Source organism: Maylandia zebra, linkage group LG5 (assembly GCF_041146795.1).
Source record: "Maylandia zebra isolate NMK-2024a linkage group LG5, Mzebra_GT3a, whole genome shotgun sequence".
NCBI classification, from domain to species: Eukaryota; Metazoa; Chordata; class Actinopteri; order Cichliformes; family Cichlidae; genus Maylandia; species Maylandia zebra.
In genome coordinates this window covers 23,283,299-23,408,572 of record NC_135171.1, presented here as the reverse complement: position 1 = coordinate 23,408,572, position 125,274 = coordinate 23,283,299, and the positions used below count along the sequence as shown (strand labels likewise).

The window sequence follows — 125,274 nt, the reverse complement described above, 5'->3', positions numbered from 1 at the left end:
ATTCAAACACACGTTAAAGTCCGTTTGGCTCGACACCACCGAACAGAGGCAGCAATATAACATAGCTAACATTAACAGTGCAGTGGATCCTGCTTATGCTGTGATATTCAGGACTGCAAACCGAGCAGCATCATATGGAGCGCCAGGACTGCCATAATGAATTAATTAAATACACCATTAAATAATTATTTAAATGTGGCAATAATTAATTAAAATTGGAATTAATTAATTAAATAAATAGTTATGACACATGTAATTAATTAATTATTGACACATTTAATTAATTATTGATACATTTAATTAATTAATTATTGACACAATTAATAATAAATAATTAATAAACTCAGGGGGCGGGGTTAACGCTGCCCATGCAGCTTCTCTAACATTTGATTGGTTGCCGTGCAAAGTAAGTCAAAACAGGTCGATCCTAGATAATCGATTGCTTGTGTAGACTTGGGGCAGCCAGGTATCCCAGAATGCAGATCAAATCACAGGCAGCAATGGTGGTGGTGTAGTTTTAAAATACCCCGTTTTTCTGTCACCAACTACACTTTTAACAGTGTTTTAGCCGCGAATGTCGCGCCGTATGTCTGGTCAGGTTGTCAACATAGAACATGTTTGCAAAAGTGCTCAGATGTTTTCAGAGATTTCACTAGCTCTGCTAACAATTAGCATGCAGAGTGCACCCAGGGGGTTACGTTAACCGGTTTGTTTACATATTCCACTCTCCGTGTTCCACATGTTGCATTCGCAGATTCTCATTTTCACCGAACGATCGTCTCTTTCCGCCTGGTCTTGTGTCTCTGTGCTTCTGTAACATAAAGAACGAGCTGACATTTTTCTCACGAAACCAGCGATCAGCTCAACAGACCCTCATCTGCATCCTCCTCCTCATCTGTCAGCTGTTTAACACCTGCTGCTAATTCAAGAAACACGCCTACGTTACCTGGTGATAGTCACAGTTTAACTGGGCAGCCGGTGCTCGATATAAAGCAATGTCAGCGCATTTTTCTGCACAAGATCAATAAATATAGTGTTTTCCCCGAGCGCAGAGCTGCTGGAGCTTGTTTCCTTACAGAGCACTTTATAGGCGAACCAGCTTCATCAGCGGCTGATGTCCAATCACCGGCACACAGCTTTGAAACCTCACCTTAGTTTTAGCTCTCAGTGGTTAATCGCTGGACTTCATTCACTCAGGTTCTGTCTGTCGGGTCACATTTACTTCGCTGTTTTATTTACAACTGAGCAAATCGGTTTGGCTGAGGTTAAAGTTACGTTTCATAACTGCATAGTTTCACAGACGTTTAATGGTTCACTGGCACATGTGTTAGACTGAACTATTCGCTTTTCTTTATCTGGTGTGTTTTGGATTTAACAGTTACGGTTGCCCCTAGAGACAATGCACGTACAAACTCCAAAACACTTGCAAACTCCAAAACACTTGCAAACTCCAAAACACATGCAAACCCCAAAACACTTGCAAACCCCAAAACACATGCAAACTCCAAAACACAACGGAAGTGCTCCAGGACGCTAGGGGCAGTGTTGAGCTTTTGTTACCTAATAACTACACAAGCCAGGAAGTACCAATGACCGGATTTGGGCTGTATCCCAATTCAGGGTCTGCAGCCTTAAAGCCCGCATTTTAAGGCCGATTACGTCACAGCGACACGACGGAGGCTCTCCCAATTCAAAGGCTGCTCGAAATGCGGTCCTCAAATGCGTCCTTAATTTCCCTGAATTTTAAGGATGGGTCGGTGTAGCCTTCATGGCCCAACATATCCGAGATTTGTGGTGTGGTGTGGATAATTTTGCCGAAAAAACGGCGGAAGCGGAGCCGCCGAAGAGTAAACTTTCAGAAGTAAGTACTGAATATTATGTCACATATTTATGCGCAAATGTTTTTATATTGAAGAACATTAAAACATTACTGTTGGTCACATGTCAGGAAAGTTATGTGACATTAGCGATGTTTGTACTAACTTGGTTTTAAAGCCTTTACTTAAAAATATACGCCGTTCAATAGTTGACTTTAATCTTACAGAGAATGTGATGAATTTATGGATAATTAAAGTCAGTCATATATCCACAAACACAACAAGCTGAAAGTCAGTGATGCTATGGAGCGCCAGGACTGCCATAATGAATTAATTAAATACACCATTAAATAATTAATTAAATGTGGCAATAATTAATTAAAATTGGAATTAATTAAATAAATGTAATTAATTAATTATTGACACATTTAATTAATTATTGATATATTTAATTAATTATTTAATGATATATTTATTTATTTCATTTTGGCATCTCTCATCATGAAATAATTTTATCTGTCAGCCTCACCCATCAAACTCAGGGGGCGGGGTTAACGCTGATCGAGTCAAAACCATTGCTTTGGCCTGGTGGCCATTGTTTCTAGCACACAACAACCGGCATGTGGAAGCTAACAGAACTGAACTTTGAAAAACCCTGTTTGTGTGTCACCAAATACCGTTTTAATATTTTTTAGCCGAGAATGTAGTGGTTTAATCTTCATGTGTCTGGTCGGTTTGTCAAGATACAGCCTCTTTACAAAAGTGCTTCGATGATTTCGGAGATGTCTGCCCAGTCTCACGGCAAAGCGTGGGATAGACCCGCTCGCCTCGCAAGCAATCCCACCGACAAAGCGCAGGCCCCGGTACACAGCTGTAGTAACCCCCGCTGACTTCTTGTACTGAGGTTATATTTATCGGTGTTTTATTTCCTCATGTTCTTATGTGTCCTACATGTTTCAGTCGCCAATTCTGAATTATAACTAACATTAAAAACATGTTTAAGGAGGAGAGACAGCAAATAAATCTGTTTAACATCTGATCTTTGGGTTTTTGTTCAGTAATCAGCGTGACCTGTGTATAAACGCATAAAAGAGATAACGTTGGTGTTTCTGTCATGTAGTAACTGCTGGCTTTAACTGTACAAAGGTTGTTCGACACTATGAAACACATACAGACTTCATGATGTTCGGCTAATATTTTTATAGTGAATATTAATCATGAGGGTAAACGGCCCTGTACACCACGGAGCGAGGTCAGCATATCCACGATATCCTCAGCTCCATGAGTTAACACAGAGTTTCCCAGCTGACTATCTAACTGCCAACTATTCCAGAGACGTGAAAATATACAGCATAAAGAAAAGTGTAAGAGACCCAGCAGCAGATTAGAATAACAGTTATACATTTAATAAATCACCAAATGAATCCAAGAACCGAGCAAACCTGTTCCGACAATTTGAGTTTGTATTCCCTCTGCACAGCTGCAGACTCGCTGCTGTTTAAATGTTTGAAAAGGAAGATTAGATATAAACAAACGTCAAACATAGACTCAGTCTGCCTTCACATTTGATATGAGGCCAGCACGTATAGTGGCTGTGTCCTGTTTTAAGATCATATACAGTGGGGCAAAAAAGTATTTAGTCAGCCACCGATTGTGCAAGTTCCCCACTTAAAATGATGACAGAGGTCAGTAATTTGCACCAGAGGTACACGTCAACTGTGAGAGACAGAATGTGAAAAAAAAATCCATGAATCCACATGGTAGGATTTGTAAAGAATTTATTCGTAAATCAGGGTGGAAAATAAGTATTTGGTCAATAACAAAAATACAACTCAATACTTTGTAACATAACCTTTGTTGGCAATAACAGAGGTCAAACGTTTACTATAGGTCTTTACCAGGTTTGCACACACAGTAGCTGGTATTTTGGCCCATTCCTCCATGCAGATCTTCTCGAGAGCAGTGATGTTTTGGGGCTGTCGCCGAGCAGCACGGACTTTCAACTCCCGCCACAGATTTTCTATGGGGTTGAGGTCTGGAGACTGGCTAGGCCACTCCAGGACTTTCAAATGCTTCTTACGGAGCCACTCCTTTGTTGCCCGGGCGGTGTGTTTTGGATCATTGTCATGTTGGAAGACCCAGCCTCGTTTCATCTTCAAAGTTCTCACTGATGGAAGGAGGTTTTGGCTCAAAATCTCACGATACATGGCCCCATTCATTCTGTCCTTAACACGGATCAGTCGTCCTGTCCCCTTGGCAGAAAAACAGCCCCATAGCATGATGTTTCCACCCCCATGCTTCACAGTAGGTATGGTGTTCTTGGGATGCAACTCAGTATTCTTCTTCCTCCAAACACGACGAGTTGAGTTTATACCAAAAAGTTCTACTTTGGTTTCATCTGACCACATGACATTCTCCCAATCCTCTGCTGTATCATCCATGTGCTCTCTGGCAAACTTCAGACGGGCCTGGACATGCACTGGCTTCAGCAGCGGAACACGTCTGGCACTGCGGGATTTGATTCCCTGCCGTTGTAGTGTGTTACTGATGGTGACCTTTGTTACTTTGGTCCCAGCTCTCTGCAGGTCATTCACCAGGTCCCCCCGTGTGGTTCTGGGATCTTTGCTCACCGTTCTCATGATCATTTTGACCCCACGGGATGAGATCTTGCGTGGAGCCCCAGATCGTGGGAGATTATCTGTGGTCTTGTATGTCTTCCATTTTCTGATGATTGCTCCCACAGTTGATTTCTTCACACCAAGCTGCTTGCCTATTGTAGATTCACTCTTCCCAGTCTGGTGCAGGTCTACAATACTTTTCCTGGTGTCCTTCGAAAGCTCTTTGGTCTTGGCCATGGCGGAGTTTGGAGTCTGACTGTTTGAGGCTGTGGACAGGTGTCTTTTATACAGATGATGAGTTCAAACAGGTGCCATTCATACAGGTAACGAGTGGGGGACAGAAAAGCTTCTTACAGAAGACATTACAGGTCTGTGAGAGCCAGAGATTTTCCTTGTTTGAGGTGACCAAATACTTATTTTCCACCCTGATTTACGAATGAATTCTTTACAAATCCTACCATATGAATTCATGGATTTTTTTTTCACATTCTGTCTCTCACAGTTGAAGTGTACCTCTGGTGCAAATTACTGACCTCTGTCATCATTTTAAGTGGGGGAACTTGCACAATCGGTGGCTGACTAAATACTTTTTTGCCCCACTGTATGTAAAATTGTTGTCTGACCTCCGTCGATCCAGCCGCTCAGAGTCCGTGGTTACCATGGTTACTGCATAAGCAGCTATAATGTTAACAGCTGGCACTGAGGAAACCTACCGGCAGCATGGGTGTTTATGTTTGTCATTGCAAAAGAACTGTCTGAATGGTTAACTGAAGTTAGCTTGGATAAATTATAGTTAAGGAGTATCACAGATAATGCCTACGTGAGCTGTGCGACTGTTCACCACACTGAAATCAGCAGGCTATTACTGAAATACACGTGCTATATCATAAACTATGATATAAATAGGGAGGTCCTATTAACATGTTTAGTTTTAAAGGACACCTTCCTGCCTTTAGTCTCCTTCATGAGCAGTATTAGTTTTCTTCTAACATCCAGAAGTCTGAACGATGTGTTTCATAGTTTGTAACAAGCCTTGACAGGTAAACATAACATGACCGAAAAAGCAAAAAAAAAAAGAGAGAGAGAGAGAGTGTTGACATAAGAAGAGAAAATGCTCTCAATTATGGAGACAGGCAAATGGTTCATTTATGTTTGATGTGTGTTTATTCCTCCCTAAATATCGTCGGTGAAGTTTGCCATGCACGTCAGATTTTCCTGCGCATTTTTTATGCCTCTGCCAACAGAGAGAGAAAAAAAATCACATTCTAACAGACAGCTGGTGCTTAGAATACAGTTGAATAACTATTAAAAAACAGTTGATATAATATTTCTGTCCAGGTTGCAGACTTTATGATGAACATGCTGTTGCAAACCCTGCTCCTCTCGGTGGAAATGCGCCTTCTCTTTCCTCTTTGTATAAAAACATTTTAAAAGTCAGTTTAATCTCAAAATTCACTGTTTACGGTGGCCCCTAGAGACAAGGCACATACAAACTTCAAATCACGTACGAACTCTGAAGCATACAAACTCCAAAACACGTACAAACTCCGAAGCACGTAAAAACTCAGAAGCACATAAAAACTCAAAACACGTACAAAAGACAACAGAAGTGCTCCAGGATGCTAGGTGCAGTGTTGAGGTTTTGTTATCTTGTGGCTACACAAGCCAGCAAGTACCAACGACCGGATTTGGTGTGTGGTAGTAACAGGTAAATGAACTTTTTTTTTTTAATTATTTGAATATATATGAGTGCCTGTGTATAATTACACAAACAATACACACATGCTTTCAATTGTGTAATTTAAGTGATCTAGTAGCTCTGCTTTGGAAGTTCAGTTCATGCTAGAAATGTGTTTTGGAGTTTGTACGTGTTTTGTCTCTAGGGGCCACCGCATATATTTATATATAAACATATATAAATAAAATCACTTTTTTTAACGTTAGTAATTCCTTTTGTGCATAATTTTATATTATTGTTAATAATAAATTAATTAAAGCAACAAAACAACCTGAAGAGCTCTTTTTAGTGAGCTGAACCGAAAGAGCTAGTGATGTTCGATTCGTGAACGAATCGTTCAATACTCGAGAATCACTTTACTGACTCGTGAATCATGATTCACAAGCCCAACTGACTCACTGACTCATCCCTGTTGCTGTTAGCAAACTAATTCCATTAGTAGAAATATATCTAGCTTATAATTAAAATTGTGGGGGGGAAACAACAGCCAGTTTCGTAACAAAAGCATTTCTGCTCTGAACTGGAAGAAAAAACCCTGAGTAGAAGCTCACATCAAGAAAATAGCTCCTCGGTTCAGAGTAGCATCGCGCTGCTAACATGCTAACAACACATTTGAGCTACTCACCCCCTCGCTTCCTGTGCTGAATCATAAGCGAATAACTCAAGACTCGCTCACCCCTCCCTCCTGTGCTGAATCAAAGAGCGAGCGAACGAATCACTCACTCACCCCCTCCCTCCTGGCTCACAGCTTCTTCTTCTTCTTGGTTGGCCACCAATGTTAAGGCGCATTACCGCCCCCTGCCTCACAGCGCAGTGGACATTTAGATGAGAAAATATATATTTGACACACTTAAGGAAAATACTAATACAATACAAATAAACAAAATAAATGTTTATTAAGCAATTTGATAGGAAGTTGCTTAATTTTAGAAATGTTTTTGCTCTTTTTTCTCTATAAAATCATTCATCTTAGCAGTGGGATTTACATGAAAAGGGAAACAAATTAAGTTTGAGTGAAAATGTAAAATTTTTGCACTCTCTGGTCAACTGACTCAGTGAATCAAATGACTAAAAAATCCGATTCACTTTGGTGAGGGACTCATTAACACTCGATTCAGTAAAAAGAATCAAATTTACCATCACTAGAAAGAGCCGAATCTCTAAAAAGATCCGGAAATCCCATCACTACTACACAGTAGGGAAACCACAGAAGCAATCGCAGCAGCAGCAGCAATTATAATAATATTTTTTTTACCAGTTTATGAAAGAATTTCCAAAACCAGATTTGTGGAAAGTGGCAAAATTTCCAGTTAACTCTGTCAAACGCTGTTTCTACATCTAGAGACAATATTGTGGTTTCAGTGCTTTTACTACATTAATAGTCTATTAAATTACGTAATCTACGTATTTTTGTTTATGAGTACCTCCCTTTCATGAAACCAGTTAGCTTAGGATGTATTATTTTTGTCTTCTCTTTGAGAGAACTTTGCGGATTATTTTGAAATCTACATTAATAATGAAATATAGGGTCTTTGCCTGGTCTTAGCAGGAGACTAATGTCAGCAAAATTCATATTTGGTGGTAGTTTGTCATTTTCTGCAACATTCTGTAGAATACTGGTGCCAGAATTGTCCTGAATTCTTTACAGAATTCTGCTGGAAATCCATCTGAACCTGGAGCCTTATAATTGGGCATACTTTTCAGCGCTTCCTGAAATCACTAGATGTTAGCGGTGAATCCAGTGCAATTGCTTGACTGTCTGGTAACTTTGGAAGGGTTACATTGTCAAGAAGTGGATCAGTTTCATTTTTAGATGTGTTTATGAATATAAAGGTGAATAGAACGTTTTATACAAATCCCTAAAAATATTTTCTATTCTTTCAGGCTAATATACTGTGTGCCCAGATAAGTATTTAACATCACATAGAGTTCTTTCTTTATTTTTAACTGGTTAGGTAGAAGTCATTACCATGTTCAAAAATTTTTTACTGAGAATTGTGGGGTTTTTTTTAATGAATAATTTCATTTAATTCTAGTTTTGTTTTATGTATTTTGCTACGTATTTCCTGTTCCTAGCCGGACACGTAGGCTTCTTCTAAGGATTTTGTGTTTTTTTCAAATTCCAGACTATTTTTGTGTTCTCCTTTCTTCTTATGGAATGAGAGATAAATTTTTTTATCTATCATCACAGCTTTCCCTGCTTACCAGAGAACAGATGCCGATGTTCGAAGCAGGTCATTATAGTCTAAATGTAAAGTCTACCCCTTTAAAAAAAAAAAAAAATTAATAAATTCTTCGTCTTTGAGCAATGATGCATTAAATCTCCAGTTTTTACTTGGCGGAATGTTCTTCTTATGTATTAGTATTAAAGATACAGGAGCATGATAGCTGACAGCTGTAGGATGCATCTCAGTGTCTGAAATGTTATTCAACAGTGAGCTGCTGACTAGGAAATAAGTCCAAAGTTGAGGTCGCCCCCATGAACAAGTGAGCAATCTAGGTGTTCAGAGAGTGCAGTAAAAAAAAGTGTGGAAGAATGAGGGGTCATCAACATTATGGCCATATATACTTAAAATACATTTTTTTTTTGTTAAGTATTGATAATTTAATGATTAGAAATTTACCCTCTGGATCTATAACTGTATTGAGTACTATTTACTATGTCTAGAGTTCTAGCAGGCTGAGAACACATTAGGAAATGTAGGTGTTTTAAGTTAATTTGTAGCTGTGACAGGTCTATGAGTCTCTTGTAATAAAATGGCATCTGCCTGTAGTTTTTTAAGCTGGTTAAATATTTTTAACCTCTTTTCTCTAGAGGCAGCTCTATGCCAGCTGATGTGCACCATATCAACCGGGATGACATCTCGGGAGCCTCCTTGGATGTGTAAACAAACACTGTTAGACATTTTATTGTATTTTTACAGCAACTTACTGGCAACACTATTGCCAGTAAGTTACTGTAATTACTAATCTACAGTATCTTTACTGTTGTGATGTTTTACAGTTCAACCACTTTACTGTAAACATATATTACAGTATAACAGCTTTACTGTAAACGTGGTTTACAGTTAGAAAGACTTACCGTGATTAAGTTTTATAGTATCACTGTACTGCAAATGTGGTTTATGGTATAACACTGTAATTGTGTACAGTATAATTTGTTTAGACTGTAATTGTGTTTTACAGCATATAAAATAATATTAACATTCATATTCAATATAAGAACATTTACAAAAAACAATATAATTCAATAAAGTAGTCTCAGAATAGTGAATTAAACCAACATTTATTGTTGATATTTTTTTAACAAGAAAAACATTTTTCAACTGAATAAAAACAATGTCAATAACCAAAATAAATAGAAGCGTACATGAAAACTACACAGTCCTTCACCTTTCCGTGTCTGATTTTTTTAAGGAAAACAGTTTTTCATTCCACTAAAAACAGGACAAACCCACCAGCATGAACATTAAATAAACTATTACAATTGTAAAACAAAAATCATTTACAAAATGTAATAATTATCAGTGGGTCCCAGGAAATAGAATGTGACATGGGATTTAGATTTCCGTTACCAGGATGGTCGGGTTCAGCGTAGTCTTCATCACCACCTGTCAAAGACACATCATCAATATTCATGTTTGCTCAGGTTATTCACTTGTTCACATCTGTCTGAGATCATTCATACTGTTGTATGGATGTGTGTACAGTATGTATATAATTATCAGCTATGTAAAAGATATTATCATCTCTGTATTCTTACCTAGTTGGAAGTCCTCCATTCAAACTCAGAGAGCCGCTGGAGGAAGGTGGTGATCCGAGGGCTGATGCTTGTAACCTTCCTCTTTACGACACGACCCGTCTTGCAGCTTGTACCAAGTTTTGCAGGGCATTTTGTTCCCATGTCTGGATTGATCCTCACAAAGAACCTTTTAACGGAAAAAAGGCTGCTTTAATTTCAAAATTAAAACATACATTACAGCAATCACCTATATGTTTCTGCAACTGTAGTCAAGCTATCACATATATTTCATTCTTAAATGGTGTAAGCTTTAATGGTGTAAAGTATTTACCTCTGTATCATCTCCTGTGTGATGGACGCTGACTCCTGATACTCAAGGTTGAAAACGTAGTATGACGCAAAGAAGACAGCAAGGGTGCTGGCAAAGTCATGCATCTGCTCAGGCTCATAAAATACCTTGCCCTCCAAACTGATCATCCAGCGGCTTGCAGACATGAAATTATTCCCTAAAAACAGACAAGAGTCCAATAAGACAATGTGCTCACCCTTACAAATAAGGTTTCCACAAGAATGCTGGATAGCAGGCCTCACACTGTAAAAAAATAGAATCCACACAGTTTGCTGCTATTTCTCTTATTATTTATTATGTAATGAAAATTATGATCAATTACAGGAAAAAACTGCCTAATGTTTTGGCATTTTGGCCTGTGCTGAAATGTTAGGCTGTTTTTTCCTGTTGGTCATTGTGTATAATAAATAATAAGAGAAACAGCAGCAAACTGTGTGTATTCTATTTTTATACAATATAAAACAGACAAACCCCTGTTAAGTAAGTTGTTGTGGGTACAAATACCACAATAATTACATAGATTTTTTACAAAAATATTACAAGAGGATTGAAACTATTTACTTACCAAGCGCTATTACCCTTGGTGTGATGGGTAAGGTCATCTCTCTCTCAACAGACATCTTGGTGGAAAAAGCCTTTAAAACACAAACACTGAGGCTACATCACACTGTCAGCGCAGCCAGCAAGGGCAGGAGGACAGCAATGCACCACACTGGGCGGGAAAAGACAGAGAGACAATTGTTAATTTAATGTTGCATTTATTTAACCCTTGAAAAATATATTTACATAAGTAAATAAAAGAAAAAAAAAACACACAACCCATCTTTTCAAGAATAATTCAACTAATTGCTCTTTTGACCAACCTAACACAGACGTTACACGGTTTTCCTATGAAAAAGACCCTGGAAGACGTTGTATTAAAGGAAAAAAAACATGCTCCCCTTCCCACTTAAAAAAATAATAAATATTAAACTTAGGTTGGAGTTCCTCATGCCACCAACCTAATGTTATATTAACTTTTTAGTGTTGTGTACTGCAGCTCACACAAAATTAAATAAAGCAGGCTAACCTACATGAGCAAGCTCAAAACTGGATAAGATTGTTTTAGCAGTCTCTAAATTTCCAAAAAAAAGTTGTCTTTCTTTATTCTCATTAAATGTGTATTTTTACCTGCTGCTTTAGCTGAAGCTAAATGTCCCACTGTTAGCGTGGCTAGCTTCTCAATAGTCATAGAACAGAAGCGCAGGAGGACAATGCACCACACTCGGCGGGAAAAAGACAAAGACTGTCGTTGTGCCTGTGTTCTTCGCCCCTCCCCGTGGAAAATATATATCTAAATATATATTTAAATAAGAAAAGAAAAAAACACACACAACCTATTTTTTCCAGAATAATTCAGCTAATGTGCTATTTCGACCAAGCTAACACCGATTTTAAGCCCCCCCCCCCCCCTCCCCCCCACACACAAAAAATATATATGCTCTTAAGAATTAATAAACGAGTATGTTAGGTAGGAGAGTCCTTTGCATTACCTTATGACGTCCTGTTTGCAGTTTCCACACAGAGGTCCAACAATAACAGGTGCAAAATCTTTTGTCCTCTCGAGCATATGTAATGAAGAGTTAACAAAGTTGGACTGTCTTTCCTCTCCTGTCAATCACTGGATCACAGGTCATGTCAGTCAGGATATGGAGTGGTGGTTGGTAGAGGTAGGTGGGTGGGCGGGGCCAGCATGCATTTAGTGTGTGTTTCACTAAGTTGGGTTGACTAATTCCCAGAAGAGTTCTGTACATGTTGCACGTTCAGTAAATGAGCAATTCAGTTACTGCTCGACTGAGAAGCCTCCGCCAAATTATTACAATATTCTCCACTGACTGAAGTTCGCCTTTGGCAACGCAGTGGCAAGCACACATTTGCAGCAGCTGTGCATGTGCATACAACTGCATGCAGCAGATTAGATGATCAGAATTCTTGAACCTTACACACAGGCAAGTCCCCTAAAAAGTCAAAACCATAATACTTTCACTGGTATCATACTGACAAATGGCATAGGTTGGAGGAAAATCTGGAAATGGTTGGCAGTGAAAGAGTTAAAATGTAATGCACTATTGCAACCAACCACTGAAAGAGTAAAAATACACAAACAGTATGATGAACCATTCAAATCACATAATACAGTAGCACTACTGCTAATGTGTTAACGGTAGGTATAACTACTACCGCAATTTTAAAAAATACAGTAAGTAAATGTAAATAACCTTAATATACCCATAATGCAAAGCAAATTACAGTAATTAACTGTAGAAATGTTTTCAGGTAAGTTACTGGGCATTTTGTGGTATTTTACTGTGAAAAATACAGCAAAGGTTAACAGTGAACTTATATCTTTAAAAGAACAATATGCTGTCCTCACTAAAGTTTGTTGCAGGCAACGTAATTTCAGCTAGCTTAACATTCTTTATTCCCAGCACTTCATCCTACAAGAACAAGAAACAGGCTGCTTGTTGTGTTTGGCAGGATTTAATGATGAAAATAAATTCTCTCTCTCTCTCTCTTTTTTGTAAAACTGTACAAAGAAAAGGAATATAAAATACACAATGAAGACATGTTCCATTACACTGGGAGACTATCATTGCTCTAGTGAAAGATACATGACCACAGATGAAGCATCTGCTGAAAAAATACAAGCATCTACCAGCCTTCATATGCTTTAACTCAAAATAGTGTCAAAACTTACTAATACACATTAAATGTATAGGAACTTATGGATGAAGTCGATATTGTGCCCATATGGAAAAGATATATATAAATCTTGTAAAGTTTGTATCTGTCTTGTGTGAAACTTGAAAAGCATATAAGAGTGAAAACAGATATAAGATCCCTTGAAAAATTATATAATGAAACTTGTATGTTTTGGATACTTACTAAAACAATGTATGAAAGTAATGAGAAAGTGGCCACTTTCATGAGTAAATCATGTAAGCCTTATATGATTTAGTAATCACATGTAAGTTTTTACTATTTCTTTTCCATATGGGTGGACTTTAACACCAGGATTGCAGAGATTGCCATCAGATTACAAATTTATGAAGGGGACAACTTGTGATGACAGTGGTGGCATAGCAACTGGTCACTGCGGATTTTATGTGAAAGCTGTAGATGTCCCAGTCATCCTGAGAAAAAACGACAGGCTTAACCAATCTCATTGACTGGTTTCAGTGGAATTTCATTGGTCTCACTGCAAAAACCTTCAAATTATTTTTCATCTAGTCTTCATGGCACACACGCAAAAGAGCATGACACTCACTTACATTTATTTGCTGAAGACCAACTTTTTATGCATCATAAGGGGAGTTATTAGAAACATCCAACACATGTTTCCATAGTTCAAACAACCAAACAAGCCAAATTTACTTTAACCAATCAACACCATCATCAAATAACAAGCCTGAACAATTAAAATGAGATCTGTGATTGTGGATGCACAGAAAGGATAATGAAGACATACAAACACATACAGTTAGAAATTTTTCACTTCATGGGACATTACATTATTTCATATTGCTTAGCAGAATACTTCATCTTACCCCAATCCTTCTTTTTATCTCCAAACTAATGCACAACTGCCAGTGTTAATGTGTCAGCTGACTTGTACACAAACACCACACATGAACAACATGATATAATCCTGAGAATAGTCATGAGAACCTTCAACCCCCACAGAGTTTGGTGTTGAACTGACAGAAAGATGCTGAGACGCAAAATATTCAATCACACACCTCAGATATCTCATTATTTGTGAAATATGAATTGCAGAGGTACATAAAAAGTTTGTTTTGTTTTCTTTTGTTTTTGGCTTTTAAACTATTTATTTAACTCTTTATATTTAATTTTTAATTATGGATCCTTAAAGTGGTGCTATGGCCATTTATGTATTTTGACCCTGTTTGGCAGTGTGGAAGCCAAAGCCAGCTGCAGCCCAATGAGAGTGAACTGCACCACAGTTCTCCCCATGATGCCTCCTAGCAGAGCACAAACACAGATGAAACTGTATTTTGAAGTCAAACAAGGACAAGATTATTGTGTACATAATTTTTTTTAACGGGCAAACTTTCTCTCCCTCTTCTTTCACCTCCCACCCACGCAAGATACTCCCCCAAAGCAGTTATTTACCAGAAATCCAGCAGTTTCGGTAAACTTTATTGTTGACACTGAGGGTCAAACCAGTGCACATCACAAGGACTTTGTGGCAACAAAGTCCTTGTGATGTGCACAGTTTTTTGTTGTTGTTGTTTTTTTCATAAAGAAAACATTTTCTTAAATAAAATAATTACAGTCCAATCTCAAACCAAATCAAATAATATCAAATAAGTAAATATATATATATATTTATATTGTGTTGTGACTATATATATCTTTGTTACGGTAAACTAGGGGACTCAAGCGCGGGACTCCGTTGCTTAAAGAAAGAAAGAGGAATTCATTTACAAATGCCAGATGATATGTACAACAATGAATAAGGTGCTATGTACAATAGTGCAAGAGTTGGGTCTCCAGGGGATCCAAGGGACAGGAATGGGGAAAACACTCTCACTTCTGTTCTGTCACACACAACGTTTTGCGAGCCACTCTGCTCTCATTCACACTCAAGTATCCACAAGGAATAGGAACAGGTCCAGGGTGTCTAAACACAACGAGAAGGCAAATTAGAACAAATGCACAATCCAAGAGAGTGATGCAAGCAGTCTCAAAGCCGGGGTTTCACTGACACAAGTCAAACAATGATTCAGCAATGAGTAGCCTCGCTTCTTCCCTTTAAGTAGTGGCAGGTTAATGACACGCCGGTGTTTATCATCCTACAGGTGTGTAGGCCAAAGGCAGAAACCCATAATGAGTTCTGCCCAGGCGACAGTGGGAGAGAGAGAACGAAGGAGAGAGAACAAGAGAGAAAGCAAAACAACAACAAAGCCCATTTGCTGCTGAATATTCCTCAGGCTGGTCTGCCGGGCCGTGACAAGTATTCTGTCGAACATGATAAAGCCCAAATAGCAAAGAGAAATTAAAATGCATGCCACGAAAGAGTTCGGGTCTTAGGACATTAATTAACACAATATCTGAATTAATATGATCTGGTACACCCAGTGTCCTCCTTTAGACTCACCCCTGTTCCCTTCAGCAGTCTGGTATCAGACTAAGTTAACAGTTCATCTGAATATTTTAATACAACTTCTGGAGGCTTACTGAAGCTTTTTTGCTGTGTAAAAAAAACCAAAAAACAGCATTGGATGGAGTTCGCTTTCCATCATGTTGGAGTTTGTGGATCGGGTCCTTTGATGAAGAACTCCCAGCTTTAATGTGAATTTACATCAAAAAGTAAAAACCCATATTACAGGTGATATAGTCAAAACTTTCAAAGAGATAGTTGTAATTATAAGCCCAGTTAATAGTTTTACAACATTATATTGACTTTGACTGATGTATCATTTTATTCGAGTAAAAATGCATTACATGTACTTTTAGCACAAAATTAATAAAACCTAACAAACAACAATATTTTTCTGCAATTTTAAACCTCATTGTTTTAACTATTTACCGATACACTGTAAATAAAACACTGATTTACAGCAGTGTTTGACAATATTGATAGGTCATTTTACTGTTTTTATTCAGGTAAAGTCTGTCAAATCTGTTGTGTAATGTATCCTGTGGCTATAGAAATGGCTTTTAACGTTTGAAAAAAGTAACACTGATAATCTCAAAGATGATCATGCGTTGCATTATATGAAATGTAGGCATCTGTATTTCTTTCACATTTTAGAAATATATCATAAACTGAAGTTTGAAATACATGTCTTTATGTGTTTGACCCTGAAATCCTTTGAAAAATCCCTAAAGTGTATAAAGGACAAGTTTTAAAGAGTTTTGGTGAACTGACAAAAAAATCTTGTTAAACGTAAAGGTGGTATATTGGGAAATGAGGACACACAAACAGTATATAAATGCAACTGTTTGCTTAAGTTCACAAACTGCACTGATCAGTTTATTTAAGGGTGTTTTCTCAAGAAATATAAGTACTGTTTTGACTAAAACAGTCATACTTGTTGGACATCCTTGAATCAAGTATGCTTTAATATTTTGTATTTGCAGTATGAGGCAAACGATATGAGGCCAGCAGCTAATAAGTGTTGTAAGACGATTTCTCTGTTAATGATATTTAACCAAGATTTAAAATGATTTGAATTTGTGATTGATATGCAAACGTTCTACAGCAGAGGTGGGCAAACTACGGCCTGCAGGACACATCTGGCCTTTTGGTCTTTTTAGTCTGGCCTGCCAAAGATTGCTACAGAATTGCCCAAATCAAATAATATAATAATTATGACTACATTCATTTGACTGACATTCCACCAGGTGATGCATTAGGCAGAGTTGCAATTGGAACTGATTGATCTCCAATGTGACATTGCCTTAGGAGAAGTTCAACTTTCTTAAACTGGATGAGTTTTATACTTTATTAAGACCAACAAAATCTACAAAAATCCAGAAGCTGGCACGGAGGATGCTGATGTTTTTGGCGCTACGTGTGTGTGTTTGTGAACAGTCTTTTAGTGTGATGAACACCAACAAAAGAACCCCACAGGTCCCATTTGAGTGATGAACACCTCCAATCTGTTCTGAGAATTGCCACAACAAAACTAACACCAGACTTTGATGCACTGGCAAAAAAGGTTGATCAACCACACTGTTACCACTAAAAGTAAATGTAAGTATTAACACTGAAATTCCTTTGTAAACAATGAATGGCGAACCCGACCACATTGTCATACTTTCCAGCACAGTGTAGCCCCTGAGTTTGCACAACCCTTTTCTACAGTATAACTCTCTTTCAGACAAATCACCCAGCAAAGCATATTTCATTTAACTAAAATAATCTAATTAGTTTTAACTTTCTGTTTAACAACAAAGTGTAGAATAAATGCCTATTAATCTCTTAATAGTAATCTCTTAATCTCTAACCTCTTACTCTATCTATTGTCATTTATTAGATTTGGGTCAGATTAGAAACTTCACTGAAGTAACACAGTGGATTTTTTCTGTGTAATCGTTTCATTAGAATTCACATGGTTAGATGTATTATTTTGGCACCACAATCTCCAAATCCATATTTCTTTATTTTCTTTCTTTCTTTAATAAAATTATGTAGACATGAGCCATTTTGCAATCTGGGATACTTTATTTGTTCATTTGAACAGGTGGAAGGACATTTTCCACAGTAAGAAAATGTTTTCTCTACTTTTAAACCAAATATTTTCTAGTAATTCAGCATAGTTCACACTTAAAGTTGTGCCACGAAAAAACCTGCCAGTGGCCTCTGCAGGGCAGAATCAGCAGACATAAGCCAGCAGTTCTTTGTGACAGGAGGGTCGACGCTGTAGTCAGTAGCGTTGTCACTACAAAAGCAAAACAAGCTCATGTCTTGGTGGAATCTTAAACAGTTTTATGTTTTGAATGAATAAACTGTAAACATTACAAAAAATTTACCTTGTAACATCTATCTCTTGGTTTTTAATCTTTAGTTTTGTGACAGGAACTTGCTGCACCACCTCATACACTGCTGGCTTTACAGCTGGAAAAAGGGAGTAAAACAATGAAACAAGAACTGACACTGAAAACCAGATACTAAAACAGACACAGCAACAAGGTACTTTTACAGAAACCACTTATGCTCAGTGCAAACTTTGTTAATATTCTTAACATGACACTGACAAATTCATTTATTTCTTAAGCAATGAACAAAGTATGTGCATGCATGTCGTTTCACTCACCTAAAAGTCCTTCGATGTCGTTGGTTGAGGGTTGCTGTCTTAAAACAGGCCAAAGGAGTCTTTGGCCATTTTTCTCATGTTGTGAGATGACCAGGAGAATGTCATCAGATGCAATGTGAATTTCAGTGTCGCGCACAATCACTGTCACACTGGAAAAATATGGACTTTATATGAATATTTTAAAGCTCTTTGAAGATTTTAAAAACCTTCACAGATCATTTCACTAGTCTTGGCTGACTACTGTCCGACTGAGGGCTGTAATAGACATTTCACAATGTCACAACTCCATGTAATCCAACAAACTTGCTTCTACCTGGAAGGTACAACAAGGCAATGATACGGTAATAGAAACTTTTCTAAGCTTGACAAAAGCTAGTGTCATTGAAAATAAGTCAAGTCACTTTTTGTGGTTCACCATGAGTGTGCAGGGCCTTTGATTCAAGCATTGGTTGTAAAAAAAAAAATTCATGAAATTAATGAAAACTTTATAAATATTACAATCCCAAAATATCAGCACACACCTTTGGATTTCCTGCTACTCGATCGAAGATTGATAATCGTCACTTATGTATCTTCACTTGGGTGTTTCTGTATAGATCTGCATACATGCATGCATCCCTGACAGTGTTTTGATGATTGTCCTACAGGCCTGTCCTCCAAGCCTCTGGGAAATCTGGATGTGCATGTGCTCTAGTGCAGCTGCCAGGCATCTCGATACCTGGTGGTGTGTCAAGTTGTATCTTCTATGTGTCAGACTGGTATTACAAGCAATCAGTAGCTGTGTCCCAATACAGGGGCTGCATCCTTCGGAGGCCGCATTTGAAGGCCGATTATGTCCCAGCCAGGTGACGAAGGCTGTCCCAATTCGAGGGCTGCTCCAAATGCGGCCCACAAATGTTTCCTCCTATTCCCCCGATTTGAAGGATGGGTCAAGTGGTCAGGCCCAGCATATCCCAGGATTCATAGCACAGCGGTGGATAGTTTTTGTTTGTTTTTTTTGAAAAAAATGGCCAACGGCTGAAGGGGGGCAGCCGAAGAGTACATATTTAAAATTAAGTATTGAATTTTATATCACTTATTTATGTGGCGATGCAAATGTTTTAATTAGAGATGGCACGATACCACTTTTTTATGTCCGATACCGATATCATAAATTTGGATATCTGCCGATACCAATATGAATCCGATATAGTGTTTTTTAATCAACAAAACTGTTTTTTAAAATATCTTGCTGCATTTTGTATAAGTTCATACTCAAGTTTAAAACAACAACTACACTAAAGCTATTCTGTTATACCTGTATGCAAAAAATTTTTTTTCATAGTTCAGCAATACTGATCAATCTAATAAACTTAAACCTACACCATCCTCCCTATTCTGGCATTTTAAAGAGTACTTAGCGTAAATATTAAGCAACCTAACTAATAGGGTTCCAACTCCCAGCAACATTCCTCCATGCAGATCTTCTCGAGAGCAGTGATGTTTTGGGGCTGTCGCCGAGCAACACGGACTTTCAACTCCCGCCACAGATTTTCTATGGGGTTGAGGTCTGGAGACTGGCTAGGCCACTCCAGGACTTTCAAATGCTTCTTATGGAGCCACTCCTTTGTTGCCCGGGCGGTGTGTTTTGGATCATTGTCATGTTGGAAGACCCAGCCTCGTTTCATCTTCAAAGTTCTCACTGATGGAAGGAGGTTTTGGCTCAAAATCTCACGATACATGGCCCCATTCATTCTGTCCTTAACACGGATCAGTCGTCCTGTCCCCTTGGCAGAAAAACAGCCCCATAGCATGATGTTTCCACCCCCATGCTTCACAGTAGGTATGGTGTTCTTGGGATGCAACTCAGTATTCTTCGTCCTCCAAACACGACGAGTTGAGTTTATACCAAAAAGTTCTACTTTGGTTTCATCTGACCACATGACATTCTCCCAATCCTCTGCTGTATCATCCATGTGCTCTCTGGCAAACTTCAGACGGGCCTGGACATGCACTGGCTTCAGCAGCGGAACACGTCTGGCACTGCGGGATTTGATTCCCTGCCGTTGTAGTGTGTTACTGATGGTGACCTTTGTTACTTTGGTCCCAGCTCTCTGCAGGTCATTCACCAGGTCCCCCCGTGTGGTTCTGGGATCTTTGCTCACCGTTCTCATGATCATTTTGACCCCACGGGATGAGATCTTGCGTGGAGCCCCAGATCGAGGGAGATTATCAGTGGTCTTGTATGTCTTCCATTTTCTGATGATTGCTCCCACAGTTGATTTTTTCACACCAAGCTGCTTGCCTATTGTAGATTCACTCTTCTCAGTCTGGTGCGGGTCTACAATACTTTTCCTGGTGTCCTTCGAGAGCTCTTTGGTCTTGGCCATGGCGGAGTTTGGAGTCTGACTGTTTGAGGCTGTGGACAGGTGTCTTTTATACAGATGATGAGTCCAAACAGGTGCCATTCATACAGGTAACGAGTGGGGGACAGAAAAGCTTCTTACAGAAGACGTTACAGGTCTGTGAGAGCCAGAGATTTTCCTTGTTTGAGGTGACCAAATACTTATTTTCCACCCTGATTTACGGATAAATTCTTTACAAATCCTACCATGTGAATTCATGGATTTTTTTTTCACATTCTGTCTCTCACAGTTGAAGTGTACCTCTGGTGCAAATTACTGACCTCTGTCATCATTTTAAGTGGGGGAACTTGCACAATCGGTGGCTGACTAAATACTTTTTTGCCCCACTGTATATTGCAAAATCACCTGCCAACTGTTGAGGGATCCTGTCCAGCAGCTTGATATGTCACCGTCTGTCCATCTCGTACAGTGACTCTCTGTGATTCAGCATCAACCTCAACATGCTGATGAGTTTTGAGGTGTATAAAAATTTTGCTGAAACCTCCGGTTGCAATTGAATCTAGCTCACCATTAACAGACAGGTCTAGAACAAAAGAGAAATGCTGCTGTTTAACCACTAGGGGAGAAATATGAAAATACTCACGAGAAAGACTACTACTGACCTCTGCTGGGGTGGTGAAATAGTTTAAGGATTATAGCTCCACTGAAGTCAAAGCAAAGTGGAACAGTCTGATTCCCAGTTGAGTTGAGCAAAAACCTGTGGAGAAGAGGAGCTGGAGGTATAGAGACAAAAAGTTAGACTGGAATCTGAAAATAAAGACCTGTGCAATCAACACCTACTCAACTCTTTTAATGCATTGGGCATTTTTGAATTTTTTTTTCAGAGTTTTGGAAAAGTAAACATAAAACACTTCTTTAATTTTACATACTTTGTCTATTTCACAATTCTGAAAATGAATCAATTTTTATATAAAAAAAAAAAAAGTTTCCCATGCAGTCATAGAATGTTAGAAAACTTGCCTTAAGTTAAGAAAGTGTCATGGTGATATAGATTTTTTTAAATTTTCACCTATAAATACAAGTTTTCCAATAAAAGTGTAAGAGACTTTATCATGCATAGCACTAAAGACCATTTTATCCAAAAATTGTTTTTCCCCTTTTCTTTTTTTTTTTTGAGGATTTTTTTTTCCAAAGTCCCCTCTTTAAAGTCTTTGATTTTCTTAGAAAAAAAAAGTATTCCATCTATGCAATACAGTACCGTCAGTTACTTCAATTGGGACATGGGTAGCCTTTAAATAACCTGCAAATAATTTAAACAGCACTAGTTACATAGCAGAAAATTTCAGATCTCTGGTTGACATTGCATGACAATAAAAAATCTTTGACTGTCTTAGAACAAAAAAAGTATTCCATGTATGCAATACAGTACCTGCATCTTCATAGAGCACGTCATCGTAGGAGCTAAACCCATAATGTAAATCAGCAGCTGTAAAAAACATTTACACACATTACATAAAGTTAATATTGCTAGAGGCAATGCAGGGGACATAATAATAAATAAGGATAACTAATTCATTTATAATTGAGTTTAATTAATGCTTTTACTAACATCCATGCCCTGACACTAAAGTTCTTAACTAAATCTTTAAATAGCTCACTCACACACACACACACACACACACACACACACACACACCTTTAGTGGTGTCTCCCATGGGGATTTCTAATCCTATGCGGCAGGTGTTCCTGTACACTAACCTAGCCACTTGTACCACCCAATTTAAGCTGCCTCAGCTTGCATCTTACATCCTGCTTCTGTCTGACTCACATCTATTTGACTCAGTCTATTTCATACTCCCTTTCTTTCATTCACAGAACATCTCTGTACTGTAAGCAATCGTCTCCTCAGCTGAACTGATGAATGTTGTTGTATTGGTTTGATTTGCTCACCAGAATGAACCCGCCAACTAGAACCCCCACTAGCAGGAGTAAGGTGTGCTAAATTGGGTTGACCTCCTGGCGACTGCCATCTCCGTGATGTTTCACCTTCCTTTGGTTTATGAAGCACATCTGTGTTTTCTCCTGGAGGCTTTGTGACCACCATAGATGTGAGAGGGGTCACAAAACTGTACTTCAGTGACAGCTCCATAGCTTCCTTCTTCACTTTCTCTTTCTCAGGTCCAGATAATTGAAGCCTGTGTGACAAAGTGTAAAATGGTTTTGTATGTAACTTCACACATTACAGGTTTTAAGCTGAATCCATGTCCTAAAATATGTATCTAAGAGATTTTCTTCACTGAAAGTCAATTCAGCAAAGTTCATAAAAAAACACACAATCTATTGTTTGTTACAGGCAAAATACAGTCTTGCCAAATCATAGAGATCCATTACCAGACCATAGACAGCTTTGCTGTCTATATTGTCCAAATCCTTAGCTTCTGAGAAACATACTTATATGATTAAGTGTAAAAACTCTGCCTTTAAAAAGATGTGAAAAACATTGTTTTTGAAATTTAAGGAGATGAGTGATGATGAACAAACATAATTGTACTAATATAATTTTATGTGGGAGATGTACATGACTATTTAATAGAAAGGTAAGAAATGGAGATGTTGATGTCAAACTATTCAACACTGAAGAGAACACAGTTTATTACTGCAGGCATATTATCTGATGTCCCTTTAACAGACTTCTACTTGGAATTTTGGGACTTAATTTCAACCTGCTGCCCTGATCTAACAAACTTAAAACATATTGTCTTACTGCAGTTCACCTGTCTTTCTGACACCTTGTATATTCAAATTTCATTCTATACATTCAAGTTTCAGTCTGTATGTTTACATTTAATTCTATATATTCAGACATCCATTCAATATATCCAGACTTTTCTTATAATGTATATATAATGTGATCCTAAACAGCATTCAATGATTATATATGCTTAAAATATCAGAAAAATAAACAAAGAAAAGTATAAAATAAATACAGTTTTATATATTTTTTTTATTTTATAGTGTTTTGAAGACACTGATGTAGAGGTAGAAATTTTAAAGACATAACAGCTGATAACACATTTCAGAGTCATACAAGGAAAGATGCTGTAAGTCAAACTCACTCTTTGTCCAGAAGCTGTTTAACTGTGAGGTACGCCCAAACCCTCTGGATACGGTCATCAGACACTGTTTGAGTGGATTCCACGGTTTCATTTGGATTAGAGAATATTATTCTTCTATTACTCTGTAATAATTTAAATGCAATGTAATGTCAGTCAACAGGGAAAACGGTTTAAGAAGAGTACTCCTGATGAGTCCTGTGGATTGATTCTTACCGAAATGGCCACAACTTGAGGGGTGAAGGTTTCAATATTATTATCTGTGATCTGTCCGGTCACCACAATCTCAGAACCATTATAATACTGACTGAAGTTAGTCTGGGTTAGATTGGTCCCACCAACATAGATCATTGTCACATCTGTCAGTAGAGGTGTGGCCACCTCTTCATAGAAACCCTGTTGACATACAGTGTGGAAGTGATACAAATCATGCTTTTTTCTTCTTTCAATTCTCAGGGGTTTCAAATCACATAAAAGAAGAGCATGCATAATTTAAATACCTTCAGCTGTAAATCAGCATCAGAGTCTTCATAAATCCGTCGTGCCACACCGTTATTTTGCAGCGACATTTTCTCAAGGAAATTGAAATTAACATCAAAACCGAAACCGAGACAGTACAGTGGGAATTTGCCTGCAATAGCCTGTCTTACATTTGACTGGATTTTCTCCAGATTTGTCACCCCTGAAAAGAGACCAGACATACCCAGTTCAGCTCAGAAACAATGTAGTCTCATAATTCATAATAAATCAGGACTTTTAACCACAATAAGCTCATAAAGATCTCGGTTTCATGAAATATTTGTGTACATTTGTTTACAGATGTGTTTTATTACAACCTGAGGTTGGGTCTCCATCTGTGAGAAGTATAAGGATAGATGCTGAACCTTCTCTGTTATGTGCATTCAGCATACGTGCTCCTTGCACCACTGCTTTATTTATGTCTGTGGCTGAAATGCAACAACAACAAATGCATTTTCAGTACTGCTATTCTCCTCCCAACTGTTGATATTCCAAAATGTGTATTTACTGCAACTTCTCACATCCTCTGTCTTGAATATTGCGTGCAAAGTTTTTGGCACTTTCCAGGTTTTTGCTGTTGGCCTGAACGAGTTCTCGCTTCCAGTAAGAAATTCTGTCATCAAAAGTGATCAGACCAAAGTGATCATCTTCTGCCAGATCATTCAGAATGTGGATTAATGCGGTCCTAGTCTGGTTAAGAAAACATAATTCATGGCTACATATTGTTTTTCTTTTCATTAAAAATGTAAAATCATATCAGAAACTGACCCTTCAAATACTTTACCTGCTCAATTTTTCTCCCCTCCATTGAGCCACTTTGATCAATAACAAAGACGACATTTTTTGGTATCCGTGGAAGATCAGATGGTGCAAAATGATGAACAAAGTACCCGTCAGATTTCTAAGGCGGCGTTATGAAAAAAAAACAAAAAACAAAACTTGATTGGTTATAGGATTATTCAAGAAGCTTTTTAGCCCAAGTCATACGGTTTGTGTTGCTAAAAGACCAGGGTTTACCTTGATGTGTCCCAGTCCATTATCCCTGTTAACGTCATAAACAATAACCAAATCTCCATTCATACCCTGATCTCCACAGCTGTCACACATTTTCTGTTGGTCGACTGTTGGATAGAAATACACCCACGCCTGGAAACAGAGTGAATCAGAGTTTAGGAACTTGGTAGAGAGAGATGTCAGTGATTTTATTTTCTGTTTTCCTTTTTGGGCTGATATTTGTATTGTTAAAAATCCTAAATGAAACATTGTCAGAATTACTAATTTGTCTCAAATTAACGCAACATGACTTTACATACAAAGAGTGTTGGAGAAGCCCAACCTTTAGAAGAAAATGGAATGAGAATGTATTCAAGGATTAAAACATTAAACCAGATGTCATTAACAGGTGGACCACGGTCCAGGTTTTGAAAAAGCATTGGATGTGAGTTTAGCCATCCCATTACTACTCAGCCAATCAACTCTGTGGATTCCAGGTGATAAACACTGGTCTCTACAGTGCCAATAGTTGAGATGTAGTAAGTTGAAAGGATAGTATAAGAAGAAAAGATACAACACATGCAGTTTTACCTGCGCTTTAGGCAATTATAAACTGCCTGAAAGAGCAGTTTGTAAGAACTGATCTTTCCACTCTCTGGATTCAAATGGTTCCTGGGACAACTTTTTCAGGTTTAAGGAAAGTAGCCTTATGTATCCTGACAATGTTTGGCTCCACACACAAAAGCAAGGCAGTTTTGTCCAAAGTGAACATAATCAAACTAATCATCAGTGTGCACCTCCACAGGTGTATGAGAATTTTAAGCAATGTTCAGTTCTATGCTGTGTGACCAATAATCATTTTGGAATTATTTTTCAAATTATTTGTCAAAAGGTTTTGCAATTGTACTGATTTCATTTGATTTGACAGTCTTAAATCGCAAACGAAATAATTTCACATTATGATAATCCGGATCTTTGCTTAAAGAAATGTTAGCTGAATACCCCTGCTTTCAACCCAATTCTTCTGTACAATGATGAGAAATGAGCTATAATTTTGGAAGAAATATCATCATTACCGTAATGGTTATTTGTGCATTTTGATCATTTTATAATCATACATTTTACACTCTGAGATTAAGCTGCGTCTTACTGCAAATTAATAATGATCTGTTAGTACCTCACACTGTCTATTAGAAAGCTGATAATTGTTTTACTGTTCTACAACAAAAAGATTTCAGTACCTGTTTATCTGCATGTGTTTTGGTGATGGCATTAGCGAGGGCGTTGGTGCTCAGGCCTCCTTTCACATCGATGAAACTGATGCCGGCTTCTTCGTGAATGTACACATCCACCTGGTAATAAATACAATAAAGTAAAATAAAAGATCTCATCATGTGTGCTGTTATCTCAGCATTTTCCACTAATAGATACCAAAAAGACAGTCACCTTGAAGTCTCTGACAGGCTGCATGGGTCGAGCATGAATTTGCAGCTCGTATTTGCCATGTGTGCGTTTCATCAGTTCCTCATATGTGAGTTCAAAAGTGACCTTTTTGTGAGCAGCCACAGTTACAGAGGTCTTAAATTCCTCCAGTGTCCTCCCTACAGAACTAAAGCAGAAACAATAATCATTTTACTAAATTGTAATTATGGCTGTAGTTTGAACTTGAAAAGGGAATAAGATTAACTCAAATTATGTTTTCCTATTCACAATTAACATTATTTTAGAAAAAAAAGAAAGAAGAGAAACCAGAACAGAACAAGCTAATTTTGAATGACAGTTCCTTGATCATTAATATTAAATTGTCATGACCATTGATTAACAACCACTGATCAAAGTCCATGGATCAAAGACCACTGATCAATGGCCATGAGTACCATTCACAGAGAGTTGGGGAATGGCTGCAATTACACCATTGTAAGATGGCAAAAGATGTAACCTTAGCCCCCCAGGGAACTTGATCCTTGGGGTGGACCAATTTTTGGTGCAGCGTGCTTTGGGGTTTAAAAGCCACAAAGATGGGATGTTTAGAAAAAATGTGTTTTAACTATTCTGATACTCCTGACACACACGGGATCACCAACGGTTTTCACTTAGGCAGCAGTTGTCCTTCTCTCCTGGATCAGCTGGAGCTTTCTTTAGGCGCCTTCCCAGCTTTAGCAAATGTCCAGCTGGGATAGCCACATTTACTCAGGGCCTTCTTGATGTGATGCTCTTCTGCTTCCCTGGCTGCTGTATCTGTGGGGATAGTGTTTGCTCTGTGTTGTAGCATCCCGATAACACCCAGTTTGTGCTCCAGTGGATGATGAGAGTCAAACCTAGTGATTATAGTGTACACTGCTAAGTGCCATGAGGATTGCCATGATTTATACATCGGGGAAACTAAACAACTTCTGGCGAAGCGAATGGCACAAAGCAGAAGGTGAGGATGTAAAAATTCTGGACAAGGAGAAAAGCTGGTTTGAGCGAGGAGTCAAGGAGGCCATTCACGTGAAAAGGGAAAGACCATCTCTGAATTGAGGCGAGGGCCTAAGGGTACATCTTTCGCCATCTTACAATGCTGTGATTGCAGCCATTTCCCAACTCTCTGTGAATGGTACTCATGGGCCTTGATCAGTGGTTGTGGATCAATGGTCATGACAATTTGCATATTAATGATCAAGGAACTGACCTCACAGCCCATTGTTCATTCAGTGGGCTAGTTTTATTGTGCAAATGTACTGTTTATAAGATTGCGGATAAGTGACGAAATATTTCTCCCACTGAAAATGCTACGTCCAAATGAACAGAATCAACCTTTTGGGGGTATTTTGTGTCATGGTCCGGGTGTGTGCCACTGTGTCTCCCTCCGAGCCGGCATCTCCACCCCTGGGAGGGGCCTCAGTGTTCTGCTGATTGCTCACACCTGTGGGTAATTTAGCCGGGGACTTCTCAGCTAACCCTACCACACCAAGCTGCCAAACACTAATCTCTGCCGAAGAGCTCCAACCCAGACGCTGGACCACCTGACAGTCCCATGGGCTGTTCACCCGAACCACCTGCCTGCCTCCCTGCCTCTACGCCAGGAATTTCGGACCACACACCCGGACCACTCACCCCTGCACGTCACCACCGACCACCCGCGGCAAGTACGCAGTACGAAGGAAGATTCAGAACAAACAGCTTATCCATATTTCTCCTGAACCATACCTGAACGTCTGTACTCTATTTACAGTGACTCTGACCCTTTCCCTGGACCCAGTGTGTGACTCTCCCTCCAGCCCAATCCCTGGAACGGCTGTTTCCACTGACCAAGACCAGATTGACCCCTTTGATTCAGTTGTGGCACTTCGCACTTGTTAACCTCACTTTCCAGTTTATGAACACTTACTGAGTAAATAAACGTCGTCTCTAAAACTACTTACGTGCTGTTCGGCGTCCAGCATTTGAGTCCTTTCACTTTTGAGGCGGCCTCGGCCGTGACAATTTTGCTTCTTTTTTATCCAAAAGAGCACTCAGTGTATTTGTACAATATGTATAAGTTAATCATTTAGTTAATACCTGACAAGTCCAGCACTTTCACCACGGGACACAGCTTCAGTGTACTGCTGCTGAGCTTGCTCCTTAGCTTTCACAACACCATCATAAACCTGGCCATCAATAAACCTGAAGAGGACCAAGAAAAGATCTTGTGTGAATACACACTACTGAGTATCCTGTACTTTGTTCTTTAGTGTAGAATTCTTTATTTGCAAATGTCTCTGGATGGTTACAGATCCTTTTAACTTCACACACATTCGAAATTTACTGATGAAGGCATTCTTGGGAATCCGAACATGGAATTCAATTTCCTTTGACTCGTTCATACGATTGGCCACACGGCTTGTGATGACAGTGGTGGCATAACGACTGGTCACTGTGGAGTTGAAGTGAAAGCTGTAGATGTCCCAGTCATCCTGAGCAAACACAGGGGGCACATTTCACAGAAAACCTAACTCTCTCCAGGTCTTTCCAATGTCCAAATAACATGACAGTATTACAAGTTATAAAAAAACCCCACATATATATGAATAAATCACTTAATCAAATAATCAGAAAGGCCAATTTATCCTTAACCTAGCACTGACCAACACCTTTATTAAATGCCAAGCTCTAAACATTAAAATAAATTAATAGACCACTTTTTACCCTGATCTCAGACAAAGGATAAAGTAAACATGTGCACACAGTCAGTATTTCTTCACTTCAAAGGATATTACATTATCTTCTATTCTGTTCCCTTGAAGTGCTCTTTTGGTCCTTTGGGTCTACTGAACTTACCTTGTTTGGCAGCGTGGAAGCCAAAGCAAAAAGGAGTCCTATGAGTGTGATTTTCACCACAGTTCTCCCCATGATGCCTCTAACCAAAATACCAGCAAAGCAGCTGATACGCTCTTTTAACCTTAAACAAGGACACTGTTATTATGCACAAAGTTTTTTTAAAGGGCAAACTCACTCGCTTACACAAACATCCCCTCACACAAACATTCCCCGTAAACAGTAATTTACTGCTTACCCAGCACTTTATTAGACCTTTAATGTTTACATTGAGGGTCAAACCTGTGCACTTGAGCCAAACGAGGCCAAACTTTGATCCCACAGCTGTCTTTTTCATTTGTGATAAGCAATAGCACTCTGACAAATCAAAGTGAAAGATATATAGTAACAATCTAGCTTTTCACTATTGGTGAATTTGAGTAATATTATTGTCTCAGAACAAAAAAAGTTTATTTGCAAGTATGAACAGTTTTTTTAAAACAGTATGAATGTGACAAGGACTGGAGTACGGAGCCACACAAGGGACAGAAAAAAAAATTAAGATGAACTTTTGCGAGTGCTCACAAAACTTCTGCAAGATCTCGCAAATGTTTTGGGCGCATCCTTCAGAGGCCACCGGCTCGTCGACCAGGAGGTCGAGGCACAATGTGCCGGGAGTGCGGTGTTCCCCCTGGTTGTAATGAGCCTAGCTTTTTTAAAATATGTGATGTCTTGATGAACCGAGCAGATTTTTTTTTTCTTTTGGGGGGGTATATATATATATATATATATATACACCCAGCACGCCCCTGCGGGCGGTTTTATCCTTCAAGCTCGGGTCCTCTACCAGAGGCCTGGGAGCTTGAGGGTCCTGCGCAGTATCTTAGCTGTTCCCAGGACTGCGCTCTTCTGGACAGAGATCTCCGATGTTATTCCCGGGATCTGCTGGAGCCACTCGCCTAGCTTGGGAGTCACCGCACCTAGTGCTCCGATTACCACGGGGACCACCGTTACCTTCACCCTCCACATCCTCTCGAGCTCTTCTCTGAGCCCTTGGTATTTCTCCAGCTTCTCGTGTTCCTTCTTCCTGATATTGCTGTCATTCGGAACCGCTACATCGATCACTACGGCCGTCTTCTTCTGTTTGTCTACCACCACTATGTCCGGTTGGTTAGCCACCACCATTTTGTCCGTCTGTATCTGGAAGTCCCACAGGATCTTAGCTCGGTCATTCTCCACCACCCTTGGGGGCATCTCCCATTTTGACCTCGGGACTTCCAGGTTATACTCGGCACAGATGTTCCTGTACACTATGCCGGCCACTTGGTTATGGCGTTCCATGTATGCCTTGCCTGCTAGCATCTTGCACCCTGCTGTTATGTGCTGGATTGTCTCTGGGGCATCTTTACACAGCTTGCACCTGGGGTCTTGCCTGGTGTGATAGACCCCATGTCACGGCGACGGATGGCCGGTACTGAATAGGACCCAGGTGCAGGAACCCAGAGCGGAGACGGTAGATGATTTAATAGTTTATTACGGTTAAGTGCAAGGGGAACAAAAAAAAAGGGAAACGTGGCAAAGACAGAAAATGACGAGACGTGGAGCCTTGGTGTGGCGTGCCCAGGGGAACGTGGCTAGGGCGAGGGAACGAGGCCTGAGAAGTGGAACGGAGCTGAGTGGGGAACAGTCACACTGAGGGGAGAGGATATAGAAGTTAGGCAGGTAGTGAAGGCAGCTCAGAAGTGGCCAGTATAAGAGCAGCAATTCTTACTTTGCAGTTAGGGACCTGGAGTGTTTGAGAGGGGGATGATGAAGATCCAGGGGAGGCTGAGTGGCGTGGAAAGGCTGACCTGAGATCCGGGGCCCCAGATGGAGTGTGATGGCAGGAGGGCAGGCAGGTGAGGCACAGAGGGATTTCCAAAATGATCACTAGGTATTCCGAGTCCGGAGGTGGAGTGAGCCAGGGTGGGTACAACGACTGTAGCACAAAAGAGTCTTAGTTAGTAAGATGAATCACAGCGAGAACTTGAAACACAAGACCTGTTACCAACATGGGTTGATGACGAACTGGCAGTGAGTGAACATCGATGTGTGGTTTAAATCCCTCTGGCTTGATAGCCTGCAATAGGCTCCAGGTGTGCAGGAGCTGGAGTTGGCCCTGCCCAGGGGCGGATCCCAGGTCAGTTCAGGAGCCTAATGGAAACTCCAGCCACCCACCGTAGACCATGACACCCCAGCCTCTATGGATCTTGTGCTCAGAGCTTGTTCTTGTGCTGCCATGATTAGTGCCTCTGTGCTGTCTTTCAGTCCAGCTTTGTCCAGCCACTGGTAGGTGTTAGATTTGTATTGTTGATTGTCATTTATGCTTAGAAATATTTACTCATATATGCTTAGAAGTGTATATAATCATTGGTGGATTGAAAGGATGTTTCATCCTAAAGTAACAGCTCTGTGTGTTAGGGAGTGCATCCGTTCTTCTAGAGTGTCCTTGGTATAAATCACATACTCCCTAGGAGAGTTTATCTTTTCTTGTTGATTTATGGTATAGCAAGCACATGTATATCTGTTTAAGTATAAGAGCCTTTTGTTAGATGGACTCAGACATCCTGGCACTAGCTTTAGGGAGGCTTCACAGGGTCACATCTTGACCTACATACACACACACACACCTACACACACACACACACACACACACACACACACACACACACACACACACACACAGTATTCTTTGTTCACATGTATACCTATGTAAGACGTCATATGTTAATGAACCTATGCATATTCATGTAACCACAATAAAAGGAGTGCTATGGGGAGCCTGGCTGAGAGTCTCTGACGGAGGTCAAGTGGTGGGACGACACTTGGCTCCAGCCAGACACCTCCCTCATGCATGAGTAAACCAGAACCTTGTGTCTTGCTTTGCAGTGTAATTATATTGTCTTCAACGTTCCAGCGAATAGGGTTTATGCTACAAACCTATCATTAATTGGTCCTTCGATGCCGGCTCCCTGGGATCGCATTCACCGGGGGGGGGGGGGGGAGAGGCACGCTGAAAGACTGACGTCAGCCAGGAAGTTCCTGTGGATTCGCTGTCTGTCCTTCTCCTCGATGAATGGCGATCGGCGGGATTCAGGCTGATATTACACGCTAAGCAACGCCAAGTAAGTTTAAAGAGGCCGACTCTATAACCGTGTTGTTGTGCAGTCTCTGCCATTTTGTGAGGCGTTGAGAAGTTCGCTGCTTTGTGGAGCGATAACTGGGTTAGTGTCCCGAAAAAGAAGTTTTGGTTAAATCGCCCAAGGGTCCCAAGCGTCCGGTGTGTGTCCGGTTTTGAAATCGCCCTGGGTGTGTGTCCCGAGCGTCCCTTCATTGGGTTTTGTCGCGCGAGTGGGTGAGCGTCCCACAGCTGGGTCAGGGTCCCGAGCGGTCCGGTGTGAGTCCGGAGTAGGCCTATTTTGTGTTATTGTCATTTTCGTCGTCGTCTCGTTGTTGTTGTTGTGTGTGAGTGTGTGCGGAGCAGAACGCGTGGTGTGTGACGTCAGCAGTTGTTGTTGTTATTATGGTTTCTAAGCAACCAAGAATGAGTTAGAGGGAGAAAGACGTTTGTGCTGGACTTTGCTCCTGGCAGCACAAAGTATTTATGTATAAAAGAGAGAGAGCGAAGGCTCCACAGCTGCGTGGGTGCACGCGAATGCGGTCGCGCGGGTTTCACGCGGACCTGAGCCGTGCGGTTAATCGCAGGCTTATAAATGGAAGAGATTCAAATGTTAGAAGTTTTCAGAAAACACACCAGCCTTGAAGAGTGTGTGGAAAAGGCCAGCCCACATCAGCAGCTGTGCTCTGGTGGGTGGCTTTCCCCCCACCCCTTCCTGACACAAAATGTTAACAGCCTGTGTGCCAGACCATGGACGTAATTGAGGTGGATAGTTGTTAAAAGTAATCTACATTAAGCTTGTGGTTGCTTAAATTCAGTACAATGACATGTGAGGTGAAGTGATATAGGTAAATATTTAAACTAATGAAGTGCATAGAGGCACTTGACCTGTGTGAAAGACTGTCGTCTTATTATGAGCCATTGTTGAGATATACAGCACGCCTGTGAAAACAACTAATATGCTGCAACTACTGTGTGATGTCGCGTTGCAGTTTTGTTTTTGTTTTTTGAGCTGATGAGCAAGCTACACATTATCAGATCAAGAGCTGTCTGAGAGCTGCTCAAAGAGAGGGAAACAGAGAGTGTGCAGCGTTTCCATGAGCAGTTTTTCTGCACCTTGACTCGTGTGTGTGTAGCATCAGTTTTTGTTTATTTGTTTTGTTGGATTAAAAATAATTAAATAAACTGGTGATCATGCCTATGGATCACCATGGCGCATATCTCCAGCCATATGGTTTATTTATGTAGATGAAAAAGTGAGTGTGAATGTGTCTGACATCACAGTGTTTTTGTGCACTGTGCAAAAGTAATTGCCTTTGATTGTGAGTGAGAGCAGTGATTTTGCAGATCACAAGCTATTGTGAAGGGGAAAAAAAAAGAGTGAAAAAGAGACAAATTACATTGTAGACGAAGAAAAATAATCATAGGAAAAAGGTTTTGTGTTGATCAGCCGAAAAACAACTACAATGTCATTTTCTGCTTTTAAGAAAGGATTGTTCACACAAACACAGATAGAGAGATGTGTGATGATTAAGCAGTGATGATAATAATGAAAGTCTCTCAGTCTGTCGTTTACAGGTGGGGAACGGACCTGGATCAATCCTACACGGGCAGCAGTCGTAAGAAAATTATAGGTTGAAATCATTAGAAAAATTAGAAACACTCAGCCAGAATTTTTGGCTGAATTGTTTTGCAGCTTCCCGTCCTCATCCTGAACAAGCAAGATCCAAGGAAACGAATCTCTCCCTGAAGACACCGAGTGCAGTTTCAGAAGCACGAGCATGAACATTTAACAGTGGACAGGAGTCCAAGAGACAATCTGAGCAGAGAGGTCCAGCAGCGCTGTGGGCAAACGGCATCAGAAAGAGAAGAACCATCATCTAGATTGGATGGATGGAGATGCGTTTCCAGCCAGCTGCAACCTCACTGTGTGTGAAGGACTTTTGAGAAGACTGTCTGAGTTTGACATTTGCCATGTTTGGAGTGAGATGGCAATGAAAGAGACAGTGGGACAAAGAGAGACACGGGACAAAGCTGGAAAAAAAGCTGACTGCCATTGGACTGAAAAGTGGGAGAGAAGGAGAGGAGCAGAGGAGGACTGAGGCTGCTGTTTTAGTGTGGCCAATCAAATTAGGTTAAGGAATTCGGGGAGACAAGCGACTGCCTGGAAGTGGAGGATTGACACAGTGTCCAGACCACCACAAAAGGGGGAAGGGGACAAGCACTGAGGTATGCAAGTGTGCTGTTAGAAAATGGAAAGGTGACACCACACATGCAGCTAATATCCACCAGAGATAACACAAGACCATACACAAAGTGTTACACATTAAAAGAGGGTATTTGTAGAAGGGGTTAACAACACACAGTGTGGTTGCCGATGGTAACCTGTTTCAGAAGATACATAAAAACAGAACATATATTAACCCTACTAACAATTCCAAACACAAAATAGCTTATGAAGATTAGACAACATTTTAAGTGTGTGAGTCTGTTTATTATCTTGTCCAAGTCACCTCGTGTGATGTAAAGACCAGTGAAACTCATAGCACATTGCATGCTCTGCTGGATATACAGCTCCACACACATGCAATGAAAATTAGCTTGTTATCTTTCATCAGTGTAAAATAGTGTCAATTTAGCAGACACTTGTTATCAAATACTGAATTTATCCTAAAAAAAATTGACTGTCCAAGTTGCAGGACAACAATTTAACTTTTGTGGAAAACAATCCTGGTTTGACTAACCAGCGATCAGACAATAAATTTAGTGTTAAAATGGTAAATTGGGAGAAGCTTCCTGCTTGATTGATGCAGCAAGTAATTTACTGTATGAGGGAAATTGTCTTTTGTGATAATATTTTGAACATGCATTTCTGTCGTCCTGTCAACTTAGTGGGTTAATAACTGATATGCAAATTAGTTGATCGGTTCTTAGATTAATGAAAGGTGACTGAATTTTAGCACGAGTGAATGAGATGTGTTGGAGTTTGTTGTGTTGAGTGGAGACCCTATAACACTGAGTTTCCTGTTTGATGTGCGAGTGAATTCTGTATCTAGATATACAACTCTGAACAAACGTTTTTTGTGAAGTGCATGACAACATGTTACATGTTTTATGATGAAGGAAAAAGGAAAATTGAATAGAATAGATCTGTGGCCTAAATGAGTGACGAGCACAGACTTGGTGATTAAACTCATAGCTAATATGACATTAGGGTTATGTTGTGTTTTGTGCAGCTGATGATTGATTTGGAGTGAATCTAGCTGATGATTTTTCTTCTGTTGTGAAGTCGAGCCTGCCGATTAGTATGATGGTATGATGCCATGAACCATGCTAATGGTATGATTTACCTGAGGTGAGGAGTTTGTGTCATGACTTAACAAGGCCTTTTTATTTTGATACTTTTACAGTGCACTGAAAGTTTGGTTTGATAATTTGTTATTTTTCATTTTTATCTTTTGAACAGGCACTGATTTTGTTTGTTTATTTCTTTTCTTTAAAGCAGATCTGCACGTCGGGAATTGAAAGTGCTATGCGACCGATCGAGAAAGCCACTCATTTGGGACAATTATTAAATGAAAGTCCCTGTCCAAAACCGGATTCAGCGATGTAATCCTATCAAAAGTTCTTTTTCTTTTTGAAATGACGTCATTTTGCTGAGAGTGGAAACTAAATGCGACAATCGATTCCACTATCAGCAAAGAAAGCATGAATGAATGGAAATAAAAAGGGAAGCTGACTGATTGGTAAAAGAAACTGTGAGAAATTGTATACATCTGCGCAGCGCTAACATTGCATTTTTTTTTTTTCTACAGCATTACAGTTTTTCATGTGGTTTGATCACATGATTTATACCAGGACAACTGGTTGATGTTTTTCTACTATAGGATTTCTGGGTTTACATGTGACTGACATTCTTTCCACAGCTAGGGTTGATTTTATGGTCTTTTTTTTATGGCACCTCTGGAACCTGTTGACCTGTGTCTGACCTCCGTCTGCCCACAGTCAATGTGTATTGCTAATGTTTGTTTCTTTGAGAATGCTGTGGAGGATTCAGCTGAAACGGACAAGTGACATGAGTAAAACAAATAAGAGATTGCGGTATTTATGGAATAGTTTATTATGGGCTCTTTGCTGGCCACTTTGAGCCCATAATAATAATATGTGAGTGGAGTGACTTTGCTTAAGAGAAGTCACCGATTACGTTAATGTTAACTGAGCACATGGGATGATCCATGTTTGGGGCGAATTATGGTAATGATAGTGATTTAATGATTTGAGAAAACATGCACATGACACTTGTCTTGCCCGTGCTGAATGCTTACTACTCTTTTGATATAATTGTTTATACGTGTGAAGGTTGATTTTATTTCCAGATCTTGTGTATGCAGGCTCCTGGTGGAGCCAGTTTTTAAGACAGGGATCCAGGTTTGGTGAGTTGACGCATGAGCGTGTCCATGCGTCAAGAGGTGGGGTCCAGAATTAATATTAAACAATGTTTACTATTATTGTTGCAGTGATTTGTGTGATTAGCTGTTTATTTACAAGTATTAAATCTATGCAAGTGGTGCATCCATGTTCAGATGAGGCTTCGATGGCCTATAAGTGAAGTTCACTGAACTAAAGAATGTGGTTTGATGATTGTTGACATGCTCTCCAAATAGAAGTTTTTTTGAAATATAGTGGTGCAGCAGTGAGGAGAAACATTCCAGGCATAGCGGACAGCCCAGGCAGTGGTTGAGGTCAAAGATCAAGCTGGTTGGGGCCCATCATGAAATCAGACCTTGGAGCCACAGCAAGGACCATGAAACTGCCTGCAAAATAGAGGAGAGGATCGTCCACAAGATGGGAGAGAGACTTCAGGAGGATCAGAGATCATCTTCAGCACAGCAGACAGGACACAGAGAGCTGTGCTACTAAGCTTCCAGGAGATCAAGAGGAGACTTCCCACAGCAAGATTTTAAATAAAATGAAAGATTCAATATTGACGCTGAGGAAGACAACTAAGGTGTACGACGTGCTCTGCCTTAAACCTTCAGCAGCGTTGGAACACGAAAACTCGAGGGATGAGGAGCGTGCCAAGCTCCACCGACAGCGCAGGAGTTCGAGGATGACATCATGATTCTGTGAAAGCACAGGAACCAGAAACTATGGTGGTGATGACAGCAGTTTACTATGAACATCACCTAATGTGCCACTGTACTGTGCATACGATGACACTCTGAAGGCTGCTGGGATCATAACAGCAGTAAGACAACCCTGCACCCTTTCCACAGAGGTGTTTCTCTGCAGAGCGTGGACAATTAAGGAGTCATAAATATCCCCCTCGCAGGACGAAGGCTTGAATGGGGTAATGAGAGGCCATAAAACTAGAGTGCTGAGAGGTCTGCAGCTTTGGAAATAGCTGAGACCCATGTTGACAAACAACAAAACCAACTGGTATGTTTGAATGTTTATTCTACATACGTTTGGACTCTGGTCCTATGGACAATGATGGAAACATCTGGAAGAGACATTCATGACGCCCTGCAGAGCTCAAACCACCCTGCAGAGAGACATGTGATTTGCACACCCGGAGGAAGCATCACCAAGCTGAGATGTTTTTGAAAATGTTACTTTCTTATTTTCACTATTAAATTAACAATTTCTTTGTTTGCTTGTAGGATGCAGTTTGCCATGAGATGAGATCAATGAGGAATGAGATAACTGCTAATACATTTGTTAAACTGTGTATTTTTTCAGTAATTTAGGGTGATTTGACATATGCTGAATATAACAATGTTTGCATTGAAACTGTCAGACATGAGGTATTCATAACTGGGAACTTTTCAAGCATAAAGGTCAAAAAGGGGGGAAATGTTAGATTTGTATTGTTGATTGTCATTTATGCTTAGAAATATTTACTCATATATGCTTAGAAGTGTATATAATCATTGGTGGATTGAAAGGATGTTTCATCCTAAAGTAACAGCTCTGTGTGTTAGGGAGTGCATCCGTTCTTCTAGAGTGTCCTTGGTATAAATCACATACTCCCTAGGAGAGTTTATCTTTTCTTGTTGATTTATGGTATAGCAAGCACATGTATATCTGTTTAAGTATAAGAGCCTTTTGTTAGATGGACTCAGACATCCTGGCACTAGCTTTAGGGAGGCTTCACAGGGTCACATCTTGACCTACATACACACACACACACACACACACACACACACACACACACACACACACACACACACACACACACACACACACAGTATTCTTTGTTCACATGTATACCTATGTAAGACGTCATATGTTAATGAACCTATGCATATTCATGTAACCACAATAAAAGGAGTGCTATGGGGAGCCTGGCTGAGAGTCTCTGACGGAGGTCAAGTGGTGGGACGACACTTGGCTCCAGCCAGACACCTCCCTCATGCATGAGTAAACCAGAACCTTGTGTCTTGCTTTGCAGTGTAATTATATTGTCTTCAACGTTCCAGCGAATAGGGTTTATGCTACAAACCTATCAGTAGGATTTCTGGATATCAGCCACCTCCTCTATCTGCCGGTGGTACATACCGTGCAGGGGCCTGTCCTTCCATGATGGTTCCTCGTCTCCCTCCTCTTTCTTGGGTTTCTGCTGCCTGAGGTATTCACTGAGCACTCGGTCAGTTGGGGCCATCTTCCCAATGTATTCTTGGATGTTCGTTGTCTCATCCTGGACTGTGGTGCTGACACTCACCAGTCCCCGGCCCCCTTCCTTCCGCTTAGCGTACAGCCTCAGGGTGCTGGACTTGGGGTGAAACCCTCCATGCATGGTAAGGAGCTTTCTTGTCTTTATGTCAGTGGCTTCTATCTCCTCCTTTGGCCAGCCTATTATCCCAGCAGGGTACCTGATCACGGGCAGGGCGTACGTGTTGATGGCCCGGATCTTGTTCTTACCATTCAGCTGACTCCTCAGGACTTGCCTGACCCTCTGCAGGTACTTGGTGGTTGCAGCTTTTCTAGCGGCCTCTTCATGGTTCCCATTCGCCTGCGGGATCCCCAGGTACTTGTAACTGTCCTCTATGTCTGCAATGTTGCCTTCTGGTAGTTCAATCCCCTCAGTTCTGACTACCTTCCCTCTCTTTGTTACCATCCGGCTACACTTCTCCAGTCCGAACGACATTCCAATGTCATTGCTGTATAGCCTGGTAGTGTGGATCAGTGAATCGATGTCTCGTTCACTCTTGGCATACAGCTTGATGTCATCCATGTACAGGAGGTGGCTGACAACTGCTCCGTTCCGTAGTCGGTATCCGTAGCCAGTCTTGTTAATGATCTCACTGAGGGGGTTCAGGCCTATGCAGAACAGCAGTGGGGACAGAGCATCTCCTTGGTAGATCCCGCACTTGATGGTGACTTGTGCTATGGGCTTGGAGTTGGCCTCTAGTGTTGTACGCCACATCCCCATTGAGTTCCTGATGAAGGCTCTTAGGGTCCCATTGATCTTGTACAATTCTAGGCATTCCAGTATCCAGCTGTGGGGCATTGAGTCATAGGCCTTCTTGTAATCAATCCAGGCAGTGCACAGGTTGGTTAGTCTGGTCTTGCAGTCTCGGCTGACTGTTCTGTCTACCAGTAGCTGGTGTTTTGCGCCTCTGGTATTCTTGCCAATCCCTTTCTGTGTCCCGCTCATGTATTGACCCATGTGCCTGTTCATCTTAGCCGATATGATGCCTGACAGGAGCTTCCATGTAGTACTGAGGCAGGTTATTGGTCGGTAGTTGGAGGGGACCGGTCCCTTCTTGGGGTCCTTGGGGATCAGGACCGTCCGACCTTCGGTTAGCCATTCCGGGTGTCTCTCGTTAACTAGCAGCTGGTTCATTTGTGCTGCCAGACGCTCGTGGAGTGCAGTCAGCTTCTTCAGCCAGTAGGCGTGAACCATGTCGGGCCCTGGTGCTGTCCAACTCTTCATACTGGAGACCCTTTCTTGGATATCTGCCACTGTGATGGTTACTGGACCCTGTTCAGGGAGGTCGCTGTGGTCTGCCCTCAGATCCACTAGCCACTGAGCATTGCCGTTATGGGTTGCGTCCTTCTCCCATATGCTCTTCCAGTATTGCTCCGTCTCCAGCCTTGGTGGTGCTGTTCTCTTATTGTTCCCTTGCCACTGAGAGTACACCTTTGCTGGTTCTGTGGAGAACAGCTGGTTTATTCTCCTGCCTTCTATCTCTCTGGTGTACCTCCTCAAGCGGCTGGCCAAGGCTATGAGTCTTTGCTTGGCAGTTTCCAAGGCCTCAGGTATGGACAGCTTGCTGTATTTCTTATATATATATACATATATATATATATATACAAACTATTATGTCTCAACCAAGTACTGTATGTTTTTTATATTTTCGGTAGTGTGTCACACAAACAGCAAATGTTGTCAAAAAAGTAAGAAATCTTTGGGGGTGCTTTGATTCATTTTGGGCTAAAGACGGCCCTGCCTGAAAATATAATAAAAGTTTATTTTGCGACCCAGAAAGAGTAATATTAAAACTAAGTAGCTGCCGCCATTGTTGGAAACTGGAACTGGCTGGGCCACGCTATGAATTCTGCGATATGGTTTTTCAATTTTGTTGTCCGGGTGGAAAATCGGGAGAAATTCGGGAGAATGGTGGCTCCGGGAGATTTTTGGGAGGAGCACTGAAATTCGGGATTCTCCCGGAAAAATCGGGAGGGCTGGCATGTATGTACTGGAGACGTCTGGGAAAGCATGAAAAAAAGAGAGATGTGATGTAAATTTTTGTCAAAAATGTCATTTATGACCGGCACCTACCAAGTGATTTGCTATGGGAGGTAATAAAATCTATTACAATTATAAATTTTATCACATTTAATTCAATTCAATTTTATTTATATAGCACCAAATCACAACAACAGTTGCCTCAAGGCGCTTTATATTATACAGTAGATCCTACAATAATAGATACTGAGAAAACCCCAAAAATCATATGATAGGGGATCATAGTGGGAAGGAAAAACTCCCTTTTAACAGGAAGTTTTGGGCACACGTTGTTTTCATAACTGCTTTTGTGTGTGTGTGTGTGTGTGTGTGTGTGTGTGTGTGTGTGTGCGTGCGTGCGTGCGTGCGTGCGTGCGTGCGTGCGTGCGTGCGTGTGTGCGTGCGTGCGTGCGTGCGTGTGTGTGTGTGTGTGTGTGTGTGTGTGTGTGTAAACAATATTTAACTTTTCACCATTGTGCCCATGAGGCCCTGCAACATTTTGCTGCTCAGCCAGACACCCAACACAAACAACAGGGCATTTACAATGGTACCAGTGCAGCTTTGGATATATGTTTGCAGAGTCCATAAAACAGCTGAAAAAACTCTGGAAGAACAATGGGCTTTAAATTCTGCCCCAGAACTGAAGCTCTACCGGTTAAAAGTCGTGAAGTTTCTAAACTGCTAACAACCAGAGTCACTTTGACAACCTCTGACTGGGCAGTATTGATTTTGACTGTCACCCCCAAGATTAATACGAGCCTGAGAGAGATGCATCAATAAGGAGCGGCCCAGACCAGAGATGAGCAGACAGATAAAAAAAAAAAGACATCATCAAAAACTGTCAGTACCAGGCTCTAATCCAGAGTCCAAACTTTTTCTATCAGTGTCTTTGGAAAAAGTAATGGCTATTTCCTTGGTTTCTTTGGTTACTTTTCCTCGTAAAATAAAAAGACAAAGCTGCTTTTCAGGCAATATCCCCACTCTGGGCAGGTTGGTGTGAGGTCTATCAATAAATAGCCATGCGGTTCTTTGGTGGTGTCTTCAAAACTCTCCAAGAAGAAATGTTGGAGTCCAGGAAATATTTAACAAGCTAACGTATTAATCTGTTATTAAATGTGGAGGTTTTGAATAACAGTACGTAAGTACTGTTCATCCTGATGGTTTTGCTGTGTTTACCTTGCAAAAATACAAAACGACTGAGCATCATGACACTAATGTTTTTATGGTGTCTGTAATGTGTAAAAATACAGACCACCTTTGGTTGATTTAAGTTTGACAAATGACATTGCCCAAAAAACCAAAATGATCCTGGTGCGAGGGAAACAAACTTTCATCTTCAAACAAATTAGGCAAGCCTTTAATGAATTTAATCCTGGCCATCTTGGCCATGAAACGTGAACATGAAGAAACCATAGATGACCTGGACAGTGTTGGAGTCATCATCAAAGGTGTAAGTGCTTTACAACCTTGTTAGCATTGCACATGCCCTTACCATTTTATTTGGCCACATGTATTCATTGGACTTACCCAATGAATACATGTGGCCACAAATGTTTGTGGTTGAAGAAATTCTGGAACATTCCTGGATGGGATCTGGCCTTAACAAAGGCTCAAAACTAAACGAAAACAATTTGAGGGAATGTGTAGACAAGATATGGTAAGTAGACTGTGGAGGATTAAAGACCTTCTGTAAACCTTGTCATACAAACTCCCAGTCAGAATATCATGCAGGGACCACCAGAGTCCAGAATAAACCGGATAAGAGGTCAGTATCACCAAACCTTTATACAATTTTATGACTAAAAAGGATTTGCAATAAAATGTGACTATCACAGTGAAAGGCCACTAATGATTTACAGAGTACTTTTAATGGTGCAACCTGCCAGCAATGTAGCATCACCTAATAACTCAATCTAGCCAGCAGAAAAATTATGGGTGCTTTTCTTTAACCAAATCCACCCTAAATAAATGCGATCCCATGGGGACACTTATTACATCCACTAAGTGCTTTGCTAAGGAAATAATTGGTGGCACATTGCTGTGAGGTGTTTGGACATTTCTTAATTAATATTGCAGCAGGTCCAGTTTACATAAAGACAAAACCAAGGAAAAAAGAATCAGTTTTAAAATACGACCCTCACTCTAAAACAAACTAGAGAGAAGAAAAACAGTGGCACAATCACATGTGCAGCCCATCCTCCAACTGACTATGCTTGCTGCACAACATGATTAATGTCCTTTCACTCATTACTTGAATCATACTGAAGGGCAGTATTATCGCAAAGTGCTTGAATGACAACGCGATCTACTCAGCATGGACTTCAAAACATTGTAACATCCCAAAACCACAATTTTCAACGACTACACATCTAAACAGAAGAAGACACTTTCTGCTACTTCCTCTTTTATTACCTTCCTTTGATGCCCTGGGTCCTAAAGCCTTTCCCATTACATAGACATACATTCTGAGACCAACACTGAATAAGTTTCAAAATGCTCTTTTTTTAAACTGATACTTTTTATTTCTTCATGTTTGTAATTCAGCACAGTTCACACTTAAAGTTGTGCCACGGAAAAATCTGCCAGTGGCCTCTGCAGGGCAGAGTCAGCAGACATAAGCCAGCAGTTCTTTGTGACAGGAGGGTCGATGCTGTAATCAGTAGCGTTGTCACTACAAAAGGAGAAAAAAAGATTATAGGTGGAATCTTAAACGGCTTTCTGTTTTGAATGAAGAAACTGAAAACATTACAAAAAACGTACCTTGTAACATCTATCTCTTGGTTTTTAATCTTTAGTTTTGTGACAGGAACTTGCTGCACCACCTCATACACTGCAGGCTTTACAGCTGGAAAAAGGGAGTAAAACAATAAAATAGGACCTGACATTTAGAATCAGATACTAAAACAGACACAGCATCAAGATATTTTTACAGAAAACACCACTGCTGGTTGTAAACGGGTTTTTCTTAACTACTGTATATACACAATTTTCCAGCTCATGCAGTGAATATTCACACATACACAAAAACCTTCCACTCACCTAAAAGTCCTTCAGAGTCGTTGGCCGAGCGATGCTTTTTTAAAACTGGCCAAAGGAATTTGTTGCCATTCTTCTCATGAACTAAGATCACCAGGCGCATCTTTCCAGCTGTAACATGTATTTTCTTGTTGTGCACAACCACTGTCACACTGCAAGGATATGGAGTTTATTTGAACTTTTTAAAGCTCTGTAAAGTTTCTGAGCATTTCACATATTTTGGCAGATTTTTGTTCTGCACATAATACAATAATAATGAAACTTCTGTAATATGAGAGGGTGCACAGGCTGACTATCATGCCTAAGAGCAAATTCATCTTGAAACTTGAAAGGTTTGCTAGTCTCACAAGATCCCTTTAGTTACACCAGTCAAGACATACTATAGGCCTATTTTTCCACAGGCAACACGTTCAAAGATGCACAGCATCCAACATCAGATGCTCTTTTGCGGGTAATGTGAAGTTGCTCTCCATTCATATTGGAATATCGTTGAATGAGGCAAGTTGTATAGTTTTGTGTGCTGCATTAGAGTAGAAAAGCGCTGTGTAAAAACTGGTCCATTTATCATTGGCTAATGAGTTATCAGTTAAAAGTCATTTGCCAGTAAGTGTGTGGTTTCCCAGTCAGGCCTACCCCTCCTTATCACATCTCGTCTTTCCAACTAAATTCCAGGCTTTAAAACAAAATTTCAGAAATTAACAGGTGACATAATTTGATGCTATATCGCCAAAGAAAAAAATAGTTACTCTCAATCGTTTCATATTTATCATAACGTCCTAAATCGTAATTTGCTTAGATAAGTAGCAATAGGAATAATATTGTTTTAAAAATTTACCACCTTTTTTAAATCTTTTTTTCTGCAATTAGCAGGCACCGCTGTGATGCCTGCCAAATGCTGCAGTGGGCTCCTGACAGCCTTGTGTTCAGATTACACTTCCAAAACTATTAAAGGCATTACAAAGGGCCACAATTTTATGGATTATAATGAAATGAAAGATGAAAATTGTTTCCCAAAACAAAGCTAAGGAGAAAGTGACCAAGATGTACAAACACGAACACCAACAAAGACGAATCTTGTAATTCTGAAGATGAGAAGAGTTTCTGTCACTGACAAAAAAAATTGTTCCACTTTTGTGGGTGTACAGAACCTTTAATGTAAGCATGAGTTTTAAAAAGCATTATAAGAATAATGTTGTGCAGCCAATTTGCTCTGCATTTGTAAACTACTAACCTTGTTGAAGGGTCTGCTTACCAAACTAGATCTCACTAAAAACATTTCATATGTTTAATCGGTACAAATAAAAATCTGTGATAACTCCATTTGTTGCGTGTTTATTCTCTTGTTCAGTCTGAAAAGTCTGAAAACTCTTGTTCAGTAAGAAAAGAAGACCAGACACCAGCGAGGGAGGATAAGAAGGACAGACGCAACAACATTGTCATCCCCTATGTAGCCGGTGTATCAGAGAAACTCAGGAGAGTTTTCTCCAAGCATGACATCCCAGTGTATTTCAGACCCAGCAACACGCTCAGACAGAAACTGGTTCACCCGAAAGACAAAACGCCAAAACACAAACTTAACAATGTGGTGTATGCTGTACAGTGCAGCGAGGAATGCCCAGACCTCTACATTGGAGAGACCAAACAGCCACTTCACAAGCGCATGGCACAACACAGAAGAGCCACCTCCACAGGACAAGACTCAGCAGTCCATCTGCATCTTAAGGATGAAGGTCACTCTTTCGAGGATGCCAATGTTCACATTTTGGACAGAGAGGACAGATGGTTTGAAAGAGGAGTGAAAGAAGCCATCTATGTCCACTGTGAGCGACCATCTTTGAACAGAGGCGGGGGTTTACGACACCAACTCTCTGCCATCTATAATCCAGTTTTGAGATCCCTTCCCAGACGCCTTAACGCCCACTCACATCCTGGGCCATGTGACCTCAGGAATTCACATGATAAGGTGGGGCCAGGTTTCACAATGAACACACCCGAAACTCTGGCTGATTGGGACCCACACCCAGTTTCCCACCTTGGCTCAGGCGATTAGAGGATCATCAGGGGGTCCTTTTGTCCCTCTGTGGGGGGTCACTCCCACTAGGCTTATATCTGGGACTCTCCACCATTTGACCTTAGAACTGAAGAAGCTTCTCGGATGAGAGGTGAAACGTCTTCAAGCAACTTAAAGAAGTCCAGACGCTTTTCTTTGCAAGCTCCTTTGACTACGATGACCTGGATGACTGAGAACCTTCACAGACATATTCAGTCTGAAACATGTAAGCTAATTTAGGATTCGTCATCTCCTATACTTCTTGGAAAAAGTGAAGTTACATATCTGTATACAATACTGAAAACATGAGTTTGTACCATTATATTGCAAGATTACCTCCCAGCTGTGATGGTATCCTGTCCAGTGTGATGTGCCACAGTCTGTCCTTCTCGTACAGTCACGCCCCTGGAGTCAATCTCAAAATGATGGTCAGTTTGGAAGTGTATAAAAATACTGTTGAAGCCTCCATTCACAACTGAATCAAGCTCACCATTCACAAACAGCTCTGGAACAAAAGAGAAATGCAGCTCTTAACACACTTCACAAATTGGGGATTATATTAAAATGCTAATGAGAAATTAGAATAGTAAGATTTTATTATGCATGAAAAGAAAAAATATATCAGGGTTCATTAAATTAGGAAAAGTTAACACTACTGACCCTCACTGGGATGGTGAAGTAGTTTAAGTTGTAGTGAGCCACTGACATCAAAGCACAATGGAACAGTCTGATTCTCAGTGTTTATTAAAAACCTGTGAAGAAGAGGAACTAGATACACATAGACACACTGAGTCAGTATATAGAAACTCTGTTCCTCAAAATAAAAAGCTTAACATTCAACACCAACTTTACTGTTTTCACATATTAGTCACTTTACTTCTTTTGGGTAGTAAACATTGAAAAAACAAATTCAGGTTTTTTTAAACATGGAAATTAATTTTTATAAATCTATAAAAGAACAACACCTCATGCCACAGATACACAGTTTTAGAAAATAGACTAAATACAAATAATTTTCTTTGTTTAAGTAATCATGTGAGGAAGTATCGTGATGATATGTTTTTGTTTACATTTTAACCTGTAGATGCCATTTACAAAATCCTCTCTGAGGATCTATCTTTATACTATCAATAAAATACAATACCATCAGTTGCCTGTGGGACATTGGCAGCTATAGAGAAGAACGGGACCACATGGACACGGGGAACAGGACCTACAAACAAATTTAGACAATAGTTACGCACAGTAATATTGCAAAGCTCTGATGGATATTGTATGACTTTGGACAAAACATGTATGTTCTTATATTAAACATCAAGCAATAAATACACACTTTGTTCTATGGCAAATATTTACATTAACAAAAACAATTTCCTTTGTTTAAGTCAGTGGTGTCCAAATCCAGGCCTCAAGGGCTGGTGTCTTGCAGGGTTTAGATGTGTCCTTGATCTGACACAGCTGATTTAAGTCCTCAACATGTCTTGAAGTTCAGGTGTGTAGACCCAGGGTGAGATCTAAAACCTGCAGGACACCGGCCCTCAAAGCCTGGAGTTGGCCAAGCCTGCTTTAAGTCATCAGTTGGGGAAGTATCATGAGTTTAACCTGGAGATGCCATGTATAAAATCCCCTGTAAAATCTTTAATTCTATCAAAAGAAAAAAGAAAGTATGCCATCCATGCAATACTATACCTTTAGGTGCCAGTGGAAAATCACTAGAAGTGTCTAGAAGTCCACTCCTGAGTGTAACTACAAAAAAATTCAGACAACATTAGTTACGCACAAGAATTTTGTAAAGCTCTGGTGAATTTTGTATAACTTCAGACATCACTGTTTTCATATTCAACCTCAAACAAAAAACACACTTAATGTGATTCTAATGATTTCTATTATTTGATAACATCTTGTAACTGCTCTATATAGCTGAAAATTAAGATGTGCACACACAAAAAAGAGAAATGAAAGAAGTAAGGAGTGGATTTTAATTGAAGGAGCCAGACATAGTTTGGACCTCTAAAACATAAAAAGGAAAAAAAGTCATACAAATCCTATTCATATGAAAGACACGTCTTGTATTTTCAGTATGTCATCCATGCAATACTATACCACGAGTGTTTTTCTTTAAAACACGAACAGGGGCCTGATGCCTGGGGGGGTTAACAGGAGCATGTTTGAACTTGGCCATACCAGTACCTACAAAAAAATTCAGACAACATTAGTTACATACAAGAATATCACAAAAGTCTGGTGAATACTGTATGGCTTCAGACAATACATCACTAAAAGCTCAAAAGGAAAAATAATAATAATAAAAACCAAATCGTGTAAAAAAGAACAAAAAAAAAAAACTTCTTGTATTTTCAATATACCATCCATGCAATACAATGTAAAAATACGCTTTATACCATGAACAGGAACATGTTGGATCCTGGTCCTGCGGTTAACAGGAACTACAAAAAATTCAGACAAGAATATTGCAAAGTTCTGGCAAATATTGTATGATTTCAGGCAAGGCATCACTATTCTCATATTTAATCACCAACAAAACACTAAATAGAAACTTTACTTGTAATAATTTCTATTATTACAAGTAATAATAAAAATTAATAATTTATATTATTACATAACTGTTTAGTTTTCAATTTTTCTACATTTTCTAGTAGTTAAATTATAAATACTCAATGGTTCTCTTTTATGTGACAGAGAAACAACAAATAATTAAGTGAATTGATCCAAATTAAATACTTGAATTTTAATAATCTTTTAATAACCTCCAGTGAAATGCCTTCTCTGTGGTGTTTCACCTTCCTTGGGTTTATGAAGCACATCTGTGTTCTCTCCGGGAGGCTTTGTAACCACCATGGATGTGAGAGGGGTCACAAAACTGTACCTCACTGACAGCTCCAAAGCCTCCTTCTTCACTTTCTCTTTCTCAGTTTCAGATAACTGAAGCCTGTGTCACAAAGGATTAAACGAATAAGGGGTTTGACACAGAAATCAAATGTAATTAAGTAATTAAAAAAAAATGTTTCCATGTCCAAAGATAATCCAGTGTTTTGAAAATATTGATATAGGGTTACAAACCTGAAAGGCTGTTTGAATTATGAACATGGATAAATTAATATACTACTTCCTTCAAGAAGGATTTGCAGCTGTATCGCAACAGCTGTGACACCCCAGAGTTAAAGAAATAAATTTACTTTGGAAACCAGCCTTTAGTCCAGAGTCAACCGGTTAAAAAGTACACAAATAAATTAAATAGAATATGGTGGTAAGATTGTTACCATCTCATATCACCATTAAAACTGGAAAGTGTGCAGTATTTTCCTAACAAATATATAAAGGTGTGTAAAACAGAATCTTTTGGGCCTTGGACTGAACAAACCATTTCTTCTTCAGGCTCAGGTAAATTATGATGAGCCTTACCCGAAATCTCAGCTTTGCTGTGCCAATCAACAACTACCCTTTAAAATAAGCTCATCACCTGAAAAGAAAAAAAGTGGAAAGATGTTGTAAGTCAAACTCACTCTTTGTCCAGAAGCTGTTTAACTGTGAGGTATGCCCAAACCCTCTGGATACGGTCATCAGACACTGTTCCAGTGGATTCCACGGTTTCATTTGGGTTAGAGAACATTATTCTTCTATTACTCTGTAATAAATTAATTGTAACGTCAGTCTATCACAAAAAAGGTTTTGAGAAGAGTTCTGCTGATGAGTCCTGTGGATTGATTCTTACTGAAATAGCCACAACTTGAGGGGTGAAGGTTTCAATGTTATTATCTGTGATCTCACCGGCCACCACAATCTCAGAACCATTATAATACTGACTGAAGTTAGTCTGGGTTAGATTGGTCGCACCCACATAGATCATTGTCACATCTGTCAGTAGAGGTGTGGCCACCTCTTCATAGAAACCCTGTTGACATACAGTGTGGAAGTGATACAAATCATGCTCTTTTTTCTTTCAATTCTCAGGGGTTTCAAATCACATAAAAGAAGAGCATGCATAATTTAAATACCTTCAGCTGTAAATCAGCATCAGAGTCTTCATAAATCCGCCGTGCCACACCGTTATTTTGCAGCGACATTTTCTCAAGGAAATTAAAATCAACATCAAAACCGAAACCGAGACAGTACAGTGGGAATTTGCCTGCAATAGCCTGTCTTACATTTGACTGGATTTTCTCCAGATTTGTCACCCCTGAAAAGAGACGAGACATACCCAGTTCAGCTCAGAAACAATGTAGTCTCATAAGTCATAATAAATCAGGACTTTTAACCACAATAAGCTCATAAAGATCTCAGTTTCATGAAATATTTGTGTACATTTGTTTACAGATGTGTTTTATTACAACCTGAGGTTGGGTCTCCATCTGTGAGAAGTATAAGGATAGATGCTGAACCTTCTCTGTTATGTGCATTCAGCATACGTGCTCCTTGCAGCACTGCTTCATTTATGTTTGTGGCTGAAATGCAACAACAACAAATGCATTTTCAGTACTGCTATTCTCCTCCCAACTGTTGATATTCCAAAATGTGTATTTACTGCAACTTCTCACATCCTCTGTCTTGAATATTGCGTGCAAAGTTTTTGGCACTTTCCAGGTTTTTGCTGTTGGCCTGAACGAGTTCTCGCTTCCAGTAAGAAATTCTGTCATCAAAAGTGATCAGACCAAAGTGATCATCTTCTGCCAGATCATTCAGAATGTGGATTAATGCGGTCCTAGTCTGGTTAAGAAAACATAATTCATGGCTACATATTGTTTTTCTTTTCATTAAAAATGTAAAATAATATCAGAAACTGACCCTTCAAATACTTTACCTGCTCAATTTTTCTGCCCCCCATTGAGCCACTTTGATCAATAACAAAGACGACATTTTTTGGTATCCGTGGAAGATCAGATGGTGCAAAATGATGAACAAAGTACCCGTCAGATTTCTAAGGCGGCGTTATGAAAAAAAACAAAAAACAAAACTTGATTGGTTATAGGATTATTCAAGAAGCTTTTTAGCCCAAGTCATACGGTTTGTGTTGCTAAAAGACCAGGGTTTACCTTGATGTGTCCCAGTCCATTATCCCTGTTAACGTCGTAAACAATAACCAAATCTCCATTCATACCCTGATCTCCACAGCTGTCACACATTTTCTGTTGGTCGACTGTTGGATAGAAATACACCCACGCCTGGAAACAGAGTGAATCACAGAGTTTAGGAACTTGAAAGAGAGAGATGTCAGTGATTTTATTTTCTGTATACATGGTCTGCTGAAAATGTAAATGCAAACAGAATTAAATGATTAGTAAACTACTGAAATTATGTTTTTGAATTGTGAATTTGTGAATTATAAGGACCCAAGATGCGGCAGCAGTGGTGCAAGTGACTTTATTTACCAACAGTGGATACAACAGAGATGGCGAGGGTGACACATGAAACTAAGAAAACCTAAACTGGAAAAACTAACTGAAACTAACCGGAAAGAGATATGCAGGGAGGCACAGGAAAATACACAGGAAGACGGACGGAGAGAAGCAGACGAACCAGCAACGAGGACGAGGGAACACACACTTACACACACCAGTAATCAGGGGATGGGAAACAGGAGGGAAACACACTTGGGAGACATAACTGCTGACGAGGCAGGGGAAACGTAAACAGAACACACTGACATCAGACAGAGACCTTCTAAGTAAAACAGGAAACACACCGACTGAACACGACACACACCAACTAAACACAGACTGGAGGACACCGACATAGGAACATGAAATGTGAAACAGAAGAGTACAAAAACCCAAGATAACCAAAACCACAGAATAATAATAAACTTAACATAAACACGGAGTCACAGACTCTGGACCATGACAATATGTATTTGAACCACTGTATCGTGAATACTTCAGAAAACCAAAAACACTTCACTGCTGCAAAGACAAATGTGGGTTAAAACTTAGCCATGTACAGAAAAAAACATATTAAGAAGATTTAGAAACCAGCCTCTTTTCTAGTCTCTTTGGGCTGTTTTTTCTCTGCTTTGTGTTCATCTGTAAACACTAAAAGCAAGACTGTCTTCATCCGCAATATGATAGGGATCTGTGTTTGTGTGTGGGACTGTAGCCTCAGGTTTCTGTTGTTTTCTGGTAATTATGTAACTGTTTCAGGTCATTTTATGGAGTGATGATAACGTAATTTAACAAGTAATGTAACAAGTAATGTAACAAATTACCTTCTCCTGCAAGTAAGAAAGTAATGTTCTACATTACTGTTTTTTTGTTAAGTATTGTGTGATAGTTGATTTTTCTTGAGTAATGACCCAAACACTGGTGCTGACAGCATTTTTCTAGTCCAATCATTTTCTTCCAAACCTTTTATGAGCCAATCAGACTTTGTTTGGTGTGTTTTAAAATCTCAGTTCTCTTCTGCCATTCATTCATCCAGCCTGTCTCATCACCATGTCCACCTCCGACTGATCATTCAGAGGCGCATCCATGTCTCCATCTTCACCTTCACCTTCACTGGCATCTAGAATCCATGGGGATCCTGCCCTTATGCCTATCATTGCTGGGACCTCATTATACTATGATGGTTCATCAGAATCTAATCGCCAAATAATTATTAATCCAATTCTGTATCTCATGTAAATTCTGTAAATCATGTTCAGTTCTTCCAAGTGATCTCTAGTTAATAAACTGCTGTAGGATTTTTACGATTTGGAAGCACGATGTGCTGCCATCTACATTACGCCAGACATCAGAACTTTGCTAGCATTTGTGTTGTGTACAAGGATGAGAAATGAGCCATAATGTTGGAAGAAATATCATTGTTACCATAATGGTTATTTGTGCATTTTACTCATTTTATAGTCATTCATTTTACACTGAGATCAAGCTCCCTCTTACTGCAAATGAATAACAACCTGTTAGTACCTCAAACTGTCTCTTGTTAGAAAGCTCGTGTTTTTTTACTGTTCTGCAACAAAAAAGATTTCAGTACCTGTTTATCTGCATGTGTTTTGGTGATGGCATTAGCGAGGGCATTGGTGCTCAGGCCTCCTTTCACATTGATGAAACTGATGCCAGCTTCCTCGTGAATGTGCACATCCACCTGGTAATAAATACAATATAATAAAAATAAAAGATCTCATCATGTGTGATGTTATCTCAGCATTTTCCACTAATAGATACCAATAAGACAGTCACCTTGAAGTCACTGACAGGCTGTGTGGGTCGAGTATGAATTTGCAGCTCGTACTTGCCATGTGTGCGTTTCATTAATTCCTCATATGTGAGTTCAAAAGTGACCTTTTTGTGAGCAGCCACAGTTACAGAGGTCTTAAATTCCTCCAGTGTCCTCCCTACAGAACTAAAGCAGAAAAAAATGATCTCACTAAATTGCGATTATGGCTGTAGTTTGGACCTGAGCAGAGAATAAGATTAACTAAATATATTTTCCTATTCGCATTAACATTATTTTAGAGAAATGAAGAAAGAAGAGAAAACACAAGAACAGACCAAACTAATTTTGAATGACAGAAATATTTTCTTTTTCTTCTTCTTTATCCAAAGGAACACTCAGTGTATTTGTACAATACCTATCATTTAATCATTTAGTTAATACCTGACAAGTCCAGCACTTTCACCACGGGACACAGCTTCAGTGTACTGCTGCTGAGCTTGCTCCTTAGCTTTCACAACACCATCATAAACCTGGCCATCGATAAACCTGAAAAGGACCAAGAAAAGCCCTTGTGTAAATGCACATACTACTGAGTATCCTGTCATTTATTCTTCACTGTAGAATTCATTATTTGCAAATATCTCTGGATGGTTACACATTATTTTAACTTCACACACATTCGAAATTTACTGATGAAGGCATTCTTGGGAATCTGAACATGAAATTCAATTTCCTTTGACTCGTTCATACGATTGGCCACACGGCTTGTGATGACAGTGGTGGCATAACGACTGGTCACTGTGGAGTTGATGTGAAAGCTGTAGATGTCCCAGTCATCCTGAGCAAACACAGGGGGCACATTTCACCGAAAACATAATGGTTAACTGAGCTTAGCAGCTGACCAAAGGTCAAATTTAGCAGAAAAATAATTTGTTTTTGGATGATATCATCGCCATGAGGGAAATAGATACACATCCACACCATAAATGTGACTGGTTATGTGCTGAAAAACATCAACACATGGAAATAAATGAATTAATAGAATCACCAGCTGACACACTGCAGCTGCTGGGTGCAATAAATTATCAAATATTTATTGCAACCTGATAAATGCCAACAGTTCACCAGGATGCAGTAAATACATGGAAACAGAGTTTTACACTGTGCTATGTGTTGATTTTTGTTTTGTTTTGTTTTGTTTTGTTTTTGTGGATGATGATAAATCGCTTAATCTAGCACTAACCATCACTGTTATTAAATGTATATCTTTAAACATTAAAATGAGCTAATAGACTACTTTATACTCTGACTCTAGACAAAGGATACAGTAAACATGCACACATTCAGGATTTCTTCACTTCAGGTGATTACATTATCTTCTATCTGTTACTTAAAGGCTTAAGCTTATTCCAGTCCTTATGTTAAATTATTATCATGTAATAGGACCAACATGAAGTAACCCTGGAGGAAGAAGTCAAAAGGACCTTCACCCTGCAAAGTTCAGTGTATTTCACCTGACTGAAAGACGCCAAGAGAGATAAAAATCAATGTACCTCATAAATCTCTTGTTATCTGTGAAGTATAAATAGCACTTTTTAAGGATTTTGTTACATTGAAATACTGTTGCTGCCCTTTATGTGTACTGAACTTACCTTGTTTGGCTGTGTGGAAGCCAAAACCAGCAGGAATATGATGAAGGTGATTTGCACCACGGTTCTCCCCATGACGCCTCCAACCAAAATGCCAGCAAAACAGCCAAAACACTCTTTTGAACTCAAACAAGGACAGCGTTATTGTGTACCTATTTTTTTAAAGTTCAAACTCTGTTTTCCCTATCTCCAGTTTCAACAACTGTCTGTGACAAAAACACCCACTCGCATAAGTAAATCAGTAATTTACCAGAAGTCCAGCAGTTTCTGTGGGAGTTCATGTTTACATTGAGGGTCAAACCTTTGCACTTTACCAGGACTTTGGTCCCACGGCTGTCTTTTCATTAGTGACAGGAAATTCTGTTTCCTGTCTTGGCAATAATTTGTCTTTCCATTACTAGTGACTGTAACTAATAATGTTTTGTTTAGGGCAAAAAAAATATTTATGACTTAAAGTATGTAGTTGAGACTGTGCCATTCTGAAACCATCTGAAAGGTGCTGGGAAAAACAGCCTTGAAGGTTTCATTGCAAGCATTAGATAAAGCATTCATCACTGGCATGAATATCATGGTTATTTGGGGCTTTTAATGATTTACTTGAAAAGTTCTTTTTCCAAGGTTGAATACAGCATTCATCTTTAACGACTTTAAAAAGCATGAATTGGATTATTTTTTAAATTTATTTTAAATTTTATCTAATCCACACAGTGTCAAATCTATACATACACCATCATTAATATTTGGTTTAAAGTCGTTTCGCAAATTGAACCCAAGCCAAATGCTTTTGGTAGCAATTAACAAGCTTCTGGCATAATTTGGCTGGATATTTAACCACTCTTCTTGGCATAATTGGCATAACTGAGTTCATTTAAATTAGTTTCTTTGCATAGAGCCAGCTTTTAAGTGTTGTCCACATAGGATTAAGGCTGAAGCTTTGGCCATTGCAGATGTTTGCTTTCTTTATCCAAAACTGTAATTGGCGTGTGCTTCAGATTAGCATTCTGTTGGAACACCCAGCTGTGTCCAAATCACCTCCAAGTCAACATATGTGGAGTCCTCCTGCTCCTGCTTCATTATTTCATCCACCTTGTGCAGTGTTGCAGTACCACTAGCAACAAAACAGCTCCAGACCACGACACTACCACCACCAGGCTTGACTGCGGGTACAGAGTTTTCAGGTTTCTTAGCCTCACCTTTACTCCTCCAAACATACCTCTTGTCATTGTGGCCAAGTAGCTTAATCTTTTCTCCATCTGTCCAAAACATTTTTTCTAGAAGCCAGTTTGCTTGCCCATGTGGGCAGCTGCAGGTTTCAATCAATATTAAATCTGTGGAATTTGGAGCAGGGGTTTCTTTCTTGGTCAACATGTCTTGGTCGATGATGAAACCAGTTTCCAGTTGGTAGCGTACTTGAACATTGGTAGATCCAGTGTTGTTCCTGAACATCACTAATTTCCTCACATCTGAGGGTGGCTGCTGGCCTTCTTTAAGACCTTGGCAATGTGGTGACACATCCAGATTGACTTGTGTATATACACAACTGTTTAAACTAGCAATCTTGGAATCTCCAGTTATTTAGAAATGCTTCCAAGACACCTTGACAATTTGTGTAATTCTGGAGTTCTACTTTTTAGATTTCCTTGGACAATAATAATAACAATGGATTGCATTTATATAGCGCTTTTTGGGGCCCTCAAAGCGCTTTACAATTCCATTATTCATTCACACACTGGTGGAGGCAAGCTACAGTTGTAGCCACAGCTGCCTTGGGGCAGACTGACAGAGGCGGTAGGTGAAGTGTCTTGCCCAAGGACACAACGACTGAGACTGTCCGAGCCGGGGCTCAAACCGGCAACCTTCCGGTTACAAGACGAACTGCCAACTCTTTGAGCCACAATCAAGATCAGGATGATCTTCAAACTGCAGTGTCAAGTGTATTATGCCTGACAGAAAGATACTAATACACAAAAACTTTAAGTAAACACCTCAGAAATCTCCTATTATCAGTGAAATACAAATACCAGTGGTGAAATGTGGATTTTAACATAGATTTTAGCCTCTGTTTGGTGAAATATAGAGTGATAACTTTCCCAGAACTGCATTTGCAAAACTGTCTTTTCATTTGTAATAAGCAATACTGTTTTGGCGAATCAGAGTGGAGAAGAGTAAAGACCCAGAGACAATTTGGCTTGTGACTACTAATGAAAGCAGTATGTGACTAATATTGTGTGGTGTCAAGCAAAAATGAATTTATTTATGTCTTCAAGTATGTACAGCTTTTTTTTGAGAAGGTATCAATCTGACAAGGTCAGGAAACTGCTGGGAAAACAGGTGATATAGCAGGCAAAAGCAATCATACATCTAGCTGTCATTGCAAGCATTAGATTTAAAGACAGACGTTACAGTGGAAAGCACAAAGAAAACTACTGCATAGGAGATTAAAAAAAATATCTAGGTCATTATTAAAGATCTACCTTATAGACAAATAATCCATTTTCAATTACTCTCTAATGTGCAAAAGTGAAACAATTTTAAAGGGTCATGCCAATGATTTTACATTTAAGGTTCAGTTTATGATGTGTTATACTCAGTCTGCGTAATGTGTTTTGTGAATTTGAAATTATTTTTTTAAATGTTGAAAGATAACAACCCTGATGATGTAAAGATGCTAGCGTGTTGCATTATGGGAAATCTAGCGTCCTCTAATTCTGCAAATATAGAACATTTCTGTTTTGGTTCCCCAAAAGTGTTTATTGTGCCTTTACAGAACTGCTTGGCTTACCATACTGACTGTGTAGTTTTACACGGGGAAACAAGGGACCACATTTATAAAAGCAAGTGTTTTCTTAAGATGACTGTGCCATTTGTACTCAAAAATACACAAAATGACTTATGCAACCCCAGAACTCTTGTAAGGGAGTAAATGATTTATGCAAGAGATGTATTAAAGTATTGTTTTTGACTAAAATAGTGAAAGCACTATATTTTTTGGAAATCCTTGAATCATTTTAGCCTTAATACGTATAAGCATGAGCTAAAAGGCCAGCATCTAATATACAATTTTGAAAACCTACCGGTATGCCTATTACGCAAACATCAAACAGTTGTGGCTTTTCGGTAATTCACATTCATCATATGCCCCCCTAATATTATTACATCAACAGCATTTATCAAACGAAAACCATCCACGCAGTAATCTCTTAAAAACCACAAGGCAACAATATGTAAAGCTACAGATTGCATTAGTAGAGGTATGGGATGATTATGATTTTGACTCGTGTGTTGAGTCCTTCAGCCCTCCTTATGTATGATTTCAATCGCTTTCTCTGAACAACATCCACTCTAAACACAGAACACCACTCAGTGGGGATTCAGAGAACATCCGTGTGGTCATGCAGGCTGCTGTGCAGGTGCTAAAGCAATCCCACAAGAACATGACTTCAGTGAACAAGGAAACTTACACAAGTATATGCTAACCTAATGCAGCTTTGGATATTCATTAATCTTTTTACAATCTCTGATATTTAATGTACCGCAACACCGGATTGTAGTGTTTAGCTGTGTTTTGTTGCTAAATTAAACATGTTTTAATCCACATTCATTATTCAAATCACATAATTTACCTGTGAAGGTGAAAGCTTATATAGAATATATCTAGAGTATGCTTTGAATCTAAATGCTTTTCTTCAAAAAACAGAAACTGCATTTCAAGGCACTCTCACAGGTGTTTTTTTTTTCCACCTGAAGATAAAGTTCAAGTTCATTCAAATCTCTTAAGGATGTTTCAAGCGCTTGTGCTGGAAGCATTTCATCGATGAAGAATGAAACCTATCCTTGGACTGAGAGAGAGTAAAGCGACTGGCCTTAGTGACCAGGATGTCAAGTCTTCACAGTGATGGCATGATGGTGGCAAATAAGGTGTTGCATTAAGACACGTAACTGCAGCACCAACCTACAGATTATCTAATGGTAACTGTACAAACACAGGAGCTATTTACAGACTGACGATAATTCATATATACACTCGGCAGCTTATATATATATGAGTGAGATGAGCAACACAAACATCAGCTGTTTAACTGAAAACACAATATGAATGAGAAATACAGTATGTACATTCAATGCACATACAGAAAAAGAAATCTGCACTTTAATGCACGATTCAGCTAATTACAAGTGGACTGCACTCAAGGATTATGCATTGTAATACGGACATGAGGTATGTTGATGCAAAATGACACAAATAACAAAAAGACTAAGGATGAGTATGTACATATGATTACATACGTGCTGGTTATATATATTTACACTATTATGTACAGATTGACTAGAACTACAATGAGATATATTTTTGGTAACGGAGTTGGAAGACACAATGCTACAGAGATTAGAGAGTCCTCGCCTTGGGGTCAGTTGGCTGATATGATGGTGCTGGAATGGAGCTGTGGGTATCCTGAGCTGAGGCCACAGCAGGAAAGGCAAAGACTCCTGGAGGAAGGGGAAAGAAAAACCCAGGCCACTGGCTAATAGAGAGAGGTGAGGGCAAGGCCCTGAATGGAGCAGGAGAGTGATGCTGATAAGAGGGATGTGCCCCCGCCGGCGGGGTAGCGATCATTGTTGACCCAGGGGCATCAGGCCAGGACAGTGGCAGACTACAGGCCTCTGGTCCTGAAGCTGTCCATGGCGATAACTAAAAGGGTTACATAGTTAAAAGCAAATAGTAAACATAGCAGTTTTGCATATTAAAACAATAATAGCTACACTAACATGTAGACATGCAGGATACAGTACTGCAATACTAGCATGGCAATAACCTCTAGTAATCTTAACGAATGCCCCAGCATGCATTAGGAAATGAAATACAATAATCAAGTCAGAGTGCAAGTCATGATAAAATGAAAGCGTATTACTGTATTCTGTAATGAACTCTTCTAATTAATGAGTCCCTACAACATTAAGGCATTTTGAAGTTATAGCCATTAGAGTAGTTTTATACACTTCAGGCCTCATGATCTAAACACTGTATATTTGCAATATCTCTTTTATAGAATAGATAATAACCATAGCACTCACATCTGAAGCCCTAGCAAGCTGTTCACTTGTTTGAAGTGGATCCTGATCCCAAAGCTGGGGTCGAGTTATACTCAAAGAGTTAGTGCGAGGCCGGTGGGTGACAATCAGAACCTCCTGGGCCCAGTCATCCATTAGTCGTTGTAAGTCTTCAGGCAGGTTGCTATCATGGGCACTCGCAGATGTGCTACTGTATGTGCCTGTTTTGTTGTTGCTGTTATTGGCTTGAGCTTGGGCCAATCCTATCACCGGCTGATGTGGAGGAGGTGTGACACCCCCAGGCAGCTGCTGTGACTGATTGGAAGCCCCTGCTGAAGCTCCAGACCCTAAAAAAGACACACACACATATAAACACCTGGTTTAATACCCTGATTACAACATGAAACAAACAACTTGACTTATAGAAAAACAAATTCTTAATGAGACTGTAATTTTACATACTGCTACCACGCTCTTTACCAAGACAAAGTCGCTTCAGTGTCGCCCCTACAGAACAAAAAAAGATTAATGCAAATCGCTGCTTTCATCAGCAGGTTATAATGGTCAATAACGGGGAACGGTGCAAAACAAAGCTACAGAGCACTGCAAAACAAGGGAATAAAGTCACACTAACAAATGGATAAACAAGGCAATCATTCCCCTTAAATGAGACAATCCGTATAGTTAGCAAATCATGCAGATGACCCATGTTTAAGGCATTACAAAGTGCAGGATATCAAAGTGACAGATAACAAACAGGTAATACAGGGTTAGAAAGAAGCATGACGAGAAAATCTATTGTAGTTTGGGATGCATGAGACATGCAAGAGTCTATTTCCTAGGAATACAAAGTTGATAAGTGCTTATTGCACACAGACAGAGAGCAGAAGAATTAGTGAGACACGTGAAACGTGAGGTAAAACTCAATACTTATAAAAATACGTTGAATAATAAATAAATAAAAACAGTTTTTAAACATGACTGATAGCTATTGGGTAAAATTCTCAGCTTCTCTTTCAGGGAATTTGTGTAAACTGCTGAATAAAATAAAATCATCTCTGAAATGAAATAATACAATAAAATACCAACTAATAACAATGAGGCAGGGAAAAAAATAGCACATAAAAAACCCTGTGAACTAAAAGGAGTTTTACTGAAAATATGGAAACCAGAAAATATGAAGCTATGCAGGAAGAGAAGAGATACAAACAGATAGATAAAGACACAGGCCCACTGAGAAATCTAGCTCGTGGCTTGCTACTCGATTTATAGGTCACTCTCTCAGATGGTTGAGGGTAATTAGACCAGCCTGTAGAGGAGCATAATCAAGGGGAAAAGACAACAGGGTAAGAAGAATAAACACTCCATTGCCAACATTATTAAACAAAGCAACAACACAAATAATGGTTTTATTAATACTCTTTTATTAATACTGTTGAATCAGGGTGTGTGGTACCTTGCCCCGGTGGCACTTGTGTGCCAGTTCCATCTCCGTGTAGTCCAGCATAAATATTATCAGAAGATAAAGAGCCTTTAAGGGAGCAGGGCTGCTGAGTCTGCACAGGCTCCGAGGTTGAGCTGGGAAGGTGGCTGGTGCATGACCGGGCCCTGCTGTGAGTGGGGAAAGACCCTTTAGCTGGAGACCCATTTAAACTAACTGTGTTGTCACCCGTACCTGCAGCAGCACCTAAAGACACACAAATGCAAGAGGATAACATCGATAAATAGTCTTTCAGTACATATTCTTAACTTTTAGTGCTTGGATTTCTGCAAAGCCACTCACTGGATCTGCTAGAGTCACCAGTTTTGGTTGTGACATTTCTAAACTGTTGAACCAGAGGGCTGAGAAGTTTGCCTGGCTTCAGCCTGTGCTTGCTGGACCTCTTTCTACGGCTGGCATGTGGTGCAGCAACTCCCAGGCCAGGAGGAGGAACTTTACCAAGTCTTCGATACAGGAGCTCCACTTCCCCTCGCTGATGGGCCTGCAGCTCAGAGATTTCCTTCAGATGTCTGAGGAAACCCAGGAGAGAAAAATAATAATGACTTACAAGCTAAATGACAAAATATCTTCATATACAAACATGCTGCATGACAGAAAGCAAACCAAAAGCGATGCTTACTTCTCCCTGAGTCTTTGTAGTTCTCTCTTTATGTCTGAATCCTCCATCTCGGAGTCATTATCGCTGCTGCCATAGGCAGAGCCGTGCACCCCACCATGCCTGCTCGGTGAGTCAGAGCTCTGCACGCTGCTGCTGCGACCAGAACGACGGAGAAAGGCCACTGCCCTTTTCATGAGGTCACTTCCTCTGCGCTCAGAGCGGGAGTGTTGCAACGGGGTGGCAGGAGTCAGCTTTGCAGGGCTGCTCTCTGCCCCTGAATCTGAGGAGAGGAAGCGAGCGTGGACCGTGACATCCACAGGGACGGATGTCATTGCACGAGGTAAAGAGCCCCGCTTGGCGTTAGAAGGAGGCGTGTCCAGATAGAAATCAGGCGGTGCAGAGTAACGGCTACAACGTGTCCTCTGTGTAATGTCATCTTCAGTGCTCACCACAGAGAAACGGCCAATTGTGGTGGAGGTAGCCATGGCATCAAACTGACCATGGTCCCTAATGTATCCCACAGGGTGCGCCGGTGAGGCAGCGCTGCTCCAGCTCCTTTGCTTCACATCTCGTCTGTTGGCCACTTCAGGGGCAACAGGAGTGATCTGCCAAAAGCACAGAAGAAGAATTCGTATGACATCATGAATGGTGTGAAAGAAGAAAATGGTGCTGAATACACAGCTCTACCTTCACTTTAAATGTGTGAACATACTCTAGAACATACCTTAAATCGACCTCTTGCTCCAGAGCATGAAGCAGAGTGAGGAACGTGTCTTCTTGACAGGGATGCTGGAAGGAAAATATCCACAATACTAAAACTGTAGCACTGCAGGAATTAACTCGCATCTCATTTTACTTAGGAGATAATGATGCCGATTATGTTGCGATGTTTGACGTACCACACACAGCTGAATCACTCAGTGCGCTCAAACTGTCCATTCTCTCTGGAATTTGAGGCTTATAGAGGGCAGAGGATACAAACTATTACTCGTTGTCCTTTAAAATACTTGATGAGGAACAGCTAAATAATATTTGTCATTCTCTCTTAGATCAGTTTAGCTGTGCTCCTTTTCTTGAACTCCATTAAAACACTAAAATATATTAAACAGTTAAATTAATATTATTTGGATACAGTACAACACAGTACAAAACATACTTACCAGCTGTTCACCTCCTCTGTAGCGTCCCTCCCCTATTGGCCCTGGGGTGCTGTTTCCTGAGCCTCCTGTGGCGCTGTCTGGACCAGGAGGAGACTGGATGTACTCTGTGCCAGACCCTGGTGTCTCTGCAGCGCTGCCTGATGGATACATGGGAGCATACTCCTGGTAGAGCAAATTCCGTAGTTTCTCATCCAGGGTTTTAATGGTGCTGTCCACAAAGCCGCTACGAGCCAGTCTTCCTTCACCATCGGACTCACTGGGACCTGCACCATGCTGGGATGGTGCTGGACTCTGTGGTAGTGAGGACACTTTGGTCCCTCCAACAGTGGCAAAAGGCTGATGCAGCACCACAGGTTGCTGTGGTCGCTCGCTCCGTGCAGCAGGGGCGTAGGAGACAGCCGGTGCCTCTTTGACTGATCCTGGCTCCTGGAGCGGAAGAGTAAGCGGAGATCCAACCTGTGAAGTGCTCACATCGAGAGAGAGGGGCATGACCAGAGGGCAGCAGGGCACGTCGTCAGCAATAGAAACCGGGCATGTCATATCAGGCAACTTCTGAGATGCATGGATTGGTGAGATGGAGCCGAGAGGGGATCCCTGCGAATCTTCCACAGGGAAAGCAGCATGCGGGGATGATGTTTGTGTTCTGGCTGTCTGGGCTTGCATGCTGTGTTGCATTGAACTGCCTGCTGGCTCCACTGATGGCACTGACTGGAGAGTCGGAGGTGCAGACACAGGAGGTGACAGGGTGGCCAGGAGGAGCGGGTCTGTGTTGGACATTATTGGAGGACTGCAGAATCCGTACACGTCGTAAGAGAAACCTCCACTTCCCCCAGACATTGTGGAAGATGAACCCTCTTCTGCAAAAGGTTTTTAAAAAGGTAGAATCAAAATTACACAGAATTGTGATATTTATTTATTTATTTTAAAAAAAGGTCTACTTTATTTATTGTGAAATCAGTTTTTGCCCATCTGAGCTGCAGGATGCCTGTCATTGTACTGCCACAAGGTGGTGCTCTTGCTCCTTGAAGCTGCTGGATATTATTGGAAAATTTGCAGTCACCTCTGGAGGGCTTTGCAGTGGTGCTGTCAGCAGGGTGCATAGCGGCTGAGCTCCCAGGTGACTGCGTAGTTGTCCCGTCAGAGGGGGTCTCCTGACTGGATGTAGGTATCTCCTCTACAGGGCAGATTATGAACCATCTCTTTCCTGTATGAAGAACTGGGAAGAATTTAAAAAAAAAAAAAAGTTATAGTGACGAGGAAAAAGGATTTACCAGACATGCATATGGGTAAATGTTTTTCTAAGAAAAGTGTTATACCATTTTGCTGATAGACTGGTTGAGATCCTCCAGGCTGCTGACTCTACAAAGAAATGTACAGATGAAAGCTAAGTCAGTCTGCTAATTGCTAATTTCAAGCAATGAGTGTATTTGTTTCTTACCTCTCCTACTAATGCTTCAAATGGCTGGACTTGTAAAGGACTGCAACTCAAAGCTGTGTCCCTTTCACCCTCCATGTCTTCATTCAGCATGTCTTCAGCTTTATCCACAATATCCTTCAGCTGGTCAATAAAGATTTCCTTCTCTAACATCAAGATGAAGCCATTCTCTACCTGTAGATATGCAGTTGTTAAGATGTTAAACAATAATGTAAATATTAAGAAATGATTAAACACAAAGTCTAGATTGTACAAGTCTGGATTAACCATGTAAGTAGCGATTTCCTCGGGAGCGTCTCCATCCAGATCAAATTTAAATGTCACCATTTTGTGGTTGTGAGTCTCCAGCTGGCATTCGACCATTTTATCACCAGTGTTGCAAACCTGTGGGAGCAGTGCTTACACTTTACAAACTGAAAAATAAAAGATTTCAAGAAACTGTACATTCTGACACCACGAATGTCACCAAGACTCACATTGAGCATGCTCAGCTTTGGTTTGCTGGTCTTTTCCTGCCTGGAACGGGTGCGGGCAGACTTGCGGTGATGTTTCCTCGGTTTCCCATCTCCCTTTCCCACACTAGCAAAGCTTTCATAGCCATCACTTGTTTCCTTACCAGATGGTATATCAGACTTGAGACTAAAACGAAAAAGAACATTTTAAGACAGTTTAGCAATTCACGGCCAAGTGGCACATTTTCCTCACACAAAATTGTAAAAACTACAGAATCTGAAAAGATATAAAATATTTTTTTTTAAAAAAATAACAGATACACACCTGTCAAATTCATAACTGGGTAAAGATATTGGTTTTTCCTGAAGCACCTCCTGAAAATAGAAAAATGGGAGTGTAAGAGGACCTCGATGAAGGACCTATAATGGATCACTGGGGGACTAAGCCTTACTGTGGTTAATGTATAATGTAATATGGTTAATGTGTGTTGTTACTTCTCAGCATGTTAAACTAAGATTCAGAAGCTGGTGTCATGATGGGACTGATGTATAAAATTTATGTTAATGTAATTTGAAATGAATCCTGCAGCTTGAACGTTCTTTCTGACCAGCGGATACTTTAATACAGTCATGTGAAAAAGAAAGTTTTTACAGAGCTACAGTATGAGCCATCATTTGTGGAAGTAGTAATAATGTGAAGTAATTGGTTTCTGTATCCCTTGCTGAGGTTTGCTGGCATTCATTTATGCACGGCTCTCTTCAGGTCCTGCCACAGCATTTCAGTCAGGTTGAGGTCTGCACTTTGGACCAGTGACACATCTTGTCTCTTTCAGCCATTCTGTTGTAGAATTGCTGCTGCATTTGGGATCAATTTCAGCCAGTCTTGAGCTGTCAGGCATATGGCCTCAAATGTGACTCTAGATTACTTTAATATACAGTGGAGTCCGTGGTCAACTCAATGAATGCTCTGGTTTTGTAGCTGCAAAACAAGCACAAATAATCACCCTCCTCAACCATGCTTGACACAGCTGCTATGAATTGCACTGATGTGCTGGCGTATTGTAATCTAAACGAACCTAAGCTGTGGAGCCATGTTCTTTCATGAACTTTAACACCTGACATGGTTAATAAAGCCTCTGGAGTCTGAGAAGCGTTTTTTTCCCCCCCACAGTTTCTTGGAGCATCGTAAGGTCTGATCTTGGGCTGAATTTTCAGAGACGTTAAAAACTGGTAAGACTGTGGCGTTGAGTTACCCCCACACCTAACTGCCTAAACCTCTGCTTTCACAAGTGCTGATGATCAGTTAATCAAGTTTTCTTTAGAAGCACCTGGCTGGTGTACTTACTTTTTCATGGATCTCCAAAGAGTTCTGTGAAGAACTTTCTTTTTCACATGACTTTATTTGTCATTTGCAGAGACAATTTTAATCAAGCACAGGTAAAGCTTATAGAATTTACATAAGTGTATAAACTGGTATTGTTCTCAAATATTCACAGACATTGGATTCATCACTACCTCTGCACAGGGCTCTTGATGAGGGGTGCTGGATGCAGATGCCATGTCTGCAGTTTGCTGAGTTGCAGGCAGGCTGGAACACTCGGGTATTGAGACTGTTGTCTGGGTGCCAGGAGGCTGCAGAACTGGAGCTGGGACTGAAGTTGTGACAGAAGCTGGAGCGGGAACAGGAGCTGCAGACTGAACTGGTGCTGGCAGGGTGTTTGGGCCTGAAACCAAGCCTGGGACTGACATTTCGGGTTTGGATGAAAGTATGCTCACAGAGGAGACTTCTGTTTGCTCCAAAATGGGACCCGATGCTGATACTAGTGGTTGAGCTGGGGCTGAGACTGCAGCTTGAATTGCTGTTGGAACTTGTATTGGGATTGAAGTGGGGGATTTAAGAAGGGTTGTGGTTTGAGGCATAACTGCAGCCTGAGCTGATACTGGGACTTGAAGTTGGTTTTGTGCTCCCACCACAGCCAGAATTTGTGCTGGAGGTTGAGTAACAACATTAGCTGGGATTGGGATTGACGCTGGGGCTGGGACTGGGGCTGAAATTGTAGAAGCTCCTGCTAAGTCAAGGCCAGCTCCACTAGTTTCTGAATCTGTTCCCCTTCCCCAGAGAGAAGTCTGAACAGTAGGCAAAACTGAGTGAACCGCACCCAAATGCTGAAAGTCTCCCAGAGTGCCATGCGGAGTGAGTGACTGTATCTGAAAGAAAACAAGCACATTTAAAGAATTGTTCATCAGTTAGTTCAAGTACTCTGTGTCTTCGAGTCGCTAAACCCATGCCCAGCAAGCATCACACCCATTCCACCTTAGCATTACAGATTTCCTATGATCCAACCAACCATTACAGTGAGAACTGAGTGAAATATTCACCTGGACAGGCTGCTCAGCCAGACCGTGCTCAGGATTGGGGGCAGGGTATGGGGTGGGTTGTACCTGAGAGAGAGGTAAGGGATGGGTGGAATGGAAACTTAGGTTTGGTTGAGATGTGGAGGGGCTGCCCTGCTGCTGTGGCACTGCTGAGGACACGGCCATGGCAAAAAATGGGAGGGGGAATGCCACACTGGCTACATGCTGAGGTGTGGACAGAGGAGTGCCAAGAGTAGACATAGATGGCATGGCAGAATGAGGAATCAGAGGCAGAGAGGGACGGTGGGGTGAACGTGAGTAATAGGTGCTAGACATAGTGGATTCACTGCTGCTGTAGACAGATGGCAGAGGAGCTGGCGAGACGGGGGAAGGCTTGTGGCCCCCTGTTTGAATAACTGCATATGGTGAGGAAAACTGGGAAAGAAAAAGGGAAAATGATATAAAATGAACAAAGATAACCAATAGAAATAACATTCACACAGGCCCCTTATTTATTACTCTACCCTGCCACCTATTATATCATTTTATAGGAAGATTTGTTGTTGTCTTCTCTAACACAACACACCTGCATGCTGATCTGCAGGGGTAGAAGTGGGGAAGGAGCACTGGAGACTAACTGTGGAAAACTGGTAGCGGTGTCAGGATGACTCAGGTGGGAAGCAGGCTGCTCTGCAGATAACAGCTAAGGAAGGAAATGACATGTTTGGGGTTTTGTCTTTCTTCTTTTCTTTTTTTACTTATTTAGTTTTTTTTACAGTATGAATCTGAAACTGAGAATTCAAACTAATAATTAAACAGTTTAACAGCTTCACTTTATTACAAGTGAGCTGCAGGGCGGGCAGACTTGTGATTCAGTTATTCTGCATGCTGCTCTACCTTTGGCAGGATAGCAGCTGGTTGGAGATGGTACTACAGTGAGGAGAGATAAATGTGAAGGAGACACAAACCACATGAACAGCTATTCACATCACACACATAAACACAGATATACAGTACAGTGCACATTGGCTATTAAAGGGAAAATCAGATACACTTTTCACCCACCTCACACACAGCACTAGACCTACTTGACTTAAAATGGCCAGCACCACTAAATTAAATGGCAGATTAACTTCCATTATATTGCATGTTTCAGTTTATGATTTAAAAGTTGAAATTGTATTTTTTATATTACATGTCAAATGACGAGACCCTGCGAGTCAAGCACGCTAGGACAGGCAGCTGGGTGGGCTCCAATGAGCGACTTTCAAACCGTCGCTTCATAATTCAGATTTTTGGGTCTCACTACAGATGTTGCCAGGGTATTTTAGAGTCAGATGTATGCAGTACCTGCTCCTGGTTGGGCTGGGCAGTGTTCTGTGTCTGTAGAGTTGGGCCTGCAGCTGGAAAGCACTGTCTGCTCTGGTTAGCAGCAGTGGCTGGCGTAGCTGGAGCAGGAGCTGTCTGTCAGAAACACATAATGGGAGACCTTCTTTAGGGATAGTAGAACTGTATAATATGTGCTTGTATTTAATACAACAAATGTGGCTCACACTTTAGTTTGTCAAAGCATTTGTGGTCACTTGCAAGAAAATGGAGAGGGGTGTTTTTTAGCAGCTGGAATTGTTCATCAAGGGCAGTTAAAATGGAAATGGGAAGCGGCAGCATTTATCTATCATTGCCCATCCAACATGTTAAGAGAAGCACTTTGAGCGAGTAATTCAGCACTTAATGTTGATTAAGCAGGAGCAAAAACAGGCTGCTAACATACTGGGCAGGGGAGAGAGGCAACTTGCAGGATCAGGAAAGATACAGCAGGCTGCTGCTATGGCATTTCAGGCTATGCAAAGTCTTCTTCTCTAACCCACCAGAGAATTGGCTCTGTCTTTGCTGTGATGTGATGATAACTGCAGGTTCCTAACCACATTTGGAGAACAGTAGAACGGAGCATCCAGGCTCTGGCTCTTGTCTTTATGCTCACGTACTGAAGAACAACAAACCCCAGTTTGGTTGTGTAGTGGATGATTAACACCTCTATCAGAGAGGGTGGGGGAGCTGGTCCTGCGACTGACAATGTGATGGAGACAGTAGTTGAGGAGCGTGAGATCTCCACCTTCATACAAACTCCGTGGGAACACATTTTGTGAAGGTGGAGAAAGATGTGAAGGAGAAGCTGCCACGACGGGCTGACAATTTGATGATGTGGTAGTGGGCAGAGAGGGAGGAGACCTTGGCTGATGAAGAGATGTGGGCGAGCTTGGCTTGGAGACTGGAGCAAACTGGGTGGATGTGGTGTCAGTGCGTTTGTGTGTGTGTCCCAGTGATCCACCTCCTTTTGTCCTGTCCTTGCAGAGGAGAGACATGCAAGCTTTGCAGTGATGGTGAGGCCCTGGGCTGCGTGGGACACATGGAGGCAGCTCTGCAGGAGGTTGTAAATTAAGGGGAAGGTGAGGTGAATCGAAATGACTTGCTGAGTCATGATGAGAGTGTTGATGGGGGAGCAAGAAAGGCGATAACAATGACGGCTTCTGGGCAGAGTTAGCATACAGGCAGTTTGTATCGTGCACTCGACTCTCTGTGCTATTTGCCGGAGACACTTCCTGTAACGGACACAAGCAGGGGAGTGGAGTTGTCTTAGTTAGCGATTGCATCCTACACTGTACCATCTCAACCATTGAGGCACTGCCACGCCTAAGACACATAGTACTTTCAGTGATGAGCAGGTTCTCATGGCAAACAAAGGGATCACTGTAGTGACGCTGATGACGTATCATTCCGAAAAAGAAAATAACATTTTCGTTATTTCAGAAAAATATCATTAAGGATATCAGAAAGAGAAAATGAAAATAACATGAAATGCTTTTACTCACTGTTTGACACTGATAAGGCCCCTGGTGCAGTTGTGATGCAGGTTGTTGAAAGGTCCCAGGGTGCAGCTGGCCTGCGGTTTTCTGGTACGCTCCTTGGTGTAACTGCACGGACTGTGCAGTGGACTGCTGGTAAGGCCCCTGGTGCAGCTGAGGGTCAGTCTGTGCAGGAGGACTGTAGATAATCTGAGTTGTGGTAACAGGTTCTTGAAACGTTGGGTAGGGGCCATTCTGCTGATTGTTTTGCTCATCTAATTGCATGGTGGAGCTCACTCCACTGCCAGCTGTAATAAGAGAGCATGTAAAAGATTATGATTCACCGTGATGCTTTTTGTCCATATGCAGGAAGGACAGACACTCAAAAAGAGAGATGGGGTGTGGGAGACAGTGGAGTAGAATCTTAATAAAATTCAAATGCTAAATGATGTCACGTAATTTGGCATCACTCAGACACTGCAGCAGCCATATGTCTGATTCTCGCTTAGGTTCACTGAAACTATTTTAGCAACAGTCTGTGTCGTGTGTTTTAACCAGTGTTTGATTCTGTTGACCAAGATGATAACAAATGCACAAGGAGAAAAACTATCATGACATGTGTTGATACTTTTGTCAGCACATTTCATATGAGCGAGATGAAGACGTTCTGGAAATACGAGATCCAAACAGAGCTAATTACGTTGTGTAGATAGGTAGGATCCAATCAGAAGTAATCTCCTTGTGCAGTAAGGTTAGATACACACATTTAATCTGAAAAACACGCAGGGAGGGCAGGCTCAGCTATGCTTTCTCACGATAACACAACAAAATATCTCTTAGCAGGAAAAGCAGCAGCATTTCATATTTGATGTCATGGAAAATAAAATGCTTTGTAAACCACGTGGAGCAACTCTCACTGGTAAAAACATGACAAACTTTTACACTTTATATTTTAGTGAACTGAATCACTTCAGATTTAGTTTGTGATGCTCTTGCGATATTGAATCAACTAAAACTAAAAGAGCTTAGATGTTTAAATTCTTAATAAAATTAAAACTGGTCAAAATTGGCTCTTAAAATCAACACTGGTTTTAACTTCAGGTTTTGTGTTAATGCACACATTCACATAATATTCTAATTCCAGTTTCTTACATGTGGTAGATGTGGCAGCGGGGACGGTGCAGATCAGAGTCTGCTGCTCTGACTCTTGGTCTTCATAATCTGTAGTAGCTAATGCAGCTCCCTGTGGCATCCCTGTACTGGGAACCTGTAGGAGGTTCTGCTGAGTTTTCTTCACGGGTGTCTCGCTGTTTCCATTTGGTGAGACAGTCCGCTCCCTCCTCCATTTGATTAGAGCTACACGATCTCTGATGGACTTCCCAACGATCTTCACATCACAATCCAGAAAGAAACCTGAATCCACCTATGGAGGCACAGGCAAGATACTCACTGCAGCTCAGAACTACCCATCCTGCATTAACAGAAGTTTGCATGAAGAGCGAAAGGTCAAGTGATCAGTTGCCCTAGTTCAGGAGCGTCAAACTCACTTTTTACACCAAGTGCATGTAAAGACTTTTAACTAAACAATTAATAATTACTGTTATGTAATATAAATGCCCAGATGGAGCTCTTTACCAACAGGAAAAACTCTAAAATTGATTAAAATACAATTGAAAATCGAAAATATATGCCCTCCTTTTCCCAAAGCTCTCTAGTGGGCCCGACTGTCTTTGCCGAGCTGATTCTTTCCCCCGTGCCTTATGTTTGACACCCCTGCTCTAGTGTCTATGTAGACATAGTCCTGTGGTATCTGAAGCACTTCGCAGTACTGCAAACCAGTAACGCACTCCTTACATCAGACCTACATCAGAAGATGTGTTCCAATGTAATGACTTCCATAACATTATTAGACACTTTGTATATCATTATGCTGATAGCCCAACTACCTCATAACAGGAAATAACAGAAACTGAATTGAAATAGCAAACCACAAAAAAAACAAAAAAAACAAAACTACTTTTGTTATGGTTAGAGTTTAAATTCATTTCCCCTCTATCAGTCCATAAACCTAATCTCACTGACTGGCTGTAGGAAGAAGCCAGAGTACCCAGACACAGGGAGAACATACAAACTCTAGACAGAAAGGCTCCGGCCAGATGATGGATTCAAACCCAGGTGTTTGTTGCGAGGCAACATTTTAACAGACACCAATAAGAAACATGAACTGGCAAAGCACTGAGAAACAGTGCTTTTTGAAAAAAAATTTCCTTACCATTTCTTGGGCAACAACTTCTGGGACCTCATGCACCAAATCAAAGGTAAACTCAATGGCACCAGTGTCTTTGTATTTTCCCTTCAGTTTTTTAGGATCTTCGACCCACAGCTTTAGAGCGATGGATGCTTTTTTCCCATCATCTTCTTCATTGAGCTCCACCCTCACACCCGTGTCCTCTGCAAAGAAGGCGTGATTCAGGAGGTCCTTGATGGAGTACCTGCAAGAAATACACAAACACTACAGACCTGCACTACATGTCACTGGCACAGTAAAACACAGAGGAGCACAAACTATGTCAGAGTCAAATAGTGGTATTGACGTCTCTTTGCAGGAGGAGAAACAAAACAACGCAGTGCTAATATAAGAGTCAATCTCTACCCACACAACAATGCGTCATAAGCTAGAGATAGAGGTTCTGGTCCAATTACCTTTCTTCCCATCTGTGACAGATGCACTCCCCGATTATTTCCTTAATTTCTGGGTCGCGGACTTTGCTGTAGCTGGCAGGTTTCACCCCCTAAAAAAATGTAATCCATGTCTTAGCTTACCAAATGACAGGTTTTAAACAGAAGTACTTGGAGAAATAACAGAAGAAACTTCTGTCTGCATTGTATAAAATCATTAAATACAGAGTCTGTTAAACACATTGTCTTTCAGACATATGAGCCCTGGGAATAAAGGTTTTCAAAAGAAATAGGACAGTTCTCATCTGCCAAATTAAAAGTGTCGGCATTAGCTACATTAGGTAGATACTGTTGTCTGTTATAACAGTAATTTAACTAAATTAGTCCGAGGTTTGCCCATGCTCTCAGGGTCCTGTGTTCCAAGCGCTGCAGAACCAGCTAGATGCTTTATTTTTTCTTCCAAGTTTGACCTGGAACACCACAAGAATACAACAGTGCATCTGTGCAGGCAAAAAAACTCCAACAAAATAAGCAAACCTACATGTAAATTTGACTGTCTTTTGATCACTGCAAATGTGCAGAACAAATCGGATATTGTGGCAGGCTTATAATGAACCCTTCATTCTAAATAAGAACCAAAAAATTGAGATATAGCTTGGCTTTGTTGTAATCATAGATTGAAAGTTATTATAGCAGTGGCAGGATTTGAACGTGAACTCACGCTGGTCACTTTGCGGTAGATCTGAGCAGCATTTTGACATTCAGAGTAGGGATATTCAGATGTTGCCATCTCCAGCATACACATCCCAAAGGCGTAGACATCCACGGCCTCGTCATAGTGCTCCTCATACATCTCTGGAGCCATGAACTCTGGAGTGCCTGGAAAATTAATGCAAGAGAAGATGATAAATTGCAAACTTACTGATGGTTTAATTGAACTCCAGTGGCATCAACAGCAGAAACTGATCAGGCCTGATAAATCATGAAGAATTTTCTAAACATGACAGTAAAATATAGCAACTTTAAGGTGGTCAAAAAGCTAATAATAAGCCCAAACAGTCTCGGTAACTCTACACCAAGTAGGGTTAATGTTTTTTTAAAAGTGGCCAATGATTCAAAACACTCATTGTGTCACAGCTGGTCGGATCCAGTGACACATAGATGTTGAGCTTTTAATGTAATTCTACACTTCACAGAATTTTTTGTTTTGTTACATAAAAAACATAACAGGCACAAAATCCCACACTTAGAAGGAACAAGTTCCCTTATTTTGGTTATGCAGTACACAGATTTACTGTTTTCGTTTACTCCCACAGTGATCGTCAGTGTCATTTTTGGTACTGAACACTACCTGCAGCAACAAATAACCCGCTGACACATTTTAGTGTGGGATTGGTGAGTGCAGTGAAATATTTTGCCAAAGATAAAAACAGAGCCAAGAATTAAAAGCAAAACTAGAGCGAATGTTTGACTTTGATGCATCAGGTAAAATAATCTCGACCTCTAACGGTGTCTAACAGTGTCTGCACTGCGTTTAGTTTCTTTCTGCACTGTGAAAATTCCCAAATCATTAAAACAGCATTTTTTCCAACTGCATGGTAACTAACCAATAACACTTTTAGCAAAAGAGGCTCTCTTTAGAGTCGCCAGGCCCAGGTCTCCGATTTTGACAGAGCCCGTAGGACCAGTGATGAAGATGTTGTCACACTTAAGGTCTCTGTGGATGATCGGAGGAGTTCTAGTGTGGAGGAAGTGGAGGCCTTTGAGAATTTGTCTGCACCAGCTTCTAAGAACTTTAGGCTTCATGACCTTAAAGCGCTTCAGATACCTGTTGGAAGATAAAGAATGTATATATTATTGTGGTGATAGAGAATTTCCAGTTGACAACAAGTAAAAACTGGCTTTTCAAACATGCTGAATGATAGTTGCTGAAATCACATTTAGAGATCTATCCCCAAGTAACCTCTGCATTTATAAAATATATCCAGTTAGCTGTTCTTCTCTTGCTAATTGTTATAGCCTTCTCTAATGATTGTTCTTTTCTCAAACCAATTTCCTAATTGTGACTGCCTGAAAATCTTTTTCTATTCTGTCCTACCCTCTATTTGGTATTCATTTATTTTGCTAATTACTCTTTACGAAGAAAATCCACCCCCTTATTCACATAAATATATCTTTCAGCTTTTGGTTGGATTTCAGCCGTAGAATGACTAAAATTATGCCATTCAACAGCTTTGGGGAGCAAATTAAAATATAGCAAAAAAGACAAACAAAGGTTATGACAGGAAATATTTTTCTTTTGCCGCTCACGTTTTTAGTGTTCCTGAGGTCATCAGCTCTGTCACCAGAACAATACACTTTTTCCCTTTGACGGGTGATTCCCAGAAGTCATAAAATCGCACAATGTTGGGATGCTGGAGAGCCTTTAGCATTTCTGCTTCCTCTTTGAATCTCTGTCTCTCTGCTTTGGACAGTTTCCGTTCCTGGAAAAATGAAGAAAGAAAATGTTTTGTTTTTTTTTTTACTATTATTTATGCATCTACTTCTATAGAGTATAAAGAAACAGTATTAGTCTCTCTGTGTTTCTCTACCCACCTCATTTCTTTATATTTTGCTTCCAACAAGCCAGACTTCTATCTTTTCAAAGTGGTCTCAAATAATAGTTCTCCACGTTTTCTGAGGGATTTTCAGCCCAGTCCTTTTTTCATAGGAATGTTTGCTTGTTTGTTTGTTAAGCCATGTAACACTGACCTATGAAGCATTTAATCATAAAAAGGCAACTCAGGGGACTAACTGGTAATGGGTCTACACATAGAAGACAACTTAGCAAAAAAACAATTTTAACTCGTGTCTTTAGGCACTTTACTAGCAGCCTGGGACTGAAATACCTATTTTGGGCCCATTTCTTTAGTCAAATCTACAAAATAAATAACTAAAAAGATTGCCAAAGGTAACACAGTTTGACAGACAAAAAATAGTATCTTTTCTATTAGGTGAAAACTTTGCGTATCTCAGCATGTTGTGCAGTGTTTTCTTTACTTTACTTCACTGACAAGTGGAGAATAAAAGAAGTTGCAGGTCTCAAAACCTATCTGCAACAGATGAACAATGTCTGAAAGTCCTGTCTTTAAGAAATGGGAAAAAAGGCAGCAAAGACCTGACACAGGCCCTGAGAGATGCATCTTCATTTGATTCATGGACTGTTCACAGATTCCTGAGCAAAAATGGCCTCAGTGGAAGGCCAGGAAATGGAGAGGAGAGGCCAGGAGAAAAGGCTGAGGTATGCCAAATTACACAAGAACTGATGAATGATGATGAAGAAGGAGAGCCATCTGTGAAACACAGTGGAGGCTCTGTTATGGTTTGGGGCTGCATTTCAGCCAGTGGGGTTGGCGATCCTGTCAAAACTGATGGAATTTCTGTACCATCAGATTTTCTCCATCATGCAATATCACCTGGAATGCATCTGATTAGAAACAGCTTTAGTTTCAACATGACAACTATTTCTTTGAAAGCAAACACATATATAGAAATGCATATATTGAAGCAGTGTGGGATCGTGTTGACAGAACAGAACAAAAGGCAGAAACATCCAAAGAAGAGCTTTGAATGTCCTTCAAGAAGCCTGGAGAGCTATACCTGAAGACTGCTTAAAGAAAATACAAGAACACTTGCCTAATATAGTTCAGACAGTGCTGCAGAATAAAGGTGAACATACCAAACACTGACTTTCAAGCTCATTAGTTTTGTACAGCCTCTGTGTTTGCCTTCTATAATGTATTTCCACTTCTGTTTGCAAATGTTTCAATAAGTCGCTGCACCTGTTTCTCATTTAGGACAGATATGCATTCTTCTCAGTTAGAGATGGTAATGGAACAAATATGATTCCTTTGAATATTCCCATTGCTTTATGATGGGACTCTGCTGCCTGTGGCTCATGTTTATAGTGAAAGCAGCTTTGGCATTTTGAGTGGGTATACATGGGGGTCTGAACCAATTACTCTCTTTATTACCACTGTGTAGAAAACACAAAGCACTACAGCATTCGTGAAATCACATTTTCAAAAGACAGATGAGTAGAAGTCTTGTTTAATCTGTTGCTGTGATACAGAGACAGACACATCTGTCATGGCAGATAAACGTGAGCTTTAATCACATTTTTAATCATAAATGTCAAACATGCCTCTGGTAAATAATGGAACAAAAAAAAATTCCATTAAGACTTTATAACAGCGAGCTAGGATTTCTTTTTATTTTCCTTTCAATCACAAAGCCACAAAGCATAATGAAAATCCTTGATTTAGGAATTAAATTGCACAAATTTTGAATTCTACATCTTTACTTATACAAGCCTGAGTGGGTTTGTGTATAATGGATCAATATTTTGACCCCTTTCTTCCCTGAACTGTTGTATAAATAGTAAAACAGCTGACAGCAAACACCCTCCGCATTTCAGTTTCTCTCTTGTCAGCACAACACATCCAACTCAAAGACTATGACAACGCCAAAAACTGCATGACCTCCAGGGTTTCTTTAGAGCCGTCTCCATAGACACGTTTCAGCAGAAACCATTCGGGTGCAGTTGATGTTTCAAAGGCCAGGGGGTCCACAATAACCTGATGTACATTTCATGCTATTGATTATCGACAAATACCTGAGAATCAGATTTCCTGCAAAGCTCATAGTGATCTATACAGTGCTCAGTCTGAGGTGTCTTATATTACATGCAACACTGTGAAGGATACAGATCCGACTTTCTTTCATAACTCTGATTCTTATGGTGTACAAATATATTACAGTTTGCCTCATCCCCATATCTTCATTGTCCTTTTTTAAAAGCAATTTTCATACAAATTATTAGAAGACGCTTTGAGGGATAAGATCTCAGCAGGGTGTGGCACCAGGATTGTCTTTACTGAGACATAATTGTGCACAATGAAAAACTAAGTAATAAATAATATTAGAAATAAAATAGAATGTTGTGGACACAAATCTGGAAATAATATAAACATACAGAACTCTTGGTTTACTGTGTATCAAATACTTCGTATACTATAAACTGTCCTTAGATGAACCCAGCCTTTCCCGTTTCTACTCTCATGGTGCAGAAGGCTGCATCAGCAAGACTCACTCTCCAGACACATCTGTGTGGTAACAGCACAAGGGTATAAATCGCTGTTTGATATTTATTACTAAGCCATCAGACAAAATGTACAACTGTGAGACACTTCTCAGTGTGGTAAAGTGCTTTGGCATTTTACTAAATTGTGTTAGGCGATTTGCTAATTTCGGGTAAACAACTCAGTCAGCAAACGTTTGATCGCATTTTTGCAGGCAAGTAAGTAGCAAAACTGGCAGCCTGGTTTGCTCAACACCAGGAAAAAAGCTCCACTTCAAATACAATTCATTTCTGATTTCTATGAGCATCTATGTTTTCTGCTGTCTCATTCTTAGTTCTACCTCCGTACGCACACAGTGTACAAACCACACAGGGCATCTGAGTTACAGCAGCTTTTTTTGTGAGTGAGTTACACAGACAGAGACACTCCGAAGGGCAAGGCCTCATCTCGAGGGACAGAATGGTTGAATCATCACTAGATCTCCCCTAAGAACCTGCTCAGACACCACGCAGATGCAAACACACACGCATAATGCACAAATACACTTACTGTAGAGCTCATCAAACGTGACACACATTCAAAAAGCACACTCTGCTGTGAAATCCAGTTAATTATGTGTTTAAGTGCTTAAAAATATGCCCAGTGGTTGGATTCTCTTCTAACAGACAAGAATGAGCACTGAAGATATGGATAGGTGTACTGATGAGGATCAGAAAACCAAATGCAATAAAGTAATAAAGTTAATCTTAAACAGTAGTGACGCATTGTGGTACAGCCTTGGACAATCGCCGTTCTCACTCTTCAAATGAGATGAAGACACGCTGAATGGGCTACATCAGAACTTCATTTTCATCTACTGAATGCAAATAGAAGCACAATGTAACTACCACTTAATTCTATGAACCTTACAGAGCTAGGCTGTGATTTTTTCATTAGGGAGAAATTCAGTGATTTGTTGGGCCAGACTTGCTGAGATGCCTTCCTACACTTTCTGCAAGAGTATGAGGTGAAATGTTTTTCATCTTATATGAAATAATTGTAATTATGATCAGTTAAAGCACACGAAAGGTTTCTAAGATTACGATGAGATGGTGACTCATCATTTTGTGCACTGGCCCCAACGTCTAAGTCCGCGTGTAACGTGAAAGCCAATTCAGTGACTAAGCATACACCAAGAAGTAGTAGCTATTTAAGTTTAATGAAAAAGATCTGCTGGGAAAAACAAAGACGCTTCTGCTTGTGTTTTGATGCAGAATGTCTTAATACTTAATTTTTAAAATTCTATTCTTATGCCTGCTCATAAATCTGCAGACTGAAAAAGCTTAGCACAATTTGAGCCCTTAAAGGGCAGCCACTGTCTACAGGTCTGTCTGCAGACTAATCTGTATATCACATGGGCAGCATCTAAACTAATCATTAGATTACCACATACACAGATTAGTGATACAGCAAGCTGTCACTCATATGAAACACTGCATCACCCCTTGCTAAAATATAGCCTATAAGCAAATCTGACTAATTAAAGTGCCATTTCAGTTCATCTGCTGACATGGCTGAGTAGGTACAGATGAAATTCAATTCACTTAAGAGTCAATAATGTGCGCAGGGGACAAGGAGGATGCAGATTTCCTTTAAATGACATCTTTGTAATCTACTGAATCAGAAATGTGCTGTTACTTCAACTTGGTTTGGAAATAGCAACATCTAGGCTAAGAATTATAAAAATAAAAGCTTGTAAAACTGATTGCTGAATTTTAAAAAAGTGAAAAAGTGAAGTTTCTTGTAATACATATATATGTGTGCGTGTGTTCACACATAAATCCTGTCATATGTATTGTAAATGCTTGTAACTTCAGCTTGTTTAATCAATCCCAGCTATATACAGAACCATGGCTGTGACCTGGCTGAGCTAATGAGGGAAAGAACCAAAGGCAACAATGTAACACAGCATCCACTGACCCTGCCTGAGAGTTTGGTACATGACTGGCATGTATATGGGTATTTATGTGTAATATAAAGATCTTTATTATTGTCTTGCTTTTTATTTTTAACCTTCAAATGAGCGAATGAAAAACAATCAATGATGCTGTAGAGCTCTTGTAGTCAGCTAATTTGTGTTGGCTGATTGATGTTGGACCTCAGTGATTAGCGAACCCACCTGAAGCTCACACCAGGCCACTTCGACCCAGGTGTCGGTGTCGAGACCTTTATAGACAGTTTTGAAAGACCCTCTCCCCAGCTCGATGTCAAACTTGAGGAAGCGCCCTCCGGGCGAGGTGGCCACAGCCTTCATTCCGGGCTCCTCTTCGTTTTCGTCACTTCCTGCTTTACCTGTGACATCGGAGGGCACGACCTCTGCCTTGGGCTCGCTTTCGCTCCTGCCTCCTTTCTCCTCGTCCGCGTTCACGCTCTCTGTGGCCATGTCTTTCAGGCCCACCTGGCTCTCCGTGCTCGAGGTCTCCTGGAGGCGGGTCGCGTGCAGAACCCGCGCCCGACTCCTGTCAACGATGGTTCGCAGGTCAATGTTGAGTGCCGGGCTGCTGTTGGCGAACTCCGGTGTGTCCACCGGCGGCTCTTCGGAGTCTGACAACCACTGGCTCCGCCGAATAAACCTGTGGCGGACCGGCACCTGGTAGTCTGTGGAGGGGTATGAGCTGGGGTCACTTGCTCCACGCAGGGCTGTGTTTTGTATGTTGACATTGTGGTCTGTACCATTCTCATACACAGGCCTGCAAGCATTTGCATTAATGTCCGAGTCCAGATTAGGTGCTGAGGAAAACGTGGATCCCAGTGGCGGATCTTTGCTTGAATCCACCGAATCCATCCCGGTTACGCTGTTAAACACTCACCGGCGACATTGTTTCTGGAGGATGATGAGCCGCTCTCTCGTAGCGGTGGAAGAGTTCGCTGCTTACCTGCAACACTCCAACACGGTGACGCAGTTCGCCAGTTTAGGGTGTATGGCCTTGGGTTTTTTGTTTGTTCGGGACACAAAACATCCCCCAAAAAATGTCCAGCGGGGAGGATGCGTGCATTGCTCCTTGCCACCTCACGCCCCGGTGGTCCACCTTGCTGCAGTACAGCACAGAGCAAGGCGACCTAAGCCTGGTGTCGCTGTCAGTTTAACCTATGAGCTCACGAAATCCGTTTCGACCACATTGCATAAGATCCTGCGCCTACTATAAAACTGTGATTTGTTCCGCAGACAAATAGCTGTTCTATAGGCCTACAGTGGACAGGCGGGGATGTTTAGACCGTGGCACGCACCGGCTCCTCCAAAGACACATCACGGGACAAGCAAGTGCGCGTCAGTCATCGAGACGGACTCCGGTGGATGCAAATATACAGCAGGTGTTCCGGGTGAAAGTGTGAATCAGCTCCGAGAAGTGTGACCTCAGCATAATTCCATCTATCCTCACACTCCGCATATACTTTTTCCTCTCCTGCGTCGTCCTGAAGCCGAGTGCAGGATGGACACAAGCGCTTATCAGATTATGCTCACTGCGGCACAGCTTGCCCCACGTCGTCGGAGCACACAGCTCTCAGCGCATCTGTCGTTCCAGATGATAATGCTGTTTTCTTCTTCAATTTCATCTCTTTCAGGTTTGGGGAAACTAGAACATTTCACGGCACAACCCACGCCCCTAGCAACAACACGTATCCAATAACTCGGCACGCTTTTAGGCGGCACCTTTACCCTCCCCGGACACAGGCTGTGTGGTCCACACCGCTGTCCGCCCTCATCGTGACGCGCTAAGCCTCCAATGGGAAGATGACTGAAAGCCTACCAACCAAGAGGCACGCTGTGGGTTACCGGATAACACGCACCGGACCCTGTCTTAACAGTAGACTCATCCGGATGGATGACGTGCAGACAGACCGACACATGAGAACATCTGGTGTATTTCTCGAAGAGCTATCATAGGTTTTAGTCCCCTTAGACATTTTATTTGTGCTTACAGGATTTATTAAACATTTATTAAACAGGGTTAAACGGGGTCTTTGTATCCATATCGTAAAACAAAAACAAACAAATTATAAAAATTAAGTTGGAATTAAGTCAGAAAGGTAGCATATATTAATACATATTTAACATATTTTCATATTATCTCTGTGACAAATATTATTTTCATTATATTAATAAACTACGAAGATCTGATAACAGTCTACATCACATATCTTTAAAGTATTTAAACACTTTTTATGGTGATCTGAAAGATGTACGAAATATGTTATTATCTTTATTTTAAAAATAATATAATATATTTATAATTTTAATCAGGGCATTTGGTATCAGCAAAATTAGTGGAAAAAATGTTGTCAGCACCTGGGGTACTGACTTTTTGTTTTATACTTTGTGAAGCACTTTGTGATCTTTTTATCTAGAAATGTGCCATATAAATAAAATTTTACTTACTTACTTACCAGAAGCTCAAAACAGAAGTCAGTATTGGATAAGCTGTTTGGCATTGGCAGGGAAGATTTGACAAGTTTATAAGGGCCCAGCCCACACACTCAACTCGCTGCTCAATCCACAAATGCATTTTCCTTACAAGTGTGGCACCATTTAAGGGGAAATAAACAGGCTTTCTAACACTATGAGATTTATTTCCAAAAAGCATTGTTACAACAAAGAAATAATTGACCAAAATAAAACAAGTGGAAGCTCAGAGGAGGACATAACCAGTTTTTGAGACACCTGATCTGGGGCAAAATGATGACCCCAATATCAATTATGGATACCAAGTATTGTGTAAGGCAGGGCTCTGAAGACGTGGAGCTCTGAGGTTTGGTTTCTCAACTGCTATCTTTTCCCCCTCATTTGTTTCTGTGATGGACTAATCTTGAAGAATCTGTCCTGATTTATTGGTTTGGCAATAACTAGGAACCACTAAATATGGATCTAATGTTATCCGAGTCATGCTGTGAACACAGATATGCTGATGAATGTTTGCAGTTTTAAGGCCATATTCGGAGATGAAGCACCTCCGTTTGGCTTGTGACATTTTTTCTACTCTAAAATCTGGTTTCCTATTTTCTGTGTGATGTAATCAGAGGACCAACTGTCTTGGTGTATGTGGGCAGCATTGTCATTTTTTCACCCAATTTCTGTATCATCTAAATTGAATTGATAAAGACAGGAAAGGTACGGTGTAATGCACTTTTAGAATAAATACTATAAATACTAATACTGTCAAACTTTAAGCTGATGCTTGTGCTTCTCATCTCCTGACAGCTCTAGGTCTGACTCCTTGTCCACGATTGTGAGGAAAATCGTTTCTGCCTCAGGCTGCCCTCTGCTTCCTATAATTTGAACACAAAATGCGAGGTCCCTACAAAGGACACTGATTAAAAGTAAAGAGGTAAAAAATAAATAAATAAATAACTAAAAAGGTAAAATTGACATACATCTCTTAAATCCTAAAGCTAGGAGTCTCAAACTGAAGAAAACAATTTGATTTTAAGCAACAGAATCAAAATATTTGCAATATTATCACTTACCCTCCCTTTTGGCCATAAAATGTGGAAACTGCCATTCCCCTCATTTAGAGCCCAACAATCTAGCACACAGTATAGTATCAAGGTTTCTTTCTTTCTTTCTTTCTTTCTTTCTTTCTTTCTTTCTTTCTTTCTTTCTTTCTAAGACTATACTGTGAAAGTATTTTTACATTCTCCACACCTGTCAACAGGAAAGTTGAGTTTAACATTTTCTTTTTTTATATAGTGTCGACTTTGTGAGACAAAGATCACCAGGGTAACGCAGGGAGCAATGGGAATCAGTTGGTGGGTGGTTACAGGCGCTCTAAAGGCCCATAAAAACAATTATTAAACAGTCCTGTCATCCTCACTGTGCCTTATGTAGCACTCACACATCACCTAAAGTATGTTCGACATTTCAGCTGAAAGATCTGACTTGCTTTTTCGTACTTAATTTGATACTTGACTTGTAGTAGAAAGCAATCTTGTAAAACGTAATCATCATCCACTGGTGACAAATATATGATGCTATGACATCATGTAGTGGGTGGTTTAGGAACTGTTTATTCCTGGAGTTTTACATACATACATATATATATATATATATATATATATATATATATATATATATATTTTTTTTTTTTTTTCTTTTTCTTTTTTTTTTTTTTTCTTTTTCTTTTTTTTTTTACTTTGGTCGACTACAGGTAAAGTTATATCTAAGACAGTGTAGAACATTCAAAAACCAAAAAATAAAAATAGTTCACATGTCAAACGCTAATTTTTTAAATAAATTCTTTGTCTCTTTTCCTTATATAATCATATGAATTCAACTTGTTGTGCTCCACATATACGACTGGTCTCTCACAGGTTCTGTGCCCCACAGACTGACAGCCCAGGTATACAATGCTCTCCAACACCTCAAACTATTGTACCAGATTACGTTATTTATCCTTACATTTTATTGGCAGTTTGCACATCATTTACACTTTTTTACTTTTGTTTTGGTTCAAAAGAGAGTGAGCTCCTCTCAGTGGACAGCCTTGGATATAAATACAATGTGAGTGCAAAAAAGAGTCAGTTCATTTATTCCAATTCTGGTTTTTGTTTTAAGGGCAATACAGTGTTACCACACTAGATGGCAGTAAAGTCATTCTTCAACCGTCTGTCAGCGAATAAGTGTGACAATTATCCAAATAAAATTCCATTTATGTGTATTTGTTACTATAAGTGTGTCGTACTAACCCCATATATATAGTATAGTGATACCCAGCCCTCCTCGCAGTTCTGCTATCAGTCCCCCGCTTTTCTGAGGACAGCCGCCCTCATGTTTTAGGGGCGGTAGTCTGAAGCTATTCGTCCTTCTTCCTCACATATTCATTGTACAAGCCTGTAAGGACCGACTACAGCCGCGGCTTCCCAGAGACCCACGGCGGAGCTACATGAACATCCTCTTCGACAAACATTGACAATAATGGCTACTGAAAACTTCGAACTGACCGGCGATGCGGACAAAAACGGCGAGGCAGAGGTAAGGACTGCCAACAAATTCTTGTTTAGCAATATTAAGCCCCCACTAACATCCTGCTCAGGCTCAGCCAAGCGCACATTCCCACAGAAATAATTCCCAGTTTGTGGCAGTGTGGGATATTCCCGGTTTACACGGGGTTTCCCCCCATTTCTCTCATCTGTTCACTCCTCCTCATAATGTCGCTTGATGTAGACCAGAGTGACTGAACTTGTGTCATTCAAAGTATTAGACATGTAGTGAGCTAACTGTAGCCAGTTAGCTGGGGTTTGCTTTAATTTGCCTCAAATTCCAAGGCTAATTTGAACATTTTCTGACATTTTCCACTTGGTTTTGTGGTGTGAGAGAGAGCTCATCTGCTGTTGTCCAAAGGCTCAGTTTACTTCAGATGATACATGAGGACGGAGTTTAAGCATTGTTCTGTGGAGGATCAGGTGGATCAGGTGGACCAGCTCACCCAAAATCAGTGATAACATGTAACTAAGTGGTTTGTTCAAATAGTACACCTTTGACATGCCTTTGTGTCCGTAGTCTGAGATCAGTAGGAGCTTTATTTATATGAGATGTTTAGAGTTATCTATGACATTAAAGTAACAATGACATTTTGTGTTTTATCAAAACGTCCAAGGTGTCACTTGCATGAGAATACACTGCATGCTGACCTTAGCAGATGAGTGCAGTGGAAAGCTACAATAAAGTGTTGTGGGGTACACTGCTTATTCTGTGATAGTAGTCCACAGGAAAGACTCTGAAGTATGCAATGGGTAATCCAAACCCAAGGCAGAGAAACCCAGTCATTAATGATTGACAGGCTCATTTGAGTTGTATCAAAATTATTAGGTTACTTGATTAAGTGAATCTTATAATCAGTTTGTTACTACCACTATTAAATAGCTATTAGTTATGAATTTGATTAGTCATAATTTGAGTCGCATTAGTTGCATTCCCGATATGTCAGTAATAATTAAAAGTAATAATGATCAAGTCAGTGTGAGAGACATACACCAAGTTCTCACCTCAGAGTTCCTGTGCTCCTTAGACTGCGTAGTACATTCAGCTTGATTTAATATTAACCACAGACATTATATAAAACAGGAATGGCAGCCAAAGGTCACTCATTCCCATAGTAGTTTGGGTTATGGTGGCCTTTGGTTAGCTACACAATGAAAACCACATCACACATGAGCAACAGTCAAAGACTAAACGCAGTATTACAAGCTGATCATCCAGATTGCCCCATTAATGTTAGTGTTATGATTTCTAATCTTTACTAGTAATAGGCTTTCTTTTGATATGTAAAATAAAATAATACTGCTGATAGATGATGTGATCACATAAATAATGCAGCCCTGAGTCCAAAAAATTGAAACAGAGGAATTTTTTTTGCTCATTCTGTTTACCACTGTGTTGTCATAGCTCTTGTTGCAGCACAGTTGTTGGTAGATGTTGATAGAAAACCAAAAGCCAATTCAGAAGTACCTCAAAAAATTCTATCTGAAGATGGTTAAAGCTGTGGTTGTAAAAACACTTCCTGTCCTATAGAAACAGCTCTCTCTCTCTTGACCTCTGTAAAGACTTCCCTGCTGAGTTTGTGAGGTCAGTCCCTCGAGTTGGGTCAGAATGAGTTAAAAAGGTTGCTCATTGGCTAATGAGTTGTTAATCAGAAGTCATCACTCACCAGCCAGCGAGCATATATTGGATTTTTACATCACTATATATCAGTATTGATCTTAAAAATTGTAAATTGGTGTGGCCTTACTCTCTGACAATGTTTGAATCGAGGAAATCAGTTGTTGCACTAGAAAGCAAAGTATGTTCCCATTGCCCTTTTTACCCAACAGTTTGTTGTTTGACTCTTTTTGTTTTTTTGAGTAATGTGGGGTCAGGACATAATTCCTTTACTATAAACCCACGCTGCTGGAATGTGTTTGAAATTAGCAAGAATGCTGCTAGTGCAGTTTCATCTGAAGATCAGGGCCATTCAACTGTTTGTCAGATAGTACTGCAAGTGTCAAACAGAGACTAAAATATGCAGATGCTTTGATGATATTAATAACAATAATGGATTGCATTTATATAGCGCTTTTCGAGACCCTCAAAGCGCTTTACAATTCCACTATTCATTCACACACTGGTGGAGGTAAGCTACAGTTGTAGCCACAGCTGCCTTGGGGCAGACTGACAGAAGTGAGGCTGCCAAATCACACCATCTGGCCAACACCAGTAGGTGAAGTGTCTTGCCCAAGGACACAACGACCAAGACAGACAGAGCAAGGGATCAAACCGGTAACCTTCCGGTTACAAGATGAGCTTCCCGACCCCCTGAACCACGGTCGGCCGTAACCGTGGTTTCATTCATTAATGATATTTAATGGATGGAATCCCCAAAAGTTCTTTGCAGTTTTATATTTATGATAGGTGTTCTAACCGTTTTGGAAATAGGACTGTAATTAGTTGCCAGCCTACTTGTATCCCTTGAAGGAAGATGATTATCACATGTGGTGAACTATCTAGAAAACTTCAGCTAAAAATAGCAAAGACTAAACAAAGAAAAAGTAGCTCAGAGAGAGAGAGCACCAGTTAGGAGTTTAAGTATATAGTGAGTGAAAGCTGGTGACTCTCAATTCTACCTCATAAGTATCTTTTTCTCCCTCTGTGGCCTGGCAGGCTTTCATGGCTGCAGTCAGAGTCAGACCTCAGCCTATAATGTTGCCAACCGGTGCACACGGTTGGTGTTGTTGGGCAATTAAACTTCCACCCAGCTGAAACTTTGAGCAATTTGTATGAGAATCTCATTAGGAGAAACTGGGGTTTCACCAGTGACCATAGTTTCCTGTGACGAAAAGTTTTAATTTTTTTTTTTTTGTTAGTTCCAGTTAACTTGGAATAGAAACTGAAGATAACTACTACTTTTTTTTTCTCTTTTAGTGCTTTCTGTTCAGTATTGAATAAATAATCTTGAGTATCTCGCAGTAATCAAACATGTAACCCTGATAGTGGGATAAGTGTGGTGATTTCACCCTGTATGATGTCAAATGTATGCTCTAACAAATACTTATTCATGAGATGTTAATAAGCGTCTTCACTCACTTTCCCCTGTGTTTGGATAGAGGTCATTTTGGGGTTTTTGTGACCTGGTCACTTGGGAAAAAAAAGAAATAAGAGGATGTGTGTTATTTATGACATTTGGCCCAAATCCAACTCCTTCTCCTTCTACTTGATGAGAGTTGCTGTTCAGTTTAAAAAAAATACTTTCACTTCCATTAATATCGTCCACATCGCTTCTCAGGTTCAGCATGTGACATGTTGAAACAACACCCAGACATGGACAATGCACCATATTGCTAAAGACATTCAGTGAGATTTGAGAAGTCATGTGTTGACTAAAGCAGGCGATAAACAAACTCTGGGCTGTTTGTCTTACGTGAAGCTTAGTCAAAAAATATCCTGTTTCTGCTGCATTATTTTTGTCATTTATAGTTCGGAGCCGACGAAAGCTGAATACAAAAGAAAGTCATTCTTAATCATGACATGTTGTTCTAGGGAAACCAAAACTGTAAAGTGAGCCAGTTACATTTTGAAATAAATTCCATTATGATGGCAGCAGCAGAGGACTTCTCCCTCTTCTGTATATTAAAGTAACCTTGTAAATACCCCAGTTTATGCAACAGAACAAGATCGCTGTGCTTTTTAGTTAAATTGTGCAAAACAAGTACTACATTCAAGTGTGTTTATTGTGATTTAATTTAATAATTACTAAACCGGTAACTTACCTGAATGTATTAATGTTTTGAGCTTTATCGAGAGTAGAGCTGTTAAATGTGATTGTGTGTAATATTCACTGTCTTTGTTATACTTATGTTGGGGTTTGTGTTTGTGTTCAGACCCCGCGGTGGGGCCATGAGAGGCGGCTACAGAGATCCCTGAATATGAACCACTATGCCAATAAGAAGAGTGCAGCAGAAAGCATGTTGGATGTAGCTCTGCTCATGGCTAATGCCTCCCAGCTGAAGGCAGTGATGCAGCAAGGACCAAGCTTCACCTTTTACGTGCCCCTCATTATTCTCATTAGCATCTCTCTCACTCTGCAAATCCTAGTCGGAGTTCTGCTCATTTTCATAGGTAAGTCTGGAGGTTGTTGCCAGATTTCCATTTGCTTAACTTTGTTACAGTTTTCTTGGTATTTTTGGCTTGAAACCTTTAAAAAAATCAAAACATGAGCCTATAGAATTTTTTTTAATTCAGTGTAAACCATAATGTTATTATCTTTACTACTTTAATTTATAAAGTGATAAATAGGTATTATTCATAAATGTGTTCATAAATGCAATTTAAAAGTTGTTTTTTTCTAGTCGCTGTCTAGGGATGGGTATTGATAAGATTTTCACGATTCCGATTCCAGTTTCGATTCTGTTTAACGAGTCGATTCTTTATTGATTCTCTTATCGATTGCAAAAATGGCAAATATTCATTGTCAGCTATGTGAAGTCTAAGTTTAAAGCATGTACTATAACGTGAAGGAAGATTGTTAAGCCTTTTAACCAAAATTCTCAGCAAAATTCTCAACTTTAAAAGTAAGCAAAAGAATTTTAAAATTAATACGATATTTGACAGGAAGCCAGCGTAAATTTGCTAAAACTGGAGTGATGTGTTCATTCATTTTAACACCTGTTAAAAGACGGGCAGCAGCATTTTGGACTAACTGCAAGCGATGGAGAGATGAGTGTTGAAGACCCAAATAGAGAGAATTGCAGTAGTCTGTTGCGGACACTTGCTTCTCTAATTTAAAAGAGCTACCTGAAAACACTCCGAGATTCCTTACAGTTTGAGAAAGATGAGAAGCAAGAGGACCAAGGGTAGTTAGCTTAGTCAGTTAGCTTATCAAAAGGGACATGACTTCCAAAAACCATAACTTCAGTCTTATTTTCATTTAGTGTGAGAAAATTCTGAGTTAACCAGTCTTTAACATCATGTAGACAGTTTAGCAAAGCCTGCAGGGGGACAGAGACATCCAGATTCAAGGGAAAGTAAATTTGGATGTCATCAGCATAACAATGAAAGGAGATGTTGTATTTCCTAAAAATAGACCCCATGTATAGGGAGAACAGAATTGGACCCAAAACAGACCCCTGTGGCACACCACAACACAACGCAGAGGAAGAGGAGTATTGCCCAATAGTAACAGAAAAAGAACAACAACGTGTTCAAGTCTTGATAAAAGAATTTTATCATCAACTGTGTCAAAGGTGGCAGTCAAATCTAAAAGGACAAAAACAATAGAACAACCTGAGTCGACTGTTAAAAGATCATTAAAAACTCTTAAAAGCGCACTCTCAGTACAGTAATGTAAAAACAAAGAATTACCCGATTTTTTTTTTTTACCTGATTTTTGTTTCTAAGAAAAATGAGAGCCACATATGAGGATATTCGTTTAAAGAAGAATTTCGATAGAACAGTAGCAGTATAATGTCCTCGTAAGTGGATATCAGGCCCTTGTAGAGAAAAATTGAGTATTTTGGTCTAAATAACCCAAAATGTGATACCCCCATATGTGGACGCCAGGTCCTAGGAGGCTAACGCAGAAAAATTCACTGGCTCAAACTGCTGAAAAACAGCTGAGCATTTAGAAAGTGAATCTAGGTCTAACACTGCCTGTGAATGCAGGGACCTTAAAGCAGAGATTTTTTCAGTGAAATGTTTCAAAAAGTTTTCACAGTGCAAAGGAAGCTACACTAGGAACAGTGGCACAGGGGTTAACCACAGAATAAAAATATTAAAAAGAAATCTGGGCTTGTGACTACTGGTAGAAATTACACTGGATAGGAAAGCAGATTTTGCAGCTTTATCAGTTTTCTGATATTTTGTTAAGCGGTCATGCAGGATGCTTTTTCCATTTTCTCTCTGCACGTCGTGTCTGAGAGCACGGGTGGTTTCATTCAGCCAAGGTTGACGTGAAGATTTGGTGCATTTAGATAGCATGTATCACTTGATTATAAACAGACCCATAAACATTGCCTTGTTATGTAGTGTCTCACTGAAGGAAAGAACTAATTATACATCTGAGGGCAGCAGCTGTCGGCTAATTCATATCTTATCTTTCAGTATTGATGTGACAGAAAACGGTATTGCCCCCATGTGAGGAAATGAGGTAGTTCCTAGTGACTGTGCACAAACAGTAATGATGACTAATGTTTCCATTCCTCTATACTCACGATTATGTTTTTCTTCTTCTGTTTAGTTAAGTGGAATCTAAATGATGAAAGAAATCACTACAGATTGGACATCTTGGAGAATGTGACCACAGCTTTCGTCTTTATCATAGTGGTTATCAACGTCTTCATTACGGCCTTCGGTGTCCAGCAGCCCAGCTCGAGCGGTTGATTGTGTTTTAAATAGTTTTCAATCCCTACTGATCAATTTAGTAAAGGCAGGACATCCAGACAGGGAGAGACAAGACAAGATATTTATTCACCAAACTGGCTGGCATGCAGGTGTATTTGCTTTTCTGTAATTCAACCTATCAGGTCTCAGGAGAACCAGTGAACTCAGAGAATCAAGTTACATTATATTGTCTCCTGTGTGTGTGTGTGTTTCTGAGTAAAAGGAGTTCCTCAGACCATGGCCAGTCATGTAGGGGAGACCGGGGACAGTTGTAACATTTTTGACATTTCTGTCTGTAAATTGGAGCTCGTTGAAGGTAGTGGATTCAAAATGTAATGCAAAGTATTTACATGTCTCTGCTATTAAATAGTGCAGCTATTTTCTCTGCAGCACAATTACCCATTGCATGGTATGGCTTCAAACACGAAGAGTGAAATGTTACAATTAACCCCATAGTCTGGGTTAGTTGTAACATATCCTGGGGTAAAATGTAACACAATGAAATAAGGGTACTAACAAAACATTAACATGTAATCTTTGTTTATTCAACACATGAATGCACTTAGAGCCATTTATGTAGCTGTGTGTGTGTGTGTGTGACAGAATGCAGAAATCTAGCTTTTGAACATATTCCAACCCCCCAAAAAAGACAAATTATGGAATTTTCTGCAACTGAATATTTCATTCATTTTGGTTGGTCTTCCTTGAGTTTGGCCTCATTGGCTCAGTGGGCATTATAACCTACAACTCTTGCACCAATTTTGAACATAACAATGAAGCTGAAAAAATGTAGTTGTTCACCAGCATTGCAATTCCATTACTTTTTATCATACCTTGGTGTGGTTTGCAGAGTGCTTCAGAAAGATGAGGAAATCTGTTTCTTGCACCCATCCTGACTTATTTCCACTATCAATACTTCCTACTGGTCCATCTCTGACACAGAGGTCTGCATAATGTATGTGTTGGAACACAAACAGTGGAGGAATTGTGTTGCCAATGGCATTAACCGCATATACTAAAGCGACCAGTGAACCTCTCTCTGCTGATGTCGTTGCCCCAACTTGTTTAATATAAGTTAAAGTAATAGTGTGGTAAGTTGCAACATCTGCATTATTGTTACAACTGACCCAGACTCCTATAGCCATGAACTAGCTAACATTACAGCCAATGGCTAAAACATTAGCACTAAAGACCTACACAGAATATATCCCCATAGACATACAAATAACATAATTTAAGTTTGATGAGTTTAACTGCAAAGCAGATAATGCTATTACAAATTGAAATAAAATAGAAAAACTTACTTTTTGGCATACAAATTACTTTTTTTCATGTTAAACTGTCTGTGTTTGACAAAATGTGCTGATTTTTCACATGTGATAGCAGAACTGAATTGGGCATGCACAGGATGAGACACATCATTTGAAACTTAGCCCTGATTGGAGAAATTGGAAGTGTTACAACTGACCCACATTACAACTATCCCCAGTCTCCCCTACATGTGTTGATCAGTTCTTATTTCATGTGGCTATTAACTAGTCTGTTACCTCAGATCTTATAATGCTCAGGTTACTGATGCAAATAAGTAATTGTCTGTATGCAGAAAACAAACATCAGGAGCAATAGTCACAATCACTGTGAAGGTTTCCCAAACAACAGCTAAAGAAGACCACCTGCTTTTATTTTGAAGTTCTTAAACAGGTTAGTATGCCACAGTTACTACCACAGAATCCAAAGAAAATTAACAATGGTGAGTGCATCATGATTCATTCTGTCTTGCTGCTGTAAGAGGTGTTATATGTGTAACAGCTTTACCATTCTAATAATGTTTACAGTGGGCCTTAACTGCTTTATTTTTTAAAGAGCTATGCAAAATCTGTCTAAAGAAAATTTCAACCTCCTAGCATACACCAGCTCATTGTTGACCCACCTATGGTTAAGAGTTTTTGGTTTGGTTAATGTCCACCACGTTTCTTGGTCGTGGCTCAAAAGTTGGGAGGTCGCCTTGCAATCGGAAGGTTGCTGGTTCGAGCCCCGGCTTGGACAGTCTCAGTCGTTGTGTCCTTGGGCACGACACTTCACCCGTTGCCTACTGGTGGTGGTCAGAGGGCCCGGTGGCGCCAGTGTCCGGCAGCCTCGCCTCTGTCAGTGCGCCCCAGTGGTGGCTGTGGCTACAATGTAGCTTGCCATCACCAGTGTGTGAATGGGTGGGTGACTGGATGTGTAAAGCGCTTTGGGGTCCTTAAGGACTAGTAAAGCGCTATACAAATACAGGCCATTTACCATTTTTATAGAATTTTCACCTGAATGGGAAACCCCAAATGAACCAAAAAGAAATGTATTACACCTCATCAACGGTGGTTGAAATAAAACCAAACCCTAACTCATGATGGATTACCGGTGACCTGGTGGATGTTAACAGGTTAAACTTTTTTCCTTGCTTTACGAATTAGTTTGTTTTTCTGTTTGTTTATTGTGAATTATATGGTTACTTTTAGACTTTTTTAAATGCATTTTTAAGGATCACTGTCTTTATCCTTTAATAATCTCCTGTTACACACTGCCTATTTTTAAACAATTTGTTATACAAAATAAAACTACATAACCATCAAGTTGAGTGTTTTTTTGTTGTTACTGGTTTATTGTGCGAAGACAAGTCAGTTTTACAAAATAGCATCCCCACATGTAAGGCACAGGACACACAAATCATGACAAACTGGCTTTATGTTAACTAATTTTCACCACAAGTCAAATTTTTATGTTTAGAGGTTGTTGATTACAAGGCACAAACACAAAAATAATTTAAACTACAATTTGCCACAATATTAGCATCTGACATCCTGAGAATTAACCTTCAAACCATGAAGAAGGTTTAAGCACCATTACTAGTATATCTTGTGTGCGTTTTTACAGAAAATACTATGAAGTTGTATTTGTTTCAACATTTGGTGCAAGTTAATTTATTGCTAGACAGTATTTAAAATAGGCAGGAGAGGCACAGTATGAACAACAAGACAAAAATATCCATACTATATGATACAATATGGATTTATAACTGTAGCAAACTAAATGTAACTACTTCAGTGAGAAGTTTGACGCCGGGTTTTCAGTGCATTCAGTGGTAAGCCAAACGAGGACATTAACAAACATTAACGTCCTGCTCGAAACAGCGGAAGCAAAGAGTATGATAGATTTCCGTTCTTCAGCTGCTCGGTGGAAAAACAGGGCGCGGTAAGTGACACAGAGTCAGCTAAACAGTAACGGGGAAGGTCAAGGAACGGTTAAAAACAATTTAAAAAAAAAACATGGTTAGAGATGCCACGAAGTAGGTGGCAATGCCTTAACCGTATGTGTGTTGCAGGCCACTAGGGCCAATTCCATCCTTGTCAAGGGGAGTGCTAACCTTCTCTCCTTTCATACAACACAACCTCCCTAAAGCAGGACGTCGTCATATATACCCGCGAGGACACAGCTTGGTTTCACTCACGGTGTCACTTCCAAACTTTAGTCTAATTGAAAAGGTCGAATATTTGTGGTTTTCTTCAAACGAGTGGTTCACTATTTATGTCTTCTCTGTTTTCAGTTACATTCGATATTTATGTTTTCAATTGGTTGCAACTCTACCCACACTGCACTGCGGTAGGAAGCCGTCCCCGCATTGGTAGATGCAGTCACGTGATTGTAACATTCGCTATAAAGACATTTAAAGCATTACTTTTATGGATTTGGCTTGCCCCATGTGGCACTGGGTTGTTCACACGTTTAATATCCTTTTTGTATTGTGAGAGGCGGAATTTGGGGAAGTTCTTATGAAACAGACGTAAATTTAGTGATGTAGCTCCTCTTTTAACCACAAGATGGCAGCTAGGGGCTGTTCTTGACCTAACTGAAGAGCTTAAAACTAGTTCTTAAAAAAAAAATAAATAAATAAATTGTTCTTAACAAATCATAGATTAAAGTCAAGAACCACCCCATTATTTAGTTTTCAAATTTCTCAGTTTGAAAAAAGTAATGAAGTTGGATGTTAGGGAAAAAAAGTTTTAAACTAGTTTTGTGGAAGCATTCCACAGCACAAATCCTCCATTTCATTTCCCTACACCAGTTTTAACCTCAACTGTATTAATCCCTCAAAACCATTTAAATGGGATACTTTCAATTGCGAAGTACCAAATGCAAACAAGCAAAATAAGCGTATATATCATTTGCACTGTGTACACGATTACCTTAAAACCCTTGAAAATATATAGTGTGTTGTGCTTTGGTAAAAGCAGCAAGAGCAGAACAACTGAAGAAGACTCCCTTTACTTTATGAGGCTTTCCTCAGTGTACCATATAAGAACTTCTTGAGCTTTTCTTTTCAGTCCAAGAGCAGCCATCCCAAGTGCCCGGCTTCCTCCAGTCACTTTAGCTTCTACACAATAAGAAAGAAATAAAAATTACCTCTGGAAAAGTGAAAATTGTTTTCACACTATTAAAATGAGCATTTATATAATCCTGACAATATAAAATGAAGTCATGTGAAAAATTTGGGAGAAAAAAAGTTTACCACTGTAGTAATAGAAGAAAGCCATTCCCACTACAAAAGTGAAACAGCCCATAAAGAAGAGGGGACCTGCAAAACAGGAAGCACATAAAAAATTAGGCATCATGTCAGTGCTAAATAATTAGACAAGTTTTGCCTTGAATAGTTTTGTCACAGTTTTGAAAGTTATTTTTTAAACATGTGTAAAGCCCTCATAGCTTAAAAGCAGCATCACTGTTTATGTTTTATAGTTTTGTTTCTTAGTTATATACATAAATAAATTACACTGTATATTACATGGCACACACGCTGGCACTAATTCTTTACTCTCCCTCCAAATCTTACCTCTGTCATTAAAAGCATGTCTCTGTTTGATGACCTGTGGAAGTTTGAGCGGATCCAAGGAATCTGGAAGCAGGATGGAATAAAATGTAAAATATGCCTACATATATAACCACAATTACTCCCCATAACCTCCAAAAAAACTGATATGTATGAAAGTGGTATGATATGAGTATAAGCCATTTCAGAGACGAACCTCTGAGGTGAAGCCTTGTAGGCAAACTGTAGTAGACCTCCTCAACATGCAAGTGAAGCGCCCTGTAAAATTCCCTGCATGCTTCCTCTCCTTTCCCTTGTAGGTGTGTCAAGAGCTCACCCAGTCGAACACTTGTGGGTACATCCAAGTTTCGGAACTGGACAACAGTTAACAACAGATATTATTTGTTAATCTTACACTGAAATCATTCACTATGGTGTTTTAACCTCAAGATTTTCAGAACCGTGAATGCTTTCCAGGTGTCTGTATAGGAATATTTTCACTTGAAGCGATGGGACATAAATAAATACATTTATTACTGGAATTTAAACTAGTTTATGTAAGCGTGCCTGCTGAAATACAATGTTAAAGGCACCTGACGATGCTTGAGCATTTTAATTTTATGCAGCTTCACGCTTTTCTTTCTTTACTCCTGCTATCCTGTTGACTATGGTTCCATTTTCAGAATGAGGTTCTGAAAATCTGCAATCACTACAATTATAACAACTCTCCAAACCCACTTTTTCTTCTTCTTTTTAAACCACAGACCTGACAACTTTCCTATTACTGAACATGAACAAAAAACATCCGTTATTGTGATGTATTTCCAATCAGCGCACACTTTAATGATCTTTGAACACAGCAGCTTTAACCAGACATTAACACCTCCACGTATATATCACAGTAAGGAAAGATGAAACTGTGATACAGGTATGCAGATGTTTCTATAGTGGTTTTGGTCTGGGTTTCTAGATTGCTACACCCCTAGCAACCACTGCATAAACCATAGCAGCTACCATAAACAGCTATAGCGAAACCAAATGCTGCATGCAAGTGATCAAACTAGTAATAACAGCATAGTTTATACAGCTTGTGAGCTCATGGCCATTCTGTTGCTGTTTGACTGGTTTTATTATGCACTTGCAACTACACTAATAAACACCGCAGTGTATTTCTAGAGCAGTACAACTTCGATTTTTTTAACATTGTTTTACTTGAATGTTATTCCGTTGCACCACTGTCAGTATGCCACAGAGACAGTAAAAGGCTGCTGAGGAGGACTCACTTTGGTTGCCTCCTTGTCAGTGAGGATCTGCGGGTAGATTCTGTTGAGCTGCAGGATGAGTTTATCCACGACTTCTGTGTCCAGTCTCGGGTCATGTTTGAGGAAGGTGCTGTCCTCTGTGAGCTGCTCACAAAAACTGTCTGTCGGTGTAAACGGAGGCGTTAAACCCATTCGTTATATGGGCAGTTGTTTGTCAACAGGCTAGCATTTTTCTTTGGAAGGGTACGTAAGTAGGCAGTGGTTTACTCATAGAAAAGAAACGTTAAAGCCAGTTATTTTTTCTCTCTCGAAACTTTAGCAAGAGTGGAGTATGAGGCGTGGCGAAGTTAAGAAACTTCAAAGTCCCGAACATGACTTGGAATGAGACGTTACATTATCTTTGGCAAAGCGCAAACTTCAGCTTGCCACTGCTGTCGTAATATTGGTCACTCCAAGCTAATCGGGTCATATTATAGCAAAACTGAGGGCTAGATAATGTAGAATAAGCGTTATTTGTTATTTTAGGTAAAGAAATACACAAACCTCCCATTGCAGAGTCCCCCTGTGCCCTCTGTTGGACACGCCCGCTGACGTCATGCCGCCGGCAGGGATGGGCTTACGTCAACGTCTCCCATTAAGGAAAAAGAACCTTTTTCAGCGCAAAGACTTTATACAATGCAGCTTTTGCTGTAACTAATTAGAACTGTAACAACTTTATTTGGATCTATTTGTATCATAATTGATGTATATTTTTTATGTCTATACACATAAGTGCAAAATGAGAGCTCTATGTAAAACCACCTAGTTTCACTTAATGTTAATAGCGTAAATAATGTTGCTAATGTTAGATGTGATATAGTCCATCACTGACCAATGAGTCATTCAAGCATAAAATGGGTATCCGAACTCAAGGGAGGAAGCAGCATTGTGTTTACACTAACATGTCAAATAACCAATTTTAAATAGTATTTTCAGGTACTTTGCTACTAGCTGGAAAAACACGTTTTTTTTCCATTTCTTTTAATAAATATAAGAAAAATGCAGAAGATAACATAGTTTGACAACCACAAAATACCATTTTGCACCAACATGTGATTCCCACAGAGCTATTAGCTTATTAAATCTGAGGAAGCTGGGCAAAGTGAGGAAAAACTATTTACAGCAGATGAACAGTATCTTGAAGTCATGTCCTTAGGAATTTGGGAAAAATCCAGCAGAGACCTGACACAGGACCTGAGAGCTACACCTGGCCCTTCAGTTTATTATTCTGCTGTTCACTGAAGCCTCAATTGCATGAGAGCTCATTTTGCCTTATATACTTATATTTACATGTATGTTTGCAGATGTTTCCTTGAAAAATATAAAGACATGAGTTAAAAAGATAAAAATAAAAAACCATCAGAATTGTAAAAGTTAGATTTATTTCTTCACCAGACATACTGTAGCAGGAAGCAGTGACAGGATCTTACAATTAGGATTTTTGCTTGTGTTTTTTTAAGCCTCAACCTGCCAGCTAAAATGCACACTCCCTTATGAAATAAAAAGGATTTCAAATCCTGTAGTCTGAATGAACTGAGACAAATAAATACAATTACAGTTATAGTAAAAACTGCAATCAATTAGGACCAATAATGTGAGCAACAAGATGTAAAATATTATTATATAGCACAAACACTTAGGGTTCTCTTTTGTTGTCATGTCTGAATGTGGCACTTGTATAAAGAAAAAAAACACACAATGGCACTGCAGACTTATTTGAAAAGCTTTACAAAAAAATTGTATTAAAACAGTAACTTTAAAAATTCTTTATCATGAATAGAGTTTATGAATACTATACATCTGACCTTAACTTATAAATCCTTAAATAAGATTTGCATTTTTATTCTTTTTCCAGACATAACGAGCATACTTTTAATTTGTAACCGCTCTGCTTTATCTGTTAGGAACATAGTGATACACAATGTAGTTAAGATCCCGTATTTGAAGCTTCATATTTCCAGGATCATAGAGTTATGACAATACAGCACGACAGAAGACACGGTTGTCAAGAATTCTGGCTGTCAGTATGTGTCAAATACTAAATCTAAGGCCAACAGACATCAAAATCAGAGACTTACTTCTGGCTTTAAAAGCAATCTGTGACTTTGTTGCTATGAAATAAATAAGGTTAAAGGTATGTTGGAAGACAAGCATGCACACAGAGTACAAACATTACACAATACTTGAAACAGTTAGCATCATTTTAGAAAGTGGAATAAGCTTGGAGCAAATACGTGAAACAGAAAAGTGCTAAGTCAGTCAGGCGTTAAGTAACCAACCAAACACCCATTGTGACTATTCCACCGGTTGAGTAATCATAGTGGTTCATATTTTGGAAGACTGATGGACTGCACCGGGTAGCTGGTGTGTTATTTTCTGCAGTTTTCATAGAATTTGATGCCATTTTAAATAGCTGTTCTGGCACTCTAAAACAAGGCTCTTGGCTAATACTGTTTGATATATTCTCGTCTTAGTAGTGACACGATATGGCGTGTGATTGAGAGTGGAGAAACCAGGAGAGCAGACAACTGGCCACCGACGTGCATAACCTGACGGAGCTCGTTAAGGACACTTGGCTTCATGAGTTTACTGCAAAGACAAAAGAGAAAAAAATGAAATTAATTTCAGTTTCTCCTGCATTAAGTGAGATGCACAACAAAGGTGTTGGGTGTGCTTTGCATGCAGGGTTCAGACATGAATCACCAATAGACTTTTAGGCTACTATAGGGGACAAGTTCTTCCTCTTTCCACATTACACCTGCTTATACTTCGTCAAAACAAACAAATAACTCAATGCTGAATATCGAGACCTACCAGTAAAAGAAAGAGTTATTCTGACCCAAATTATTATTTTTTTTACATTTTGAAAACATCTAGAAGAGCTGGCCTTCACTGAAATTTTGTGCCTTAGAGGTCGTTCTGCATTACAGCTCGTGACTTACACTGCGGCTGGAAGAGGCTCCCTTGCCCTTCGTTTTGGCCTTGCCTCCCACTGTTGTGGCGCTGTTGCGGCGTGCTTGTTCGTGGTCAAACTCCAAATCCTCTAGGCGCTGAGTTAATGCGAGTTTTTGCTGAATGGCCATACGTAACAAAGAGTTCAGCGTCTTCTTTTCATCCTCAGCAGCAGCCAGCTGCCTCTGCATGTCATCCAGCTGTGTAACATACTCATCACACCTGAGAGGAGAAGAGAAGAGAAGAGAAGAGAAGAGAAGAGAAGAGAAGAGAAGAGAAGAGAAGAGAAGAGAAGAGAAGAGAAGAGAGAAGGGGGTAAACTTTACTGCCAGCAGGTGGAGCAATTTGCCTCAAACTACTGCGGCTGTCATGATTCCCCAGACTGCATTTTCCAGATGGGAGTATGATTACCACGCTAACTGACTGCACAAGTATTACATCAGACTGCTCCCACAATGCTTTGCATCTTTCTCAGAGAAATACACAGAAACGCAAAATATTTTCTCTCGAGTGAAAAAGCAGAAATATTACAAATCTATATCAATGTTCTTTTTAATGTCTCCTGTAACCGAGAAGGATTCGTTTGGTCTGAGCCACCTGATTTATTTATTTATTTTTAAATTATATTTGCCCAATTTATGTACATAATGGCTGATTTACATTGAAAGTATGTGTCGTACCTTGTAGCAAACATGGCCCGGAGAGATGAGAACGTAGCTGCGTCCTCTTTCAAAGCCTTGAGCTCATTACGGAGCTTCATCATAGTCTCGGTCACCATGGTCTTCTCACTGTCATACTTACTCTTGAGGTTGGCCAGAGCAACCTCAGCTGTCTGAAGGGAACAACATAAAAAGATTAATGTAAAGTTCTGCAGTTTTTAAATTCTGTGGTTTTTGCATCGCTATTCTATTCTATGTGTGCATTAATAAACATCGTTCCCCTGACACATACACAAACCATCCTCCCACCTGTTTGTTGGCCTTGAGAACAGCTCTGAGAGTGGCAATCTGCTCCCTTTTTGTACTAAGCAGGGATTTCAGTTTGAGAATCTCCTCCATGCACGCTTCTTTGTCTTTGTCAGCCACTGCGCTCAGCTCCAGGTTGGCAAGTCTCTGACGTGACAGCTCTGTGGTGCGGTCCACCGCTTGCTGCAGGTGGCGGATCTGGTCCCTGATAATAGCAACAAGGTTATAGATGTTCATGGGTTCCGGCCGGTGCTCGTGTGCTGGAGCTGCAGTAACTGCTGCGCTGCCGGAGTCTGACTTTCCAGATTCAGTCTCACCGATTAACCCGTTAGTGAGAAGTACTGACTGGTGATCCTTTGCTTCTTGCCCCTTTCTTACGATGGCCTTACCTTCCTTGTAATAGTCGAGCATGACGCGGTTAGGGGTTTCATTGTTGCACATGCACACATGGTTGTAGATATTGGCCAGCTCTTCACTGAAGGCTACGAGCTCATCCTGCGCCACATTAAGGCTGCCAAGCGACTCTCCTGCAGCTTCGCTGGCCAGACGGAGCTCCCTCTCCAGACGTGACATCGCTGCTTTATCTGCTTGGCTAATTTTCTCCAAGGACGACAGCTTTGACCTCAAGTCCTGGACGTCGCTCTCCAGCCGCGCTCGCTCATCTTCATATTGGGTTCGACACTCCTCGTATTGCGCCCTTAGTGTTTTCAGCTCTTGCCTCAGTTCTCCAGCTTCAGACACTGCAACGGTGTATTTACACTGCAGAATCTCAGGCCCGTTAATGTCCAGTTCATAGTAGTCTCCGTCGTCATGGCTGTCCCTGTCTTTCTCACTGTCGAGGGCAGACTGCCGCTCCTTACTGGCCTGAAGTTTCCTCATTGCACTTAGATTTTCAGTCAACCTGTTGACCGTTTCCTTTTGCTCGGACACAGTCCCATAGGCCTGTTCCAGCTGCTTCTGGCTCTCCTGCAGAGAGTTGATCAGGGCAACTTTTTCCCTCTCAACCTACAGAAATACAGACAAAGAGTTCATTAGTCAGCTAGGCAACTTTATAGAAAAAAAAAGAGAAAGAACAAAACAGGAACGGCCTTTTTGGCCAGGTGACAGAGTGCAATTAAAGTTTCTTAACAACCTTTCAGGAACTTTTGAGTGACTCAGTTAAAGGTGTACCCAATAATACCTATCTCCGTGTGACCTGCCAATCCTGATGATTACTAGTAATTTAGTATCACTACATTACAGATTTAGTTCAGCTACTTAGTTAGTTCTCTAATTTTCTAGTACATTTGTATAAACCCCACACAGTTTGTGGTGTTCTGTGGTATACAAACTGAGTTACTGCACACATGGGTGACATTTGTCCATGCTGGTTTAGCCCAGTTTCCCTTTTTACGCTCTAGATCCACAGAATACACAGCGACAGATAAAGTTAGGGATGCATTAGACTGACAGCATTTCCTGTTTTCTCAAAACTCCTGTGATAAGATCTTAAATTCTTTTGGCCACGATAATCATCTAGCGAAAATAGCATGGCAGCCTTTCTATGACATCTACAGTAGAACTTGAGCTTTTTACTGAATGTGAAATCATGGCATCAGGTATGCTGCAGTCAGATAATGATGGCTCTTGATCCAAGTGCATCTGATGGATCTCATACCTGCACCAGCTGTTGTTTCAGTTTCTGTATCTCTGATATGTTGAGCTCACTCAGCAGGTCGTCCACCAAGCTAGGGACTGGTTTGAAGCCCTCTCCTCTCTTGTTCACTGCAGTTCTATTGTCTTCATCACTTTCACTCAATTTAACCAAGCCGTTCTCAAAGCCTCTTATTAGATCATCATTGTCCGGTTCATTGATGGCCGAAGGATCCTCGTGGAGTTTGGGGTTATCGATGGAAATATTGAAAGAGCTACTGTACACAGAGCCGCCGATGGTCATATAGTGGGAAAGCTCTTTGCGCAGCGAGGCCTTCTGCTCACGCTCTGTCTTGATGGTCTCTAAAGCTTCCGTCAGCTGCCGCTCGGCAATTTCTCTCAGGCGCATTGCTTCCTCCAGCTGGCTGTGCAGACACTGGCTGTCTTCCTCCAGGCGGCGGATCTCATGCTTTAGACCTTCAAATTCCACCTGTAGAGACAGCCAAAAATATAAATAACACAGCTAATACTTTTACACCAGTAGGCAGCATTTGTTATAATTTGTGAAACAGGCATGAGTGCATCGTGGTTGGCCAAAATATTATACACAGACCCATTTTTTGAATGTAAAATTTGGTGCGTGCTCATATTTTTAAATTGTAAGGAAATGACATAATGACTGTGTAGTGATATTAGAACCAAAATGATAATATGGTTAGTCTGACTCATAAAAACATGAACAACACAGCTATTTCTGAATGATTTCCACCCACTACAAAACTTGAGTTTTATGGCCAGTCTCACCTGGTTCTGTTTCAACACAGACACTTGTTTCTGAAGTGAGATGTTCTCCTCCTCCAACTCACTGTAGTCCTGCAGCAGTCGAGCCTCCCGAACCTTGTACTCTCTGATGTCGTCTCGCAGCTGACTGCGCTGCAGCTCTGCCAGCTCTGAATTCTGCACACAAGAACGGGGACAACGGGAGAATAACTGGATGACCTTTCATTTAAACCTATGTTCACCATTAGCAAATGCAGTGTAAACCACAAACTACACGCTTGCAATAGTTCAGCAAATAAGTTAAAATAAGGGCAAGAGTGCTTCACATGCCACAAGTCTTTGGCAGCCATGTGCAATGACGGAAGGAGGACATGGTCCACTTACCAATTCATTCTACAGAGAGCCGCGGTGGAGGACATCCTTTGTGTCACTCACTGCGGACCATTACATCATCTTTCCTGCTGGGCTCAGTGCAAACTGGCCCTCCCGCATGATAAGAAGCAGCTCTCTCACAACCAACACTGGCAACTTTTCGTAGTCTACAAGTCAACTTCAGTTAGCATTACAAGCTTTCATTGATTTCCCAATCGTGCTGCAAATAGCAGATCTCCGATGATGACACATAAAAGACGCCGATTCAAACTTTGGCCGACCATATACTATGATAAGAAAATGCTCAACAGGAGTTAAAGTGAGCATTTGAGTGTAAATCGTGAGAAGAAATTCATATTGCAGCACTCTCAATACCTACCTCTCTCATTTCCAGGGCAATGGATGACAGGCGGTCATTTTCAGCTTGTGCACTGGCGAGGGAAGCTTTGGACTGTCGGAGCTCATTCTGTAACTCCAGGACCTTCTGCTGGTAGAGAGCCTCCTTACTGGCAGACTCCAGTATCAAAGACTCTTCCCTGCTCTCCCCATCTGCTGCCACCTTTCTGTGGGTTGAGTAAGCATGTCCAAAGGCCTAAAGACAGACAGAAAAAACAATAGAACAAACATGTTTGATTAAGGATTTGTTACAAACCTGCTTTAAGACACATGCACACAACCACGAGCATGGCCAACATAACTAGTTAGAGACTTCAGTTAAATAAAGATCTACCATTTCAGAAAATATCACAAATGTGTGTGTATGGGGTACTGGACAGCTCTTTCTAATAACAATGACCTAAGTAAAATTCTCCATCTCAAGAGAGGAAATGAAACCACAGATAAGGAAATATACACGAGTATCAGTTCTTAGTCATCACTCTAAATAAAATTGTAGTTAAATTGGCGATGCATTTTTACATGCTACATTCACTGCGTTTATTTCTTTGGTTTTTATGAAGAGTTTTGCTGCAAACACAGATTACATTTGAAACTTATTCATACAACAATTTTGGCCAAACTGATTTTTTAATGATAAAATGTTTCCTAACATGAATTTATTTCTCTATTTAATGATGATGATGTCAGCGCCTTTATGGATGTAGACATTCATTAGCACAAAAAACATCAAACATGATACTGAAACTAGCAGAGACAACAATTATACTGTAACAGAACAGTACAATCTGCATAATAATCACAAAGATAGACTAAAAAAAAGTGGATGTGACAATAATTAAAGCACATAGGCCATAAACAAAAAACTAACTGCCTTCAAGTGTATTTGTAAATGCTTGAAGCCCAGTAATACATGAAACCATGACTAATAAAAATAGAGCACTGCAGCATATCTGTCATAAATAAATGATAGAATATTATTTTAAAATATAGAATCTTAAAAAAAGTATCCAGTATAAAATAAAATACTCTGGCTTCATACATGACTCCCACTTGGTAAAACAGTTCAGTCCCTTGAGGATTACAGAAGAACTCAAATGTAAATTTCAAAATGTGTCAGAAATTTTAATTTTATTGACATTTTGACAGGTCAGTGTTTTTCTGCAATTAAAAAAAACACTGTTCAAATAATCATCAAACACAAATCTGTATAGATATTGCTTTGATATTATAAAATAAATATTTATCTACTTTAAAACAGATTGGATAAATGGCTAGCAATATTCCCAAAGCTGCAGCATGTGTTTTACTTTCAATGTTTAACCAGCTACTAGGAACAGTCTTTGAAATCTTTTTGCAAAATGTCAGTTTTACTAAGCAGGTGAACTAATTTTCAGAATAGCAGTAAATTGATGAATAATTTGATGCCATATCTGCACAGTTACGAACTAAACAGCTAAACACACATTAAGTCAACAGTTACTAAGTGGGGATGTGAGAGCAAATGGACCTCACTGTAGAGCTAGATGTCTTTTTCTGGCCAATTCTCAGTCAGACAAACAGATCTGTGTAACTAGGATCATAGTCATGGTCAGTCATGATGATGTGAATCAATAGGAGGCTGATAGAGGACGAGGATGGATGATTCCTTTACCTTACATCACTCTCAGCGATGTACTGTAGTAAGGAGAAACTGTCACAATCATGAGATACTAAGTAAATGACCACAACAATTAGTCACTTCGTGATGCAACTATAATCTATAAACCAGAAAATTACTGGTAGTGGCAAAAATCTCACATCCTCCTTTTTAATTTACATTTCATGATATTAGACTAGATTTCCAGTATAAAGGTATTAATAAGACTGCGACCCATTTAAGCCCAGCCTACACACAATGACCTATCGCCATTTCATGTGAACACAACCACTGAAGGACACTAATAATAGAAATTGGACATTTAGACATACAGCTGACAGACAGCAATGTGGAAATGCTTTAGGATGCACTTCCTCTACTGACTGATAGACTGGATGTGACAACAGTCTTAAGACTGAACTGAAGGGAAGTTCCCGACCACCCCCAACACACACACTTCTTTATTCTCTAATGAAATACAGACAGATTTTCCCACATGTTAGGATCTCAGTGGCTGGCGGTGCATCTCATGAGTTGCTGTGAAAAAGTGTTGCCAAGTTATCTTTGTTCAGCTTAATGTTTACTAGATTGATAGATGCCTTCACCTGTCATATTTAGCTGTAGAGGTTATTCCTCTACTGTGAGACTGAAGGGCCTTGGGGTTGGCTGACACTGTGGGTTAATAATGTCTCAACAGACAAGCTATTAGGAGATGAAAAGAAACACAGATATTCAGGGCTGTTAACTTTTTTTTAATGATTTCACCACTGGAAAAACTTGTTTTTAAACAGGTTAACAGCAAATTGGCCAAACAGGCTTAAATGTGACATAAGCCACTGCAGCTACAGTCTGATTTCAAGGCCTCAGCCTTTGGAGCAAGTAAAGGCAAGTAATCAAAACTAATGACAGTTTTCATCCTTTAAGGCGAGGCAACATTAGGTAACACTGCAATATTTCTGCTTGGAGGTGGTTATGCATATTTCAAACTTCATATAATATTTGAGGAGGCAGGAGGGATATAAATAGACATGGCTGGGGCTCAGGGGAAGCAAACCCCACTACCGACTGCTTCTAGTTTGATCCCCGATGTCACTCTAAATTCCCACCGTGCTGCTATTATAACATGCACTAAGTTGCTCTCCTCGCCTTCACATACTGACTGATGCCAGGACTTATATCTGGCTGCGTGGCGGTGACCTCGGGTTACCTCCTTCAGCTGATCCAGTTCCTGTCGGACCGTCTCGTAGTCCGTCTCCAACTCATCAAATCGCTGCTTGAGCTGCTGTTTCTCCTCCAGCACCGCCAGCCCATACTCAGCCGCCTGGATCTTCTCCTGGGTCGTTTCGCGAAGCTCCCGGGTCAGACGCTCCACTTCGACTTGGAGCCACTGCGGCCCGGCTTCTGTCACCAGTACCGCCTCAGGATATTCCTGCTCCTCCATAGACATCTTGGCGAGCCGCCGACTCCCAACCGTAACGGGACCCAGCCCTAACTAGCGGGAGCAGCGGAGCAAACCACCAAGACCGCAAATCACTGCCTTCTTTGTTTGGGGCGCATTGTTGGGCTTAAACTGTGTTTAGCTTCCCGGCCTTTCACTCACTGCGGACCTCGACGGAGCTCAAACTGGACAACAGTTTGCTCATTCTCGATATTTTTCTGCCTCTTCTTGAAGCTGACAGAGGAAACTTCAGTTGAGCTCATCGATTAGAAAAAAACGCTCCCCCTACACGGCATTCAAATCAGCGTGACTACGAAGGGAAATGTAGTTTTCAGTGAGGCGCGCTACCTCAAGGACTCCTTGCTTCTGAAGCCGCGTTGACTTCAAGTACCAGAATGCATTGCGTCTGCCGAGACATGACCCCACAGTTTATTGAAACGCCATCTAGAGAATCAACTGTGAAACTGCAACTATAATTACATTGCATATTTATTAGGATCTTTATTAGAGTTTATGGGTATTTTTGTTATAGTCACTTGTCGAATGAACACTAGATTAGTTAATTATAGAAATATGATCTTCAGTCACTTTATTTATTAGGTACACCTGTTCAACTGCTCGTAAGCGCAAATATCAAATCAGCCAATCACATGGCAGCAATTTAATGCATCCAGGCATGTAGACATGGCCAATATTATCTGCTGAAGTTCAAACTGAGCATCAGAATGTGGAAGAAAGGTGAGTTAGGTGACTTTCATTTAAGTTTTATGATTGATGGTGTCAGGCAGGCTGGTTTGAGTATTTTACTGCTGCTCGACTGAGATTATTGCAGACAACCATCTTTAGGATTTACAGAGAAAATATCCTGTGAGCATGGTTGATGTCTGCTTCAAGCTCATAGGAAGGCAACAGTAACTCAAATGGCAATTCACCACAACTAAGATGTGCAGAACAGCATCTCTAAATGCACAACTCGTGCAACGTTGAAGAACATTAGCTACAGTATCAGAAGACCACAGCGGGTTCCATACAAGTGGCAGCTAAGAACAGGAAATTGGACAATAGACGATTGTGGGGAAAAAAAACATTGCATGATCTGATAAGTCTTAATTTCTGCTGAAACATTCTGATGGTAGGGACAGAATTTGTTATAAGATGAAAGCATGGATCCATCTTGCCTTGTATCAGCTGCTCATGCTAATGCTGATGGCGCAATGGTGTGAGAGATATTTTCTTTGGAACACTTTGGGGTTCTTAGTACTAACTGAGCATCATTTAAATGCCACAGTCTACCTGAATTCTGCTGTTAGCCATGTCCATCTGTTTACACTGTGGCTATCTTCTATTGACTGTTTCCAGCTGGATAACCGTCTTCAAATGATCTCAAACTGGTTTCTTGTACATGTTCACTGTACTCAAATGACCTCCACAGTCATCAGATATCAATCCAATAGAGCACCCTTGGGATGTGATACAATGGGAGATTTGGGTCATGGATGTGCAGCTGACAAATCTGCAACTATCTGTAACTAAAAAAGGGGGCTAATGAATATAAATATATTTTAAAAAATCACAAAAAATATTTAATATTTTGTTTATGTTCTTCTTTATTAGAGAATGGAAAACGTTTATTATAAAAGTAGCTGGCAATTAAGTACTTTTAGAAGTCTTGTTAAATGGTCAAAAGGTATCTGTCATAAATCTGCTCATGAACTACGTTGACTGACACCAAGTTGTGGTCATGTGATCAAAGAGTGCAAAGAGTGTCGGTTTTTTTGTGTAAAAATTTGAATGCCAAACAACTGAGGACCTGATTCAAATCTAGTACTTCACAAGGTGACAGAGCACTGTCTTATTGTTTTTAACCTTTGACACACGTGAATGTGAAAGAAAAACTGTGTCAGCGGGACTTCCATTCAGTGGTAATTCTTGGTACTGACAGTCCTTGGCAGCAGTTTGAGGAAGTTGTCTACTGAATGCTGTTTGTTTTGTTCAGCTACACCTGCCTGGGGACTTCAGGAGCAGCTGAGCTGAAATGGTGTGTACACCTGCGTTTCTGCCTTTCGCTGAGGTTTTCTATCTACGATTGTAGCTCTTGCTCTGTGTAGACACATTGTGTTATAAATATAACAATGTGTCTACACAGTGTGTCTATTGCTGCTTTCACTTTCTCTCACATGCTTTTTTTTCTTATTTCCTATCAAGCAGCAGTATGCTGTATTTTTTATCCATCAAGCTACTGATCATTTCTTTTTCAGGAGTACAAAAGGAATTTAATTTTTGACTTTTATCAACACTGTATGTATATCTATTATGTTTATTTATTATCAGCAGATTTGGCAGAAATGTTCCTTTATGTAGAATATTCATTTGAAACCTATTATTCTGAACATTTCAGATAAATATTACCATTTCTATTCAATCTGCTTTGGACTGGGATGTGGAATGGCTTTCTATAGGCCATTTCGAAGTAAGTTACACTTTTTAAGCCGCTGTTCAAAGTAATTAACCCCTGGCTGAGCCAAGATTGATTAACGACCCATTTATTATTTTTGCTTTCACTTTCAGCACTCTCAGTTCCAGTATGTCTTGGTATATTTTGCACCATAGCGTTTGAGATTCTGGGCATGTTTACTGGTAAGTAGAATTTTTTTATAAAATTCACAAAAAAATTTTAAGCGAAATTTTTTTTCCAAAAAGAAAAATGTAATTTTACATAATGCACTGCAGGTTTTGCTTGTCACAATGTCTGTGTTGACTTTTCTACCCTGCTCAGGCCTGCCTGCCCATACTAAAAGATGTAAAGGTGCGCCCTACAACAAAGGAGGTACTTCCTGCTGCTATATCAAAGTCAGAATCCTAATTTTACATCCATATTTAGGTTTTGTATAAAAGCTAAACATTACCATCAAACTCTCCTTAGATACCTACTGGGGATTTGCTGTTGCACTATTTGTTGCTTTGTTGCACCTCCACTCATATCATGGTAAGACCACAATACTTTAAATATAAGACTTTATAGAATACATGGAATATTCAGATACTCAGGGGATATACTGTTTTAACTGTGGTTAAATATTGTGTATTTCAGTTTACACACTATCGTATGGATGTGGAATCATAACGTTTGCTCTTAGAGGAGCAAAACGGAAATACAGCTCTCTGAGGTTTGTCCTCTTTACAAACTATTTTTGCACATTCCTGTAGAACACAGACTGTATAAAGAGCAGTGCTTATCAAAGTTTAGGGTGAAGAGTGTAGAAGGCCAGTGGGAAATATGGAGAGGAAATATGTTCAGTCAAAATGCTCGATCTACAAGCAAACACGGGTTTTCTTATATTATGGCACTGATCTTCATTTAACTAAACTTTAAACTCTTTTTCTTAATCGATTATGACTGATATGAATTGTGTGGTGGTGGATGTCATTATTTCTTTTTCTTTATTCGCTCCTGTAGGGGGCATGCTAGTACAAGTTTTAGGAGCACTTCTTCAGAATTCATTCAATGTTTTAAAATATTTCTGAAAGTTGGGAATTGTATGACCCAAAAAATGCATTTGTTTGTTTTGACAGTTGACAGGCTAACAAACCCTCCTGTGTCAGTGGCAGCTGAACTTCATTCGACCATGGCCTGCAATGACTTTGCCAAATTCTTCACTGAAAAAATCCAAAAAATTAGACAAGCAATTGGTACATCAACAGCAGATCCAGGATATGTACTGTGTCCACCAAAAAACTGTTTAAACACCATGAAACAGTTTCAACCTATTAACAGCAAAGACCTGGAGGACATCTTAGGTCAACTGAACTCCTCCTCCTGCTGTTTAGATGACCTGCCAACAAGTTTTTTCAAAAAGGTCTCAAAGACTTTAGAGTCAGACCTGTTACAGATCGTCAACTTTTCTTTATTATCAGGTGTGTTTCCAGAATCACTAAAAACTGCTGTAATCAAACCTATACTGAAAAAGGACAATCTTGACAAGACACAAATGAACAACTACAGGCCGATCTCAAATCTCCCGTTTTTAAGTAAGATCATTGAAAAAGCAGTTTCCCAACAGCTCAGTTACTTCTTAAAACAGAATAATTGCTACGATGCCTTCCAGTCAGGTTTTAGACAGAACCACAGCACTGAAACCGCTCTGACAAAAGTGTTTAATGACATATGTCTGAATACAGACAGTGGAAAAATGTCAGTCCTAGTTTTACTGGATCTCAGTGCAGCATTTGATACAGTTGACCACAACATATTACTCAAACGACTGGAGAACTGGACAGGTCTTTCAGGAACTGTACTAAACTGGTTCAAAACATACGTAGAAAACAGGAAATACTTTGTATCAATAGGTAACTTCACATCTGAGCAGACAAGTATCACATGTGGAGTTCCCCAAGGTTCCATCTTGGGACCCCTTCTGTTTAACATCTACATGCTCCCACTGGCACAGATTATAAACAACAACAAAATAAACTATCACAGCTATGCAGATGACACACAAATATATATCACAATGTCACCAGGAGACCGAGGCCCTGTACAGGCTCTTTGCATTGAGGAAATCAATGACTGGTTGTGCCACAATTTTCTCCAGCTAAACAAAAACAAAACTGAGGTAATAGTCTTTGGCACCAAAGAAAAACGATTACAGGTCACCAGAGAACTTCAATCTATACATCTAAAAACCACAAACCAGGCGAGAAATTTGGGTGTAGTGATGGATGCAGACCTAAACTTAGAAAAACACATTAAGACAATAACAAAGTCAGCTTACTATCACCTCAAGAATATATCAAGGATAAAGGATCTGATGTCTCAACAGGACCTGGAAAAACTAGTCCATGCATTCATCTTTAGTAGGCTTGATTACTGTAACAGCATCTTTACAGGTCTACCTAAAAAATCAGTCAGACAACTACAGCTCATTCAGAACTCTGCTGCTCGAGTCCTCACTAAGACCAAAAAAGTGGACCACATCAGTCCAGCTCTGAGGTCCTTACACTGGCTGCCTGTCCGTCAGAGGATAGACTTTAAAATTCTGATGCTGGCCTATAAAGCTCTGAATGGTTTAGGACCAAAATACATCAATGACCTCCTGACCCAGTATGAACCATCCAGATCCCTCAGGTCATCTGGATCCGGTCTTTTATCAGTTCCCAGAGTCAGAACCAGACACGGAGAAGCTGCATTCAGCTTTTATGCTCCTTATATCTGGAACAAACTCCCAGAAAGCCTCAGATCAGCTGAAACACTCAGTTTATTTAAATCCAGGTTGAAGACTCACCTGTTCTCAGCTGCATTTGAATAAAGCACCAAATCCACACTTTAAGCTTAAATTTCAAAACTTACATTTAACTACTGATTTTATCTACTGTTCTGATTTTATCTGTTTTGATTTTATATACTGTTGTTTGTTTGTTTGTTAATTAGTTAGTTAGTTTATTTGCTTGTTTTATTCAATTTTAAATCATGCTTTTTATTTGTTCTTGTTTCTAATGTCTCTGTAAAGCACTTTGAATCACCTTGTTGTTGAATTGTGCTATACAAATAAACTTGCCTTGCCTTGCCTTGCCTTGCCTTGAACAGGAAGCTGAGAGAGAGAACGAGAACCTGGTGGTAGTGATTTTAAAATTACAGTGGGGGGATTTACAGGAAGCTATTTAAGTGGTATTTAAGATGACGAGATGGCGACGTTTTATGTCACTGTAGAAACAAACACTGTAGTTTCCTCTTTTTTTCCACTATAAATGTCTCTGCAATCTTGTGAATGTATGTTATACCAATACACTGAAGTTCATCTGACTTTCATAAGATGGGCCTGTCTCATACCAATGCATGCTGAAGCTGATGGCTGTTCATAAATTTCATAGATACTTTCCCATTATAGTTGCAGATTGCTGTTTATGAGCAGTGCTTAAATAACACACGTCAACACAAAGGCGAATAGAAACTATTGTAAATGGTCAAAGTCAAATGCAGAGGGCTTTATTACATGAAAGTATGGTACATACAAAATTTCAAGTAACAAAGAAAGTGTTCTTAGGCTGACACGCTGGACGTAACTAGCTATTCAACATCACAGCCCACTATACCCCCTATCAGCACCGGGTGGCTCTTCTTTGCTCGACGTTGTGTAAAGATTACACTGCTGTTGAGGTCCAAAAGCAGTGCTAGAGCACAAATGAACACTGAGGTGTGTTGGTTTACGGTAACTGAAATTTCAATAACAAAAGACAATGGTGAATAGAAATAAATTTAAGAACTACAAAAATGAAAGTGAAATCATCTGAATGTTTAAATTCTGGCTCTGCATGACTGCTCTTTATGACGTGTACACATTTCTTTCACTTTGTTTCCTATTGTCTTTCACAACAACAACTCACTAAGTTTCTGTCTGACACACACACTCTATGATAAACACCGACTTGAAAACTATGCCCCACTCAGTATTACAAGCTATAGCAAAACAATATAAAACCACTGTCAGTTGAATGAATCCAAGAGCATTAAGAACACATTAGAGCATCACACAGCAGACATGTAATACCGGATTATTATTATTATTTTTTAATAGTGAGCATCCACCAATGAAAATGTCAGTTATGTCCACATCTCTGTCATTGAAATGGGTCTATAACAACGCTGGTATTATCAGTGAGGATATGCATGTTGCATGAATTTGTGTGTCTCAGTTTTTGGTGATAAATACACAAAAAGGAAGGCAAACGTGGAACTCTACTTTAATGTGTACAGCACAAAATCACATTACTTTAGTAGCCTACACACTTAGGGGTATTCACTGTGAACAAAATCAAAGAGTTGGGTGCCATGTGAATCGAAAACATACTTGACTACTAGCCTTATCTTCAGGGGTGTAATTGGATAGGTAGGTGGTTGCAGGGAGAAAGTTACTTGGCATTGGTAGAGCTGCTGACCATCTTGCGAATGGCCTGAGAAATAGCATCACGGTCGATACCGTAGATCTTCAGCAGCTCGTGGGGTTTTCCACTGCGAGGAATGTGGGACACAGCGAGACGGTGCAGACTGAAGCCAGACTCATTGACCATTGCTGAAGACACTGCTTCGCCAAGACCACCTGTGGAAAAACAGCAAAGGAATATATAAAAGACAAATGTGAAAGACAAATCCACTTAAATGCATTTTTAACTGTCTGGTTAATGTGATGTCTTAAGGATGGGACATTTCTAACATGGTCATCTCAGGCTGTGTGTGTAAAGTCCTAAATTCAGAAGTAAATAAAAAAATGAAATAAAGGTAGCTATATAGAAAAATTATGCCTTTGAATGATATTGTTTTACATTATTTCTTATAGATGTAATAATGTAGCAAGTACTGTATTTGTAATTTTGAAGTACTGCCCAATTGTGTCCAAGAATAAAAACATGGAGCGGGAAGTTCAAGCATATTTGGCTCCCATTACAGTATCCAAAAACACTGAGCCTCTGTGCACACATTACATAAAGGGATAACAAAAAAATCATTACAGCTAAGTGTAAAAATGATCCCCTTGAACGTTGCACCACAACTGTTCCAGATGTACAATGAATGAGATGCACAACATCAGACAAATTACAGTTGTTAGATTTCCTTTGTCCAGCCTCATCCATGCCATCACCCATCCCCTTTCTCTTAGTAGGCACAGGCCAGAGCTGTCTGTGTTATCTAGGTCACAGTCAGCCCCATGGGCACCCGCTTAGCTAAGGAAATCTGACAGCACTCTGCCTCCATGGCTGTCGCACTTACAAAATGCACCACAGTACCAATACCTTGCCTGCAATGAAGGCACGCGACAGGCGGTCTCAGCCCTCAGCCAATAAGCAATTGCCAGCACAACCCGTCTACATCAGTGAACCAATGGAAACATGCCACCACAACACTCCCAAGGATATGCGCCAATGACGAGGCGCAGCCGCATTATGCTACTGAGCTTGTTGCTGCTTGGTTGGCGATAGGCATGCAATATGCAAAATCCAAGCAACTTCTATATAAACCTACCTTCGTAGTAGTGGTCCTCGACAGTGAGGATCCTTCCCCTGGTAGCACGTGTGTGGTCGATGATCGTTTTGACATCCAAAGGTTTGAGTGTGAAGGGGTCAATCACTCGGACAGAGATCCTCTCTGGAAGATGAAAAATACAATGCATAAAGATACATCATACGGTTAACCGAACCACAGCGATTGAATATAGGATAATATAGCAGTTCTGCCAACCTGATAAAGAAAGCATAGTTTGTGCAAGAAACACAAAAACTAAGATCAGGCTAACATTTAAATGACAAACTGAACACAGAACCATTCAAAACCTATTCTAAGGAACAGCAATGGTCTAACAGATACATTCTAAAAAAAAATAGAGATATAAATCTGACCAGCTAGCAGCGGATTACAATGTTTTTCTTGTAATTGTTCTGGATGTGTCGGCACATATCTTGCGGACCTTTCTTTAGATGTTCAGCTGCAGCAAGGGCCTCGTGCAAAGTCACTCCAGCTGCCACCACAGTGACCTGGTCGTCCTTGCTTTGGTACACCACCTGTCAAAGAGAAGGAAATGTACCCTCTATAAGCTGTAGTGTTTCGAGTGATTATTTTGGAACAATAATCTGCCATTTCTGCCTCATGTGTTTATCTCTCACTGTCTTAAGAGAAGCACAAATACAAATAGTGTCTCACCTTTGCCTGTCCAACATGGAAGTCCTCATTGCTGTTGTAGATGATAGCACAGTCTTGGCGGCTGGTTCGGATGTAGCAAACACCCTAAATGAAAAGGAAAATGAAAAGATCATTACTGCAATAGATGATCATGTAGGGGAGCTGTAACGCTGCCATTTTTGTTTAAGTACCTTTGTGGTTGCAGCCAGTTCCACAGCCTTCTCTGTAGACACACCATCACAGGGATAGAAAATGGTTGCTGTGGGAAGGGCCCTGAACATAGCTACGTCCTCCAGACCCATCAGGGCAGGGCCCTCCTCTCCTGCAACATACACATTTATAGTTGATTTTATGCATTCAACACTGAGGAAATCTTCAAAAGTTATCTACTTGTTAGGTGAGCTGAAGCATGCAGGTGCACAAGCATAAAGTTCGGCTGCATGCAGTGTACCTGCACTAACAGAGGGACACTTGGTTCCCTGTTGACAGCTTCCAGGGCAGACACGAAAGGAGAAAAGGGGGAAGTTTGAGTAATAGCTGTAAGGTCAAGGAGGGTAAATGGCAAGGAAAACACAGCATTAGAGGGGAAAAATAGAAAGGATTGAAACAACTCACAAACTGACACAGACTTCTTTGTATACACTTGTGCATTTATTAAGGAGGCTGTGGATATATTCTGAGGAACTGGGTGCTCTGAAGTGGTTGGATTCAGTGTAAGAGGGGATGAGGGTGAATTTGTGAAGGTGTGAGTTTGGTGACATGTATGAGAAGGGTTTTTATGTGAATTGCTCATTGGCAGCAGTCTACTGACCGGTGGACAGACCGCAGTGAGAGCCGCACAGATTGATGTTGCTTTCTGAGATCGCTGCCATACGAAGCTGGTCATAGGCGCGAGTGAAAAAGGAAGCAAGAGTGCTGGCAAATACCACATTCCTCTCTCGGGCAGCACATCCCATCGCAACGCTGACCTGGGAAATGAAATCATTATTTCTTAGTACCTTTGCGAGCGAGGAAACCTTCATGTGCCAAACTAAAGAGACACAGGCTGCAAGAACGTCACCACAAAAAGATCACCCAGAGGGTAAAATATCTGTAGTGCAAACCATATTTGAAAGCCTCTTTGAACTAAAGACCACAGTAAGCAGAAAGTTTTGCAAAAATCTCTGAAGCTTATTTTACCATATGGACAGGATCAGTGGCATACCTCCTCTTACAAATAATTTCCTTTGTCCTGTCTCCAAACCTTTCCACAGTCCCACATCTTCTCTTCTTTCTCAAAAGTAACATCTGACGCTACATAAATGAATTCAACGAAACTCCATTTGTTTTTGTTTGTAACTAATTAAGTTTTTGTACACTGAAAAACAGAACATGTGGACATTGGTTGCACACAATTGTTTTGCTTTGGCAGACAATTAAACAACTGAGTTAAAAGAAGTAACAGTGCTAACCACCACACCACAAAGCTGTCCTTCCAGGCTTAACAAAAGTAGGAAAGCTATGATTACAAGGCTTGAAACAGAATTTTCTGTTTGTCCTTGACATGTCATCTCAACAAGAACAAATGAAGTTGTTGAATTTCAAACAGATCCAACATGTTTTAATTACATTCACCATAGAAACATGAAATTATTTTGCTCAAATTACAAGTTAGACTTTTGTAAATGCAACAACCAACCAATTTCCTTTTTTTCAGTGTAGGTGAGTCTTGCATATTTTTTTAATTTCATCTCGATTGTACCCTTGAACTTTTGACTTTTCTCATGCATTCAGCCAGATGGTCCCACCCTCTGTAGTGATTAATATTTTACTTCTGAATACACTTGTCATAACTGCTTATCATCATGGAAATGCCTGACCTACATTGAAGCAGGCTGCTGCTGGGGACATGAAAAGACAAGAAATTAGAATTCGATTGTCTCTCTTCAAATTAGGATCTGATAAAATGTTGACCGAAGCAAAATAAAGGGGTTTTCTAACCACTGGTGTCAGCAGCTGCCACATTGATGTAAAAGGAGGAACTTGAGTTTTTTATGTGACTATCCTTATATTACAGGGCAGGTACAGACAAGCCATCTATAATTTAATAACATAAGCTCAGCTCAGCAGCTATGGCAAGCTAGGTTGTGCAGACAGCAAACGAAGAGCAGTTTACGGAGAAGAATCGCTATTAAAAAGCAACTCTGTTACATCTAAAATGAAATGATAGCATTAAACTAAAAGTGACAGAATGATAGGATTCACATCTGTTTTTGAAGAAATATTTTTTATCAAGAAAAAGGCGTAAATTTGACCAAAGATCATACCATGTTTTGCTGAGCAATGTAGCACTCAACAAAACGGTTGGGATGCTCATTCTTAAAGATCTCTGAGTAGGTGAGGTTATTGGTATCTCCATCAAGGGCCACAACACGTTCATTGTAGCGTCCCAGCTTGGCCAGTGCCATTCCGTATGCCTTCCGTGTGGCAATCTGCAGAGAAAAGGAGGCCAAATTCATCAATCTTTTTACAACCTGCAAAGGTTGGATGCTGCAAAAGGAAAAACAGAACACAATGATTTACAAATCCTTTAAACCCTAACCTCCTCTTTAGTTGTACTGAACTGTACTGTTGTACTGAATTCAATTAAAAGTATTCCGATCAACAATTTTTAATAACTGAATTCATGTTAATGTATTAACTGTGAAAATTGTGATAGTTAATTTGTGACAATTTGTTTTATTTGTTTTTTTTCCCTTTATTTTAATATATATCCCAAATTGGCTCTTTACTTCTGTGGAGTGTTTTGCATGCCTAAGTGATCCCAGGAGCTATGTTTTCGAGGAATTTTGCCCTGGTTGGGTCTTCCAAGGCAGTTTAGTTCTGGGTGATGGACCAGATCAAGAGCACCTCTGTGTAGAAAAATCTAGACACAGATGAGCCCCGTTCCCCAAAAGCCAGGCTTGCCGAACACCTGGTTCCCAGGCCTTAGTCCATGGGGCCTGGATCAGCCACATGGGTCCACCCTCCTGTGGGCAGACCACCTGCAGAAGGGGCTGCAGGAAACCTGTGCTTTGTATATTGGGAGGCAGTTGAAACCACAAGCTTTTGAAGGGGGTGTGAATAATATGGACTTTAGGCAACACTGTTTAAAACCAGGACTCTCAATGATGAACACAAACCACATTTTACTGTTCTTATATGAACAAAAGTTGGTTTGGTTAACATTGTCTATGCTTTCATTTTTAATGAATCAGGCTTTCGCTTTTGTGAAAAATCTATTGTGTTTGCTTTGAGTAAATGCAAATTCAAAACATTTGCTACAATCAAACATGATATATTTATATACCAATTGGTTTTAATTGCTACTTCATAGACGCACAAGTTCAAGTATGATTGCTTTTGAATTCTTGTCTTGATCATACACATATTTATTCTTTTATTTATACTTAAATTTATGCTCTAACATATCCTTTTGCTTATGTAGATTCCCACAGAGTGGTGATCATGTCTAACCTCCCCTTTTGTTGTCCCTGCACTGAATTAGTTTCCATAATTAAATGTTAAATGGACTGATTCTTATATAGTGCTTTACTACTCTCCCAGAGCCCTCAAAGCACTTTATAAGACATGCTTTAGTCACACCTATCATACAAGCACCTTTTTCTATGCTTAAGTGCTTTCCATCTAACATTCCTACTCTGATGGATGCATCGGTTAGTATCTTGCCCAAGGATATTTGGCATGCAGACTGGAGCATGCAGGGATCAAACCACCAATCTTCCGATTAGTAGATGGCCTGCTCTACTTCCTGAGCTACAGCCACCCCATACTTGGCTCAAACTTCACAGTTTCTGTGCATTTCTTTGTAATATTTTCAGTTAACCACAGAGTTTGTATGATTTGCAAATGTCTGATCTAAACTTATTTACATTTCATACAACATTCCAACTTTTTTGTAGACACGGTTGTTTGGGATTCATTCATTCATTCATTGCTACCTGGAGAATAAAGTATTTGTATTCATGTCCACTTTACAGACCTTTTCTCCAGCCTTGTAGCTGGGTGCGCTTGGCATCCTGATGTTTCTTAGGCTGACAGGTGGGGAGTCCTCAATAGGAGCAGGTGGGTACAGGTGCTTGCTGCTACTCATGATACGGCTCTGCAGATCCTTCATGACCATGTCAGCCATGTCTTTGGGCAGAGTTTTGGCGTGCCAACCCAGCTTATCCTCTGCAGCTGAAAGCACAAAAAAATGCTCTTATGTTCATTTAATTCATATGCACACATACATTACTCGGTAGGTGCCATTCAAACTGCAAAACTGCAGTGTACTTTTGAATATCATTTATTTTAAAATGAGTGCAAAGGGTGCAAAGATGAAAGACAATATTTACCTGGAATGCCTTTGCCCTTAATGGTTTTGGCTATGATGGCAGTGGGTTGGTGGCATGGCTGGCTCAGAGCCTTGCAAAGCTCCTCTACGCTGTGTCCGTCGACAATGATAGCATGCCAGCTATAGACACACACATGAAAAGGCTTTCGGTATGTCTCACACATATTTATGTGAAATATAGGAAATAAGAAATACGTAAATATGTGAAATACAGAAAATATAGGAAAATACAGTCTTCCTTCAGAGCTTATACCATAAACGGATGCTAACCAGCCTCTAAATCAGTATGGATTTTTCATATGCAATTTTACCCAAAGGCTTCACAACGCTTCTGATATTTTTCTACGTGATGCTGCAAGGGTGCAGGGTCACTCTGGCCAAGACGGTTGATGTCCATAATGGCCACCAGGTTGTCAAGCTGGTAGTAGGAGGCAAATGACATGGCCTCCCAGACAGCCCCCTCTGACATCTCACCATCCCCCAGCAGACAGAAGACACGGTAACTGGAGAACAAGCCAAGATTACATGATTATACTGTGCATACTGTATTTGTGTTTTATGTTTGTGTAGATGAGGGTGATGTGTTGTGGATGTGAGAAAAAAAAAGTCATATCTGAGGAAAACGCCTTTCCAGTCAGGCTTGTTTTATCGCCATTATCTGACACCTGGATGGGTAATCAGCTGTGACGTGTTTAAGCTTCCTGAGGGCTGAGATGTGACTACTTAATTTCACACCTACCTTTGTAACTTACTTTGCCATAAGAGCCAAATAGTGTTTAACTAAGACCATTTTTTGTACTGTTATTCACCTATTAATCACACACGGTCTGAAATATTAGCAGATGAATCAAATGTCATCAAAGTAGCTGCTTATACAAAGGAATATTAAAATATGACAGCGTTCCACTTTTGTGGCAACTTAAAACAAATAAACAGTCTACGGCATAATATCTGGATTTTACTCCAAAATGAAATCTGCTTGGGTGGTAAAAATATCTCAGGCGTGACTGCTGCGCCTGTGATTATTAGAGCAGAAGAATTGTTAGAGCAGATCATGTAGCTGCAGTATACACCCACAGAATGACAGAAAATCCTAATTCAAAGCACTACAAAAAAAATACGATGCAACGCTGTGTCAATAATTTAAACAACTGAGTTGATATTTTCATGTAAAGCTGCAAAAGCACCTTTTTTTCCCATAGGTGTTTTGTGTATTGCGTGTGGACAAGGAATTACCTGGATTTGTCAAAATATTTCCCAGTGTAAGCCATTCCACAGGCCACACCAAGACCCTGCCCCAGCGATCCAGTGGCGACATCCACAAATTGTTGTTTCTGAAATGTACACAGATCAAATAAATCAATAAACTCTGAGTAGAGTTTGTGCTCTTTGAGTCCTGAGGTGTGTTATAGGTACAGTATGTGGCGGCTTACGGGGGTTGGGTGCCCCTCCAGGGTAGAGTCAACCTGGCATAAACTGAGCAATTCGCTCTCCTTGAGAAAACCTGTTTCAACCCATATGGAGTACAACGCAGGAGCAGCATGACCCTGAGATAGACATGAAAAGAAGCAAGGCATTACAATTACAAAAGGAACAGAGGCTCTCATATTCAGACCAGCGGAGCTTACTGACTCTCACCTTAGACAGGATAAAGCGGTCGTTGTTGAAGTTTCTTGGGTCTTCAGGGCGGTACTTCATAGTGTGGAAGAAAAGCACAGACATGATTTCTGCCACACTGCAGCATGACGTGGGATATCTGCACAGTGTATGAGAGGGTGCTATTAAAATGAATCCAAATAAACAGCAAACTCAAAAACACAGAAAATACAGGTTAAACTTTAATATGTTTATTATTAGTAGCCTACTGTATTTGCATAAAATCCACTATAGCTATACATTTATGGTACTGTCCCAAAAGGCTGCAGTATCACTCTAGGTAAAGCTATCACAAAGCACACTTAATTAGCTAAAATTTCAGCTTGAGATGCCAAATGAAGATTCTATTCAAAAGAGTGCAACACAAAAAAGTCAAAAACACCACTTCAAATTGCTTTTGCAAAGACAATCACACAGAGACCCGTAAACTGTTAGTATATGCTGCCCAAAATTAATTGTAGCATTAAAATATGTTGCATCTATAAATAATTGGCATTAATGCATTATATTAAACCGCCAACTTCTGTCACAAAGAAATCACAAATTCCAGCTCCATGGAGTCTGAAGGCAAGTATTTTGCTGTGTTCAGCTCGTTGCTATCCTTTCCATCTTTCCAAGCATTCGAGATCAATAAGTCATTAATTCTAATAAGTCTTGGAATATTTTAAGTCAAGTAATATTTCTCGGTGCTCAGTGTTTTTCTTTTCATATCACTATGCTTAACACTGCAGAATTGTGCAATGTGGAGTTAGGCTCCGATAAAATAATTTTCTTGCTATTCAAAATTAGACATTCATAATCAATAAGAGCTCGAAGGAGAAATTATATTAAAGATTACAGGCAGCTTTTCATTGAAATTTCCATTGAAGAGGATCGCATGATTGCAGCGGCCACACAGTACTCGAGTCTATTGCTACGTACAGTTCACCCACCATTATACTATACAGGGTAGTCTGCTCTGTTGAATTGTTCATAGGGGTATATCTAGTAAAATAGATGATTATAGACAATTATTATCTTGTAACCAAAGTAAATGTAAAAAAAAATCAAATAACCTAAATTCTGTTGATGTCACCCTGATCTGTTCATGTTTTTCATTCATTTCTGCTTGCACATCAAAGATTTGGAATTTTTTTTAAACAATTGTGTATCTCTAATATGCTATAAATAAAGTATAATTACACGGAAATAACACAATGTAGATATTTACATTTTCTGAAATAAAATGCTAAAATTATTTCAGCCAAATCTAAATTTGTCAAAGGAGGAGAACAAAAGCAGAACACATTGTTCCTTACATCCTAATCTGTTCATGCATAGTTCATTGGGTGTGACTATTTCTGTTGATGAGTGCACGATGCAAAGGAAAACTAGGTTTTGCATTATGTTATGCACACATTTCTTATGTTTATATGTGCAGTTCATTTACAATCTTACAGCAAAGCTCGTGTGCAAGAATCAGTAAATGCAACTTACCCGCTGCCCGCTCCAGTTGTTGCCTTGATCGAGTTGATTCGGAGGCGGTTGGCGATGTTCCTCAGTGCTTGCACTGTCTGCTGGTCAGGTTTGTGGTAATCCTCCATGAAGGCGATATATTGAGTTTTAAAGCACCAGAAAAATGGACCAACTACAATCCTCTGTTGAATTTGTGTGGTTTTAATATGTGTGTGTGCGTGTGTGTGTGTGTGTGTGTGTTGCCAAAGAGCAAAGCTAGTGTGAGTGTGTGAGTTATAGAGGCAGGCAGAAAGAGAGATAGAAACGAGGAGAAACTGGATTTAACCTACCAGGCATGTACACACATGGATGCACAGGGACACACACACATACACACACACACACGCTGACAGACACAAAGGAGGAGGAACCCAGTGACGTGCACTGGGCGTTACTGCTAAAATACAACGGCATACACCAAAACTATATACCTTTTACCAGACTATGTTTTGACAGCTAAGGTCACAAAAGGTTGTGAAAGATCCCAGAGGGTAATTTTAAAAAAATGTGTCTGTGTTACAGTTCAATTCTATCCCTCCTACAAATCATAGAGCTGTGTTTAACCACATGTCCTGCCTATTTAGTTATGGGTGAGTGCATGCAGTCTATCAGTGTGATAAGGTTAAGAAAAACAAAACAAAAAACTCTTGTCTTAGAGTGTGAATAAATACATTAACAAGGAAGAGGAGCGCCTAAAAATCAAAATGATGCCTTCCTCGTCCTTGGTTTGTGACACGACTGATGATGTACTGAGAAACTTTACCTCGGGAAGGCTGTGATATTTCTCTGCCATATCTAGTTGCTACCAACAGAGTCTCTTCTAGATGAGTGGTGCTCAGAGTCTTGTCCAATGAGTGGAAGATGGGGAAACATGTCCAAGGGGGATTCTGTCTGTACCTGGTGGGTGAGACTCTGGGAAGAGGTCTTTTGTGATTGGGTAGTGTTAAAACTTACCTCATTTGGAGTGGTTAAGCGATTTGTGGATAAAGAAAAAGAGGACATAACTGTGTCTGTTAACATCCGAGATTGTGTACCTTCACTAGCAACTTAGAGCTC

At 40.1% G+C, this 125,274-nt stretch overlaps 9 protein-coding genes, 1 long non-coding RNA gene and 1 other non-coding gene across 17 annotated transcripts; 2 read left to right on the top strand and 9 right to left on the bottom strand.

Annotated features, from left to right (window-relative positions):
• Window positions 1-9,068: 9,068 nt before the first annotated feature.
• LOC112431417 (uncharacterized) lies at window positions 9,069-11,873 on the bottom strand. The gene is made up of 5 exons (XM_076884043.1): window positions 11,797-11,873; window positions 10,830-10,976; window positions 10,247-10,421; window positions 9,937-10,102; window positions 9,069-9,784 (listed from the first exon to the last, which is right to left on the bottom strand). The coding sequence occupies exons 2-4, from the start codon at window positions 10,882-10,884 to the stop codon at window positions 9,937-9,939; spliced, it is 396 nt and encodes a 131-aa protein (XP_076740158.1). The 5' UTR covers window positions 10,885-10,976; window positions 11,797-11,873; the 3' UTR covers window positions 9,069-9,784.
• Window positions 11,874-17,475: 5,602 nt separating this feature from the next.
• Window positions 17,476-29,572, bottom strand: LOC101464680 (inter-alpha-trypsin inhibitor heavy chain H3). Its single transcript, XM_004548485.5, has 20 exons — window positions 29,360-29,572; window positions 28,835-28,995; window positions 28,601-28,705; window positions 26,507-26,669; window positions 26,302-26,412; window positions 25,085-25,213; window positions 24,852-24,968; window positions 24,589-24,757; window positions 24,385-24,495; window positions 24,049-24,230; window positions 23,765-23,944; window positions 23,552-23,673; window positions 22,386-22,630; window positions 21,865-21,921; window positions 21,694-21,735; window positions 21,098-21,208; window positions 20,841-21,018; window positions 18,091-18,239; window positions 17,807-17,891; window positions 17,476-17,715 (listed from the first exon to the last, which is right to left on the bottom strand). The coding sequence occupies exons 1-20, from the start codon at window positions 29,429-29,431 to the stop codon at window positions 17,601-17,603; spliced, it is 2,604 nt and encodes an 867-aa protein (XP_004548542.3). The 5' UTR covers window positions 29,432-29,572; the 3' UTR covers window positions 17,476-17,600.
• Window positions 29,573-29,852: 280 nt separating this feature from the next.
• LOC143418629 (uncharacterized) lies at window positions 29,853-31,551 on the bottom strand. 2 transcript variants are annotated; one of them, XM_076884041.1, is made up of 2 exons: window positions 31,107-31,551; window positions 29,853-31,027 (listed from the first exon to the last, which is right to left on the bottom strand). In XM_076884041.1, exon 2 carries the CDS (start codon window positions 30,695-30,697, stop codon window positions 30,179-30,181), a length of 519 nt encoding a protein of 172 aa, XP_076740156.1. In that variant the 5' UTR covers window positions 30,698-31,027; window positions 31,107-31,551; the 3' UTR covers window positions 29,853-30,178. The 2 variants fall into 2 exon arrangements, with proteins under 2 accessions (XP_076740156.1, XP_076740157.1); XM_076884042.1 differs by having other exon boundaries at window positions 31,122-31,551.
• An 830-nt stretch (window positions 31,552-32,381) lies between these two features.
• LOC143418628 (uncharacterized) lies at window positions 32,382-38,926 on the top strand. Its single transcript, XR_013098648.1, has 2 exons — window positions 32,382-32,499; window positions 37,176-38,926. It is a non-coding gene; the product is annotated as an uncharacterized LOC143418628 (long non-coding RNA).
• A 4,797-nt stretch (window positions 38,927-43,723) lies between these two features.
• On the bottom strand, window positions 43,724-55,303 carry LOC101464207 (inter-alpha-trypsin inhibitor heavy chain H3). Of its 2 annotated transcripts, none has more exons than XM_076884040.1 (22): window positions 55,135-55,303; window positions 54,160-54,320; window positions 53,924-54,028; window positions 53,506-53,668; window positions 53,300-53,410; window positions 51,364-51,492; window positions 51,132-51,248; window positions 50,869-51,037; window positions 50,665-50,775; window positions 50,329-50,510; window positions 50,046-50,225; window positions 49,837-49,958; window positions 49,114-49,262; window positions 48,715-48,759; window positions 48,416-48,502; window positions 48,002-48,058; window positions 47,457-47,525; window positions 46,973-47,080; window positions 46,649-46,817; window positions 44,266-44,414; window positions 43,987-44,071; window positions 43,724-43,897 (listed from the first exon to the last, which is right to left on the bottom strand). In XM_076884040.1, the coding sequence occupies exons 1-22, from the start codon at window positions 55,204-55,206 to the stop codon at window positions 43,783-43,785; spliced, it is 2,655 nt and encodes an 884-aa protein (XP_076740155.1). In that variant the 5' UTR covers window positions 55,207-55,303; the 3' UTR covers window positions 43,724-43,782. The 2 variants fall into 2 exon arrangements, with proteins under 2 accessions (XP_076740155.1, XP_076740154.1); XM_076884039.1 differs by having other exon boundaries at window positions 49,081-49,262; window positions 55,135-55,302.
• A 2,060-nt stretch (window positions 55,304-57,363) lies between these two features.
• Window positions 57,364-82,063, bottom strand: wnk2 (WNK lysine deficient protein kinase 2). Of its 5 annotated transcripts, none has more exons than XM_076884038.1 (29): window positions 80,482-82,063; window positions 75,514-75,686; window positions 74,811-75,031; window positions 73,925-74,082; window positions 73,228-73,316; window positions 72,797-73,016; window positions 71,677-71,947; window positions 70,552-70,832; window positions 69,550-70,440; window positions 69,032-69,145; window positions 68,579-68,611; window positions 67,706-68,116; window positions 66,842-67,534; window positions 65,652-65,701; window positions 65,351-65,513; window positions 65,142-65,258; window positions 64,878-65,048; window positions 64,756-64,798; window positions 64,500-64,655; window positions 63,440-64,296; window positions 63,179-63,236; window positions 63,004-63,068; window positions 62,301-62,884; window positions 61,964-62,190; window positions 61,637-61,867; window positions 61,391-61,489; window positions 60,643-60,687; window positions 60,205-60,527; window positions 57,364-59,821 (listed from the first exon to the last, which is right to left on the bottom strand). In XM_076884038.1, exons 1-29 carry the CDS (start codon window positions 81,145-81,147, stop codon window positions 59,519-59,521), a joined length of 7,713 nt encoding a protein of 2,570 aa, XP_076740153.1. In that variant the 5' UTR covers window positions 81,148-82,063; the 3' UTR covers window positions 57,364-59,518. The 5 variants fall into 5 exon arrangements, with proteins under 5 accessions (XP_076740153.1, XP_004548537.3, XP_004548536.3 ...); XM_004548480.5 differs by lacking the exon at window positions 68,579-68,611 and adding an exon at window positions 68,268-68,384 and having other exon boundaries at window positions 69,550-70,281; XM_004548479.5 differs by lacking the exon at window positions 68,579-68,611.
• Window positions 82,064-85,075: 3,012 nt separating this feature from the next.
• ninj1 (ninjurin 1) lies at window positions 85,076-94,319 on the top strand. The gene is made up of 3 exons (XM_004548478.3): window positions 85,076-85,329; window positions 89,211-89,448; window positions 91,565-94,319. Exons 1-3 carry the CDS (start codon window positions 85,273-85,275, stop codon window positions 91,705-91,707), a joined length of 438 nt encoding a protein of 145 aa, XP_004548535.1. The 5' UTR covers window positions 85,076-85,272; the 3' UTR covers window positions 91,708-94,319.
• A 1-nt stretch (window position 94,320) lies between these two features.
• On the bottom strand, window positions 94,321-98,426 carry card19 (caspase recruitment domain family, member 19). Its single transcript, XM_004548477.4, has 6 exons — window positions 98,356-98,426; window positions 97,834-97,973; window positions 96,768-96,924; window positions 96,575-96,637; window positions 96,254-96,319; window positions 94,321-96,118 (listed from the first exon to the last, which is right to left on the bottom strand). Exons 1-6 carry the CDS (start codon window positions 98,360-98,362, stop codon window positions 96,009-96,011), a joined length of 543 nt encoding a protein of 180 aa, XP_004548534.2. The 5' UTR covers window positions 98,363-98,426; the 3' UTR covers window positions 94,321-96,008.
• Window positions 95,005-95,132, bottom strand: LOC111501489 (U6atac minor spliceosomal RNA). Its single transcript, XR_002721516.1, has one exon. It is a non-coding gene; the product is annotated as a U6atac minor spliceosomal RNA (small nuclear RNA).
• Window positions 98,427-99,216: 790 nt separating the features above from the next.
• bicd2b (BICD cargo adaptor 2b) lies at window positions 99,217-108,034 on the bottom strand. The gene is made up of 8 exons (XM_004548476.6): window positions 107,795-108,034; window positions 104,932-105,144; window positions 104,205-104,357; window positions 103,426-103,890; window positions 101,772-102,773; window positions 101,484-101,635; window positions 100,794-101,025; window positions 99,217-100,440 (listed from the first exon to the last, which is right to left on the bottom strand). Exons 1-8 carry the CDS (start codon window positions 108,032-108,034, stop codon window positions 100,438-100,440), a joined length of 2,460 nt encoding a protein of 819 aa, XP_004548533.3. The 3' UTR covers window positions 99,217-100,437.
• A 5,958-nt stretch (window positions 108,035-113,992) lies between these two features.
• Window positions 113,993-124,494, bottom strand: LOC101486295 (transketolase). Its single transcript, XM_004548475.5, has 14 exons — window positions 124,201-124,494; window positions 122,707-122,824; window positions 122,502-122,615; window positions 122,305-122,402; window positions 121,380-121,571; window positions 121,070-121,188; window positions 120,715-120,911; window positions 119,000-119,164; window positions 117,505-117,661; window positions 116,885-117,015; window positions 116,715-116,798; window positions 116,482-116,575; window positions 116,040-116,162; window positions 113,993-115,119 (listed from the first exon to the last, which is right to left on the bottom strand). The coding sequence occupies exons 1-14, from the start codon at window positions 124,305-124,307 to the stop codon at window positions 114,932-114,934; spliced, it is 1,887 nt and encodes a 628-aa protein (XP_004548532.1). The 5' UTR covers window positions 124,308-124,494; the 3' UTR covers window positions 113,993-114,931.
• Between the last annotated feature and the right edge of the window lie 780 nt (window positions 124,495-125,274).

Coding starts and splice junctions, on each gene's coding strand:
- LOC112431417 (XM_076884043.1), bottom strand. CDS start 10,884: ATGTCTGTTGAGAGAGAGATGACCTTACCCATCACACCAAGGGTAATA. Junction 10,422..10,829: donor ACCAAGGGTAATAGCGCTTG/GTAAGTAAATAG, acceptor GTCTGTTTTTAG/GGAATAATTTCATGTCTGCA. Junction 10,103..10,246: donor ACACAGGAGATGATACAGAG/GTAAATACTTTA, acceptor TTCCGTTAAAAG/GTTCTTTGTGAGGATCAATC.
- LOC101464680 (XM_004548485.5), bottom strand. CDS start 29,431: ATGGGGAGAACTGTGGTGAAAATCACACTCATAGGACTCCTTTTTGCT. Junction 24,758..24,851: donor AGGGGAGAAAAATTGAGCAG/GTAAAGTATTTG, acceptor TTTCTTAACCAG/ACTAGGACCGCATTAATCCA. Junction 21,736..21,864: donor CGTGCTCTATGAAGATGCAG/GTACTGTATTGC, acceptor AATTATTTGCAG/GTTATTTAAAGGCTACCCAT.
- LOC143418629 (XM_076884041.1), bottom strand. CDS start 30,697: ATGCTAGCAGGCAAGGCATACATGGAACGCCATAACCAAGTGGCCGGC.
- LOC101464207 (XM_076884039.1), bottom strand. CDS start 55,206: ATGGGGAGAACCGTGGTGCAAATCACCTTCATCATATTCCTGCTGGTT. Junction 49,959..50,045: donor CTCAAGTTGTGGCTATTTCA/GTAAGAATCAAT, acceptor AATTTATTACAG/AGTAATAGAAGAATAATGTT. Junction 46,818..46,972: donor ACTTCACCATCCCAGTGAGG/GTCAGTAGTGTT, acceptor CTTTTGTTCCAG/AGCTGTTTGTGAATGGTGAG.
- wnk2 (XM_076884038.1), bottom strand. CDS start 81,147: ATGGATTCGGTGGATTCAAGCAAAGATCCGCCACTGGGATCCACGTTT. Junction 74,083..74,810: donor TTTTGCTAAAAGTGTTATTG/GTTAGTTACCAT, acceptor TTAATTTTCCAG/GCACTCCAGAGTTCATGGCT. Junction 65,049..65,141: donor AGGAAATCGCTACTTACATG/GTTAATCCAGAC, acceptor GCATATCTACAG/GTAGAGAATGGCTTCATCTT.
- ninj1 (XM_004548478.3), top strand. CDS start 85,273: ATGGCTACTGAAAACTTCGAACTGACCGGCGATGCGGACAAAAACGGC. Junction 85,330..89,210: donor ACAAAAACGGCGAGGCAGAG/GTAAGGACTGCC, acceptor GTTTGTGTTCAG/ACCCCGCGGTGGGGCCATGA. Junction 89,449..91,564: donor AGTTCTGCTCATTTTCATAG/GTAAGTCTGGAG, acceptor TCTTCTGTTTAG/TTAAGTGGAATCTAAATGAT.
- card19 (XM_004548477.4), bottom strand. Junction 96,925..97,833: donor CTGACAAGGAGGCAACCAAA/GTGAGTCCTCCT, acceptor ACTGTTGTCCAG/TTCCGAAACTTGGATGTACC. Junction 96,320..96,574: donor ACATGCTTTTAATGACAGAG/GTAAGATTTGGA, acceptor CCTGTTTTGCAG/GTCCCCTCTTCTTTATGGGC.
- bicd2b (XM_004548476.6), bottom strand. CDS start 108,034: ATGTCTATGGAGGAGCAGGAATATCCTGAGGCGGTACTGGTGACAGAA. Junction 104,358..104,931: donor TTGCCCTGGAAATGAGAGAG/GTAGGTATTGAG, acceptor TCTTGTGTGCAG/AATTCAGAGCTGGCAGAGCT. Junction 101,636..101,771: donor TTCTCAAGGCCAACAAACAG/GTGGGAGGATGG, acceptor TGTTCCCTTCAG/ACAGCTGAGGTTGCTCTGGC.
- LOC101486295 (XM_004548475.5), bottom strand. CDS start 124,307: ATGGAGGATTACCACAAACCTGACCAGCAGACAGTGCAAGCACTGAGG. Junction 121,572..122,304: donor AAATATTTTGACAAATCCAG/GTAATTCCTTGT, acceptor CTTGTTCTCCAG/TTACCGTGTCTTCTGTCTGC. Junction 116,576..116,714: donor TCCATGTTGGACAGGCAAAG/GTGAGACACTAT, acceptor TCTCTTTGACAG/GTGGTGTACCAAAGCAAGGA.